The sequence below is a fragment of the Kogia breviceps genome, chromosome 2 (genome assembly GCF_026419965.1).
Source record: "Kogia breviceps isolate mKogBre1 chromosome 2, mKogBre1 haplotype 1, whole genome shotgun sequence".
Taxonomy (NCBI): domain Eukaryota; kingdom Metazoa; phylum Chordata; class Mammalia; order Artiodactyla; family Physeteridae; genus Kogia; species Kogia breviceps.
In genome coordinates, this window is record NC_081311.1 from 105,373,629 (window position 1) to 105,517,807 (window position 144,179).

A 144,179-nucleotide genomic window follows, 5' to 3' on the forward strand; every position below is an offset into this window, starting at 1 on the left:
AGTGATGTCATACGGTATGTCTTTGGCTTTCCGACTTAACTCATGTTCTGTGATTATCTCTAGGCTCATCTAGGGTGCCTCAAAGAGCAGTGTTTCCTTGTTTTCCATGGCTAATAGTCCACTGTGTACACGGACCAGCTCTTCTTATCCATTCATCTCTTGATGGACATTTTTGGTTGCTTCGGTGTCTTGGCTACTGTGAAAACTCGTGGAGTGCAGCTCTTGCAGCCTGTGTCTTCTCAGGTGAGAGGCTCAGCTGTGGGTGTTCTGGATGGAATGGTGGCTCAGTTTTTAATTGAAAACGCAGCTCCTTTCTGTTCTCATTATTGGCTGTTACAACTAGACATCTCCTCAGCAGCTAGAGGGAACAGAGTTCTCTAAAACCCCTTCAGCATTTATTGTTTGTAGTCTTTTGGCTGACGGTAGTTAACTTGGGTGAGTTGAAAGCTTTTTGTAGGTTAGAGGAGTCTGATAATTCCTGATGTTGAGCTTTTCTCCATTTTCCTTTTTTTGAGAAAGAGTGAGTAAAACTTACCTCTTCCTACTATCTCTTGGACACATTTGCCTGCTTTGACTGTTTTTGGCCACTGCCTGGCTCAGGACATTTTTTGGAGGGCAGGTGTCTTTTCGAGGCCTGAGTCCTTGTGAATGTTAAGTGACCCATAGCTATGCTTTGAAAGCCGCTCTTGCGGGAAACGGCCACAAGGCGGCAGCATTTCTCCATTTCCAACTATGGGTTTTCCTGCAACAGAGGCTTCCTGCAAATTGTGTTAGTAGGCTGCAAATTAGAGTGCAGTGTGCCAGGGCAAACCCCCAAGAGCTTATATCTCCTAACTTCTTGTGTGTTGTTTAAAATTTAATTGTTATCTATTATCCCAGCCAATTGGATAAAGAAATGTGGTGTGTGATCTAGGTGTACAGCATCTGGTTCATTATATGTATGTATCGATCTATTCATCTTTGGATCCTTTCCCGTGTAGGTTATTACAGAGTGTTGAGTCGACCTCTCTTGGTATTCCTTAGGTATTTTGTGATTATGTATTTCATATGTATCAGGACATGTCTGTAAACCCCCATATCCAAATTCATACATTCCTTACACCTTTCCACTTGGTTAAGCATAGTTGGTTTTCTGGATCGATGCACGGCCTTCTCATGGAAATGACTTCTTGGGTATCAATTTTTACGTAACAACTCTAAGTGATGTCATAGGATATTTATATTTCGGTTTCTTTCGTACTTCCTTTTGGGTGAGTATCTCTAGATCCTTCTACGGTGGTGCCAGCGGCACTGTTCCATGCTTTTCCGTGGCTCATATTCCATTGTGTACATGGGCCCCTTCTTCTTGGTGCATTGTTCTGTTGATGGACATTTGGGTTTCTTCCAAGTCTTGGCTATGGTACATGTTGCTGCAGTGCAGGATGGCCAGCCTGTGTCTTTTTGATTTTGGTCTACTCGGGAGATAGGCCCATCAGTGGGCCTACCCGATTACATGTTAGCTCAATTTTTACCTTTCAACGCACCTCCACTGTGTTCTCACTACTAGCTGTTACCAGGTTACGTCCCAGCGGCAGCTAGAGGGCACAGAGTTCTGTAAAACACCTTGAGCATTTATTCTTTGTAGACTCTGTGGCTGATGATCATTCTGACGACTGTGGGTGAACGTTTTTGTCGACTGGATTGGCATGGCTTTATTAATTCCTGATGTTGAGCATTTTTCCATGCCCTTTTATTTATCACAAGAGAAGGAAAGAAAGAGAAGACAAAAATGTGCGCCAAATATGCCTCTTGAAATTGTCGTTTTGAAATGTGCACGTCTTTTGAGTTTTTTTCCTCGATTTACGACCCAAGAATTGTTTTTGAGGGCAGGTGTCATTTATAGGCCTGCAATGATTTTGAATATCAAGCGACCATTAGCACTGGGTTTAAAGCTGCTGTTTTGAGAAACGGCCACAAGGCGGCAGCAGGTCTCCTTTACCAAACCTGGTTACTAGGGCAACAGAGCCTCCGTGGAAGTCCTATTCTAGGTTGTCAATTAGAATGGAATGTGCCAGGAAAAAGCCCCTTACGTTTGGGTCTCACTACTTCCTTGTTCGTTTTTTAAGTTAATGTTTATTTTTTCTCCCAGCAAGTTTGACAATGTTTGGCTTGTTGTAGGGGTGAAGGATGTGGCTCTTTTACACATAAACATGTATCTAGTCTTCTTTGGATCCTTTTCCCATGTAGCTTGTGACACAATGTTGAGTACTCTTCTCTTGGTATTCCGTAGGCCTTTGGTGATTATGTATTTCACCTGTGTTTGTATATCTCTCTTCAACCCAATTTCCTAATGTACACAATTCTCACACCTGCCCATGGGTGAACCATAAATCTGTTTATTGCATCTGTGATTGCCTTTCTCTGTGGAAATATCTTCAGTGATATCAATTTTTAGGGAACACCTATAAGTGATACCGTGGGATATGTATCTTTCGCATTGTGACTTACTGCAAGTTGCGTGATTAACTCTAGACTCACCTATGGTGCTGTTGGTGGCATTGTTTCCTTGTTTTCCTTGGCTACTATTCCATCTGTACAGGTCCCTGTTCTTCTTTGTCCACTCATCTGTTGATGGACTTTCTGGTTGCTTCCATGTCCTGGCTATTGTAATACTCCTGCAATGCAGATTTGCCTGCCTGCGTCTTTCCACTTTTGTCTTCTTAGCTTATAGGCCCAGGAGTGGGCCTGCTGGAGCATATCGTAACTCAGTGTTTACCTTGTAAAGGCACCTCAATTCTGTTCCCAATAGTGCCTCTTACCAGGTTAAGTCCTGTGGCGAGCATTGCCCTCTGAGGAAGGCGCCATTAAGACCCTCATAAGCCTCAGGGCCCGACTGTCCTCTCGTTGGTATGCATCCTGGACTTTATGGTATGACCATAGAAAAGGAGATGGTCTTTGGCCAAATCGCTCCAGGGACCTGCTCAGTTACTGGGAGTCCCTGGTTGTTCCCTACAGCTAGGAAAAGCAACCCTGGAGGGGAAATTGGTGCCTTGGAGGGAGAAGCCGAGAAGCCAACCAACCAGCTGATGCTGATAAGGTGTGACTAAACCGAGAAGCCAATCAACCAGCTGATGCCGATAAGGCGTGACTAAGCAAATTCCCTGCTTCAGGGGTATATATATGGCTATGCTTTGTTATTAAACTTGCCTTGCAACCATCAGTTGCTTGTGCCCTTCTGATCCCATACCTTGGTGCGTTCAGTTCCCTACCCCCTCTCGTCGGTTGTTGCTACACTTTGAGGACCTGCCGCGGCTGGCGGCAAAGTCCCACTTAACGTAGAGGGTATGCACTTCTGCACAACCCCTTCAGCATCAATTGTTGGTAGTTTTGTTGCTGAGGGTTCTTCTGACTGGTGGGAGCCGATACCTCTGTGGTTGGATTTGCATGCGTCTCATTAAGCCTTGAAATTGACCTTTCAGGGATGTCCTTTTTTTCTTCAAACTGTGTGTGTAGCTTACCTCATCACATTCTTTTCTTGAAGCATGTGCCACATTGTGAAATATTTTGGCCAGTACCTCCCTCAAGACATTTTAAGGGCAGGTTTCATGGACAGCCCTCCAGTACTTGTGCACCAGGTAACGGCCAGAGGGCTGCAGCATTTCTGCGTTTCCCACTCTGGTAACTAGTGAAACAGACCTTCCTGCCAGTGATGTTCCTCGGTTATCAATTACGGTGGAATGTGTCTGGAGAAATCCCCAGAAGCTGATGTCTCGTTATTTATATCTGTTTTTAAAATGGAATTTCTACTTTTCACTGGAGTACTATTCCATTGTGTACATGGACCACTTCTTCTTTCTGCATTCCTCTGTGGATGGACATTTTCATTGCTTCCAAGTGTTGGCTATGGTAAACATTGCTGGATTGCAGGATTGCCAGCCCGTGTCTTTTTGATTCTCATCCTCTCAGGTGATAGACCGAGCAGTGGGTATGCTTGATTGAACGGTCGCTCAATGTTTACCCTTTCCAGGCAACTCCACTGTGTTTTCCTTAGTGGCTCTTACCACGTCCCACTTAGAACCGAGGGTACGCATTTCTTCAGCACCCCTTCAGCATTTATTGTTTGCAGAAGTTTTGCTGATGGCCACTCTGAGTGGTGTGACCCGATAGGTTTTTGTAACGTGTATTTTCGTGTCTTTAATAATTCCTAAGGTTCAGCACTTTTCCACGCCTTTTTTTATTCTGTTAAACAAAAACAGAAAAAAACTGTGAGTACAATAAACCTCTTGAAATTGTCTTCTTGGAAGGTTGCCCTCTTTTGACTTTTTTGGTGGATTTTCGACCCCAGGATTTTTTTTTTTGGAGGGCAGGTGTCATTTACAAGCCTGCAATGTGTGTGAATATTGAGTGACCATTAGCACTGACTTTAAAGCTGCTGCTGTGGGAAACGGCCACAAGGCGTCAGCATTGCTACATTTCCACATCTGGTTACTAAGGCAGCAGAGCCCTTGTGGAAGTCCTGTTCCCAGGTTGTAGATTAGAATGGAATGTGCCAGCAAAAAACCCCAGAAGTTTATGTCACATTACTTCTTGTTCGCTCTTTTCATTCTTCTGATCGGGGTAATGATTAGAATATTGTTGCTCCTAGGTGTACACAATCGGGTTCGTTTGTACATTTTATATATATATATATATATATATATATATATATATGTATGTATAAAATATATATATATATATATTCTTGTACAGATCCTCTTCCCATGTAAATTATCGCAGTGTGTTCTGGTGACCTCCCTTGCTATATGGTCGGTCTGTTTGATATATGTATTTAATATGTATTTGTACACATATGGTGACACTAATCTTAATTTATCCATTCCCCCCACCTTTCATTTTACATAAGCTTAGTTTGTTTTCTAAGTCTGTGAGTGTCTTTCTTTGTGGAAATATGTTCATTTGTGTCAGCTCTTAGATAACGCCTATAAGTGATGTCATACGGTATGTCTTTGGCTTTCCGACTTAACTCATGTTCTGTGATTATCTCTAGGCTCATCTAGGGTGCCTCAAAGAGCAGTGTTTCCTTGTTTTCCATGGCTAATAGTCCACTGTGTACACGGACCAGCTCTTCTTATCCATTCATCTCTTGATGGACATTTTTGGTTGCTTCGGTGTCTTGGCTACTGTGAAAACTCGTGGAGTGCAGCTCTTGCAGCCTGTGTCTTCTCAGGTGAGAGGCTCAGCTGTGGGTGTTCTGGATGGAATGGTGGCTCAGTTTTTAATTGAAAACGCAGCTCCTTTCTGTTCTCATTATTGGCTGTTACAACTAGACATCTCCTCAGCAGCTAGAGGGAACAGAGTTCTCTAAAACCCCTTCAGCATTTATTGTTTGTAGTCTTTTGGCTGACGGTAGTTAACTTGGGTGAGTTGAAAGCTTTTTGTAGGTTAGAGGAGTCTGATAATTCCTGATGTTGAGCTTTTCTCCATTTTCCTTTTTTTGAGAAAGAGTGAGTAAAACTTACCTCTTCCTACTATCTCTTGGACACATTTGCCTGCTTTGACTTTTTTTGGCCACTGCCTGGCTCAGGACATTTTTTGGAGGGCAGGTGTCTTTTCGAGGCCTGAGTCCTTGTGAATGTTAAGTGACCCATAGCTATGCGTTGAAAGCCGCTCTTGCGGGAAACGGCCACAAGGCGGCAGCATTTCTCCATTTCCAACTATGGGTTTTCCTGCAACAGAGGCTTCCTGCAAATTGTGTTAGTAGGCTGCAAATTAGAGTGCAGTGTGCCAGGGCAAACCCCCAAGAGCTTATATCTCCTAACTTCTTGTGTGTTGTTTAAAATTTAATTGTTATCTATTATCACAGCCAATTGGATAAAGAAATGTGGTGTGTGATCTAGGTGTACAGCATCTGGTTCATTATATGTATGTATCGATCGATTCATCTTTGGATCCTTTCCCGTGTAGGTTATTACAGAGTGTTGAGTCGACCTCTCTTGGTATTCCTTAGGTATTTTGTGATTATGTATTTCATATGTATCAGGACATGTCTGTAAACCCCCATATCCAAATTCATACATTCCTTACACCTTTCCACTTGGTTAAGCATAGTTGGTTTTCTGGATCGATGCACGGCCTTCTCTTGGAAATGACTTCTTGGGTATCAATTTTTAAGTAACAACTCTAAGTGATGTCATAGGATATTTATATTTCGGTTTCTTTCGTACTTCCTTTTGGGTGAGTATCTCTAGATCCTTCTACGGTGGTGCCAGCGGCACTGTTCCATGCTTTTCCGTGGCTCATATTCCATTGTGTACATGGGCCCCTTCTTCTTGGTGCATTGCTCTGTTGATGGACATTTGGGTTTCTTCCAAGTCTTGGCTATGGTACATGTTGCTGCAGTGCAGGATGGCCAGCCTGTGTCTTTTTGATTTTGGTCTACTCGGGAGATAGGCCCATCAGTGGGCCTACCCGATTACATGTTAGCTCAATTTTTACCTTTCAACGCAACTCCACTGTGTTCTCACTACTAGCTGTTACCAGGTTACGTCCCAGCGGCAGCTAGAGGGCACAGAGTTCTCTAAAACACCTTGAGCATTTATTCTTTGTAGACTCTGTGGCTGATGATCATTCTGACGACTGTGGGTGAACGTTTTTGTCGACTGGATTGGCATGGCTTTATTAATTCCTGATGTTGAGCATTTTTCCATGCCCTTTTATTTATCACAAGAGAAGGAAAGAAAGAGAAGACAAAATGTGCGCCAAATATGCCTCTTGAAATTGTCGTTTTGAAATGTGCACGTCTTTTGAGTTTTTTTCCTCGATTTACGACCCAAGAATTGTTTTTGAGGGCAGGTGTCATTTATAGGCCTGCAATGATTTTGAATATCAAGCGACCATTAGCACTGGGTTTAAAGCTGCTGTTTTGAGAAACGGCCACAAGGCGGCAGCAGGTCTCCTTTACCAAACCTGGTTACTAGGGCAACAGAGCCTCCGTGGAAGTCCTATTCTAGGTTGTCAATTAGAATGGAATGTGCCAGGAAAAAGCCCCTTACGTTTGGGTCTCACTACTTCCTTGTTCGTTTTTTAAGTTAATGTTTATTTTTTCTCCCAGCAAGTTTGACTACAATGTTTGGCTTGTTGTAGGGGTGAAGGATGTGGCTCTTTTACACATAAACATGTATCTAGTCTTCTTTGGATCCTTTTCCCATGTAGCTTGTGACACAATGTTGAGTACTCTTCTCTTGGTATTCCGTAGGCCTTTGGTGATTATGTATTTCACCTGTGTTTGTATATCTCTCTTCAACCCAATTTCCTAATGTACACAATTCTCACACCTGCCCATGGGTGAACCATAAATCTGTTTATTGCATCTGTGATTGCCTTTCTCTGTGGAAATTTCAGTGATATCAATTTTTAGGGAACACCTATAAGTGATACCGTGGGATATGTATCTTTCGCATTGTGACTTACTGCAAGTTGCGTGATTAACTCTAGACTCACCTATGGTGCTGTTGGTGGCATTGTTTCCTTGTTTTCCTTGGCTACTATTCCATCTGTACAGGTCCCTGTTCTTCTTTGTCCACTCATCTGTTGATGGACTTTCTGGTTGCTTCCATGTCCTGGCTATTGTAATACTCCTGCAATGCAGATTTGCCTGCCTGCGTCTTTCCACTTCTGTCTTCTTAGCTTATAGGCCCAGGAGTGGGCCTGCTGGAGCATATCGTAACTCAGTGTTTACCTTGTAAAGGCACCTCCATTCTGTTCCCAATAGTGCGTCTTACCAGGTTAAGTCCTGTGGCGAGCATTGCCCTCTGAGGAAGGCGCCATTAAGACCCTCATAAGCCTCAGGGCCCGACTGTCCTCTCCTTGGTATGCATCCTGGACTTTATGGTATGACCATAGAAAAGGAGATGGTCTTTGGCCAAATCGCTCCAGGGACCTGCTCAGTTACTGGGAGTCCCTGGTTGTTCCCTACAGCTAGGAAAAGCAACCCTGGAGGGGAAATTTGTGCCTTGGAGGGAGAAGCCGAGAAGCCAACCAACCAGCTGATGCTGATAAGGTGTGACTAAGCCGAGAAGCCAATCAACCAGCTGATGCCGATAAGGCGTGACTAAGCAAATTCCCTGCTTCAGGGGTATATATATGGCTATGCTTTGTTATTAAACTTGCCTTGCAACCATCAGTTGCTTGTGCCCTTCTGATCCCATACCTTGGTGCGTTCAGTTCCCTACCCCCCCTCGTCGGTTGTTGCTACACTTTGAGGACCCGCCGCGGCTGGCGGCAAAGTCCCACTTAACGTAGAGGGTATGCACTTCTGCACAACCCCTTCAGCATTAATTGTTGGTAGTTTTGTTGCTGAGGGTTCTTCTGACTGGTGGGAGCCGATACCTCTGTGGTTGGATTTGCATGCGTCTCATAAAGCCTTGAAATTGACCTTTCAGGGATGTCCTTTTTGTCTTCAAACTGTGTGTGTAGCTTACCTCATCACATTCTTTTCTTGAAGCATGTGCCACATTGTGAAATATTTTGGCCAGTACCTCCCTCAAGACATTTTGAGGGCAGGTTTCATGGACAGCCCTCCAGTACTTGTGCACCAGGTAACGGCCAGAGGGCTGCAGCATTTCTGCGTTTCCCACTCTGGTAACTAGTGAAACAGACCTTCCTGCCAGTGATGTTCCTCGGTTATCAATTACGGTGGAATGTGTCTGGAGAAATCCCCAGAAGCTGATGTCTCGTTATTTATATCTGTTTTTAAAATGGAATTTCTACTTTTCACTGGAGTACTATTCCATTGTGTACATGGACCACTTCTTCTTTCTGCATTCGTCTGTGGATGGACATTTTCATTGCTTCCAAGTGTTGGCTATGGTAAACATTGCTGGATTGCAGGATTGCCATCCCGTGTCTTTTTGATTCTCATCCTCTCAGGTGATAGACCCAGCAGTGGGTATGCTTGATTGAACGGTCGCTCAATGTTTACCCTTTCCAGGCAACTCCACTGTGTTTTCCTTAGTGGCTCTTACCACGTCCCACTTAGAACCGAGGGTACGCATTTCTTCAGCACCCCTTCAGCATTTATTGTTTGCAGAAGTTTTGCTGATGGCCACTCTGAGTGGTGTGACCCGATAGGTTTTTGTAACGTGTATTTTCGTGTCTTTAATAATTCCTAAGGTTCAGCACTTTTCCACGCCTTTTTTTATTCTGTTAAACAAAAACAGAAAAAAACTGTGAGTACAATAAACCTCTTGAAATTGTCTTCTTGGAAGGTTGCCCTCTTTTGACTTTTTTGGTGGATTTTCGACCCCAGGATTTTTTTTTTTGGAGGGCAGGTGTCATTTACAAGCCTGCAATGTGTGTGAATATTGAGTGACCATTAGCACTGACTTTAAAGCTGCTGCTGTGGGAAACGGCCACAAGGCGTCAGCATTGCTACATTCCCACATCTGGTTACTAGGGCAGCAGAGCCCTTGTGGAAGTCCTGTTCCCAGGTTGTAGATTAGAATGGAATGTGCCAGCAAAAAACCCCAGAAGTTTATGTCACATTACTTCTTGTTCGCTCTTTTCATTCTTCTGATCGGGGTAATGATTAGAATATTGTTGCTCCTAGGTGTACACAATCGGGTTCGTTTGTACGTTTTATATATATATATATATATATATATATATATATATATGTATGTATAAAATATATATATATATATATTCTTGTACAGATCCTCTTCCCATGTAAATTATTGCAGTGTGTTCTGGTGACCTCCCTTGCTATATGGTCGGTCTGTTTGATATATGTATTTAATATGTATTTGTACACATATGGTGACACTAATCTTAATTTATCCATTCCCCCCACCTTTCATTTTACATAAGCTTAGTTTGTTTTCTAAGTCTGTGAGTGTCTTTCTTTGTGGAAATATGTTCATTTGTGTCAGCTCTTAGATAACGCCTATAAGTGATGTCATACGGTATGTCTTTGGCTTTCCGACTTAACTCATGTTCTGTGATTATCTCTAGGCTCATCTAGGGTGCCTCAAAGAGCAGTGTTTCCTTGTTTTCCATGGCTAATAGTCCACTGTGTACACGGACCAGCTCTTCTTATCCATTCATCTCTTGATGGACATTTTTGGTTGCTTCGGTGTCTTGGCTACTGTGAAAACTCGTGGAGTGCAGCTCTTGCAGCCTGTGTCTTCTCAGGTGAGAGGCTCAGCTGTGGGTGTTCTGGATGGAATGGTGGCTCAGTTTTTAATTGAAAACGCAGCTCCTTTCTGTTCTCATTATTGGCTGTTACAACTAGACATCTCCTCAGCAGCTAGAGGGAACAGAGTTCTCTAAAACCCCTTCAGCATTTATTGTTTGTAGTCTTTTGGCTGACGGTAGTTAACTTGGGTGAGTTGAAAGCTTTTTGTAGGTTAGAGGAGTCTGATAATTCCTGATGTTGAGCTTTTCTCCATTTTCCTTTTTTTGAGAAAGAGTGAGTAAAACTTACCTCTTCCTACTATCTCTTGGACACATTTGCCTGCTTTGACTTTTTTTGGCCACTGCCTGGCTCAGGACATTTTTTGGAGGGCAGGTGTCTTTTCGAGGCCTGAGTCCTTGTGAATGTTAAGTGACCCATAGCTATGCGTTGAAAGCCGCTCTTGCGGGAAACGGCCACAAGGCGGCAGCATTTCTCCATTTCCAACTATGGGTTTTCCTGCAACAGAGGCTTCCTGCAAATTGTGTTAGTAGGCTGCAAATTAGAGTGCAGTGTGCCAGGGCAAACCCCCAAGAGCTTATATCTCCTAACTTCTTGTGTGTTGTTTAAAATTTAATTGTTATCTATTATCACAGCCAATTGGATAAAGAAATGTGGTGTGTGATCTAGGTGTACAGCATCTGGTTCATTATATGTATGTATCGATCTCTTCATCTTTGGATCCTTTCCCGTGTAGGTTATTACAGAGTGTTGAGTCGACCTCTCTTGGTATTCCTTAGGTATTTTGTGATTATGTATTTCATATGTATCAGGACATGTCTGTAAACCCCCATATCCAAATTCATACATTCCTTACACCTTTCCACTTGGTTAAGCATAGTTGGTTTTCTGGATCGATGCACGGCCTTCTCTTGGAAATGACTTCTTGGGTATCAATTTTTAAGTAACAACTCTAAGTGATGTCATAGGATATTTATATTTCGGTTTCTTTCGTACTTCCTTTTGGGTGAGTATCTCTAGATCCTTCTACGGTGGTGCCAGCGGCACTGTTCCATGCTTTTCCGTGGCTCATATTCCATTGTGTACATGGGCCCCTTCTTCTTGGTGCATTGTTCTGTTGATGGACGTTTGGGTTTCTTCCAAGTCTTGGCTATGGTACATGTTGCTGCAGTGCAGGATGGCCAGCCTGTGTCTTTTTGATTTTGGTCTACTCGGGAGATAGGCCCATCAGTGGGCCTACCCGATTACATGTTAGCTCAATTTTTACCTTTCAACGCACCTCCACTGTGTTCTCACTACTAGCTGTTACCAGGTTACGTCCCAGCGGCAGCTAGAGGGCACAGAGTTCTGTAAAACACCTTGAGCATTTATTCTTTGTAGACTCTGTGGCTGATGATCATTCTGACGACTGTGGGTGAATGTTTTTGTCGACTGGATTGGCATGGCTTTATTAATTCCTGATGTTGAGCATTTTTCCGTGCCCTTTTATTTATCACAAGAGAAGGAAAGAAAGAGAAGACAAAAATGTGAGCCAAATATGCCTCTTGAAATTGTCGTTTTGAAATGTGCACGTCTTTTGAGTTTTTTTCCTCGATTTACGACCCAAGAATTGTTTTTGAGGGCAGGTGTCATTTATAGGCCTGCAATGATTTTGAATATCAAGCGACCATTAGCACTGGGTTTAAAGCTGCTGTTTTGAGAAACGGCCACAAGGCGGCAGCAGGTCTCCTTTACCAAACCTGGTTACTAGGGCAACAGAGCCTCCGTGGAAGTCCTATTCTAGGTTGTCAATTAGAATGGAATGTGCCAGGAAAAAGCCCCTTACGTTTGGGTCTCACTACTTACTTGTTCGTTTTTTAAGTTAATGTTTATTTTTTCTCCCAGCAAGTTTGACTACAATGTTTGGCTTGTTGTAGGGGTGAAGGATGTGGCTCTTTTACACATAAACATGTATCTAGTCTTCTTTGGATCGTTTTCCCATGTAGCTTGTGACACAATGTTGAGTACTCTTCTCTTGGTATTCCGTAGGCCTTTGGTGATTATGTATTTCACCTGTGTTTGTATATCTCTCTTCAACCCAATTTCCTAATGTACACAATTCTCACACCTGCCCATGGGTGAACCATAAATCTGTTTATTGCATCTGTGATTGCCTTTCTCTGTGGAAATATCTTCAGTGATATCAATTTTTAGGGAACACCTATAAGTGATACCGTGGGATATGTATCTTTCGCATTGTGACTTACTGCAAGTTGCGTGATTAACTCTAGACTCACCTATGGTGCTGTTGGTGGCATTGTTTCCTTGTTTTCCTTGGCTACTATTCCATCTGTACAGGTCCCTGTTCTTCTTTGTCCACTCATCTGTTGATGGACTTTCTGGTTGCTTCCATGTCCTGGCTATTGTAATACTCCTGCAATGCAGATTTGCCTGCCTGCGTCTTTCCACTTCTGTCTTCTTAGCTTATAGGCCCAGGAGTGGGCCTGCTGGAGCATATCGTAACTCAGTGTTTACCTTGTAAAGGCACCTCCATTCTGTTCCCAATAGTGCCTCTTACCAGGTTAAGTCCTGTGGCGAGCATTGCCCTCTGAGGAAGGCGCCATTAAGACCCTCATAAGCCTCAGGGCCCGACTGTCCTCTCCTTGGTATGCATCCTGGACTTTATGGTATGACCATAGAAAAGGAGATGGTCTTTGGCCAAATCGCTCCAGGGACCTGCTCAGTTACTGGGAGTCCCTGGTTGTTCCCTACAGCTAGGAAAAGCAACCCTGGAGGGGAAATTGGTGCCTTGGAGGGAGAAGCCGAGAAGCCAACCAACCAGCTGATGCTGATAAGGTGTGACTAAGCCGAGAAGCCAATCAACCAGCTGATGCCGATAAGGCGTGACTAAGCAAATTCCCTGCTTCAGGGGTATATATATGGCTATGCTTTGTTATTAAACTTGCCTTGCAACCATCAGTTGCTTGTGCCCTTCTGATCCCATACCTTGGTGCGTTCAGTTCCCTACCCCCTCTCGTCGGTTGTTGCTACACTTTGAGGTCCTGCCGCGGCTGGCGGCAAAGTCCCACTTAACGTAGAGGGTATGCACTTCTGCACAACCCCTTCAGCATTAATTGTTGGTAGTTTTGTTGCTGAGGGTTCTTCTGACTGGTGGGAGCCGATACCTCTGTGGTTGGATTTGCATGCGTCTCATAAAGCCTTGAAATTGACCTTTCAGGGATGTCCTTTTTTTCTTCAAACTGTGTGTGTAGCTTACCTCATCACATTCTTTTCTTGAAGCATGTGCCACATTGTGAAATATTTTGGCCAGTACCTCCCTCAAGACATTTTGAGGGCAGGTTTCATGGACAGCCCTCCAGTACTTGTGCACCAGGTAACGGCCAGAGGGCTGCAGCATTTCTGCGTTTCCCACTCTGGTAACTAGTGAAACAGACCTTCCTGCCAGTGATGTTCCTCGGTTATCAATTACGGTGGAATGTGTCTGGAGAAATCCCCAGAAGCTGATGTCTCGTTATTTATATCTGTTTTTAAAATGGAATTTCTACTTTTCACTGGAGTACTATTCCATTGTGTACATGGACCACTTCTTCTTTCTGCATTCGTCTGTGGATGGACATTTTCATTGCTTCCAAGTGTTGGCTATGGTAAACATTGCTGGATTGCAGGATTGCCAGCCCGTGTCTTTTTGATTCTCATCCTCTCAGGTGATAGACCCAGCAGTGGGTATGCTTGATTGAACGGTCGCTCAATGTTTACCCTTTCCAGGCAACTCCACTGTGTTTTCCTTAGTGGCTCTTACCACGTCCCACTTAGAACCGAGGGTACGCATTTCTTCAGCACCCCTTCAGCATTTATTGTTTGCAGAAGTTTTGCTGATGGCCACTCTGAGTGGTGTGACCCGATAGGTTTTTGTAACGTGTATTTTCGTGTCTTTAATAATTCCTAAGGTTCAGCACATTTCCACGCCTTTTTTTATTCTGTTAAACAAAAACAGAAAAAAACTGTGAGTACAATAAACCTCTTGAAATTGTCTTCTTGGAAGGTTGCCCTCTTTTGACTTTTTTGGTGGATTTTCGACCCCAGGATTTTTTTGTTTGGAGGGCAGGTGTCATTTACAAGCCTGCAATGTGTGTGAATATTGAGTGACCATTAGCACTGACTTTAAAGCTGCTGCTGTGGGAAACGGCCACAAGGCGTCAGCATTGCTACATTCCCACATCTGGTTACTAGGGCAGCAGAGCCCTTCTGGAAGTCCTGTTCCCAGGTTGTAGATTAGAATGGAATGTGCCAGCAAAAAACCCCAGAAGTTTATGTCACATTACTTCTTGTTCGCTCTTTTCATTCTTCTGATCGGGGTAATGATTAGAATATTGTTGCTCCTAGGTGTACACAATCGGGTTCGTTTGTACGTTTTATATATATATATATATATATATATATATATATATATATATATGTATGTATAAAATATATATATATATATATATATTCTTGTACAGATCCTCTTCCCATGTAAATTATTGCAGTGTGTTCTGGTGACCTCCCTTGCTATATGGTCGGTCTGTTTGATATATGTATTTAATATGTATTTGTACACATATGGTGACACTAATCTTAATTTATCCATTCCCCCCACCTTTCATTTTACATAAGCTTAGTTTGTTTTCTAAGTCTGTGAGTGTCTTTCTTTGTGGAAATATGTTCATTTGTGTCAGCTCTTAGATAACGCCTATAAGTGATGTCATACGGTATGTCTTTGGCTTTCCGACTTAACTCATGTTCTGTGATTATCTCTAGGCTCATCTAGGGTGCCTCAAAGAGCAGTGTTTCCTTGTTTTCCATGGCTAATAGTCCACTGTGTACACGGACCAGCTCTTCTTATCCATTCATCTCTTGATGGACATTTTTGGTTGCTTCGGTGTCTTGGCTACTGTGAAAACTCGTGGAGTGCAGCTCTTGCAGCCTGTGTCTTCTCAGGTGAGAGGCTCAGCTGTGGGTGTTCTGGATGGAATGGTGGCTCAGTTTTTAATTGAAAACGCAGCTCCTTTCTGTTCTCATTATTGGCTGTTACAACTAGACATCTCCTCAGCAGCTAGAGGGAACAGAGTTCTCTAAAACCCCTTCAGCATTTATTGTTTGTAGTCTTTTGGCTGACGGTAGTTAACTTGGGTGAGTTGAAAGCTTTTTGTAGGTTAGAGGAGTCTGATAATTCCTGATGTTGAGCTTTTCTCCATTTTCCTTTTTTTGAGAAAGAGTGAGTAAAACTTACCTCTTCCTACTATCTCTTGGACACATTTGCCTGCTTTGACTTTTTTTGGCCACTGCCTGGCTCAGGACATTTTTTGGAGGGCAGGTGTCTTTTCGAGGCCTGAGTCCTTGTGAATGTTAAGTGACCCATAGCTATGCGTTGAAAGCCGCTCTTGCGGGAAACGGCCACAAGGCGGCAGCATTTCTCCATTTCCAACTATGGGTTTTCCTGCAACAGAGGCTTCCTGCAAATTGTGTTAGTAGGCTGCAAATTAGAGTGCAGTGTGCCAGGGCAAACCCCCAAGAGCTTATATCTCCTAACTTCTTGTGTGTTGTTTAAAATTTAATTGTTATCTATTATCACAGCCAATTGGATAAAGAAATGTGGTGTGTGATCTAGGTGTACAGCATCTGGTTCATTATATGTATGTATCGATCTATTCATCTTTGGATCCTTTCCCGTGTAGGTTATTACAGAGTGTTGAGTCGACCTCTCTTGGTATTCCTTAGGTATTTTGTGATTATGTATTTCATATGTATCAGGACATGTCTGTAAACCCCCATATCCAAATTCATACATTCCTTACACCTTTCCACTTGGTTAAGCATAGTTGGTTTTCTGGATCGATGCACGGCCTTCTCTTGGAAATGACTTCTTGGGTATCAATTTTTAAGTAACAACTCTAAGTGATGTCATAGGATATTTATATTTCGGTTTCTTTCGTACTTCCTTTTGGGTGAGTATCTCTAGATCCTTCTACGGTGGTGCCAGCGGCACTGTTCCATGCTTTTCCGTGGCTCATATTCCATTGTGTACATGGGCCCCTTCTTCTTGGTGCATTGTTCTGTTGATGGACGTTTGGGTTTCTTCCAAGTCTTGGCTATGGTACATGTTGCTGCAGTGCAGGATGGCCAGCCTGTGTCTTTTTGATTTTGGTCTACTCGGGAGATAGGCCCATCAGTGGGCCTACCCGATTACATGTTAGCTCAATTTTTACCTTTCAACGCACCTCCACTGTGTTCTCACTACTAGCTGTTACCAGGTTACGTCCCAGCGGCAGCTAGAGGGCACAGAGTTCTCTAAAATACCTTGAGCATTTATTCTTTGTAGACTCTGTGGCTGATGATCATTCTGACGACTGTGGGTGAACGTTTTTGTCGACTGGATTGGCATGGCTTTATTAATTCCTGATGTTGAGCATTTTTCCATGCCCTTTTATTTATCTCAAGAGAAGGAAAGAAAGAGAAGACAAAAATGTGCGCCAAATATGCCTCTTGAAATTGTCGTTTTGAAATGTGCACGTCTTTTGAGTTTTTTTCCTCGATTTACGACCCAAGAATTGTTTTTGAGGGCAGGTGTCATTTATAGGCCTGCAATGATTTTGAATATCAAGCGACCATTTAGCACTGGGTTTAAAGCTGCTGTTTTGAGAAACGGCCACAATGCGGCAGCAGGTCTCCTTTACCAAACCTGGTTACTAGGGCAACAGAGCCTCCGTGGAAGTCCTATTCTAGGTTGTCAATTAGAATGGAATGTGCCAGGAAAAAGCCCCTTACGTTTGGGTCTCACTACTTCCTTGTTCGTTTTTTAAGTTAATGTTTATTTTTTCTCCCAGCAAGTTTGACTACAATGTTTGGCTTGTTGTAGGGGTGAAGGATGTGGCTCTTTTACACATAAACATGTATCTAGTCTTCTTTGGATCCTTTTCCCATGTAGCTTGTGACACAATGTTGAGTACTCTTCTCTTGGTATTCCGTAGGCCTTTGGTGATTATGTATTTCACCTGTGTTTGTATATCTCTCTTCAACCCAATTTCCTAATGTACACAATTCTCACACCTGCCCATGGGTGAACCATAAATCTGTTTATTGCATCTGTGATTGCCTTTCTCTGTGGAAATATCTTCAGTGATATCAATTTTTAGGGAACACCTATAAGTGATACCGTAGGATATGTATCTTTCGCATTGTGACTTACTGCAAGTTGCGTGATTAACTCTAGACTCACCTATGGTGCTGTTGGTGGCATTGTTTCCTTGTTTTCCTTGGCTACTATTCCATCTGTACAGGTCCCTGTTCTTCTTTGTCCACTCATCTGTTGATGGACTTTCTGGTTGCTTCCATGTCCTGGCTATTGTAATACTCCTGCAATGCAGATTTGCCTGCCTGCGTCTTTCCACTTCTGTTTTCTTAGCTTATAGGCCCAGGAGTGGGCCTGCTGGAGCATATCGTAACTCAGTGTTTACCTTGTAAAGGCACCTCCATTCTGTTCCCAATAGTGCGTCTTACCAGGTTAAGTCCTGTGGCGAGCACTGCCCTCTGAGGAAGGCGCCATTAAGACCCTCATAAGCCTCAGGGCCCGACTGTCCTCTCCTTGGTATGCATCCTGGACTTAATGGTATGACCATAGAAAAGGAGATGGTCTTTGGCCAAATCGCTCCAGGGACCTGCTCAGTTACTGGGAGTCCCTGGTTGTTCCCTACAGCTAGGAAAAGCAACCCTGGAGGGGAAATTGGTGCCTTGGAGGGAGAAGCCGAGAAGCCAACCAACCAGCTGATGCTGATAAGGTGTGACTAAGCCGAGAAGCCAATCAACCAGCTGATGCCGATAAGGCGTGACTAAGCAAATTCCCTGCTTCAGGGGTATATATATGGCTATGCTTTGTTATTAAACTTGCCTTGCAACCATCAGTTGCTTGTGCCCTTCTGATCCCATACCTTGGTGCGTTCAGTTCCCTACCCCCTCTCGTCGGTTGTTGCTACACTTTGAGGACCCGCCGCGGCTGGCGGCAAAGTCCCACTTAACGTAGAGGGTATGCACTTCTGCACAACCCCTTCAGCAGTAATTGTTGGTAGTTTTGTTGCTGAGGGTTCTTCTGACTGGTGGGAGCCGATACCTCTGTGGTTGGATTTGCATGCGTCTCATAAAGCCTTGAAATTGACCTTTCAGGGATGTCCTTTTTTTCTTCAAACTGTGTGTGTAGCTTACCTCATCACATTCTTTTCTTGAAGCATGTGCCACATTGTGAAATATTTTGGCCAGTACCTCCCTCAAGACATTTTGAGGGCAGGTTTCATGGACAGCCCTCCAGTACTTGTGCACCAGGTAACGGCCAGAGGGCTGCAGCATTTCTGCGTTTCCCACTCTGGTAACTAGTGAAACAGACCTTCCTGCCAGTGATGTTCCTCGGTTATCAATTACGGTGGAATGTGTCTGGAGAAATCCCCAGAAGCTGATGTCTCGTTATTTATATCTGTTTTTAAAATGGAATTTCTACTTTTCACTGGAGTACTATTCCATTGTGTACATGGACCACTTCTTCTTTCTGCATTCGTCTGTGGATGGACATTTTCATTGCTTCCAAGTGTTGGCTATGGTAAACATTGCTGGATTGCAGGATTGCCAGCCCGTGTCTTTTTGATTCTCATCCTCTCAGGTGATAGACCCAGCATTGGGTATGCTTGATTGAACGGTCGCTCAATGTTTACCCTTTCCAGGCAACTCCACTGTGTTTTCCTTAGTGGCTCTTACCACGTCCCACTTAGAACCGAGGGTACGCATTTCTTCAGCACCCCTTCAGCATTTATTGTTTGCAGAAGTTTTGCTGATGGCCACTCTGAGTGGTGTGACCCGATAGGTTTTTGTAACGTGTATTTTCGTGTCTTTAATAATTCCTAAGGTTCAGCACTTTTCCACGCCTTTTTTTATTCTGTTAAACAAAAACAGAAAAAAACTGTGAGTACAATAAACCTCTTGAAATTGTCTTCTTGGAAGGTTGCCCTCTTTTGACTTTTTTGGTCGATTTTCGACCCCAGGATTTTTTTTTTTGGAGGGCAGGTGTCATTTACAAGCCTGCAATGTGTGTGAATATTGAGTGACCATTAGCACTGACTTTAAAGCTGCTGCTGTGGGAAACGGCCACAAGGCGTCAGCATTGCTACATTCCCACATCTGGTTACTAGGGCAGCAGAGCCCTTCTGGAAGTCCTGTTCCCAGGTTGTAGATTAGAATGGAATGTGCCAGCAAAAAACCCCAGAAGTTTATGTCACATTACTTCTTGTTCGCTCTTTTCATTCTTCTGATCGGGGTAATGATTAGAATATTGTTGCTCCTAGGTGTACACAATCGGGTTCGTTTGTACGTTTTATATATATATATATATATATATATATATATATATATATATATATATATATATATATATATATATATATTCTTGTACAGATCCTCTTCCCATATAAATTATTGCAGTGTGTTCTGGTGACCTCCCTTGCTATATGGTCGGTCTGTTTGATATATGTATTTAATATGTATTTGTACACATATGGTGACACTAATCTTAATTTATCCATTCCCCCCACCTTTCATTTTACATAAGCTTAGTTTGTTTTCTAAGTCTGTGAGTGTCTTTCTTTGTGGAAATATGTTCATTTGTGTCAGCTCTTAGATAACGCCTATAAGTGATGTCATACGGTATGTCTTTGGCTTTCCGACTTAACTCATGTTCTGTGATTATCTCTAGGCTCATCTAGGGTGCCTCAAAGAGCAGTGTTTCCTTGTTTTCCATGGCTAATAGTCCACTGTGTACACGGACCAGCTCTTCTTATCCATTCATCTCTTGATGGACATTTTTGGTTGCTTCGGTGTCTTGGCTACTGTGAAAACTCGTGGAGTGCAGCTCTTGCAGCCTGTGTCTTCTCAGGTGAGAGGCTCAGCTGTGGGTGTTCTGGATGGAATGGTGGCTCAGTTTTTAATTGAAAACGCAGCTCCTTTCTGTTCTCATTATTGGCTGTTACAACTAGACATCTCCTCAGCAGCTAGAGGGAACAGAGTTCTCTAAAACCCCTTCAGCATTTATTGTTTGTAGTCTTTTGGCTGACGGTAGTTAACTTGGGTGAGTTGAAAGCTTTTTGTAGGTTAGAGGAGTCTGATAATTCCTGATGTTGAGCTTTTCTCCATTTTCCTTTTTTTGAGAAAGAGTGAGTAAAACTTACCTCTTCCTACTATCTCTTGGACACATTTGGCTGCTTTGACTTTTTTTGGCCACTGCCTGGCTCAGGACATTTTTTGGAGGGCAGGTGTCTTTTCGAGGCCTGAGTCCTTGTGAATGTTAAGTGACCCATAGCTATGCGTTGAAAGCCGCTCTTGCGGGAAACGGCCACAAGGCGGCAGCATTTCTCCATTTCCAACTATGGGTTTTCCTGCAACAGAGGCTTCCTGCAAATTGTGTTAGTAGGCTGCAAATTAGAGTGCAGTGTGCCAGGGCAAACCCCCAAGAGCTTATATCTCCTAACTTCTTGTGTGTTGTTTAAAATTTAATTGTTATCTATTATCACAGCCAATTGGATAAAGAAATGTGGTGTGTGATCTAGGTGTACAGCATCTGGTTCATTATATGTATGTATCGATCTCTTCATCTTTGGATCCTTTCCCGTGTAGGTTATTACAGAGTGTTGAGTCGACCTCTCTTGGTATTCCTTAGGTATTTTGTGATTATGTATTTCATATGTATCAGGACATGTCTGTAAACCCCCATATCCAAATTCATACATTCCTTACACCTTTCCACTTGGTTAAGCATAGTTGGTTTTCTGGATCGATGCACGGCCTTCTCTTGGAAATGACTTCTTGGGTATCAATTTTTAAGTAACAACTCTAAGTGATGTCATAGGATATTTATATTTCAGTTTCTTTCGTACTTCCTTTTGGGTGAGTATCTCTAGATCCTTCTACGGTGGTGCCAGCGGCACTGTTCCATGCTTTTCCGTGGCTCATATTCCATTGTGTACATGGGCCCCTTCTTCTTGGTGCATTGTTCTGTTGATGGACGTTTGGGTTTCTTCCAAGTCTTGGCTATGGTACATGTTGCTGCAGTGCAGGATGGCCAGCCTGTGTCTTTTTGATTTTGGTCTACTCGGGAGATAGGCCCATCAGTGGGCCTACCCGATTACATGTTAGCTCAATTTTTACCTTTCAACGCACCTCCACTGTGTTCTCACTACTAGCTGTTACCAGGTTACGTCCCAGCGGCAGCTAGAGGGCACAGAGTTCTCTAAAATACCTTGAGCATTTATTCTTTGTAGACTCTGTGGCTGATGATCATTCTGACGACTGTGGGTGAACGTTTTTGTCGACTGGATTGGCATGGCTTTATTAATTCCTGATGTTGAGCATTTTTCCATGCCCTTTTATTTATCTCAAGAGAAGGAAAGAAAGAGAAGACAAAAATGTGCGCCAAATATGCCTCTTGAAATTGTCGTTTTGAAATGTGCACGTCTTTTGAGTTTTTTTCCTCGATTTACGACCCAAGAATTGTTTTTGAGGGCAGGTGTCATTTATAGGCCTGCAATGATTTTGAATATCAAGCGACCATTAGCACTGGGTTTAAAGCTGCTGTTTTGAGAAACGGCCACAAGGCGGCAGCATGTCTCCTTTACCAAACCTGGTTACTAGGGCAACAGAGCCTCCGTGGAAGTCCTATTCTAGGTTGTCAATTAGAATGGAATGTGCCAGGAAAAAGCCCCTTACGTTTGGGTCTCACTACTTCCTTGTTCGTTTTTTAAGTTAATGTTTATTTTTTCTCCCAGCAAGTTTGACTACAATGTTTGGCTTGTTGTAGGGGTGAAGGATGTGGCTCTTTTACACATAAACATGTATCTAGTCTTCTTTGGATCCTTTTCCCATGTAGCTTGTGACACAATGTTGAGTACTCTTCTCTTGGTATTCCGTAGGCCTTTGGTGATTATGTATTTCACCTGTGTTTGTATATCTCTCTTCAACCCAATTTCCTAATGTACACAATTCTCACACCTGCCCATGGGTGAACCATAAATCTGTTTATTGCATCTGTGATTGCCTTTCTCTGTGGAAATATCTTCAGTGATATCAATTTTTAGGGAACACCTATAAGTGATACCGTAGGATATGTATCTTTCGCATTGTGACTTACTGCAAGTTGCGTGATTAACTCTAGACTCACCTATGGTGCTGTTGGTGGCATTGTTTCCTTGTTTTCCTTGGCTACTATTCCATCTGTACAGGTCCCTGTTCTTCTTTGTCCACTCATCTGTTGATGGACTTTCTGGTTGCTTCCATGTCCTGGCTATTGTAATACTCCTGCAATGCAGATTTGCCTGCCTGCGTCTTTCCACTTCTGTCTTCTTAGCTTATAGGCCCAGGAGTGGGCCTGCTGGAGCATATCGTAACTCAGTGTTTACCTTGTAAAGGCACCTCCATTCTGTTCCCAATAGTGCGTCTTACCAGGTTAAGTCCTGTGGCGAGCATTGCCCTCTGAGGTAGGCGCCATTAAGACCCTCATAAGCCTCAGGGCCCGACTGTCCTCTCCTTGGTATGCATCCTGGACTTTATGGTATGACCATAGAAAAGGAGATGGTCTTTGGCCAAATCGCTCCAGGGACCTGCTCAGTTACTGGGTGTCCCTGGTTGTTCCCTACAGCTAGGAAAAGCAACCCTGGAGGGGAAATTGGTGCCTTGGAGGGAGAAGCCGAGAAGCCAACCAACCAGCTGATGCTGATAAGGTGTGACTAAGCCGAGAAGCCAATCAACCAGCTGATGCCGATAAGGCGTGACTAAGCAAATTCCCTGCTTCAGGGGTATATATATGGCTATGCTTTGTTATTAAACTTGCCTTGCAACCATCAGTTGCTTGTGCCCTTCTGATCCCATACCTTGGTGCGTTCAGTTCCCTACCCCCTCTCGTCGGTTGTTGCTACACTTTGAGGACCTGCCGCGGCTGGCGGCAAAGTCCCACTTAACGTAGAGGGTATGCACTTCTGCACAACCCCTTCAGCATTAATTGTTGGTAGTTTTGTTGCTGAGGGTTCTTCTGACTGGTGGGAGCCGATACCTCTGTGGTTGGATTTGCATGCGTCTCATAAAGCCTTGAAATTGACCTTTCAGGGATGTCCTTTTTTTCTTCAAACTGTGTGTGTAGCTTACCTCATCACATTCTTTTCTTGAAGCATGTGCCACATTGTGAAATATTTTGGCCAGTACCTCCCTCAAGACATTTTAAGGGCAGGTTTCATGGACAGCCCTCCAGTACTTGTGCACCAGGTAACGGCCAGAGGGCTGCAGCATTTCTGCGTTTCCCACTCTGGTAACTAGTGAAACAGACCTTCCTGCCAGTGATGTTCCTCGGTTATCAATTACGGTGGAATGTGTCTGGAGAAATCCCCAGAAGCTGATGTCTCGTTATTTATATCTGTTTTTAAAATGGAATTTCTACTTTTCACTGGAGTACTATTCCATTGTGTACATGGACCACTTCTTCTTTCTGCATTCGTCTGTGGATGGACATTTTCATTGCTTCCAAGTGTTGGCTATGGTAAACATTGCTGGATTGCAGGATTGCCAGCCCGTGTCTTTTTGATTCTCATCCTCTCAGGTGATAGACCCAGCAGTGGGTATGCTTGATTGAACGGTCGCTCAATGTTTACCCTTTCCAGGCAACTCCACTGTGTTTTCCTTAGTGGCTCTTACCACGTCCCACTTAGAACCGAGGGTACGCATTTCTTCAGCACCCCTTCAGCATTTATTGTTTGCAGAAGTTTTGCTGATGGCCACTCTGAGTGGTGTGACCCGATAGGTTTTTGTAACGTGTATTTTCGTGTCTTTAATAATTCCTAAGGTTCAGCACTTTTCCACGCCTTTTTTTATTCTGTTAAACAAAAACAGAAAAAAACTGTGAGTACAATAAACCTCTTGAAATTGTCTTCTTGGAAGGTTGCCCTCTTTTGACTTTTTTGGTCGATTTTCGACGCCAGGATTTTTTTTTTTTGGAGGGCAGGTGTCATTTACAAGCCTGCAATGTGTGTGACTATTGAGTGACCATTAGCACTGACTTTAAAGCTGCTGCTGTGGGAAACGGCCACAAGGCGTCAGCATTGCTACATTCCCACATCTGGTTACTAGGGCAGCAGAGCCCTTCTGGAAGTCCTGTTCCCAGGTTGTAGATTAGAATGGAATGTGCCAGCAAAAAACCCCAGAAGTTTATGTCACATTACTTCTTGTTCGCTCTTTTCATTCTTCTGATCGGGGTAATGATTAGAATATTGTTGCTCCTAGGTGTACACAATCGGGTTCGTTTGTACGTTTTATATATATATATATGTATGTATAAAATATATATATATATATATATATATATTCTTGTACAGATCCTCTTCCCATGTAAATTATTGCAGTGTGTTCTGGTGACCTCCCTTGCTATATGGTCGGTCTGTTTGATATATGTATTTAATATGTATTTGTACACATATGGTGACACTAATCTTAATTTATCCATTCCCCCCACCTTTCATTTTACATAAGCTTAGTTTGTTTTCTAAGTCTGTGAGTGTCTTTCTTTGTGGAAATATGTTCATTTGTGTCAGCTCTTAGATAACGCCTATAAGTGATGTCATACGGTATGTCTTTGGCTTTCCGACTTAACTCATGTTCTGTGATTATCTCTAGGCTCATCTAGGGTGCCTCAAAGAGCAGTGTTTCCTTGTTTTCCATGGCTAATAGTCCACTGTGTACACGGACCAGCTCTTCTTATCCATTCATCTCTTGATGGACATTTTTGGTTGCTTCGGTGTCTTGGCTACTGTGAAAACTCGTGGAGTGCAGCTCTTGCAGCCTGTGTCTTCTCAGGTGAGAGGCTCAGCTGTGGGTGTTCTGGATGGAATGGTGGCTCAGTTTTTAATTGAAAACGCAGCTCCTTTCTGTTCTCATTATTGGCTGTTACAACTAGACATCTCCTCAGCAGCTAGAGGGAACAGAGTTCTCTAAAACCCCTTCAGCATTTATTGTTTGTAGTCTTTTGGCTGACGGTAGTTAACTTGGGTGAGTTGAAAGCTTTTTGTAGGTTAGAGGAGTCTGATAATTCCTGATGTTGAGCTTTTCTCCATTTTCCTTTTTTTGAGAAAGAGTGAGTAAAACTTACCTCTTCCTACTATCTCTTGGACACATTTGCCTGCTTTGACTTTTTTTGGCCACTGCCTGGCTCAGGACATTTTTTGGAGGGCAGGTGTCTTTTCGAGGCCTGAGTCCTTGTGAATGTTAAGTGACCCATAGCTATGCGTTGAAAGCCGCTCTTGCGGGAAACGGCCACAAGGCGGCAGCATTTCTCCATTTCCAACTATGGGTTTTCCTGCAACAGAGGCTTCCTGCAAATTGTGTTAGTAGGTTGCAAATTAGAGTGCAGTGTGCCAGGGCAAACCCCCAAGAGCTTATATCTCCTAACTTCTTGTGTGTTGTTTAAAATTTAATTGTTATCTATTATCACAGCCAATTGGATAAAGAAATGTGGTGTGTGATCTAGGTGTACAGCATCTGGTTCATTATATGTATGTATCGATCTCTTCATCTTTGGATCCTTTCCCGTGTAGGTTATTACAGAGTGTTGAGTCGACCTCTCTTGGTATTCCTTAGGTATTTTGTGATTATGTATTTCATATGTATCAGGACATGTCTGTAAACCCCCATATCCAAATTCATACATTCCTTACACCTTTCCACTTGGTTAAGCATAGTTGGTTTTCTGGATCGATGCACGGCCTTCTCTTGGAAATGACTTCTTGGGTATCAATTTTTAAGTAACAACTCTAAGTGATGTCATAGGATATTTATATTTCAGTTTCTTTCGTACTTCCTTTTGGGTGAATATCTCTAGATCCTTCTACGGTGGTGCCAGCGGCACTGTTCCATGCTTTTCCGTGGCTCATATTCCATTGTGTACATGGGCCCCTTCTTCTTGGTGCATTGTTCTGTTGATGGACGTTTGGGTTTCTTCCAAGTCTTGGCTATGGTACATGTTGCTGCAGTGCAGGATGGCCAGCCTGTGTCTTTTTGATTTTGGTCTACTCTGGAGATAGGCCCATCAGTGGGCCTACCCGATTACATGTTAGATCAATTTTTACCTTTCAACGCACCTCCACTGTGTTCTCACTACTAGCTGTTACCAGGTTACGTCCCAGCGGCAGCTAGAGGGCACAGAGTTCTCTAAAATACCTTGAGCATTTATTCTTTGTAGACTCTGTGGCTGATGATCATTCTGACGACTGTGGGTGAACGTTTTTGTCGACTGGATTGGCATGGCTTTATTAATTCCTGATGTTGAGCATTTTTCCATGCCCTTTTATTTATCTCAAGAGAAGGAAAGAAAGAGAAGACAAAAATGTGCGCCAAATATGCCTCTTGAAATTGTCGTTTTGAAATGTGCACGTCTTTTGAGTTTTTTTCCTCGATTTACGACCCAAGAATTGTTTTTGAGGGCAGGTGTCATTTATAGGCCTGCAATGATTTTGAATATCAAGCGACCATTAGCACTGGGTTTAAAGCTGCTGTTTTGAGAAACGGCCACAAGGCGGCAGCAGGTCTCCTTTACCAAACCTGGTTACTAGGGCAACAGAGCCTCCGTGGAAGTCCTATTCTAGGTTGTCAATTAGAATGGAATGTGCCAGGAAAAAGCCCCTTACGTTTGGGTCTCACTACTTCCTTGTTCGTTTTTTAAGTTAATGTTTATTTTTTCTCCCAGCAAGTTTGACTACAATGTTTGGCTTGTTGTAGGGGTGAAGGATGTGGCTCTTTTACACATAAACATGTATCTAGTCTTCTTTGGATCCTTTTCCCATGTAGCTTGTGACACAATGTTGAGTACTCTTCTCTTGGTATTCCGTAGGCCTTTGGTGATTATGTATTTCACCTGTGTTTGTATATCTCTCTTCAACCCAATTTCCTAATGTACACAATTCTCACACCTGCCCATGGGTGAACCATAAATCTGTTTATTGCATCTGTGATTGCCTTTCTCTGTGGAAATATCTTCAGTGATATCAATTTTTAGGGAACACCTATAAGTGATACCGTAGGATATGTATCTTTCGCATTGTGACTTACTGCAAGTTGCGTGATTAACTCTAGACTCACCTATGGTGCTGTTGGTGGCATTGTTTCCTTGTTTTCCTTGGCTACTATTCCATCTGTACAGGTCCCTGTTCTTCTTTGTCCACTCATCTGTTGATGGACTTTCTGGTTGCTTCCATGTCCTGGCTATTGTAATACTCCTGCAATGCAGATTTGCCTGCCTGCGTCTTTCCACTTCTGTCTTCTTAGCTTATAGGCCCAGGAGTGGGCCTGCTGGAGCATATCGTAACTCAGTGTTTACCTTGTAAAGGCACCTCCATTCTGTTCCCAATAGTGCCTCTTACCAGGTTAAGTCCTGTGGCGAGCATTGCCCTCTGAGGAAGGCGCCATTAAGACCCTCATAAGCCTCAGGGCCCGACTGTCCTCTCCTTGGTATGCATCCTGGACTTTATGGTATGACCATAGAAAAGGAGATGGTCTTTGGCCAAATCGCTCCAGGGACCTGCTCAGTTACTGGGAGTCCCTGGTTGTTCCCTACAGCTAGGAAAAGCAACCCTGGAGGGGAAATTGGTGCCTTGGAGGGAGAAGCCGAGAAGCCAACCAACCAGCTGATGCTGATAAGGTGTGACTAAGCCGAGAAGCCAATCAACCAGCTGATGCCGATAAGGCGTGACTAAGCAAATTCCCTGCTTCAGGGGTATATATATGGCTATGCTTTGTTATTAAACTTGCCTTGCAACCATCAGTTGCTTGTGCCCTTCTGATCCCATACCTTGGTGCGTTCAGTTCCCTACCCCCTCTCGTCGGTTGTTGCTACACTTTGAGGACCCGCCGCGGCTGGCGGCAAAGTCCCACTTAACGTAGAGGGTATGCACTTCTGCACAACCCCTTCAGCATTAATTGTTGGTAGTTTTGTTGCTGAGGGTTCTTCTGACTGGTGGGAGCCGATACCTCTGTGGTTGGATTTGCATGCGTCTCATAAAGCCTTGAAATTGACCTTTCAGGGATGTCCTTTTTTTCTTCAAACTGTGTGTGTAGCTTACCTCATCACATTCTTTTCTTGAAGCATGTGCCACATTGTGAAATATTTTGGCCAGTACCTCCCTCAAGACATTTTGAGGGCAGGTTTCATGGACAGCCCTCCAGTACTTGTGCACCAGGTAACGGCCAGAGGGCTGCAGCATTTCTGCGTTTCCCACTCTGGTAACTAGTGAAACAGACCTTCCTGCCAGTGATGTTCCTCGGTTATCAATTACGGTGGAATGTGTCTGGAGAAATCCCCAGAAGCTGATGTCTCGTTATTTATATCTGTTTTTAAAATGGAATTTCTACTTTTCACTGGAGTACTATTCCATTGTGTACATGGACCACTTCTTCTTTCTGCATTCGTCTGTGGATGGACATTTTCATTGCTTCCAAGTGTTGGCTATGGTAAACATTGCTGGATTGCAGGATTGCCAGCCCGTGTCTTTTTGATTCTCATCCTCTCAGGTGATAGACCCAGCATTGGGTATGCTTGATTGAACGGTCGCTCAATGTTTACCCTTTCCAGGCAACTCCACTGTGTTTTCCTTAGTGGCTCTTACCACGTCCCACTTAGAACCGAGGGTACGCATTTCTTCAGCACCCCTTCAGCATTTATTGTTTGCAGAAGTTTTGCTGATGGCCACTCTGAGTGGTGTGACCCGATAGGTTTTTGTAACGTGTATTTTCGTGTCTTTAATAATTCCTAAGGTTCAGCACTTTTCCACGCCTTTTTTTATTCTGTTAAACAAAAACAGAAAAAAACTGTGAGTACAATAAACCTCTTGAAATTGTCTTCTTGGAAGGTTGCCCTCTTTTGACTTTTTTGGTCGATTTTCGACCCCAGGATTTTTTTTTTTGGAGGGCAGGTGTCATTTACAAGCCTGCAATGTGTGTGAATATTGAGTGACCATTAGCACTGACTTTAAAGCTGCTGCTGTGGGAAACGGCCACAAGGCGTCAGCATTGCTACATTCCCACATCTGGTTACTAGGGCAGCAGAGCCCTTCTGGAAGTCCTGTTCCCAGGTTGTAGATTAGAATGGAATGTGCCAGCAAAAAACCCCAGAAGTTTATGTCACATTACTTCTTGTTCGCTCTTTTCATTCTTCTGATCGGGGTAATGATTAGAATATTGTTGCTCCTAGGTGTACACAATCGGGTTCGTTTGTACGTTTTATATATATATATATATATATATATATATATATATATATATATATATATTCTTGTACAGATCCTCTTCCCATATAAATTATTGCAGTGTGTTCTGGTGACCTCCCTTGCTATATGGTCGGTCTGTTTGATATATGTATTTAATATGTATTTGTACACATATGGTGACACTAATCTTAATTTATCCATTCCCCCCACCTTTCATTTTACATAAGCTTAGTTTGTTTTCTAAGTCTGTGAGTGTCTTTCTTTGTGGAAATATGTTCATTTGTGTCAGCTCTTAGATAACGCCTATAAGTGATGTCATACGGTATGTCTTTGGCTTTCCGACTTAACTCATGTTCTGTGATTATCTCTAGGCTCATCTAGGGTGCCTCAAAGAGCAGTGTTTCCTTGTTTTCCATGGCTAATAGTCCACTGTGTACACGGACCAGCTCTTCTTATCCATTCATCTCTTGATGGACATTTTTGGTTGCTTCGGTGTCTTGGCTACTGTGAAAACTCGTGGAGTGCAGCTCTTGCAGCCTGTGTCTTCTCAGGTGAGAGGCTCAGCTGTGGGTGTTCTGGATGGAATGGTGGCTCAGTTTTTAATTGAAAACGCAGCTCCTTTCTGTTCTCATTATTGGCTGTTACAACTAGACATCTCCTCAGCAGCTAGAGGGAACAGAGTTCTCTAAAACCCCTTCAGCATTTATTGTTTGTAGTCTTTTGGCTGACGGTAGTTAACTTGGGTGAGTTGAAAGCTTTTTGTAGGTTAGAGGAGTCTGATAATTCCTGATGTTGAGCTTTTCTCAATTTTCCTTTTTTTGAGAAAGAGTGAGTAAAACTTACCTCTTCCTACTATCTCTTGGACACATTTGGCTGCTTTGACTTTTTTTGGCCACTGCCTGTCTCAGGACATTTTTTGCAGGGCAGGTGTCTTTTCGAGGCCTGAGTCCTTGTGAATGTTAAGTGACCCATAGCTATGCGTTGAAAGCCGCTCTTGCGGGAAACGGCCACAAGGCGGCAGCATTTCTCCATTTCCAACTATGGGTTTTCCTGCAACAGAGGCTTCCTGCAAATTGTGTTAGTAGGCTGCAAATTAGAGTGCAGTGTGCCAGGGCAAACCCCCAAGAGCTTATATCTCCTAACTTCTTGTGTGTTGTTTAAAATTTAATTGTTATCTATTATCACAGCCAATTGGATAAAGAAATGTGGTGTGTGATCTAGGTGTACAGCATCTGGTTCATTATATGTATGTATCGATCTCTTCATCTTTGGATCCTTTCCCGTGTAGGTTATTACAGAGTGTTGAGTCGACCTCTCTTGGTATTCCTTAGGTATTTTGTGATTATGTATTTCATATGTATCAGGACATGTCTGTAAACCCCCATATCCAAATTCATACATTCCTTACACCTTTCCACTTGGTTAAGCATAGTTGGTTTTCTGGATCGATGCACGGCCTTCTCTTGGAAATGACTTCTTGGGTATCAATTTTTAAGTAACAACTCTAAGTGATGTCATAGGATATTTATATTTCAGTTTCTTTCGTACTTCCTTTTGGGTGAGTATCTCTAGATCCTTCTACGGTGGTGCCAGCGGCACTGTTCCATGCTTTTCCGTGGCTCATATTCCATTGTGTACATGGGCCCCTTCTTCTTGGTGCATTGTTCTGTTGATGGACGTTTGGGTTTCTTCCAAGTCTTGGCTATGGTACATGTTGCTGCAGTGCAGGATGGCCAGCCTGTGTCTTTTTGATTTTGGTCTACTCGGGAGATAGGCCCATCAGTGGGCCTACCCGATTACATGTTAGCTCAATTTTTACCTTTCAACGCACCTCCACTGTGTTCTCACTACTAGCTGTTACCAGGTTACGTCCCAGCGGCAGCTAGAGGGCACAGAGTTCTCTAAAACACCTTGAGCATTTATTCTTTGTAGACTCTGTGGCTGATGATCATTCTGACGACTGTGGGTGAACGTTTTTGTCGACTGGATTGGCATGGCTTTATTAATTCCTGATGTTGAGCATTTTTCCATGCCCTTTTATTTATCTCAAGAGAAGGAAAGAAAGAGAAGACAAAAATGTGCGCCAAATATGCCTCTTGAAATTGTCGTTTTGAAATGTGCACGTCTTTTGAGTTTTTTTCCTCGATTTACGACCCAAGAATTGTTTTTGAGGGCAGGTGTCATTTATAGGCCTGCAATGATTTTGAATATCAAGCGACCATTAGCACTGGGTTTAAAGCTGCTGTTTTGAGAAACGGCCACAAGGCGGCAGCATGTCTCCTTTACCAAACCTGGTTACTAGGGCAACAGAGCCTCCGTGGAAGTCCTATTCTAGGTTGTCAATTAGAATGGAATGTGCCAGGAAAAAGCCCCTTACGTTTGGGTCTCACTACTTCCTTGTTCGTTTTTTAAGTTAATGTTTATTTTTTCTCCCAGCAAGTTTGACTACAATGTTTGGCTTGTTGTAGGGGTGAAGGATGTGGCTCTTTTACACATAAACATGTATCTAGTCTTCTTTGGATCCTTTTCCCATGTAGCTTGTGACACAATGTTGAGTACTCTTCTCTTGGTATTCCGTAGGCCTTTGGTGATTATGTATTTCACCTGTGTTTGTATATCTCTCTTCAACCCAATTTCCTAATGTACACAATTCTCACACCTGCCCATGGGTGAACCATAAATCTGTTTATTGCATCTGTGATTGCCTTTCTCTGTGGAAATATCTTCAGTGATATCAATTTTTAGGGAACACCTATAAGTGATACCGTAGGATATGTATCTTTCGCATTGTGACTTACTGCAAGTTGCGTGATTAACTCTAGACTCACCTATGGTGCTGTTGGTGGCATTGTTTCCTTGTTTTCCTTGGCTACTATTCCATCTGTACAGGTCCCTGTTCTTCTTTGTCCACTCATCTGTTGATGGACTTTCTGGTTGCTTCCATGTCCTGGCTATTGTAATACTCCTGCAATGCAGATTTGCCTGCCTGCGTCTTTCCACTTCTGTCTTCTTAGCTTATAGGCCCAGGAGTGGGCCTGCTGGAGCATATCGTAACTCAGTGTTTACCTTGTAAAGGCACCTCCATTCTGTTCCCAATAGTGCGTCTTACCAGGTTAAGTCCTGTGGCGAGCATTGCCCTCTGAGGTAGGCGCCATTAAGACCCTCATAAGCCTCAGGGCCCGACTGTCCTCTCCTTGGTATGCATCCTGGACTTTATGGTATGACCATAGAAAAGGAGATGGTCTTTGGCCAAATCGCTCCAGGGACCTGCTCAGTTACTGGGAGTCCCTGGTTGTTCCCTACAGCTAGGAAAAGCAACCCTGGAGGGGAAATTGGTGCCTTGGAGGGAGAAGCCGAGAAGCCAACCAACCAGCTGATGCTGATAAGGTGTGACTAAGCCGAGAAGCCAATCAACCAGCTGATGCCGATAAGGCGTGACTAAGCAAATTCCCTGCTTCAGGGGTATATATATGGCTATGCTTTGTTATTAAACTTGCCTTGCAACCATCAGTTGCTTGTGCCCTTCTGATCCCATACCTTGGTGCGTTCAGTTCCCTACCCCCTCTCGTCGGTTGTTGCTACACTTTGAGGACCTGCCGCGGCTGGCGGCAAAGTCCCACTTAACGTAGAGGGTATGCACTTCTGCACAACCCCTTCAGCATTAATTGTTGGTAGTTTTGTTGCTGAGGGTTCTTCTGACTGGTGGGAGCCGATACCTCTGTGGTTGGATTTGCATGCGTCTCATAAAGCCTTGAAATTGACCTTTCAGGGATGTCCTTTTTTTCTTCAAACTGTGTGTGTAGCTTACCTCATCACATTCTTTTCTTGAAGCATGTGCCACATTGTGAAATATTTTGGCCAGTACCTCCCTCAAGACATTTTAAGGGCAGGTTTCATGGACAGCCCTCCAGTACTTGTGCACCAGGTAACGGCCAGAGGGCTGCAGCATTTCTGCGTTTCCCACTCTGGTAACTAGTGAAACAGACCTTCCTGCCAGTGATGTTCCTCGGTTATCAATTACGGTGGAATGTGTCTGGAGAAATCCCCAGAAGCTGATGTCTCGTTATTTATATCTGTTTTTAAAATGGAATTTCTACTTTTCACTGGAGTACTATTCCATTGTGTACATGGACCACTTCTTCTTTCTGCATTCGTCTGTGGATGGACATTTTCATTGCTTCCAAGTGTTGGCTATGGTAAACATTGCTGGATTGCAGGATTGCCAGCCCGTGTCTTTTTGATTCTCATCCTCTCAGGTGATAGACCCAGCAGTGGGTATGCTTGATTGAACGGTCGCTCAATGTTTACCCTTTCCAGGCAACTCCACTGTGTTTTCCTTAGTGGCTCTTACCACGTCCCACTTAGAACCGAGGGTACGCATTTCTTCAGCACCCCTTCAGCATTTATTGTTTGCAGAAGTTTTGCTGATGGCCACTCTGAGTGGTGTGACCCGATAGGTTTTTGTAACGTGTATTTTCGTGTCTTTAATAATTCCTAAGGTTCAGCACTTTTCCACGCCTTTTTTTATTCTGTTAAACAAAAACAGAAAAAAACTGTGAGTACAATAAACCTCTTGAAATTGTCTTCTTGGAAGGTTGCCCTCTTTTGACTTTTTTGGTCGATTTTCGACGCCAGGATTTTTTTTTTTTGGAGGGCAGGTGTCATTTACAAGCCTGCAATGTGTGTGACTATTGAGTGACCATTAGCACTGACTTTAAAGCTGCTGCTGTGGGAAACGGCCACAAGGCGTCAGCATTGCTACATTCCCACATCTGGTTACTAGGGCAGCAGAGCCCTTCTGGAAGTCCTGTTCCCAGGTTGTAGATTAGAATGGAATGTGCCAGCAAAAAACCCCAGAAGTTTATGTCACATTACTTCTTGTTCGCTCTTTTCATTCTTCTGATCGGGGTAATGATTAGAATATTGTTGCTCCTAGGTGTACACAATCGGGTTCGTTTGTACGTTTTATATATATATATATGTATGTATAAAATATATATATATATATATATATATATATTCTTGTACAGATCCTCTTCCCATGTAAATTATTGCAGTGTGTTCTGGTGACCTCCCTTGCTATATGGTCGGTCTGTTTGATATATGTATTTAATATGTATTTGTACACATATGGTGACACTAATCTTAATTTATCCATTCCCCCCACCTTTCATTTTACATAAGCTTAGTTTGTTTTCTAAGTCTGTGAGTGTCTTTCTTTGTGGAAATATGTTCATTTGTGTCAGCTCTTAGATAACGCCTATAAGTGATGTCATACGGTATGTCTTTGGCTTTCCGACTTAACTCATGTTCTGTGATTATCTCTAGGCTCATCTAGGGTGCCTCAAAGAGCAGTGTTTCCTTGTTTTCCATGGCTAATAGTCCACTGTGTACACGGACCAGCTCTTCTTATCCATTCATCTCTTGATGGACATTTTTGGTTGCTTCGGTGTCTTGGCTACTGTGAAAACTCGTGGAGTGCAGCTCTTGCAGCCTGTGTCTTCTCAGGTGAGAGGCTCAGCTGTGGGTGTTCTGGATGGAATGGTGGCTCAGTTTTTAATTGAAAACGCAGCTCCTTTCTGTTCTCATTATTGGCTGTTACAACTAGACATCTCCTCAGCAGCTAGAGGGAACAGAGTTCTCTAAAACCCCTTCAGCATTTATTGTTTGTAGTCTTTTGGCTGACGGTAGTTAACTTGGGTGAGTTGAAAGCTTTTTGTAGGTTAGAGGAGTCTGATAATTCCTGATGTTGAGCTTTTCTCCATTTTCCTTTTTTTGAGAAAGAGTGAGTAAAACTTACCTCTTCCTACTATCTCTTGGACACATTTGCCTGCTTTGACTTTTTTTGGCCACTGCCTGGCTCAGGACATTTTTTGGAGGGCAGGTGTCTTTTCGAGGCCTGAGTCCTTGTGAATGTTAAGTGACCCATAGCTATGCGTTGAAAGCCGCTCTTGCGGGAAACGGCCACAAGGCGGCAGCATTTCTCCATTTCCAACTATGGGTTTTCCTGCAACAGAGGCTTCCTGCAAATTGTGTTAGTAGGCTGCAAATTAGAGTGCAGTGTGCCAGGGCAAACCCCCAAGAGCTTATATCTCCTAACTTCTTGTGTGTTGTTTAAAATTTAATTGTTATCTATTATCACAGCCAATTGGATAAAGAAATGTGGTGTGTGATCTAGGTGTACAGCATCTGGTTCATTATATGTATGTATCGATCTATTCATCTTTGGATCCTTTCCCGTGTAGGTTATTACAGAGTGTTGAGTCGACCTCTCTTGGTATTCCTTAGGTATTTTGTGATTATGTATTTCATATGTATCAGGACATGTCTGTAAACCCCCATATCCAAATTCATACATTCCTTACACCTTTCCACTTGGTTAAGCATAGTTGGTTTTCTGGATCGATGCACGGCCTTCTCTTGGAAATGACTTCTTGGGTATCAATTTTTAAGTAACAACTCTAAGTGATGTCATAGGATATTTATATTTCAGTTTCTTTCGTACTTCCTTTTGGGTGAATATCTCTAGATCCTTCTACGGTGGTGCCAGCGGCACTGTTCCATGCTTTTCCGTGGCTCATATTCCATTGTGTACATGGGCCCCTTCTTCTTGGTGCATTGTTCTGTTGATGGACGTTTGGGTTTCTTCCAAGTCTTGGCTATGGTACATGTTGCTGCAGTGCAGGATGGCCAGCCTGTGTCTTTTTGATTTTGGTCTACTCGGGAGATAGGCCCATCAGTGGGCCTACCCGATTACATGTTAGATCAATTTTTACCTTTCAACGCACCTCCACTGTGTTCTCACTACTAGCTGTTACCAGGTTACGTCCCAGCGGCAGCTAGAGGGCACAGAGTTCTCTAAAATACATTGAGCATTTATTCTTTGTAGACTCTGTGGCTGATGATCATTCTGACGACTGTGGGTGAACGTTTTTGTCGACTGGATTGGCATGGCTTTATTAATTCCTGATGTTGAGCATTTTTCCATGCCCTTTTATTTATCTCAAGAGAAGGAAAGAAAGAGAAGACAAAAATGTGCGCCAAATATGCCTCTTGAAATTGTCGTTTTGAAATGTGCACGTCTTTTGAGTTTTTTTCCTCGATTTACGACCCAAGAATTGTTTTTGAGGGCAGGTGTCATTTATAGGCCTGCAATGATTTTGAATATCAAGCGACCATTAGCACTGGGTTTAAAGCTGCTGTTTTGAGAAACGGCCACAAGGCGGCAGCAGGTCTCCTTTACCAAACCTGGTTACTAGGGCAACAGAGCCTCCGTGGAAGTCCTATTCTAGGTTGTCAATTAGAATGGAATGTGCCAGGAAAAAGCCCCTTACGTTTGGGTCTCACTACTTCCTTGTTCGTTTTTTAAGTTAATGTTTATTTTTTCTCCCAGCAAGTTTGACTACAATGTTTGGCTTGTTGTAGGGGTGAAGGATGTGGCTCTTTTACACATAAACATGTATCTAGTCTTCTTTGGATCCTTTTCCCATGTAGCTTGTGACACAATGTTGAGTACTCTTCTCTTGGTATTCCGTAGGCCTTTGGTGATTATGTATTTCACCTGTGTTTGTATATCTCTCTTCAACCCAATTTCCTAATGTACACAATTCTCACACCTGCCCATGGGTGAACCATAAATCTGTTTATTGCATCTGTGATTGCCTTTCTCTGTGGAAATATCTTCAGTGATATCAATTTTTAGGGAACACCTATAAGTGATACCGTAGGATATGTATCTTTCGCATTGTGACTTACTGCAAGTTGCGTGATTAACTCTAGACTCACCTATGGTGCTGTTGGTGGCATTGTTTCCTTGTTTTCCTTGGCTACTATTCCATCTGTACAGGTCCCTGTTCTTCTTTGTCCACTCATCTGTTGATGGACTTTCTGGTTGCTTCCATGTCCTGGCTATTGTAATACTCCTGCAATGCAGATTTGCCTGCCTGCGTCTTTCCACTTCTGTCTTCTTAGCTTATAGGCCCAGGAGTGGGCCTGCTGGAGCATATCGTAACTCAGTGTTTACCTTGTAAAGGCACCTCCATTCTGTTCCCAATAGTGCCTCTTACCAGGTTAAGTCCTGTGGCGAGCATTGCCCTCTGAGGAAGGCGCCATTAAGACCCTCATAAGCCTCAGGGCCCGACTGTCCTCTCCTTGGTATGCATCCTGGACTTTATGGTATGACCATAGAAAAGGAGATGGTCTTTGGCCAAATCGCTCCAGGGACCTGCTCAGTTACTGGGAGTCCCTGGTTGTTCCCTACAGCTAGGAAAAGCAACCCTGGAGGGGAAATTGGTGCCTTGGAGGGAGAAGCCGAGAAGCCAACCAACCAGCTGATGCTGATAAGGTGTGACTAAGCCGAGAAGCCAATCAACCAGCTGATGCCGATAAGGCGTGACTAAGCAAATTCCCTGCTTCAGGGGTATATATATGGCTATGCTTTGTTATTAAACTTGCCTTGCAACCATCAGTTGCTTGTGCCCTTCTGATCCCATACCTTGGTGCGTTCAGTTCCCTACCCCCTCTCGTCGGTTGTTGCTACACTTTGAGGACCCGCCGCGGCTGGCGGCAAAGTCCCACTTAACGTAGAGGGTATGCACTTCTGCACAACCCCTTCAGCATTAATTGTTGGTAGTTTTGTTGCTGAGGGTTCTTCTGACTGGTGGGAGCCGATACCTCTGTGGTTGGATTTGCATGCGTCTCATAAAGCCTTGAAATTGACCTTTCAGGGATGTCCTTTTTTTCTTCAAACTGTGTGTGTAGCTTACCTCATCACATTCTTTTCTTGAAGCATGTGCCACATTGTGAAATATTTTGGCCAGTACCTCCCTCAAGACATTTTAAGGGCAGGTTTCATGAACAGCCCTCCAGTACTTGTGCACCAGGTAACGGCCAGAGGGCTGCAGCATTTCTGCGTTTCCCACTCTGGTAACTAGTGAAACAGACCTTCCTGCCAGTGATGTTCCTCGGTTATCAATTACGGTGGAATGTGTCTGGAGAAATCCCCAGAAGCTGATGTCTCGTTATTTATATCTGTTTTTAAAATGGAATTTCTACTTTTCACTGGAGTACTATTCCATTGTGTACATGGACCACTTCTTCTTTCTGCATTCGTCTGTGGATGGACATTTTCATTGCTTCCAAGTGTTGGCTATGGTAAACATTGCTGGATTGCAGGATTGCCAGCCCGTGTCTTTTTGATTCTCATCCTCTCAGGTGATAGACCCAGCAGTGGGTATGCTTGATTGAACGGTCGCTCAATGTTTACCCTTTCCAGGCAACTCCACTGTGTTTTCCTTAGTGGCTCTTACCACGTCCCACTTAGAACAGAGGGTACGAATTTCTTCAGCACCCCTTCAGCATTTATTGTTTGCAGAAGTTTTGCTGATGGCCACTCTGAGTGGTGTGACCCGATAGGTTTTTGTAACGTGTATTTTCGTGTCTTTAATAATTCCTAAGGTTCAGCACTTTTCCACGCCTTTTTTTATTCTGTTAAACAAAAACAGAAAATAACTGTGAGTACAATAAACCTCTTGAAATTGTCTTCTTGGAAGGTTGCCCTCTTTTGACTTTTTTGGTCGATTTTCGACGCCAGGATTTTTTTTTTTTGGAGGGCAGGTGTCATTTACAAGCCTGCAATGTGTGTGACTATTGAGTGACCATTAGCACTGACTTTAAAGCTGCTGCTGTGGGAAACGGCCACAAGGCGTCAGCATTGCTACATTCCCACATCTGGTTACTAGGGCAGCAGAGCCCTTCTGGAAGTCCTGTTCCCAGGTTGTAGATTAGAATGGAATGTGCCAGCAAAAAACCCCAGAAGTTTATGTCACATTACTTCTTGTTCGCTCTTTTCATTCTTCTGATCGGGGTAATGATTAGAATATTGTTGCTCCTAGGTGTACACAATCGGGTTCGTTTGTACGTTTTATATATATATATATGTATGTATAAAATATATATATATATATATATATATATATATATATATATATATTCTTGTACAGATCCTCTTCCCATGTAAATTATTGCAGTGTGTTCTGGTGACCTCCCTTGCTATATGGTCGGTCTGTTTGATATATGTATTTAATATGTATTTGTACACATATGGTGACACTAATCTTAATTTATCCATTCCCCCCACCTTTCATTTTACATAAGCTTAGTTTGTTTTCTAAGTCTGTGAGTGTCTTTCTTTGTGGAAATATGTTCATTTGTGTCAGCTCTTAGATAACGCCTATAAGTGATGTCATACGGTATGTCTTTGGCTTTCCGACTTAACTCATGTTCTGTGATTATCTCTAGGCTCATCTAGGGTGCCTCAAAGAGCAGTGTTTCCTTGTTTTCCATGGCTAATAGTCCACTGTGTACACGGACCAGCTCTTCTTATCCATTCATCTCTTGATGGACATTTTTGGTTGCTTCGGTGTCTTGGCTACTGTGAAAACTCGTGGAGTGCAGCTCTTGCAGCCTGTGTCTTCTCAGGTGAGAGGCTCAGCTGTGGGTGTTCTGGATGGAATGGTGGCTCAGTTTTTAATTGAAAACGCAGCTCCTTTCTGTTCTCATTATTGGCTGTTACAACTAGACATCTCCTCAGCAGCTAGAGGGAACAGAGTTCTCTAAAACCCCTTCAGCATTTATTGTTTGTAGTCTTTTGGCTGACGGTAGTTAACTTGGGTGAGTTGAAAGCTTTTTGTAGGTTAGAGGAGTCTGATAATTCCTGATGTTGAGCTTTTCTCCATTTTCCTTTTTTTGAGAAAGAGTGAGTAAAACTTACCTCTTCCTACTATCTCTTGGACACATTTGGCTGCTTTGACTTTTTTTGGCCACTGCCTGGCTCAGGACATTTTTTGGAGGGCAGGTGTCTTTTCGAGGCCTGAGTCCTTGTGAATGTTAAGTGACCCATAGCTATGCGTTGAAAGCCGCTCTTGCGGGAAACGGCCACAAGGCGGCAGCATTTCTCCATTTCCAACTATGGGTTTTCCTGCAACAGAGGCTTCCTGCAAATTGTGTTAGTAGGCTGCAAATTAGAGTGCAGTGTGCCAGGGCAAACCCCCAAGAGCTTATATCTCCTAACTTCTTGTGTGTTGTTTAAAATTTAATTGTTATCTATTATCACAGCCAATTGGATAAAGAAATGTGGTGTGTGATCTAGGTGTACAGCATCTGGTTCATTATATGTATGTATCGATCGATTCATCTTTGGATCCTTTCCCGTGTAGGTTATTACAGAGTGTTGAGTCGACCTCTCTTGGTATTCCTTAGGTATTTTGTGATTATGTATTTCATATGTATCAGGACATGTCTGTAAACCCCCATATCCAAATTCATACATTCCTTACACCTTTCCACTTGGTTAAGCATAGTTGGTTTTCTGGATCGATGCACGGCCTTCTCTTGGAAATGACTTCTTGGGTATCAATTTTTAAGTAACAACTCTAAGTGATGTCATAGGATATTTATATTTCGGTTTCTTTCGTACTTCCTTTTGGGTGAGTATCTCTAGATCCTTCTACGGTGGTGCCAGCGGCACTGTTCCATGCTTTTCCGTGGCTCATATTCCATTGTGTACATGGGCCCCTTCTTCTTGGTGCATTGTTCTGTTGATGGACGTTTGGGTTTCTTCCAAGTCTTGGCTATGGTACATGTTGCTGCAGTGCAGGATGGCCAGCCTGTGTCTTTTTGATGTTGGTCTACTCGGGAGATAGGCCCATCAGTGGGCCTACCCGATTACATGTTAGCTCAATTTTTACCTTTCAACGCACCTCCACTGTGTTCTCACTACTAGCTGTTACCAGGTTACGTCCCAGTGGCAGCTAGAGGGCACAGAGTTCTCTAAAATACCTTGAGCATTTATTCTTTGTAGACTCTGTGGCTGATGATCATTCTGACGACTGTGGGTGAACGTTTTTGTCGACTGGATTGGCATGGCTTTATTAATTCCTGATGTTGAGCATTTTTCCATGCCCTTTTATTTATCACAAGAGAAGGAAAGAAAGAGAAGACAAAAATGTGCGCCAAATATGCCTCTTGAAATTGTCGTTTTGAAATGTGCACGTCTTTTGAGTTTTTTTCCTCGATTTACGACCCAAGAATTGTTTTTGAGGGCAGGTGTCATTTATAGGCCTGCAATGATTTTGAATATCAAGCGACCATTAGCACTGGGTTTAAAGCTGCTGTTTTGAGAAACGGCCACAAGGCGGCAGCAGGTCTCCTTTACCAAACCTGGTTACTAGGGCAACAGAGCCTCCGTGGAAGTCCTATTCTAGGTTGTCAATTAGAATGGAATGTGCCAGGAAAAAGCCCCTTACGTTTGGGTCTCACTACTTCCTTGTTCGTTTTTTAAGTTAATGTTTATTTTTTCTCCCAGCAAGTTTGACTACAATGTTTGGCTTGTTGTAGGGGTGAAGGATGTGGCTCTTTTACACATAAACATGTATCTAGTCTTCTTTGGATCCTTTTCCCATGTAGCTTGTGACACAATGTTGAGTACTCTTCTCTTGGTATTCCGTAGGCCTTTGGTGATTATGTATTTCACCTGTGTTTGTATATCTCTCTTCAACCCAATTTCCTAATGTACACAATTCTCACACCTGCCCATGGGTGAACCATAAATCTGTTTATTGCATCTGTGATTGCCTTTCTCTGTGGAAATATCTTCAGTGATATCAATTTTTAGGGAACACCTATAAGTGATACCGTGGGATATGTATCTTTCGCATTGTGACTTACTGCAAGTTGCGTGATTAACTCTAGACTCACCTATGGTGCTGTTGGTGGCATTGTTTCCTTGTTTTCCTTGGCTACTATTCCATCTGTACAGGTCCCTGTTCTTCTTTGTCCACTCATCTGTTGATGGACTTTCTGGTTGCTTCCATGTCCTGGCTATTGTAATACTCCTGCAATGCAGATTTGCCTGCCTGCGTCTTTCCACTTCTGTCTTCTTAGCTTATAGGCCCAGGAGTGGGCCTGCTGGAGCATATCGTAACTCAGTGTTTACCTTGTAAAGGCACCTCCATTCTGTTCCCAATAGTGCCTCTTACCAGGTTAAGTCCTGTGGCGAGCATTGCCCTCTGAGGAAGGCGCCATTAAGACCCTCATAAGCCTCAGGGCCCGACTGTCCTCTCCTTGGTATGCATCCTGGACTTTAAGGTATGACCATAGAAAAGGAGATGGTCTTTGGCCAAATCGCTCCAGGGACCTGCTCAGTTACTGGGAGTCCCTGGTTGTTCCCTACAGCTAGGAAAAGCAACCCTGGAGGGGAAATTGGTGCCTTGGAGGGAGAAGCCGAGAAGCCAACCAACCAGCTGATGCTGATAAGGTGTGACTAAGCCGAGAAGCCAATCAACCAGCTGATGCCGATAAGGTGTGACTAAGCAAATTCCCTGCTTCAGGGGTATATATATGGCTATGCTTTGTTATTAAACTTGCCTTGCAACCATCAGTTGCTTGTGCCCTTCTGATCCCATACCTTGGTGCGTTCAGTTCCCTACCCCCTCTCGTCGGTTGTTGCTACACTTTGAGGACCTGCCGCGGCTGGCGGCAAAGTCCCACTTAACGTAGAGGGTATGCACTTCTGCACAACCCCTTCAGCATTAATTGTTGGTAGTTTTGTTGCTGAGGGTTCTTCTGACTGGTGGGAGCCGATACCTCTGTGTTTGGATTTGCATGCGTCTCATAAAGCCTTGAAATTGACCTTTCAGGGATGTCCTTTTTTTCTTCAAACTGTGTGTGTAGCTTACCTCATCACATTCTTTTCTTGAAGCATGTGCCACATTGTGAAATATTTTGGCCAGTACCTCCCTCAAGACATTTTGAGGGCAGGTTTCATGGACAGCCCTCCAGTACTTGTGCACCAGGTAACGGCCAGAGGGCTGCAGCATTTCTGCGTTTCCCACTCTGGTAACTAGTGAAACAGACCTTCCTGCCAGTGATGTTCCTCGGTTATCAATTACGGTGGAATGTGTCTGGAGAAATCCCCAGAAGCTGATGTCTCGTTATTTATATCTGTTTTTAAAATGGAATTTCTACTTTTCACTGGAGTACTATTCCATTGTGTACATGGACCACTTCTTCTTTCTGCATTCGTCTGTGGATGGACATTTTCATTGCTTCCAAGTGTTGGCTATGGTAAACATTGCTGGATTGCAGGATTGCCAGCCCGTGTCTTTTTGATTCTCATCCTCTCAGGTGATAGACCCAGCAGTGGGTATGCTTGATTGAACGGTCGCTCAATGTTTACCCTTTCCAGGCAACTCCACTGTGTTTTCCTTAGTGGCTCTTACCACGTCCCACTTAGAACCGAGGGTACGCATTTCTTCAGCACCCCTTCAGCATTTATTGTTTGCAGAAGTTTTGCTGATGGCCACTCTGAGTGGTGTGACCCGATAGGTTTTTGTAACGTGTATTTTCGTGTCTTTAATAATTCCTAAGGTTCAGCACTTTTCCACGCCTTTTTTTATTCTGTTAAACAAAAACAGAAAAAAACTGTGAGTACAATAAACCTCTTGAAATTGTCTTCTTGGAAGGTTGCCCTCTTTTGACTTTTTTGGTCGATTTTCGACCGCAGGATTTTTTTTTTTTGGAGGGCAGGTGTCATTTACAAGCCTGCAATGTGTGTGAATATTGAGTGACCATTAGCACTGACTTTAAAGCTGCTGCTGTGGGAAACGGCCACAAGGCGTCAGCATTGCTACATTCCCACATCTGGTTACTAGGGCAGCAGAGCCCTTGTGGAAGTCCTGTTCCCAGGTTGTAGATTAGAATGGAATGTGCCAGCAAAAAACCCCAGAAGTTTATGTCACATTACTTCTTGTTCGCTCTTTTCATTCTTCTGATCGGGGTAATGATTAGAATATTGTTGCTCCTAGGTGTACACAATCGGGTTCGTTTGTACATTTTATATATATATATATATATATATATATACATATATATATATATGTATGTATAAAATATATATATATATATATATATAATCTTGTACAGATCCTCTTCCCATGTAAATTATTGCAGTGTGTTCTGGTGACCTCCCTTGCTATATGGTCGGTCTGTTTGATATATGTATTTAATATGTATTTGTACACATATGGTGACACTAATCTTAATTTATCCATTCCCCCCACCTTTCATTTTACATAAGCTTAGTTTGTTTTCTAAGTCTGTGAGTGTCTTTCTTTGTGGAAATATGTTCATTTGTGTCAGCTCTTAGATAACGCCTATAAGTGATGTCATACGGTATGTCTTTGGCTTTCCGACTTAACTCATGTTCTGTGATTATCTCTAGGCTCATCTAGGGTGCCTCAAAGAGCAGTGTTTCCTTGTTTTCCATGGCTAATAGTCCACTGTGTACACGGACCAGCTCTTCTTATCCATTCATCTCTTGATGGACATTTTTGGTTGCTTCGGTGTCTTGGCTACTGTGAAAACTCGTGGAGTGCAGCTCTTGCAGCCTGTGTCTTCTCAGGTGAGAGGCTCAGCTGTGGGTGTTCTGGATGGAATGGTGGCTCAGTTTTTAATTGAAAACGCAGCTCCTTTCTGTTCTCATTATTGGCTGTTACAACTAGACATCTCCTCAGCAGCTAGAGGGAACAGAGTTCTCTAAAACCCCTTCAGCATTTATTGTTTGTAGTCTTTTGGCTGACGGTAGTTAACTTGGGTGAGTTGAAAGCTTTTTGTAGGTTAGAGGAGTCTGATAATTCCTGATGTTGAGCTTTTCTCCATTTTCCTTTTTTTGAGAAAGAGTGAGTAAAACTTACCTCTTCCTACTATCTCTTGGACACATTTGGCTGCTTTGACTTTTTTTGGCCACTGCCTGGCTCAGGACATTTTTTGGAGGGCAGGTGTCTTTTCGAGGCCTGAGTCCTTGTGAATGTTAAGTGACCCATAGCTATGCGTTGAAAGCCGCTCTTGCGGGAAACGGCCACAAGGCGGCAGCATTTCTCCATTTCCAACTATGGGTTTTCCTGCAACAGAGGCTTCCTGCAAATTGTGTTAGTAGGCTGCAAATTAGAGTGCAGTGTGCCAGGGCAAACCCCCAAGAGCTTATATCTCCTAACTTCTTGTGTGTTGTTTAAAATTTAATTGTTATCTATTATCACAGCCAATTGGATAAAGAAATGTGGTGTGTGATCTAGGTGTACAGCATCTGGTTCATTATATGTATGTATCGATCGATTCATCTTTGGATCCTTTCCCGTGTAGGTTATTACAGAGTGTTGAGTCGACCTCTCTTGGTATTCCTTAGGTATTTTGTGATTATGTATTTCATATGTATCAGGACATGTCTGTAAACCCCCATATCCAAATTCATACATTCCTTACACCTTTCCACTTGGTTAAGCATAGTTGGTTTTCTGGATCGATGCACGGCCTTCTCTTGGAAATGACTTCTTGGGTATCAATTTTTAAGTAACAACTCTAAGTGATGTCATAGGATATTTATATTTCGGTTTCTTTCGTACTTCCTTTTGGGTGAGTATCTCTAGATCCTTCTACGGTGGTGCCAGCGGCACTGTTCCATGCTTTTCCGTGGCTCATATTCCATTGTGTACATGGGCCCCTTCTTCTTGGTGCATTGTTCTGTTGATGGACGTTTGGGTTTCTTCCAAGTCTTGGCTATGGTACATGTTGCTGCAGTGCAGGATGGCCAGCCTGTGTCTTTTTGATGTTGGTCTACTCGGGAGATAGGCCCATCAGTGGGCCTACCCGATTACATGTTAGCTCAATTTTTACCTTTCAACGCACCTCCACTGTGTTCTCACTACTAGCTGTTACCAGGTTACGTCCCAGTGGCAGCTAGAGGGCACAGAGTTCTCTAAAATACCTTGAGCATTTATTCTTTGTAGACTCTGTGGCTGATGATCATTCTGACGACTGTGGGTGAACGTTTTTGTCGACTGGATTGGCATGGCTTTATTAATTCCTGATGTTGAGCATTTTTCCATGCCCTTTTATTTATCACAAGAGAAGGAAAGAAAGAGAAGACAAAAATGTGCGCCAAATATGCCTCTTGAAATTGTCGTTTTGAAATGTGCACGTCTTTTGAGTTTTTTTCCTCGATTTACGACCCAAGAATTGTTTTTGAGGGCAGGTGTCATTTATAGGCCTGCAATGATTTTGAATATCAAGCGACCATTAGCACTGGGTTTAAAGCTGCTGTTTTGAGAAACGGCCACAAGGCGGCAGCAGGTCTCCTTTACCAAACCTGGTTACTAGGGCAACAGAGCCTCCGTGGAAGTCCTATTCTAGGTTGTCAATTAGAATGGAATGTGCCAGGAAAAAGCCCCTTACGTTTGGGTCTCACTACTTCCTTGTTCGTTTTTTAAGTTAATGTTTATTTTTTCTCCCAGCAAGTTTGACTACAATGTTTGGCTTGTTGTAGGGGTGAAGGATGTGGCTCTTTTACACATAAACATGTATCTAGTCTTCTTTGGATCCTTTTCCCATGTAGCTTGTGACACAATGTTGAGTACTCTTCTCTTGGTATTCCGTAGGCCTTTGGTGATTATGTATTTCACCTGTGTTTGTATATCTCTCTTCAACCCAATTTCCTAATGTACACAATTCTCACACCTGCCCATGGGTGAACCATAAATCTGTTTATTGCATCTGTGATTGCCTTTCTCTGTGGAAATATCTTCAGTGATATCAATTTTTAGGGAACACCTATAAGTGATACCGTGGGATATGTATCTTTCGCATTGTGACTTACTGCAAGTTGCGTGATTAACTCTAGACTCACCTATGGTGCTGTTGGTGGCATTGTTTCCTTGTTTTCCTTGGCTACTATTCCATCTGTACAGGTCCCTGTTCTTCTTTGTCCACTCATCTGTTGATGGACTTTCTGGTTGCTTCCATGTCCTGGCTATTGTAATACTCCTGCAATGCAGATTTGCCTGCCTGCGTCTTTCCACTTCTGTCTTCTTAGCTTATAGGCCCAGGAGTGGGCCTGCTGGAGCATATCGTAACTCAGTGTTTACCTTGTAAAGGCACCTCCATTCTGTTCCCAATAGTGCCTCTTACCAGGTTAAGTCCTGTGGCGAGCATTGCCCTCTGAGGAAGGCGCCATTAAGACCCTCATAAGCCTCAGGGCCCGACTGTCCTCTCCTTGGTATGCATCCTGGACTTTAAGGTATGACCATAGAAAAGGAGATGGTCTTTGGCCAAATCGCTCCAGGGACCTGCTCAGTTACTGGGAGTCCCTGGTTGTTCCCTACAGCTAGGAAAAGCAACCCTGGAGGGGAAATTGGTGCCTTGGAGGGAGAAGCCGAGAAGCCAACCAACCAGCTGATGCTGATAAGGTGTGACTAAGCCGAGAAGCCAATCAACCAGCTGATGCCGATAAGGTGTGACTAAGCAAATTCCCTGCTTCAGGGGTATATATATGGCTATGCTTTGTTATTAAACTTGCCTTGCAACCATCAGTTGCTTGTGCCCTTCTGATCCCATACCTTGGTGCGTTCAGTTCCCTACCCCCTCTCGTCGGTTGTTGCTACACTTTGAGGACCTGCCGCGGCTGGCGGCAAAGTCCCACTTAACGTAGAGGGTATGCACTTCTGCACAACCCCTTCAGCATTAATTGTTGGTAGTTTTGTTGCTGAGGGTTCTTCTGACTGGTGGGAGCCGATACCTCTGTGTTTGGATTTGCATGCGTCTCATAAAGCCTTGAAATTGACCTTTCAGGGATGTCCTTTTTTTCTTCAAACTGTGTGTGTAGCTTACCTCATCACATTCTTTTCTTGAAGCATGTGCCACATTGTGAAATATTTTGGCCAGTACCTCCCTCAAGACATTTTGAGGGCAGGTTTCATGGACAGCCCTCCAGTACTTGTGCACCAGGTAACGGCCAGAGGGCTGCAGCATTTCTGCGTTTCCCACTCTGGTAACTAGTGAAACAGACCTTCCTGCCAGTGATGTTCCTCGGTTATCAATTACGGTGGAATGTGTCTGGAGAAATCCCCAGAAGCTGATGTCTCGTTATTTATATCTGTTTTTAAAATGGAATTTCTACTTTTCACTGGAGTACTATTCCATTGTGTACATGGACCACTTCTTCTTTCTGCATTCGTCTGTGGATGGACATTTTCATTGCTTCCAAGTGTTGGCTATGGTAAACATTGCTGGATTGCAGGATTGCCAGCCCGTGTCTTTTTGATTCTCATCCTCTCAGGTGATAGACCCAGCAGTGGGTATGCTTGATTGAACGGTCGCTCAATGTTTACCCTTTCCAGGCAACTCCACTGTGTTTTCCTTAGTGGCTCTTACCACGTCCCACTTAGAACCGAGGGTACGCATTTCTTCAGCACCCCTTCAGCATTTATTGTTTGCAGAAGTTTTGCTGATGGCCACTCTGAGTGGTGTGACCCGATAGGTTTTTGTAACGTGTATTTTCGTGTCTTTAATAATTCCTAAGGTTCAGCACTTTTCCACGCCTTTTTTTATTCTGTTAAACAAAAACAGAAAAAAACTGTGAGTACAATAAACCTCTTGAAATTGTCTTCTTGGAAGGTTGCCCTCTTTTGACTTTTTTGGTCGATTTTCGACCGCAGGATTTTTTTTTTTTGGAGGGCAGGTGTCATTTACAAGCCTGCAATGTGTGTGAATATTGAGTGACCATTAGCACTGACTTTAAAGCTGCTGCTGTGGGAAACGGCCACAAGGCGTCAGCATTGCTACATTCCCACATCTGGTTACTAGGGCAGCAGAGCCCTTGTGGAAGTCCTGTTCCCAGGTTGTAGATTAGAATGGAATGTGCCAGCAAAAAACCCCAGAAGTTTATGTCACATTACTTCTTGTTCGCTCTTTTCATTCTTCTGATCGGGGTAATGATTAGAATATTGTTGCTCCTAGGTGTACACAATCGGGTTCGTTTGTACATTTTATATATATATATATATATATATATACATATATATATATATGTATGTATAAAATATATATATATATATATATAATCTTGTACAGATCCTCTTCCCATGTAAATTATTGCAGTGTGTTCTGGTGACCTCCCTTGCTATATGGTCGGTCTGTTTGATATATGTATTTAATATGTATTTGTACACATATGGTGACACTAATCTTAATTTATCCATTCCCCCCACCTTTCATTTTACATAAGCTTAGTTTGTTTTCTAAGTCTGTGAGTGTCTTTCTTTGTGGAAATATGTTCATTTGTGTCAGCTCTTAGATAACGCCTATAAGTGATGTCATACGGTATGTCTTTGGCTTTCCGACTTAACTCATGTTCTGTGATTATCTCTAGGCTCATCTAGGGTGCCTCAAAGAGCAGTGTTTCCTTGTTTTCCATGGCTAATAGTCCACTGTGTACACGGACCAGCTCTTCTTATCCATTCATCTCTTGATGGACATTTTTGGTTGCTTCGGTGTCTTGGCTACTGTGAAAACTCGTGGAGTGCAGCTCTTGCAGCCTGTGTCTTCTCAGGTGAGAGGCTCAGCTGTGGGTGTTCTGGATGGAATGGTGGCTCAGTTTTTAATTGAAAACGCAGCTCCTTTCTGTTCTCATTATTGGCTGTTACAACTAGACATCTCCTCAGCAGCTAGAGGGAACAGAGTTCTCTAAAACCCCTTCAGCATTTATTGTTTGTAGTCTTTTGGCTGACGGTAGTTAACTTGGGTGAGTTGAAAGCTTTTTGTAGGTTAGAGGAGTCTGATAATTCCTGATGTTGAGCTTTTCTCCATTTTCCTTTTTTTGAGAAAGAGTGAGTAAAACTTACCTCTTCCTACTATCTCTTGGACACATTTGGCTGCTTTGACTTTTTTTGGCCACTGCCTGGCTCAGGACATTTTTTGGAGGGCAGGTGTCTTTTCGAGGCCTGAGTCCTTGTGAATGTTAAGTGACCCATAGCTATGCGTTGAAAGCCGCTCTTGCGGGAAACGGCCACAAGGCGGCAGCATTTCTCCATTTCCAACTATGGGTTTTCCTGCAACAGAGGCTTCCTGGAAATTGTGTTAGTAGGCTGCAAATTAGAGTGCAGTGTGCCAGGGCAAACCCCCAAGAGCTTATATCTCCTAACTTCTTGTGTGTTGTTTAAAATTTAATTGTTATCTATTATCACAGCCAATTGGATAAAGAAATGTGGTGTGTGATCTAGGTGTACAGCATCTGGTTCATTATATGTATGTATCGATCTATTCATCTTTGGATCCTTTCCCGTGTAGGTTATTACAGAGTGTTGAGTCGACCTCTCTTGGTATTCCTTAGGTATTTTGTGATTATGTATTTCATATGTATCAGGACATGTCTGTAAACCCCCATATCCAAATTCATACATTCCTTACACCTTTCCACTTGGTTAAGCATAGTTGGTTTTCTGGATCGATGCACGGCCTTCTCTTGGAAATGACTTCTTGGGTATCAATTTTTAAGTAACAACTCTAAGTGATGTCATAGGATATTTATATTTCGGTTTCTTTCGTACTTCCTTTTGGGTGAGTATCTCTAGATCCTTCTACGGTGGTGCCAGCGGCACTGTTCCATGCTTTTCCGTGGCTCATATTCCATTGTGTACATGGGCCCCTTCTTCTTGGTGCATTGTTCTGTTGATGGACGTTTGGGTTTCTTCCAAGTCTTGGCTATGGTACATGTTGCTGCAGTGCAGGATGGCCAGCCTGTGTCTTTTTGATTTTGGTCTACTCGGGAGATAGGCCCATCAGTGGGCCTACCCGATTACATGTTAGCTCAATTTTTACCTTTCAACGCACCTCCACTGTGTTCTCACTACTAGTTGTTACCAGGTTACGTCCCAGCGGCAGCTAGAGGGCACAGAGTTCTCTAAAATACCTTGAGCATTTATTCTTTGTAGACTCTGTGGCTGATGATCATTCTGACGACTGTGGGTGAACGTTTTTGTCGACTGGATTGGCATGGCTTTATTAATTCCTGATGTTGAGCATTTTTCCATGCCCTTTTATTTATCACAAGAGAAGGAAAGAAAGAGAAGACAAAAATGTGCGCCAAATATGCCTCTTGAAATTGTCGTTTTGAAATGTGCACGTCTTTTGAGTTTTTTTCCTCGATTTACGACCCAAGAATTGTTTTTGAGGGCAGGTGTCATTTATAGGCCTGCAATGATTTTGAATATCAAGCGACCATTAGCACTGGGTTTAAAGCTGCTGTTTTGAGAAACGGCCACAAGGCGGCAGCAGGTCTCCTTTACCAAACCTGGTTACTAGGGCAACAGAGCCTCCGTGGAAGTCCTATTCTAGGTTGTCAATTAGAATGGAATGTGCCAGGAAAAAGCCCCTTACGTTTGGGTCTCACTACTTCCTTGTTCGTTTTTTAAGTTAATGTTTATTTTTTCTCCCAGCAAGTTTGACTACAATGTTTGGCTTGTTGTAGGGGTGAAGGATGTGGCTCTTTTACACATAAACATGTATCTAGTCTTCTTTGGATCCTTTTCCCATGTAGCTTGTGACACAATGTTGAGTACTCTTCTCTTGGTATTCCGTAGGCCTTTGGTGATTATGTATTTCACCTGTGTTTGTATATCTCTCTTCAACCCAATTTCCTAATGTACACAATTCTCACACCTGCCCATGGGTGAACCATAAATCTGTTTATTGCATCTGTGATTGCCTTTCTCTGTGGAAATATCTTCAGTGATATCAATTTTTAGGGAACACCTATAAGTGATACCGTAGGATATGTATCTTTCGCATTGTGACTTACTGCAAGTTGCGTGATTAACTCTAGACTTACCTATGGTGCTGTTGGTGGCATTGTTTCCTTGTTTTCCTTGGCTACTATTCCATCTGTACACGTCCCTGTTCTTCTTTGTCCACTCATCTGTTGATGGACTTTCTGGTTGCTTCCATGTCCTGGCTATTGTAATACTCCTGCAATGCAGATTTGCCTGCCTGCGTCTTTCCACTTCTGTCTTCTTAGCTTTTAGGCCCAGGAGTGGGCCTGCTGGAGCATATCGTAACTCAGTGTTTACCTTGTAAAGGCACCTCCATTCTGTTCCCAATAGTGCCTCTTACCAGGTTAAGTCCTGTGGCGAGCATTGCCCTCTGAGGAAGGCGCCATTAAGACCCTCATAAGCCTCAGGGCCCGACTGTCCTCTCCTTGGTATGCATCCTGGACTTTATGGTATGACCATAGAAAAGGAGATGGTCTTTGGCCAAATCGCTCCAGGGACCTGCTCAGTTACTGGGAGTCCCTGGTTGTTCCCTACAGCTAGGAAAAGCAACCCTGGAGGGGAAATTGGTGCCTTGGAGGGAGAAGCCGAGAAGCCAACCAACCAGCTGATGCTGATAAGGTGTGACTAAGCCGAGAAGCCAATCAACCAGCTGATGCCAATAAGGCGTGACTAAGCAAATTCCCTGCTTCAGGGGTATATATATGGCTATGCTTTGTTATTAAACTTGCCTTGCAACCATCAGTTGCTTGTGCCCTTCTGATCCCATACCTTGGTGCGTTCAGTTCCCTACCCCCTCTCGTCGGTTGTTGCTACACTTTGAGGACCTGCCGCGGCTGGCGGCAAAGTCCCACTTAACGTAGAGGGTATGCACTTCTGCACAACCCCTTCAGCATTAATTGTTGGTAGTTTTGTTGCTGAGGGTTCTTCTGACTGGTGGGAGCCGATACCTCTGTGGTTGGATTTGCATGCGTCTCATAAAGCCTTGAAATTGACCTTTCAGGGATGTCCTTTTTTTCTTCAAACTGTGTGTGTAGCTTACCTCATCACATTCTTTTCTTGAAGCATGTGCCACATTGTGAAATATTTTGGCCAGTACCTCCCTCAAGACATTTTGAGGGCAGGTTTCATGGACAGCCCTCCAGTACTTGTGCACCAGGTAACGGCCAGAGGGCTGCAGCATTTCTGCGTTTCCCACTCTGGTAACTAGTGAAACAGACCTTCCTGCCAGTGATGTTCCTCGGTTATCAATTACGGTGGAATGTGTCTGGAGAAATCCCCAGAAGCTGATGTCTCGTTATTTATATCTGTTTTTAAAATGGAATTTCTACTTTTCACTGGAGTACTATTCCATTGTGTACATGGACCACTTCTTCTTTCTGCATTCGTCTGTGGATGGACATTTTCATTGCTTCCAAGTGTTGGCTATGGTAAACATTGCTGGATTGCAGGATTGCCAGCCCGTGTCTTTTTGATTCTCATCCTCTCAGGTGATAGACCCAGCAGTGGGTATGCTTGATTGAACGGTCGCTCAATGTTTACCCTTTCCAGGCAACTCCACTGTGTTTTCCTTAGTGGCTCTTACCACGTCCCACTTAGAACCGAGGGTACGCATTTCTTCAGCACCCCTTCAGCATTTATTGTTTGCAGAAGTTTTGCTGATGGCCACTCTGAGTGGTGTGACCCGATAGGTTTTTGTAACGTGTATTTTCGTGTCTTTAATAATTCCTAAGGTTCAGCACTTTTCCACGCCTTTTTTTATTCTGTTAAACAAAAACAGAAAAAAACTGTGAGTACAATAAACCTCTTGAAATTGTCTTCTTGGAAGGTTGCCCTCTTTTGACTTTTTTGGTCGATTTTCGACCCCAGGATTTTTTTTTTTTGGAGGGCAGGTGTCATTTACAAGCCTGCAATGTGTGTGACTATTGAGTGACCATTAGCACTGACTTTAAAGCTGCTGCTGTGGGAAACGGCCACAAGGCGTCAGCATTGCTACATTCCCACATCTGGTTACTAGGGCAGCAGAGCCCTTCTGGAAGTCCTGTTCCCAGGTTGTAGATTAGAATGGAATGTGCCAGCAAAAAACCCCAGAAGTTTATGTCACATTACTTCTTGTTCGCTCTTTTCATTCTTCTGATCGGGGTAATGATTAGAATATTGTTGCTCCTAGGTGTACACAATCGGGTTCGTTTGTACATTTTATATATATATATATATATATATATATATATATATACATATATATATATATGTATGTATAAAATATATATATATATATATTCTTGTACAGATCCTCTTCCCATGTAAATTATTGCAGTGTGTTCTGGTGACCTCCCTTGCTATATGGTCGGTCTGTTTGATATATGTATTTAATATGTATTTGTACACATATGGTGACACTAATCTTAATTTATCCATTCCCCCCACCTTTCATTTTACATAAGCTTAGTTTGTTTTCTAAGTCTGTGAGTGTCTTTCTTTGTGGAAATATGTTCATTTGTGTCAGCTCTTAGATAACGCCTATAAGTGATGTCATACGGTATGTCTTTGGCTTTCCGACTTAACTCATGTTCTGTGATTATCTCTAGGCTCATCTAGGGTGCCTCAAAGAGCAGTGTTTCCTTGTTTTCCATGGCTAATAGTCCACTGTGTACACGGACCAGCTCTTCTTATCCATTCATCTCTTGATGGACATTTTTGGTTGCTTCGGTGTCTTGGCTACTGTGAAAACTCGTGGAGTGCAGCTCTTGCAGCCTGTGTCTTCTCAGGTGAGAGGCTCAGCTGTGGGTGTTCTGGATGGAATGGTGGCTCAGTTTTTAATTGAAAACGCAGCTCCTTTCTGTTCTCATTATTGGCTGTTACAACTAGACATCTCCTCAGCAGCTAGAGGGAACAGAGTTCTCTAAAACCCCTTCAGCATTTATTGTTTGTAGTCTTTTGGCTGACGGTAGTTAACTTGGGTGAGTTGAAAGCTTTTTGTAGGTTAGAGGAGTCTGATAATTCCTGATGTTGAGCTTTTCTCCATTTTCCTTTTTTTGAGAAAGAGTGAGTAAAACTTACCTCTTCCTACTATCTCTTGGACACATTTGGCTGCTTTGACTTTTTTTGGCCACTGCCTGGCTCAGGACATTTTTTGGAGGGCAGGTGTCTTTTCGAGGCCTGAGTCCTTGTGAATGTTAAGTGACCCATAGCTATGCGTTGAAAGCCGCTCTTGCGGGAAACGGCCACAAGGCGGCAGCATTTCTCCATTTCCAACTATGGGTTTTCCTGCAACAGAGGCTTCCTGCAAATTGTGTTAGTAGGCTGCAAATTAGAGTGCAGTGTGCCAGGGCAAACCCCCAAGAGCTTATATCTCCTAACTTCTTGTGTGTTGTTTAAAATTTAATTGTTATCTATTATCACAGCCAATTGGATAAAGAAATGTGGTGTGTGATCTAGGTGTACAGCATCTGGTTCATTATATGTATGTATCGATCTATTCATCTTTGGATCCTTTCCCGTGTAGGTTATTACAGAGTGTTGAGTCGACCTCTCTTGGTATTCCTTAGGTATTTTGTGATTATGTATTTCATATGTATCAGGACATGTCTGTAAACCCCCATATCCAAATTCATACATTCCTTACACCTTTCCACTTGGTTAAGCATAGTTGGTTTTCTGGATCGATGCACGGCCTTCACTTGGAAATGACTTCTTGGGTATCAATTTTTAAGTAACAACTCTAAGTGATGTCATAGGATATTTATATTTCGGTTTCTTTCGTACTTCCTTTTGGGTGAGTATCTCTAGATCCTTCTACGGTGGTGCCAGCGGCACTGTTCCATGCTTTTCCGTGGCTCATATTCCATTGTGTACATGGGCCCCTTCTTCTTGGTGCATTGTTCTGTTGATGGACATTTGGGTTTCTTCCAAGTCTTGGCTATGGTACATGTTGCTGCAGTGCAGGATGGCCAGCCTGTGTCTTTTTGATGTTGGTCTACTCGGGAGATAGGCCCATCAGTGGGCCTACCCGATTACATATTAGCTCAATTTTTACCTTTCAACGCACCTCCACTGTGTTCTCACTACTAGCTGTTACCACGTTACGTCCCAGTGGCAGCTAGAGGGCACAGAGTTCTCTAAAATACCTTGAGCATTTATTCTTTGTAGACTCTGTGGCTGATGATCATTCTGACGACTGTGGGTGAACGTTTTTGTCGACTGGATTGGCATGGCTTTATTAATTCCTGATGTTGAGCATTTTTCCATGCCCTTTTATTTATTACAAGAGAAGGAAAGAAAGAGAAGACAAAAATGTGCGCCAAATATGCCTCTTGAAATTGTCGTTTTGAAATGTGCACGTCTTTTGAGTTTTTTTCCTCGATTTGCGACCCAAGAATTGTTTTTGAGGGCAGGTGTCATTTATAGGCCTGCAATGATTTTGAATATCAAGCGACCATTAGCACTGGGTTTAAAGCTGCTGTTTTGAGAAACGGCCACAAGGCGGCAGCAGGTCTCCTTTACCAAACCTGGTTACTAGGGCAACAGAGCCTCCGTGGAAGTCCTATTCTAGGTTGTCAATTAGAATGGAATGTGCCAGGAAAAAGCCCCTTACGTTTGGGTCTCACTACTTCCTTGTTCGTTTTTTAAGTTAATGTTTATTTTTTCTCCCAGCAAGTTTGACTACAATGTTTGGCTTGTTGTAGGGGTGAAGGATGTGGCTCTTTTACACATAAACATGTATCTAGTCTTCTTTGGATCCTTTTCCCATGTAGCTTGTGACACAATGTTGAGTACTCTTCTCTTGGTATTCTGTAGGCCTTTGGTGATTATGTATTTCACCTGTGTTTGTATATCTCTCTTCAACCCAATTTCCTAATGTACACAATTCTCACACCTGCCCATGGGTGAACCATAAATCTGTTTATTGCATCTGTGATTGCCTTTCTCTGTGGAAATATCTTCAGTGATATCAATTTTTAGGGAACACCTATAAGTGATACCGTAGGATATGTATCTTTCGCATTGTGACTTACTGCAAGTTGCGTGATTAACTCTAGACTCACCTATGGTGCTGTTGGTGGCATTGTTTCCTTGTTTTCCTTGGCTACTATTCCATCTGTACAGGTCCGTGTTCTTCTTTTTTTTTTTTTTTTTTTTTTTTTTTTTTTTTTTTTTTTTTTTTTTTTTTTGCGTTATGCGGGCCTCTCACTGTTGTGGCCTCTCCCATTGCGGAGCACAGGCTCCGGACGCGCAGGCCTAGCGGCCATGGCTCACGGGCTTAGTTGCTCCGCGGCATGTGGGATCTTCCCGGACCAGGGCACGAACCCGTGTCTCCTGCATCGGCAGGCGGATTCTCAACCACTGCGCCACCAGGGAAGCCCCCCTGTTCTTCTTTGTCCACTCATCTGTTGATGGACTTTCTGGTTGCTTCCATGTCCTGGCTATTGTAATACTCCTGCAATGCAGATTTGCCTGCCTGCGTCTTTCCACTTCTGTCTTCTTAGCTTATAGGCCCAGGAGTGGGCCTGCTGGAGCATATCGTAACTCAGTGTTTACCTTGTAAAGGCACCTCCATTCTGTTCCCAATAGTGCCTCTTACCAGGTTAAGTCCTGTGGCGAGCATTGCCCTCTGAGGAAGGCGCCATTAAGACCCTCATAAGCCTCAGGGCCCGACTGTCCTCTCCTTGGTATGCATCCTGGACTTTATGGTATGACCATAGAAAAGGAGATGGTCTTTGGCCAAATCGCTCCAGGGACCTGCTCAGTTACTGGGAGTCCCTGGTTGTTCCCTACAGCTAGGAAAAGCAACCCTGGAGGGGAAATTGGTGCCTTGGAGGGAGAAGCCGAGAAGCCAACCAACCAGCTGATGCTGATAAGGTGTGACTAAGCCGAGAAGCCAATCAACCAGCTGATGCCGATAAGGCGTGACTAAGCAAATTCCCTGCTTCAGGGGTATATATATGGCTATGCTTTGTTATTAAACTTGCCTTGCAACCATCAGTTGCTTGTGCCCTTCTGATCCCATACCTTGGTGCGTTCAGTTCCCTACCCCCTCTCGTCGGTTGTTGCTACACTTTGAGGACCCGCCGCGGCTGGCGGCAAAGTCCCACTTAACGTAGAGGGTATGCACTTCTGCACAACCCCTTCAGCATTAATTGTTGGTAGTTTTGTTGCTGAGGGTTCTTCTGACTGGTGGGAGCCGATACCTCTGTGGTTGGATTTGCATGCGTCTCATAAAGCCTTGAAATTGACCTTTCAGGGATGTCCTTTTTTTCTTCAAACTGTGTGTGTAGCTTACCTCATCACATTCTTTTCTTGAAGCATGTGCCACATTGTGAAATATTTTGGCCAGTACCTCCCTCAAGACATTTTGAGGGCAGGTTTCATGGACAGCCCTCCAGTTCTTGTGCACCAGGTAACGGCCAGAGGGCTGCAGCATTTCTGCGTTTCCCACTCTGGTAACTAGTGAAACAGACCTTCCTGCCAGTGATGTTCCTCGGTTATCAATTACGGTGGAATGTGTCTGGAGAAATCCCCAGAAGCTGATGTCTCGTTATTTATATCTGTTTTTAAAATGGAATTTCTACTTTTCACTGGAGTACTATTCCATTGTGTACATGGACCACTTCTTCTTTCTGCATTCGTCCGTGGATGGACATTTTCATTGCTTCCAAGTGTTGGCTATGGTAAACATTGCTGGATTGCAGGATTGCCAGCCCGTGTCTTTTTGATTCTCATCCTCTCAGGTGATAGACCCAGCAGTGGGTATGCTTGATTGAACGGTCGCTCAATGTTTACCCTTTCCAGGCAACTCCACTGTGTTTTCCTTAGTGGCTCTTACCACGTCCCACTTAGAACCGAGGGTACGCATTTCTTCAGCACCCCTTCAGCATTTATTGTTTGCAGAAGTTTTGCTGATGGCCACTCTGAGTGGTGTGACCCGATAGGTTTTTGTAACGTGTATTTTCGTGTCTTTAATAATTCCTAAGGTTCAGCACTTTTCCACGCCTTTTTTTATTCTGTTAAACAAAAACAGAAAAAAACTGTGAGTACAATAAACCTCTTGAAATTGTCTTCTTGGAAGGTTGCCCTCTTTTGACTTTTTTGGTCGATTTTCGACCCCAGGATTTTTTTTTTTGGAGGGCAGGTGTCATTTACAAGCCTGCAATGTGTGTGAATATTGAGTGACCATTAGCACTGACTTTAAAGCTGCTGCTGTGGGAAACGGCCACAAGGCGTCAGCATTGCTACATTCCCACATCTGGTTACTAGGGCAGCAGAGCCCTTGTGGAAGTCCTGTTCCCAGGTTGTAGAATAGAATGGAATGTGCCAGCAAAAAACCCCAGAAGTTTATGTCACATTACTTCTTGTTCGCTCTTTTCATTCTTCTGATCGGGGTAATGATTAGAATATTGTTGCTCCTAGGTGTACACAATCGGGTTCGTTTGTACGTTTTATATATATATATATATATATATATATATATATATATATATGTATGTATAAAATATATATATATATATATATATATATTCTTGTACAGATCCTCTTCCCATGTAAATTATTGCAGTGTGTTCTGGTGACCTCCCTTGCTATATGGTCGGTCTGTTTGATATATGTATTTAATATGTATTTGTACACATATGGTGACACTAATCTTAATTTATCCATTTCCCCCCACCTTTCATTTTACATAAGCTTAGTTTGTTTTCTAAGTCTGTGAGTGTCTTTCTTTGTGGAAATATGTTCATTTGTGTCAGCTCTTAGATAACGCCTATAAGTGATGTCATACGGTATGTCTTTGGCTTTCCGACTTAACTCATGTTCTGTGATTATCTCTAGGCTCATCTAGGGTGCCTCAAAGAGCAGTGTTTCCTTGTTTTCCATGGCTAATAGTCCACTGTGTACACGGACCAGCTCTTCTTATCCATTCATCTCTTGATGGACATTTTTGGTTGCTTCGGTGTCTTGGCTACTGTGAAAACTCGTGGAGTGCAGCTCTTGCAGCCTGTGTCTTCTCAGGTGAGAGGCTCAGCTGTGGGTGTTCTGGATGGAATGGTGGCTCAGTTTTTAATTGAAAACGCAGCTCCTTTCTGTTCTCATTATTGGCTGTTACAACTAGACATCTCCTCAGCAGCTAGAGGGAACAGAGTTCTCTAAAACCCCTTCAGCATTTATTGTTTGTAGTCTTTTGGCTGACGGTAGTTAACTTGGGTGAGTTGAAAGCTTTTTGTAGGTTAGAGGAGTCTGATAATTCCTGATGTTGAGCTTTTCTCCATTTTCCTTTTTTTGAGAAAGAGTGAGTAAAACTTACCTCTTCCTACTATCTCTTGGACACATTTGCCTGCTTTGACTTTTTTTGGCCACTGCCTGGCTCAGGACATTTTTTGGAGGGCAGGTGTCTTTTCGAGGCCTGAGTCCTTGTGAATGTTAAGTGACCCATAGCTATGCGTTGAAAGCCGCTCTTGCGGGAAACGGCCACAAGGCGGCAGCATTTCTCCATTTCCAACTATGGGTTTTCCTGCAACAGAGGCTTCCTGCAAATTGTGTTAGTAGGCTGCAAATTAGAGTGCAGTGTGCCAGGGCAAACCCCCAAGAGCTTATATCTCCTAACTTCTTGTGTGTTGTTTAAAATTTAATTGTTATCTATTATCACAGCCAATTGGATAAAGAAATGTGGTGTGTGATCTAGGTGTACAGCATCTGGTTCATTATATGTATGTATCGATCTATTCATCTTTGGATCCTTTCCCGTGTAGGTTATTACAGAGTGTTGAGTCGACCTCTCTTGGTATTCCTTAGGTATTTTGTGATTATGTATTTCATATGTATCAGGACATGTCTGTAGCCCCCATATCCAAATTCATACATTCCTTACACATTTCCACTTGGTTAAGCATAGTTGGTTTTCTGGATCGATGCACAGCCTTCTCTTGGAAATGACTTCTTGGGTATCAATTTTTAAGTAACAACTCTAAGTGATGTCATAGGATATTTATATTTCGGTTTCTTTCGTACTTCCTTTTGGGTGAGTATCTCTAGATCCTTCTACGGTGGTGCCAGCGGCACTGTTCCATGCTTTTCCGTGGCTCATATTCCATTGTGTACATGGGCCCCTTCTTCTTGGTGCATTGTTCTGTTGATGGACGTTTGGGTTTCTTCCAAGTCTTGGCTATGGTACATGTTGCTGCAGTGCAGGATGGCCAGCCTGTGTCTTTTTGATTTTGGTCTACTCGGGAGATAGGCCCATCAGTGGGCCTACCCGATTACATGTTAGCTCAATTTTTACCTTTCAACGCACCTCCACTGTGTTCTCACTACTAGCTGTTACCAGGTTACGTCCCAGCGGCAGCTAGAGGGCACAGAGTTCTCTAAAATACCTTGAGCATTTATTCTTTGTAGACTCTGTGGCTGATGATCATTCTGACGACTGTGGGTGAACGTTTTTGTCCACTGGATTGGCATGGCTTTATTAATTCCTGATGTTGAGCATTTTTCTGTGCCCTTTTATTTATCACAAGAGAAGGAAAGAAAGAGAAGACAAAAATGTGCGCCAAATATGCCTCTTGAAATTGTCGTTTTGAAATGTGCACGTCTTTTGAGTTTTTTTCCTCGATTTACGACCCAAGAATTGTTTTTGAGGGCAGGTGTCATTTATAGGCCTGCAATGATTTTGAATATCAAGCGACCATTAGCACTGGGTTTAAAGCTGCTGTTTTGAGAAACGGCCACAAGGCGGCAGCAGGTCTCCTTTACCAAACCTGGTTACTAGGGCAACAGAGCCTCCGTGGAAGTCCTATTCTAGGTTGTCAATTAGAATGGAATGTGCCAGGGAAAAGCCCCTTACGTTTGGGTCTCACTACTTCCTTGTTCGTTTTTTAAGTTAATGTTTATTTTTTCTCCCAGCAAGTTTGACTACAATGTTTGGCTTGTTGTAGGGGTGAAGGATGTGGCTCTTTTACACATAAACATGTATCTAGTCTTCTTTGGATCCTTTTCCCATGTAGCTTGTGACACAATGTTGAGTACTCTTCTCTTGGTATTCCGTAGGCCTTTGGTGATTATGTATTTCACCTGTGTTTGTATATCTCTCTTCAACCCAATTTCCTAATGTACACAATTCTCACACCTGCCCATGGGTGAACCATAAATCTGTTTATTGCATCTGTGATTGCCTTTCTCTGTGGAAATATCTTCAGTGATATCAATTCTTAGGGAACACCTATAAGTGATACCGTGGGATATGTATCTTTCGCATTGTGACTTACTGCAAGTTGCGTGATTAACTCTAGACTCACCTATGGTGCTGTTGGTGGCATTGTTTCCTTGTTTTCCTTGGCTACTATTCCATCTGTACAGGTCCCTGTTCTTCTTTGTCCACTCATCTGTTGATGGACTTTCTGGTTGCTTCCATGTCCTGGCTATTGTAATACTCCTGCAATGCAGATTTGCCTGCCTGCGTCTTTCCACTTCTGTCTTCTTAGCTTATAGGCCCAGGAGTGGGCCTGCTGGAGCATATCGTAACTCAGTGTTTACCTTGTAAAGGCACCTCCATTCTGTTCCCAATAGTGCCTCTTACCAGGTTAAGTCCTGTGGCGAGCATTGCCCTCTGAGGAAGGCGCCATTAAGACCCTCATAAGCCTCAGGGCCCGACTGTCCTCTCCTTGGTATGCATCCTGGACTTTATGGTATGACCATAGAAAAGGAGATGGTCTTTGGACAAATCGCTCCAGGGACCTGCTCAGTTACTGAGAGTCCCTGGTTGTTCCCTACAGCTAGGAAAAGCAACCCTGGAGGGGAAATTGGTGCCTTGGAGGGAGAAGCCGAGAAGCCAACCAACCAGCTGATGCTGATAAGGTGTGACTAAGCCGAGAAGCCAATCAACCAGCTGATGCCAATAAGGCGTGACTAAGCAAATTCCCTGCTTCAGGGGTATATATATGGCTATGCTTTGTTATTAAACTTGCCTTGCAACCATCAGTTGCTTGTGCCCTTCTGATCCCATACCTTGGTGCGTTCAGTTCACTACCCCCTCTCGTCGGTTGTTGCTACACTTTGAGGACCCGCCGCGGCTGGCGGCAAAGTCCCACTTAACGTAGAGGGTATGCACTTCTGCACAACCCCTTCAGCATTAATTGTTGGTAGTTTTGTTGCTGAGGGTTCTTCTGACTGGTGGGAGCCGATACCTCTGTGGTTGGATTTGCATGCGTCTCATAAAGCCTTGAAATTGACCTTTCAGGGATGTCCTTTTTTTCTTCAAACTGTGTGTGTAGCTTACCTCATCACATTCTTTTCTTGAAGCATGTGCCACATTGTGAAATATTTTGGCCAGTACCTCCCTCAAGACATTTTGAGGGCAGGTTTCATGGACAGCCCTCCAGTACTTGTGCACCAGGTAACGGCCAGAGGGCTGCAGCATTTCTGCGTTTCCCACTCTGGTAACTAGTGAAACAGACCTTCCTGCCAGTGATGTTCCTCGGTTATCAATTACGGTGGAATGTGTCTGGAGAAATCCCCAGAAGCTGATGTCTCGTTATTTATATCTGTTTTTAAAATGGAATTTCTACTTTTCACTGGAGTACTATTCCATTGTGTACATGGACCACTTCTTCTTTCTGCATTCGTCTGTGGATGGACATTTTCATTGCTTCCAAGTGTTGGCTATGGTAAACATTGCTGGATTGCAGGATTGCCAGCCCGTGTCTTTTTGATTCTCATCCTCTCAGGTGATAGACCCAGCAGTGGGTATGCTTGATTGAACGGTCGCTCAATGTTTACCCTTTCCAGGCAACTCCACTGTGTTTTCCTTAGTGGCTCTTACCACGTCCCACTTAGAACCGAGGGTACGCATTTCTTCAGCACCCCTTCAGCATTTATTGTTTGCAGAAGTTTTGCTGATGGCCACTCTGAGTGGTGTGACCCGATAGGTTTTTGTAACGTGTATTTTCGTGTCTTTAATAATTCCTAAGGTTCAGCACTTTTCCACGCCTTTTTTTATTCTGTTAAACAAAAACAGAAAAAAACTGTGAGTACAATAAACCTCTTGAAATTGTCTTCTTGGAAGGTTGCCCTCTTTTGACTTTTTTGGTCGATTTTCGACCCCAGGATTTTTTTTTTTTGGAGGGCAGGTGTCATTTACAAGCCTGCAATGTGTGTGAATATTGAGTGACCATTAGCACTGACTTTAAAGCTGCTGCTGTGGGAAACGGCCACAAGGCGTCAGCATTGCTACATTCCCACATCTGGTTACTAGGGCAGCAGAGCCCTTCTGGAAGTCCTGTTCCCAGGTTGTAGATTAGAATGGAATGTGCCAGCAAAAAACCCCAGAAGTTTATGTCACATTACTTCTTGTTCGCTCTTTTCATTCTTCTGATCGGGGTAATGATTAGAATATTGTTGCTCCTAGGTGTACACAATCGGGTTCGTTTGTACGTTTTATATATATATATATATATATATATATATATATATATATATATATATATATATATATGTATGTATAAAATATATATATATATATATATATATTCTTGTACAGATCCTCTTCCCATGTAAATTATTGCAGTGTGTTCTGGTGACCTCCCTTGCTATATGGTCGGTCTGTTTGATATATGTATTTAATATGTATTTGTACACATATGGTGACACTAATCTTAATTTATCCATTCCCCCCACCTTTCATTTTACATAAGCTTAGTTTGTTTTCTAAGTCTGTGAGTGTCTTTCTTTGTGGAAATATGTTCATTTGTGTCAGCTCTTAGATAACGCCTATAAGTGATGTCATACGGTATGTCTTTGGCTTTCCGACTTAACTCATGTTCTGTGATTATCTCTAGGCTCATCTAGGGTGCCTCAAAGAGCAGTGTTTCCTTGTTTTCCATGGCTAATAGTCCACTGTGTACACGGACCAGCTCTTCTTATCCATTCATCTCTTGATGGACATTTTTGGTTGCTTCGGTGTCTTGGCTACTGTGAAAACTCGTGGAGTGCAGCTCTTGCAGCCTGTGTCTTCTCAGGTGAGAGGCTCAGCTGTGGGTGTTCTGGATGGAATGGTGGCTCAGTTTTTAATTGAAAACGCAGCTCCTTTCTGTTCTCATTATTGGCTGTTACAACTAGACATCTCCTCAGCAGCTAGAGGGAACAGAGTTCTCTAAAACCCCTTCAGCATTTATTGTTTGTAGTCTTTTGGCTGACGGTAGTTAACTTGGGTGAGTTGAAAGCTTTTTGTAGGTTAGAGGAGTCTGATAATTCCTGATGTTGAGCTTTTCTCCATTTTCCTTTTTTTGAGAAAGAGTGAGTAAAACTTACCTCTTCCTACTATCTCTTGGACACATTTGGCTGCTTTGACTTTTTTTGGCCACTGCCTGGCTCAGGACATTTTTTGGAGGGCAGGTGTCTTTTCGAGGCCTGAGTCCTTGTGAATGTTAAGTGACCCATAGCTATGCGTTGAAAGCCGCTCTTGCGGGAAACGGCCACAAGGCGGCAGCATTTCTCCATTTCCAACTATGGGTTTTCCTGCAACAGAGGCTTCCTGGAAATTGTGTTAGTAGGCTGCAAATTAGAGTGCAGTGTGCCAGGGCAAACCCCCAAGAGCTTATATCTCCTAACTTCTTGTGTGTTGTTTAAAATTTAATTGTTATCTATTATCACAGCCAATTGGATAAAGAAATGTGGTGTGTGATCTAGGTGTACAGCATCTGGTTCATTATATGTATGTATCGATCTATTCATCTTTGGATCCTTTCCCGTGTAGGTTATTACAGAGTGTTGAGTCGACCTCTCTTGGTATTCCTTAGGTATTTTGTGATTATGTATTTCATATGTATCAGGACATGTCTGTAAACCCCCATATCCAAATTCATACATTCCTTACACCTTTCCACTTGGTTAAGCATAGTTGGTTTTCTGGATCGATGCACGGCCTTCTCTTGGAAATGACTTCTTGGGTATCAATTTTTAAGTAACAACTCTAAGTGATGTCATAGGATATTTATATTTCGGTTTCTTTCGTACTTCCTTTTGGGTGAGTATCTCTAGATCCTTCTACGGTGGTGCCAGCGGCACTGTTCCATGCTTTTCCGTGGCTCATATTCCATTGTGTACATGGGCCCCTTCTTCTTGGTGCATTGTTCTGTTGATGGACGTTTGGGTTTCTTCCAAGTCTTGGCTATGGTACATGTTGCTGCAGTGCAGGATGGCCAGCCTGTGTCTTTTTGATTTTGGTCTACTCGGGAGATAGGCCCATCAGTGGGCCTACCCGATTACATGTTAGCTCAATTTTTACCTTTCAACGCACCTCCACTGTGTTCTCACTACTAGCTGTTACCAGGTTACGTCCCAGCGGCAGCTAGAGGGCACAGAGTTCTCTAAAACACCTTGAGCATTTATTCTTTGTAGACTCTGTGGCTGATGATCATTCTGACGACTGTGGGTGAACGTTTTTGTCGACTGGATTGGCATGGCTTTATTAATTCCTGATGTTGAGCATTTTTCCGTGCCCTTTTATTTATCACAAGAGAAGGAAAGAAAGAGAAGACAAAAATGTGCGCCAAATATGCCTCTTGAAATTGTCGTTTTGAAATGTGCACGTCTTTTGAGTTTTTTTCCTCAATTTACGACCCAAGAATTGTTTTTGAGGGCAGGTGTCATTTATAGGCCTGCAATGATTTTGAATATCAAGCGACCATTAGCACTGGGTTTAAAGCTGCTGTTTTGAGAAACGGCCACAAGGCGGCAGCAGGTCTCCTTTACCAAACCTGGTTACTAGGGCAACAGAGCCTCCGTGGAAGTCGTATTCTAGGTTGTCAATTAGAATGGAATGTGCCAGGAAAAAGCCCCTTACGTTTGGGTCTCACTACTTCCTTGTTCGTTTTTTAAGTTAATGTTTATTTTTTCTCCCAGCAAGTTTGACTACAATGTTTGGCTTGTTGTAGGGGTGAAGGATGTGGCTCTTTTACACATAAACATGTATCTAGTCTTCTTTGGATCCTTTTCCCATGTAGCTTGTGACACAATGTTGAGTACTCTTCTCTTGGTATTCCGTAGGCCTTTGGTGATTATGTATTTCACCTGTGTTTGTATATCTCTCTTCAACCCAATTTCCTAATGTACACAATTCTCACACCTGCCCATGGGTGAACCATAAATCTGTTTATTGCATCTGTGATTGCCTTTCTCTGTGGAAATATCTTCAGTGATATCAATTTTTAGGGAACACCTATAAGTGATACCGTGGGATATGTATCTTTCGCATTGTGACTTACTGCAAGTTGCGTGATTAACTCTAGACTCACCTATGGTGCTGTTGGTGGCATTGTTTCCTTGTTTTCCTTGGCTACTATTCCATCTGTACAGGTCCCTGTTCTTCTTTGTCCACTCATCTGTTGATGGACTTTCTGGTTGCTTCCATGTCCTGGCTATTGTAATACTCCTGCAATGCAGATTTGCCTGCCTGCGTCTTTCCACTTCTGTCTTCTTAGCTTATAGACCCAGGAGTGGGCCTGCTGGAGCATATCGTAACTCAGTGTTTACCTTGTAAAGGCACCTCCATTCTGTTCCCAATAGTGCCTCTTACCAGGTTAAGTCCTGTGGCGAGCATTGCCCTCTGAGGAAGGCGCCATTAAGACCCTCATAAGCCTCAGGGCCCGACTGTCCTCTCCTTGGTATGCATCCTGGACTTTATGGTATGACCATAGAAAAGGAGATGGTCTTTGGCCAAATCGCTCCAGGGACCTGCTCAGTTACTGGGAGTCCCTGGTTGTTCCCTACAGCTAGGAAAAGCAACCCTGGAGGGGAAATTGGTGCCTTGGAGGGAGAAGCCGAGAAGCCAACCAACCAGCTGATGCTGATAAGGTGTGACTAAGCCGAGAAGCCAATCAACCAGCTGATGCCGATAAGGCGTGACTAAGCAAATTCCCTGCTTCAGGGGTATATATATGGCTATGCTTTGTTATTAAACTTGCCTTGCAACCATCAGTTGCTTGTGCCCTTCTGATCCCATACCTTGGTGCGTTCAGTTCCCTACCCCCTCTCGTCGGTTGTTGCTACACTTTGAGGACCCGCCGCGGCTGGCGGCAAAGTCCCACTTAACGTAGAGGGTATGCACTTCTGCACAACCCCTTCAGCATTAATTGTTGGTAGTTTTGTTGCTGAGGGTTCTTCTGACTGGTGGGAGCCGATACCTCTGTGGTTGGATTTGCATGCGTCTCATAAAGCCTTGAAATTGACCTTTCAGGGATGTCCTTTTTTTCTTCAAACTGTGTGTGTAGCTTACCTCATCACATTCTTTTCTTGAAGCATGTGCCACATTGTGAAATATTTTGGCCAGTACCTCCCTCAAGACATTTTGAGGGCAGGTTTCATGGACAGCCCTCCAGTACTTGTGCACCAGGTAACGGCCAGAGGGCTGCAGCATTTCTGCGTTTCCCACTCTGGTAACTAGTGAAACAGACCTTCCTGCCAGTGATGTTCCTCGGTTATCAATTACGGTGGAATGTGTCTGGAGAAATCCCCAGAAGCTGATGTCTCGTTATTTATATCTGTTTTTAAAATGGAATTTCTACTTTTCACTGGAGTACTATTCCATTGTGTACATGGACCACTTCTTCTTTCTGCATTCGTCCGTGGATGGACATTTTCATTGCTTCCAAGTGTTGGCTATGGTAAACATTGCTGGATTGCAGGATTGCCAGCCCGTGTCTTTTTGATTCTCATCCTCTCAGGTGATAGACCCAGCAGTGGGTATGCTTGATTGAACGGTCGCTCAATGTTTACCCTTTCCAGGCAACTCCACTGTGTTTTCCTTAGTGGCTCTTACCACGTCCCACTTAGAACCGAGGGTACGCATTTCTTCAGCACCCCTTCAGCATTTATTGTTTGCAGAAGTTTTGCTGATGGCCACTCTGAGTGGTGTGACCCGATAGGTTTTTGTAACGTGTATTTTCGTGTCTTTAATAATTCCTAAGGTTCAGCACTTTTCCACGCCTTTTTTTATTCTGTTAAACAAAAACAGAAAATAACTGTGAGTACAATAAACCTCTTGAAATTGTCTTCTTGGAAGGTTGCCCTCTTTTGACTTTTTTGGTCGATTTTCGACCCCAGGATTTTTTTTTTTGGAGGGCAGGTGTCATTTACAAGCCTGCAATGTGTGTGAATATTGAGTGACCATTAGCACTGACTTTAAAGCTGCTGCTGTGGGAAACGGCCACAAGGCGTCAGCATTGCTACATTCCCACATCTGGTTACTAGGGCAGCAGAGCCCTTGTGGAAGTCCTGTTCCCAGGTTGTAGATTAGAATGGAATGTGCCAGCAAAAAACCCCAGAAGTTTATGTCACATTACTTCTTGTTCGCTCTTTTCATTCTTCTGATCGGGGTAATGATTAGAATATTGTTGCTCCTAGGTGTACACAATCGGGTTCGTTTGTACGTTTTATATATATATATATATATATATATATATATATATATATATATATATATATATATATGTATGTATAAAATATATATATATATATGTATGTATAAAATATATATATATATATATATATATATTCTTGTACAGATCCTCTTCCCATGTAAATTATCGCAGTGTGTTCTGGTGACCTCCCTTGGTATATGGTCGGTCTGTTTGATATATGTATTTAATATGTATTTGTACACATATGGTGACACTAATCTTAATTTATCCATTCCCCCCACCTTTCATTTTACATAAGCTTAGTTTGTTTTCTAAGTCTGTGAGTGTCTTTCTTTGTGGAAATATGTTCATTTGTGTCAGCTCTTAGATAACGCCTATAAGTGATGTCATACGGTATGTCTTTGGCTTTCCGACTTAACTCATGTTCTGTGATTATCTCTAGGCTCATCTAGGGTGCCTCAAAGAGCAGTGTTTCCTTGTTTTCCATGGCTAATAGTCCACTGTGTACACGGACCAGCTCTTCTTATCCATTCATCTCTTGATGGACATTTTTGGTTGCTTCGGTGTCTTGGCTACTGTGAAAACTCGTGGAGTGCAGCTCTTGCAGCCTGTGTCTTCTCAGGTGAGAGGCTCAGCTGTGGGTGTTCTGGATGGAATGGTGGCTCAGTTTTTAATTGAAAACGCAGCTCCTTTCTGTTCTCATTATTGGCTGTTACAACTAGACATCTCCTCAGCAGCTAGAGGGAACAGAGTTCTCTAAAACCCCTTCAGCATTTATTGTTTGTAGTCTTTTGGCTGACGGTAGTTAACTTGGGTGAGTTGAAAGCTTTTTGTAGGTTAGAGGAGTCTGATAATTCCTGATGTTGAGCTTTTCTCCATTTTCCTTTTTTTGAGAAAGAGTGAGTAAAACTTACCTCTTCCTACTATGTCTTGGACACATTTGCCTGCTTTGACTTTTTTTGGCCACTGCCTGGCTCAGGACATTTTTTGGAGGGCAGGTGTCTTTTCGAGGCCTGAGTCCTTGTGAATGTTAAGTGACCCATAGCTGTGCGTTGAAAGCCGCTCTTGCGGGAAACGGCCGCAAGGCGGCAGCATTTCTCCATTTCCAACTATGGGTTTTCCTGCAACAGAGGCTTCCTGGAAATTGTGTTAGTAGGCTGCAAATTAGAGTGCAGTGTGCCAGGGCAAACCCCCAAGAGCTTATATCTCCTAACTTCTTGTGTGTTGTTTAAAATTTAATTGTTATCTATTATCACAGCCAATTGGATAAAGAAATGTGGTGTGTGATCTAGGTGTACAGCATCTGGTTCATTATATGTATGTATCGATCGATTCATCTTTGGATCCTTTCCCGTGTAGGTTATTACAGAGTGTTGAGTCGACCTCTCTTGGTATTCCTTAGGTATTTTGTGATTATGTATTTCATATGTATCAGGACATGTCTGTAAACCCCCATATCCAAATTCATACATTCCTTACACCTTTCCACTTGGTTAAGCATAGTTGGTTTTCTGGATCGATGCACGGCCTTCACTTGGAAATGACTTCTTGGGTATCAATTTTTAAGTAACAACTCTAAGTGATGTCATAGGATATTTATATTTCGGTTTCTTTCGTACTTCCTTTTGGGTGAGTATCTCTAGATCCTTCTACGGTGGTGCCAGCGGCACTGTTCCATGCTTTTCCGTGGCTCATATTCCATTGTGTACATGGGCCCCTTCTTCTTGGTGCATTGTTCTGTTGATGGACGTTTGGGTTTCTTCCAAGTCTTGGCTATGGTACATCTTGCTGCAGTGCAGGATGGCCAGCCTGTGTCTTTTTGATTTTGGTCTACTCGGGAGATAGGCCCATCAGTGGGCCTACCCGATTACATGTTAGCTCAATTTTTACCTTTCAACGCACCTCCACTGTGTTCTCACTACTAGCTGTTACCAGGTTACGTCCCAGCGGCAGCTAGAGGGCACAGAGTTCTCTAAAATACCTTGAGCATTTATTCTTTGTAGACTCTGTGGCTGATGATCATTCTGACGACTGTGGGTGAACGTTTTTGTCGACTGGATTGGCATGGCTTTATTAATTCCTGATGTTGAGCATTTTTCCATGCCCTTTTATTTATCACAAGAGAAGGAAAGAAAGAGAAGACAAAAATGTGCGCCAAATATGCCTCTTGAAATTGTCGTTTTGAAATGTGCACGTCTTTTGAGTTTTTTTCCTCGATTTACGACCCAAGAATTGTTTTTGAGGGCAGGTGTCATTTATAGGCCTGCAATGATTTTGAATATCAAGCGACCATTAGCACTGGGTTTAAAGCTGCTGTTTTGAGAAACGGCCACAAGGCGGCAGCAGGTCTCCTTTACCAAACCTGGTTACTAGGGCAACAGAGCCTCCGTGGAAGTCCTATTCTAGGTTGTCAATTAGAATGGAATGTGCCAGGAAAAAGCCCCTTACGTTTGGGTCTCACTACTTCCTTGTTCGTTTTTTAAGTTAATGTTTATTTTTTCTCCCAGCAAGTTTGACTACAATGTTTGGCTTGTTGTAGGGGTGAAGGATGTGGCTCTTTTACACATAAACATGTATCTAGTCTTCTTTGGATCCTTTTCCCATGTAGCTTGTGACACAATGTTGAGTACTCTTCTCTTGGTATTCCGTAGGCCTTTGGTGATTATGTATTTCACCTGTGTTTGTATATCTCTCTTCAACCCAATTTCCTAATGTACACAATTCTCACACCTGCCCATGGGTGAACCATAAATCTGTTTATTGCATCTGTGATTGCCTTTCTCTGTGGAAATATCTTCAGTGATATCAATTTTTAGGGAACACCTATAAGTGATACCGTGGGATATGTATCTTTCGCATTGTGACTTACTGCAAGTTGCGTGATTAACTCTAGACTCACCTATGGTGCTGTTGGTGGCATTGTTTCCTTGTTTTCCTTGGCTACTATTCCATCTGTACAGGTCCCTGTTCTTCTTTGTCCACTCATCTGTTGATGGACTTTCTGGTTGCTTCCATGTCCTGGCTATTGTAATACTCCTGCAATGCAGATTTGCCTGCCTGCGTCTTTCCACTTCTGTCTTCTTAGCTTATAGGCCCAGGAGTGGGCCTGCTGGAGCATATCGTACCTCGGTGTTTACCTTGTAAAGGCACCTCCATTCTGTTCCCATTAGTGCCTCTTACCAGGTTAAGTCCTGTGGCGAGCATTGCCCTCTGAGGAAGGCGCCATTAAGACCCTCATAAGCCTCAGGGCCCGACTGTCCTCTCCTTGGTATGCATCCTGGACTTTATGGTATGACCATAGAAAAGGAGATGGTCTTTGGCCAAATCGCTCCAGGGACCTGCTCAGTTACTGGGAGTCCCTGGTTGTTCCCTACAGCTAGGAAAAGCAACCCTGGAGGGGAAATTGGTGCCTTGGAGGGAGAAGCCGAGAAGCCAACCAACCAGCTGATGCTGATAAGGTGTGACTAGGCCGAGAAGCCAATCAACCAGCTGATGCCGATAAGGCGTGACTAAGCAAATTCCCTGCTTCAGGGGTATATATATGGCTATGCTTTGTTATTAAACTTGCCTTGCAACCATCAGTTGCTTGTGCCCTTCTGATCCCATACCTTGGTGCGTTCAGTTCCCTACCCCCTCTCGTCGGTTGTTGCTACACTTTGAGGACCCGCCGCGGCTGGCGGCAAAGTCCCACTTAACGTAGAGGGTATGCACTTCTGCACAACCCCTTCAGCATTAATTGTTGGTAGTTTTGTTGCTGAGGGTTCTTCTGACTGGTGGGAGCCGATACCTCTGTGTTTGGATTTGCATGCGTCTCATAAAGCCTTGAAATTGACCTTTCAGGGATGTCCTTTTTTTCTTCAAACTGTGTGTGTAGCTTACCTCATCACATTCTTTTCTTGAAGCATGTGCCACATTGTGAAATATTTTGGCCAGTACCTCCCTCAAGACATTTTGAGGGCAGGTTTCATGGACAGCCCTCCAGTACTTGTGCACCAGGTAACGGCCAGAGGGCTGCAGCATTTCTGCGTTTCCCACTCTGGTAACTAGTGAAACAGACCTTCCTGCCAGTGATGTTCCTCGGTTATCAATTACGGTGGAATGTGTCTGGAGAAATCCCCAGAAGCTGATGTCTCGTTATTTATATCTGTTTTTAAAATGGAATTTCTACTTTTCACTGGAGTACTATTCCATTGTGTACATGGACCACTTCTTCTTTCTGCATTCGTCTGTGGATGGACATTTTCATTGCTTCCAAGTGTTGGCTATGGTAAACATTGCTGGATTGCAGGATTGCCAGCCCGTGTCTTTTTGATTCTCATCCTCTCAGGTGATAGACCCAGCAGTGGGTATGCTTGATTGAACGGTCGCTCAATGTTTACCCTTTCCAGGCAACTCCACTGTGTTTTCCTTAGTGGCTCTTACCACGTCCCACTTAGAACCGAGGGTACGCATTTCTTCAGCACCCCTTCAGCATTTATTGTTTGCAGAAGTTTTGCTGATGGCCACTCTGAGTGGTGTGACCCGATAGGTTTTTGTAACGTGTATTTTCGTGTCTTTAATAATTCCTAAGGTTCAGCACTTTTCCACGCCTTTTTTTATTCTGTTAAACAAAAACAGAAAAAAACTGTGAGTACAATAAACCTCTTGAAATTGTCTTCTTGGAAGGTTGCCCTCTTTTGACTTTTTTGGTGGATTTTCGACCCCAGGATTTTTTTTTTTTGGAGGGCAGGTGTCATTTACAAGCCTGCAATGTGTGTGAATATTGAGTGACCATTAGCACTGACTTTAAAGCTGCTGCTGTGGGAAACGGCCACAAGGCGTCAGCATTGCTACATTCCCACATCTGGTTACTAGGGCAGCAGAGCCCTTGTGGAAGTCCTGTTCCCAGGTTGTAGATTAGAATGGAATGTGCCAGCAAAAAACCCCAGAAGTTTATGTCACATTACTTCTTGTTCGCTCTTTTCATTCTTCTGATCGGGGTAATGATTAGAATATTGTTGCTCCTAGGTGTACACAATCGGGTTCGTTTGTACGTTTTATATATATATATATATATATATATATATATATATATATATATATATGTATAAAATATATATATATATATGTATGTATAAAATATATATATATATATATATATATATTCTTGTACAGATCCTCTTCCCATGTAAATTATCGCAGTGTGTTCTGGTGACCTCCCTTGGTATATGGTCGGTCTGTTTGATATATGTATTTAATATGTATTTGTACACATATGGTGACACTAATCTTAATTTATCCATTCCCCCCACCTTTCATTTTACATAAGCTTAGTTTGTTTTCTAAGTCTGTGAGTGTCTTTCTTTGTGGAAATATGTTCATTTGTGTCAGCTCTTAGATAACGCCTATAAGTGATGTCATACGGTATGTCTTTGGCTTTCCGACTTAACTCATGTTCTGTGATTATCTCTAGGCTCATCTAGGGTGCCTCAAAGAGCAGTGTTTCCTTGTTTTCCATGGCTAATAGTCCACTGTGTACACGGACCAGCTCTTCTTATCCATTCATCTCTTGATGGACATTTTTGGTTGCTTCGGTGTCTTGGCTACTGTGAAAACTCGTGGAGTGCAGCTCTTGCAGCCTGTGTCTTCTCAGGTGAGAGGCTCAGCTGTGGGTGTTCTGGATGGAATGGTGGCTCAGTTTTTAATTGAAAACGCAGCTCCTTTCTGTTCTCATTATTGGCTGTTACAACTAGACATCTCCTCAGCAGCTAGAGGGAACAGAGTTCTCTAAAACCCCTTCAGCATTTATTGTTTGTAGTCTTTTGGCTGACGGTAGTTAACTTGGGTGAGTTGAAAGCTTTTTGTAGGTTAGAGGAGTCTGATAATTCCTGATGTTGAGCTTTTCTCCATTTTCCTTTTTTTGAGAAAGAGTGAGTAAAACTTACCTCTTCCTACTATCTCTTGGATACATTTGGCTGCTTTGACTTTTTTTGGCCACTGCCTGGCTCAGGACATTTTTTGGAGGGCAGGTGTCTTTTCGAGGCCTGAGTCCTTGTGAATGTTAAGTGACCCATAGCTATGCGTTGAAAGCCGCTCTTGCGGGAAACGGCCGCAAGGCGGCAGCATTTCTCCATTTCCAACTATGGGTTTTCCTGCAACAGAGGCTTCCTGCAAATTGTGTTAGTAGGCTGCAAATTAGAGTGCAGTGTGCCAGGGCAAACCCCCAAGAGCTTATATCTCCTAACTTCTTGTGTGTTGTTTAAAATTTAATTGTTATCTATTATCACAGCCAATTGGATAAAGAAATGTGGTGTGTGATCTAGGTGTACAGCATCTGGTTCATTATATGTATGTATCGATCTATTCATCTTTGGATCCTTTCCCGTGTAGGTTATTACAGAGTTTTGAGTCGACCTCTCTTGGTATTCCTTAGGTATTTTGTGATTATGTATTTCATATGTATCAGGACATGTCTGTAAACCCCCATATCCAAATTCATACATTCCTTACACCTTTCCACTTGGTTAAGCATAGTTGGTTTTCTGGATCGATGCACGGCCTTCTCTTGGAAATGACTTCTTGGGTATCAATTTTTAAGTAACAACTCTAAGTGATGTCATAGGATATTTATATTTCGGTTTCTTTCGTACTTCCTTTTGGGTGAGTATCTCTAGATCCTTCTACGGTGGTGCCAGCGGCACTGTTCCATGCTTTTCCGTGGCTCATATTCCATTGTGTACATGGGCCCCTTCTTCTTGGTGCATTGTTCTGTTGATGGACGTTTGGGTTTCTTCCAAGTCTTGGCTATGGTACATGTTGCTGCAGTGCAGGATGGCCAGCCTGTGTCTTTTTGATTTTGGTCTACTCGGGAGATAGGCCCATCAGTGGGCCTACCCGATTACATGTTAGCTCAATTTTTACCTTTCAACGCACCTCCACTGTGTTCTCACTACTAGCTGTTACCAGGTTACGTCCCAGCGGCAGCTAGAGGGCACAGAGTTCTCTAAAATACCTTGAGCATTTATTCTTTGTAGACTCTGTGGCTGATGATCATTCTGACGACTGTGGGTGAACGTTTTTGTCGACTGGATTGGCATGGCTTTATTAATTCCTGATGTTGAGCATTTTTCCATGCCCTTTTATTTATCACAAGAGAAGGAAAGAAAGAGAAGACAAAAATGTGCGCCAAATATGCCTCTTGAAATTGTCGTTTTGAAATGTGCACGTCTTTTGAGTTTTTTTCCTCGATTTACGACCCAAGAATTGTTTTTGAGGGCAGGTGTCATTTATAGGCCTGCAATGATTTTGAATATCAAGCGACCATTAGCACTGGGTTTAAAGCTGCTGTTTTGAGAAACGGCCACAAGGCGGCAGCAGGTCTCCTTTACCAAACCTTGTTACTAGGGCAACAGAGCCTCTGTGGAAGTCATATTCTAGGTTGTCAATTAGAATGGAATGTGCCAGGGAAAAGCCCCTTACGTTTGGGTCTCACTACTTCCTTGTTCGTTTTTTAAGTTAATGTTTATTTTTTCTCCCAGCAAGTTTGACTACAATGTTTGGCTTGTTGTAGGGGTGAAGGATGTGGCTCTTTTACACATAAACATGTATCTAGTCTTCTTTGGATCCTTTTCCCATGTAGCTTGTGACACAATGTTGAGTACTCTTCTCTTGGTATTCCGTAGGCCTTTGGTGATTATGTATTTCACCTGTGTTTGTATATCTCTCTTCAACCCAATTTCCTAATGTACACAATTCTCACACCTGCCCATGGGTGAACCATAAATCTGTTTATTGCATCTGTGATTGCCTTTCTCTGTGGAAATATCTTCAGTGATATCAATTTTTAGGGAACACCTATAAGTGATACCGTAGGATATGTATCTTTCGCATTGTGACTTACTGCAAGTTGCGTGATTAACTCTAGACTCACCTATGGTGCTGTTGGTGGCATTGTTTCCTTGTTTTCCTTGGCTACTATTCCATCTGTACAGGTCCCTGTTCTTCTTTGTCCACTCATCTGTTGATGGACTTTCTGGTTGCTTCCATGTCCTGGCTATTGTAATACTCCTGCAATGCAGATTTGCCTGCCTGCATCTTTCCACTTCTGTCTTCTTAGCTTATAGGCCCAGGAGTGGGCCTGCTGGATCATATCGTAACTCAGTGTTTCCCTTGTAAAGGCACCTCCATTCTGTTCCCATTAGTGCGTCTTACCAGGTTAAGTCCTGTGGCGAGCACTGCCCTCTGAGGAAGGCGCCATTAAGACCCTCATAAGCCTCAGGGCCCGACTGTCCTCTCCTTGGTATGCATCCTGGACTTTATGGTATGACCATAGAAAAGGAGATGGTCTTTGGCCAAATCGCTCCAGGGACCTGCTCAGTTACTGGGAGTCCCTGGTTGTTCCCTACAGCTAGGAAAAGCAACCCTGGAGGGGAAATTGGTGCCTTGGAGGGAGAAGCCGAGAAGCCAACCAACCAGCTGATGCTGATAAGGTGTGACTAAGCCGAGAAGCCAATCAACCAGCTGATGCCGATAAGGCGTGACTAAGCAAATTCCCTGCTTCAGGGGTATATATATGGCTATGCTTTGTTATTAAACTTGCCTTGCAACCATCAGTTGCTTGTGCCCTTCTGATCCCATACCTTGGTGCGTTCAGTTCCCTACCCCCTCTCGTCGGTTGTTGCTACACTTTGAGGACCTGCCGCGGCTGGCGGCAAAGTCCCACTTAACGTAGAGGGTATGCACTTCTGCACAACCCCTTCAGCATTAATTGTTGGTAGTTTTGTTGCTGAGGGTTCTTCTGACTGGTGGGAGCCGATACCTCTGTGTTTGGATTTGCATGCGTCTCATAAAGCCTTGAAATTGACCTTTCAGGGATGTCCTTTTTTTCTTCAAACTGTGTGTGTAGCTTACCTCATCACATTCTTTTCTTGAAGCATGTGCCACATTGTGAAATATTTTGGCCAGTACCTCCCTCAAGACATTTTGAGGGCAGGTTTCATGGACAGCCCTCCAGTACTTGTGCACCAGGTAACGGCCAGAGGGCTGCAGCATTTCTGCGTTTCCCACTCTGGTAACTAGTGAAACAGACCTTCCTGCCAGTGATGTTCCTCGGTTATCAATTACGGTGGAATGTGTCTGGAGAAATCCCCAGAAGCTGATGTCTCGTTATTTATATCTGTTTTTAAAATGGAATTTCTACTTTTCACTGGAGTACTATTCCATTGTGTACATGGACCACTTCTTCTTTCTGCATTCGTCTGTGGATGGACATTTTCATTGCTTCCAAGTGTTGGCTATGGTAAACATTGCTGGATTGCAGGATTGCCAGCCCGTGTCTTTTTGATTCTCATCCTCTCAGGTGATAGACCCAGCAGTGGGTATGCTTGATTGAACGGTCGCTCAATGTTTACCCTTTCCAGGCAACTCCACTGTGTTTTCCTTAGTGGCTCTTACCACGTCCCACTTAGAACCGAGGGTACGCATTTCTTCAGCACCCCTTCAGCATTTATTGTTTGCAGAAGTTTTGCTGATGGCCACTCTGAGTGGTGTGACCCGATAGGTTTTTGTAACGTGTATTTTCGTGTCTTTAATAATTCCTAAGGTTCAGCACTTTTCCACGCCTTTTTTTATTCTGTTAAACAAAAACAGAAAAAAACTGTGAGTACAATAAACCTCTTGAAATTGTCTTCTTGGAAGGTTGCCCTCTTTTGACTTTTTTGGTCGATTTTCGACCCCAGGATTTTTTTTTTTGGAGGGCAGGTGTCATTTACAAGCCTGCAATGTGTGTGAATATTGAGTGACCATTAGCACTGACTTTAAAGCTGCTGCTGTGGGAAACGGCCACAAGGCGTCAGCATTGCTACATTCCCACATCTGGTTACTAGGGCAGCAGAGCCCTTGTGGAAGTCCTGTTCCCAGGTTGTAGATTAGAATGGAATGTGCCAGCAAAAAACCCCAGAAGTTTATGTCACATTACTTCTTGTTCGCTCTTTTCATTCTTCTGATCGGGGTAATGATTAGAATATTGTTGCTCCTAGGTGTACACAATCGGGTTCGTTTGTACGTTTTATATATATATATATATATATATATATATATATATGTATAAAATATATATATATATGTATGTATAAAATATATATATATATATATATATATATTCTTGTACAGATCCTCTTCCCATGTAAATTATCGCAGTGTGTTCTGGTGACCTCCCTTGGTATATGGTCGGTCTGTTTGATATATGTATTTAATATGTATTTGTACACATATGGTGACACTAATCTTAATTTATCCATTCCCCCCACCTTTCATTTTACATAAGCTTAGTTTGTTTTCTAAGTCTGTGAGTGTCTTTCTTTGTGGAAATATGTTCATTTGTGTCAGCTCTTAGATAACGCCTATAAGTGATGTCATACGGTATGTCTTTGGCTTTCCGACTTAACTCATGTTCTGTGATTATCTCTAGGCTCATCTAGGGTGCCTCAAAGAGCAGTGTTTCCTTGTTTTCCATGGCTAATAGTCCACTGTGTACACGGACCAGCTCTTCTTATCCATTCATCTCTTGATGGACATTTTTGGTTGCTTCGGTGTCTTGGCTACTGTGAAAACTCGTGGAGTGCAGCTCTTGCAGCCTGTGTCTTCTCAGGTGAGAGGCTCAGCTGTGGGTGTTCTGGATGGAATGGTGGCTCAGTTTTTAATTGAAAACGCAGCTCCTTTCTGTTCTCATTATTGGCTGTTACAACTAGACATCTCCTCAGCAGCTAGAGGGAACAGAGTTCTCTAAAACCCCTTCAGCATTTATTGTTTGTAGTCTTTTGGCTGACGGTAGTTAACTTGGGTGAGTTGAAAGCTTTTTGTAGGTTAGAGGAGTCTGATAATTCCTGATGTTGAGCTTTTCTCCATTTTCCTTTTTTTGAGAAAGAGTGAGTAAAACTTACCTCTTCCTACTATCTCTTGGACACATTTGGCTGCTTTGACTTTTTTTGGCCACTGCCTGGCTCAGGACATTTTTTGGAGGGCAGGTGTCTTTTCGAGGCCTGAGTCCTTGTGAATGTTAAGTGACCCATAGCTATGCGTTGAAAGCCGCTCTTGCGGGAAACGGCCACAAGGCGGCAGCATTTCTCCATTTCCAACTATGGGTTTTCCTGCAACAGAGGCTTCCTGGAAATTGTGTTAGTAGGCTGCAAATTAGAGTGCAGTGTGCCAGGGCAAACCCCCAAGAGCTTATATCTCCTAACTTCTTGTGTGTTGTTTAAAATTTAATTGTTATCTATTATCACAGCCAATTGGATAAAGAAATGTGGTGTGTGATCTAGGTGTACAGCATCTGGTTCATTATATGTATGTATCGATCTATTCATCTTTGGATCCTTTCCCGTGTAGGTTATTACAGAGTGTTGAGTCGACCTCTCTTGGTATTCCTTAGGTATTTTGTGATTATGTATTTCATATGTATCAGGACATGTCTGTAAACCCCCATATCCAAATTCATACATTCCTTACACCTTTCCACTTGGTTAAGCATAGTTGGTTTTCTGGATCGATGCACGGCCTTCTCTTGGAAATGACTTCTTGGGTATCAATTTTTAAGTAACAACTCTAAGTAATGTCATAGGATATTTATATTTCGGTTTCTTTCGTACTTCCTTTTGGGTGAGTATCTCTAGATCCTTCTACGGTGGTGCCAGCGGCACTGTTCCATGCTTTTCCGTGGCTCATATTCCATTGTGTACATGGGCCCCTTCTTCTTGGTGCATTGTTCTGTTGATGGACGTTTGGGTTTCTTCCAAGTCTTGGCTATGGTACATGTTGCTGCAGTGCAGGATGGCCAGCCTGTGTCTTTTTGATTTTGGTCTACTCGGGAGATAGGCCCATCAGTGGGCCTACCCGATTACATGTTAGCTCAATTTTTACCTTTCAACGCACCTCCACTGTGTTCTCACTACTAGCTGTTACCAGGTTACGTCCCATCGGCAGCTAGAGGGCACAGAGTTCTCTAAAATACCTTGAGCATTTATTCTTTGTAGACTCTGTGGCTGATGATCATTCTGACGACTGTGGGTGAACGTTTTTGTCGACTGGATTGGCATGGCTTTATTAATTCCTGATGTTGAGCATTTTTCCGTGCCCTTTTATTTATCACAAGAGAAGGAAAGAAAGAGAAGACAAAAATGTGCGCCAAATATGCCTCTTGAAATTGTCGTTTTGAAATGTGCACGTCTTTTGAGTTTTTTTCCTCGATTTACGACCCAAGAATTGTTTTTGAGGGCAGGTGTCATTTATAGGCCTGCAATGATTTTGAATATCAAGCGACCATTAGCACTGGGTTTAAAGCTGCTGTTTTGAGAAACGGCCACAAGGCGGCAGCAGGTCTCCTTTACCAAACCTGGTTACTAGGGCAACAGAGCCTCCGTGGAAGTCGTATTCTAGGTTGTCAATTAGAATGGAATGTGCCAGGAAAAAGCCCCTTACGTTTGGGTCTCACTACTTCCTTGTTCGTTTTTTAAGTTAATGTTTATTTTTTCTCCCAGCAAGTTTGACTACAATGTTTGGCTTGTTGTAGGGGTGAAGGATGTGGCTCTTTTACACATAAACATGTATCTAGTCTTCTTTGGATCCTTTTCCCATGTAGCTTGTGACACAATGTTGAGTACTCTTCTCTTGGTATTCCGTAGGCCTTTGGTGATTATGTATTTCACCTGTGTTTGTATATCTCTCTTCAACCCAATTTCCTAATGTACACAATTCTCACACCTGCCCATGGGTGAACCATAAATCTGTTTATTGCATCTGTGATTGCCTTTCTCTGTGGAAATATCTTCAGTGATATCAATTTTTAGGGAACACCTATAAGTGATACCGTGGGATATGTATCTTTCGCATTGTGACTTACTGCAAGTTGCGTGATTAACTCTAGACTCACCTATGGTGCTGTTGGTGGCATTGTTTCCTTGTTTTCCTTGGCTACTATTCCATCTGTACAGGTCCCTGTTCTTCTTTGTCCACTCATCTGTTGATGGACTTTCTGGTTGCTTCCATGTCCTGGCTATTGTAATACTCCTGCAATGCAGATTTGCCTGCCTGCGTCTTTCCACTTCTGTCTTCTTAGCTTATAGGCCCAGGAGTGGGCCTGCTGGATCATATCGTAACTCGGTGTTTACCTTGTAAAGGCCCCTCCATTCTGTTCCCATTAGTGCCTCTTACCAGGTTAAGTCCTGTGGCGAGCATTGCCCTCTGAGGAAGGCGCCATTAAGACCCTCATAAGCCTCAGGGCCCGACTGTCCTCTCCTTGGTATGCATCCTGGACTTTATGGTATGACCATAGAAAAGGAGATGGTCTTTGGCCAAATCGCTCCAGGGACCTGCTCAGTTACTGGGAGTCCCTGGTTGTTCCCTACAGCTAGGAAAAGCAACCCTGGAGGGGAAATTTGGTGCCTTGGAGGGAGAAGCCGAGAAGCCAACCAACCAGCTGATGCTGATAAGGTGTGACTAAGCCGAGAAGCCAATCAACCAGCTGATGCCGATAAGGCGTGACTAAGCAAATTCCCTGCTTCAGGGGTATATATATGGCTATGCTTTGTTATTAAACTTGCCTTGCAACCATCAGTTGCTTGTGCCCTTCTGATCCCATACCTTGGTGCGTTCAGTTCCCTACCCCCTCTCGTCGGTTGTTGCTACACTTTGAGGACCCGCCGCGGCTGGCGGCAAAGTCCCACTTAACGTAGAGGGTATGCACTTCTGCACAACCCCTTCAGCAGTAATTGTTGGTAGTTTTGTTGCTGAGGGTTCTTCTGACTGGTGGGAGCCGATACCTCTGTGGTTGGATTTGCATGCGTCTCATAAAGCCTTGAAATTGACCTTTCAGGGATGTCCTTTTTTTCTTCAAACTGTGTGTGTAGCTTACCTCATCACATTCTTTTCTTGAAGCATGTGCCACATTGTGAAATATTTTGGCCAGTACCTCCCTCAAGACATTTTGAGGGCAGGTTTCATGGACAGCCCTCCAGTACTTGTGCACCAGGTAACGGCCAGAGGGCTGCAGCATTTCTGCGTTTCCCACTCTGGTAACTAGTGAAACAGACCTTCCTGCCAGTGATGTTCCTCGGTTATCAATTACGGTGGAATGTGTCTGGAGAAATCCCCAGAAGCTGATGTCTCGTTATTTATATCTGTTTTTAAAATGGAATTTCTACTTTTCACTGGAGTACTATTCCATTGTGTACATGGACCACTTCTTCTTTCTGCATTCGTCTGTGGATGGACATTTTCATTGCTTCCAAGTGTTGGCTATGGTAAACATTGCTGGATTGCAGGATTGCCAGCCCGTGTCTTTTTGATTCTCATCCTCTCAGGTGATAGACCCAGCAGTGGGTATGCTTGATTGAACGGTCGCTCAATGTTTACCCTTTCCAGGCAACTCCACTGTGTTTTCCTTAGTGGCTCTTACCACGTCCCACTTAGAACCGAGGGTACGCATTTCTTCAGCACCCCTTCAGCATTTATTGTTTGCAGAAGTTTTGCTGATGGCCACTCTGAGTGGTGTGACCCGATAGGTTTTTGTAACGTGTATTTTCGTGTCTTTAATAATTCCTAAGGTTCAGCACTTTTCCACGCCTTTTTTTATTCTGTTAAACAAAAACAGAAAAAAACTGTGAGTACAATAAACCTCTTGAAATTGTCTTCTTGGAAGGTTGCCCTCTTTTGACTTTTTTGGTCGATTTTCGACCCCAGGATTTTTTTTTTTTGGAGGGCAGGTGTCATTTACAAGCCTGCAATGTGTGTGAATATTGAGTGACCATTAGCACTGACTTTAAAGCTGCTGCTGTGGGAAACGGCCACAAGGCGTCAGCATTGCTACATTCCCACATCTGGTTACTAGGGCAGCAGAGCCCTTCTGGAAGTCCTGTTCCCAGGTTGTAGATTAGAATGGAATGTGCCAGCAAAAAACCCCAGAAGTTTATGTCACATTACTTCTTGTTCGCTCTTTTCATTCTTCTGATCGGGGTAATGATTAGAATATTGTTGCTCCTAGGTGTACACAATCGGGTTCGTTTGTACGTTTTATATATATATATATATATATATATATATATATATATATATATATATATATATATATGTATGTATAAAATATATATATATATATATATATATTCTTGTACAGATCCTCTTCCCATGTAAATTATTGCAGTGTGTTCTGGTGACCTCCCTTGCTATATGGTCGGTCTGTTTGATATATGTATTTAATATGTATTTGTACACATATGGTGACACTAATCTTAATTTATCCATTCCCCCCACCTTTCATTTTACATAAGCTTAGTTTGTTTTCTAAGTCTGTGAGTGTCTTTCTTTGTGGAAATATGTTCATTTGTGTCAGCTCTTAGATAACGCCTATAAGTGATGTCATACGGTATGTCTTTGGCTTTCCGACTTAACTCATGTTCTGTGATTATCTCTAGGCTCATCTAGGGTGCCTCAAAGAGCAGTGTTTCCTTGTTTTCCATGGCTAATAGTCCACTGTGTACACGGACCAGCTCTTCTTATCCATTCATCTCTTGATGGACATTTTTGGTTGCTTCGGTGTCTTGGCTACTGTGAAAACTCGTGGAGTGCAGCTCTTGCAGCCTGTGTCTTCTCAGGTGAGAGGCTCAGCTGTGGGTGTTCTGGATGGAATGGTGGCTCAGTTTTTAATTGAAAACGCAGCTCCTTTCTGTTCTCATTATTGGCTGTTACAACTAGACATCTCCTCAGCAGCTAGAGGGAACAGAGTTCTCTAAAACCCCTTCAGCATTTATTGTTTGTAGTCTTTTGGCTGACGGTAGTTAACTTGGGTGAGTTGAAAGCTTTTTGTAGGTTAGAGGAGTCTGATAATTCCTGATGTTGAGCTTTTCTCCATTTTCCTTTTTTTGAGAAAGAGTGAGTAAAACTTACCTCTTCCTACTATCTCTTGGACACATTTGGCTGCTTTGACTTTTTTTGGCCACTGCCTGGCTCAGGACATTTTTTGGAGGGCAGGTGTCTTTTCGAGGCCTGAGTCCTTGTGAATGTTAAGTGACCCATAGCTATGCGTTGAAAGCCGCTCTTGCGGGAAACGGCCACAAGGCGGCAGCATTTCTCCATTTCCAACTATGGGTTTTCCTGCAACAGAGGCTTCCTGGAAATTGTGTTAGTAGGCTGCAAATTAGAGTGCAGTGTGCCAGGGCAAACCCCCAAGAGCTTATATCTCCTAACTTCTTGTGTGTTGTTTAAAATTTAATTGTTATCTATTATCACAGCCAATTGGATAAAGAAATGTGGTGTGTGATCTAGGTGTACAGCATCTGGTTCATTATATGTATGTATCGATCTATTCATCTTTGGATCCTTTCCCGTGTAGGTTATTACAGAGTGTTGAGTCGACCTCTCTTGGTATTCCTTAGGTATTTTGTGATTATGTATTTCATATGTATCAGGACATGTCTGTAAACCCCCATATCCAAATTCATACATTCCTTACACCTTTCCACTTGGTTAAGCATAGTTGGTTTTCTGGATCGATGCACGGCCTTCTCATGGAAATGACTTCTTGGGTATCAATTTTTACGTAACAACTCTAAGTGATGTCATAGGATATTTATATTTCGGTTTCTTTCGTACTTCCTTTTGGGTGAGTATCTCTAGATCCTTCTACGGTGGTGCCAGCGGCACTGTTCCATGCTTTTCCGTGGCTCATATTCCATTGTGTACATGGGCCCCTTCTTCTTGGTGCATTGTTCTGTTGATGGACGTTTGGGTTTCTTCCAAGTCTTGGCTATGGTACATGTTGCTGCAGTGCAGGATGGCCAGCCTGTGTCTTTTTGATGTTGGTCGACTCGGGAGATAGGCCCATCAGTGGGCCTACCCGATTACATGTTAGCTCAATTTTTACCTTTCAACGCACCTCCACTGTGTTCTCACTACTAGCTGTTACCAGGTTACGTCCCAGCGGCAGCTAGAGGGCACAGAGTTCTCTAAAACACCTTGAGCATTTATTCTTTGTAGACTCTGTGGCTGATGATCATTCTGACGACTGTGGGTGAACGTTTTTGTCGACTGGATTGGCATGGCTTTATTAATTCCTGATGTTGAGCATTTTTCCATGCCCTTTTATTTATCACAAGAGAAGGAAAGAAAGAGAAGACAAAAATGTGCGCCAAATATGCCTCTTGAAATTGTCGTTTTGAAATGTGCACGTCTTTTGAGTTTTTTTCCTCGATTTACGACCCAAGAATTGTTTTTGAGGGCAGGTGTCATTTATAGGCCTGCAATGATTTTGAATATCAAGCGACCATTAGCACTGGGTTTAAAGCTGCTGTTTTGAGAAACGGCCACAAGGCGGCAGCAGGTCTCCTTTACCAAACCTGGTTACTAGGGCAACAGAGCCTCCGTGGAAGTCGTATTCTAGGTTGTCAATTAGAATGGAATGTGCCAGGAAAAAGCCCCTTACGTTTGGGTCTCACTACTTCCTTGTTCGTTTTTTAAGTTAATGTTTATTTTTTCTCCCAGCAAGTTTGACTACAATGTTTGGCTTGTTGTAGGGGTGAAGGATGTGGCTCTTTTACACATAAACATGTATCTAGTCTTCTTTGGATCCTTTTCCCATGTAGCTTGTGACACAATGTTGAGTACTCTTCTCTTGGTATTCCGTAGGCCTTTGGTGATTATGTATTTCACCTGTGTTTGTATATCTCTCTTCAACCCAATTTCCTAATGTACACAATTCTCACACCTGCCCATGGGTGAACCATAAATCTGTTTATTGCATCTGTGATTGCCTTTCTCTGTGGAAATATCTTCAGTGATATCAATTTTTAGGGAACACCTATAAGTGATACCGTGGGATATGTATCTTTCGCATTGTGACTTACTGCAAGTTGCGTGATTAACTCTAGACTCACCTATGGTGCTGTTGGTGGCATTGTTTCCTTGTTTTCCTTGGCTACTATTCCATCTGTACAGGTCCCTGTTCTTCTTTGTCCACTCATCTGTTGATGGACTTTCTGGTTGCTTCCATGTCCTGGCTATTGTAATACTCCTGCAATGCAGATTTGCCTGCCTGCGTCTTTCCACTTCTGTCTTCTTAGCTTATAGGCCCAGGAGTGGGCCTGCTGGATCATATCGTAACTCGGTGTTTACCTTGTAAAGGCCCCTCCATTCTGTTCCCATTAGTGCCTCTTACCAGGTTAAGTCCTGTGGCGAGCATTGCCCTCTGAGGAAGGCGCCATTAAGACCCTCATAAGCCTCAGGGCCCGACTGTCCTCTCCTTGGTATGCATCCTGGACTTTATGGTATGACCATAGAAAAGGAGATGGTCTTTGGCCAAATCGCTCCAGGGACCTGCTCAGTTACTGGGAGTCCCTGGTTGTTCCCTACAGCTAGGAAAAGCAACCCTGGAGGGGAAATTTGGTGCCTTGGAGGGAGAAGCCGAGAAGCCAACCAACCAGCTGATGCTGATAAGGTGTGACTAAGCCGAGAAGCCAATCAACCAGCTGATGCCGATAAGGCGTGACTAAGCAAATTCCCTGCTTCAGGGGTATATATATGGCTATGCTTTGTTATTAAACTTGCCTTGCAACCATCAGTTGCTTGTGCCCTTCTGATCCCATACCTTGGTGCGTTCAGTTCCCTACCCCCTCTCGTCGGTTGTTGCTACACTTTGAGGACCCGCCGCGGCTGGCGGCAAAGTCCCACTTAACGTAGAGGGTATGCACTTCTGCACAACCCCTTCAGCAGTAATTGTTGGTAGTTTTGTTGCTGAGGGTTCTTCTGACTGGTGGGAGCCGATACCTCTGTGGTTGGATTTGCATGCGTCTCATAAAGCCTTGAAATTGACCTTTCAGGGATGTCCTTTTTTTCTTCAAACTGTGTGTGTAGCTTACCTCATCACATTCTTTTCTTGAAGCATGTGCCACATTGTGAAATATTTTGGCCAGTACCTCCCTCAAGACATTTTGAGGGCAGGTTTCATGGACAGCCCTCCAGTACTTGTGCACCAGGTAACGGCCAGAGGGCTGCAGCATTTCTGCGTTTCCCACTCTGGTAACTAGTGAAACAGACCTTCCTGCCAGTGATGTTCCTCGGTTATCAATTACGGTGGAATGTGTCTGGAGAAATCCCCAGAAGCTGATGTCTCGTTATTTATATCTGTTTTTAAAATGGAATTTCTACTTTTCACTGGAGTACTATTCCATTGTGTACATGGACCACTTCTTCTTTCTGCATTCGTCTGTGGATGGACATTTTCATTGCTTCCAAGTGTTGGCTATGGTAAACATTGCTGGATTGCAGGATTGCCAGCCCGTGTCTTTTTGATTCTCATCCTCTCAGGTGATAGACCCAGCAGTGGGTATGCTTGATTGAACGGTCGCTCAATGTTTACCCTTTCCAGGCAACTCCACTGTGTTTTCCTTAGTGGCTCTTACCACGTCCCACTTAGAACCGAGGGTACGCATTTCTTCAGCACCCCTTCAGCATTTATTGTTTGCAGAAGTTTTGCTGATGGCCACTCTGAGTGGTGTGACCCGATAGGTTTTTGTAACGTGTATTTTCGTGTCTTTAATAATTCCTAAGGTTCAGCACTTTTCCACGCCTTTTTTTATTCTGTTAAACAAAAACAGAAAAAAACTGTGAGTACAATAAACCTCTTGAAATTGTCTTCTTGGAAGGTTGCCCTCTTTTGACTTTTTTGGTCGATTTTCGACCCCAGGATTTTTTTTTTTTGGAGGGCAGGTGTCATTTACAAGCCTGCAATGTGTGTGAATATTGAGTGACCATTAGCACTGACTTTAAAGCTGCTGCTGTGGGAAACGGCCACAAGGCGTCAGCATTGCTACATTCCCACATCTGGTTACTAGGGCAGCAGAGCCCTTCTGGAAGTCCTGTTCCCAGGTTGTAGATTAGAATGGAATGTGCCAGCAAAAAACCCCAGAAGTTTATGTCACATTACTTCTTGTTCGCTCTTTTCATTCTTCTGATCGGGGTAATGATTAGAATATTGTTGCTCCTAGGTGTACACAATCGGGTTCGTTTGTACGTTTTATATATATATATATATATATATATATATATATATATATATGTATGTATAAAATATATATATATATATATATATATTCTTGTACAGATCCTCTTCCCATGTAAATTATTGCAGTGTGTTCTGGTGACCTCCCTTGCTATATGGTCGGTCTGTTTGATATATGTATTTAATATGTATTTGTACACATATGGTGACACTAATCTTAATTTATCCATTCCCCCCACCTTTCATTTTACATAAGCTTAGTTTGTTTTCTAAGTCTGTGAGTGTCTTTCTTTGTGGAAATATGTTCATTTGTGTCAGCTCTTAGATAACGCCTATAAGTGATGTCATACGGTATGTCTTTGGCTTTCCGACTTAACTCATGTTCTGTGATTATCTCTAGGCTCATCTAGGGTGCCTCAAAGAGCCGTGTTTCCTTGTTTTCCATGGCTAATAGTCCACTGTGTACACGGACCAGCTCTTCTTATCCATTCATCTCTTGATGGACATTTTTGGTTGCTTCGGTGTCTTGGCTACTGTGAAAACTCGTGGAGTGCAGCTCTTGCAGCCTGTGTCTTCTCAGGTGAGAGGCTCAGCTGTGGGTGTTCTGGATGGAATGGTGGCTCAGTTTTTAATTGAAAACGCAGCTCCTTTCTGTTCTCATTATTGGCTGTTACAACTAGACATCTCCTCAGCAGCTAGAGGGAACAGAGTTCTCTAAAACCCCTTCAGCATTTATTGTTTGTAGTCTTTTGGCTGACGGTAGTTAACTTGGATGAGTTGAAAGCTTTTTGTAGGTTAGAGGAGTCTGATAATTCCTGATGTTGAGCTTTTCTCCATTTTCCTTTTTTTGAGAAAGAGTGAGTAAAACTTACCTCTTCCTACTATCTCTTGGACACATTTGCCTGCTTTGACTTTTTTTGGCCACTGCCTGGCTCAGGACATTTTTTGGAGGGCAGGTGTCTTTTCGAGGCCTGAGTCCTTGTGAATGTTAAGTGACCCATAGCTATGCGTTGAAAGCCGCTCTTGCGGGAAACGGCCACAAGGCGGCAGCATTTCTCCATTTCCAACTATGGGTTTTCCTGCAACAGAGGCTTCCTGGAAATTGTGTTAGTAGGCTGCAAATTAGAGTGCAGTGTGCCAGGGCAAACCCCCAAGAGCTTATATCTCCTAACTTCTTGTGTGTTGTTTAAAATTTAATTGTTATCTATTATCACAGCCAATTGGATAAAGAAATGTGGTGTGTGATCTAGGTGTACAGCATCTGGTTCATTATATGTATGTATCGATCTATTCATCTTTGGATCCTTTCCCGTGTAGGTTATTACAGAGTGTTGAGTCGACCTCTCTTGGTATTCCTTAGGTATTTTGTGATTATGTATTTCATATGTATCAGGACATGTCTGTAAACCCCCATATCCAAATTCATACATTCCTTACACCTTTCCACTTGGTTAAGCATAGTTGGTTTTCTGGATCGATGCACGGCCTTCTCTTGGAAATGACTTCTTGGGTATCAATTTTTAAGTAACAACTCTAAGTGATGTCATAGGATATTTATATTTCGGTTTCTTTCGTACTTCCTTTTGGGTGAGTATCTCTAGATCCTTCTACGGTGGTGCCAGCGGCACTGTTCCATGCTTTTCCGTGGCTCATATTCCATTGTGTACATGGGCCCCTTCTTCTTGGTGCATTGTTCTGTTGATGGACGTTTGGGTTTCTTCCAAGTCTTGGCTATGGTACATGTTGCTGCAGTGCAGGATGGCCAGCCTGTGTCTTTTTGATGTTGGTCTACTCGGGAGATAGGCCCATCAGTGGGCCTACCCGATTACATGTTAGCTCAATTTTTACCTTTCAACGCACCTCCACTGTGTTCTCACTACTAGCTGTTACCAGGTTACGTCCCAGCGGCAGCTAGAGGGCACAGAGTTCTCTAAAATACCTTGAGCATTTATTCTTTGTAGACTCTGTGGCTGATGATCATTCTGACGACTGTGGGTGAACGTTTTTGTCGACTGGATTGGCATGGCTTTATTAATTCCTGATGTTGAGCATTTTTCCATGCCCTTTTATTTATCACAAGAGAAGGAAAGAAAGAGAAGACAAAAATGTGCGCCAAATATGCCTCTTGAAATTGTCGTTTTGAAATGTGCACGTCTTTTGAGTTTTTTTCCTCGATTTACGACCCAAGAATTGTTTTTGAGGGCAGGTGTCATTTATAGGCCTGCAATGATTTTGAATATCAAGCGACCATTAGCACTGGGTTTAAAGCTGCTGTTTTGAGAAACGGCCACAAGGCGGCAGCAGGTCTCCTTTACCAAACCTGGTTACTAGGGCAACAGAGCCTCCCTGGAAGTCGTATTCTAGGTTGTCAATTAGAATGGAATGTGCCAGGAAAAAGCCCCTTACGTTTGGGTCTCACTACTTCCTTGTTCGTTTTTTAAGTTAATGTTTATTTTTTCTCCCAGCAAGTTTGACTACAATGTTTGGCTTGTTGTAGGGGTGAAGGATGTGGCTCTTTTACACATAAACATGTATCTAGTCTTCTTTGGATCCTTTTCCCATGTAGCTTGTGACACAATGTTGAGTACTCTTCTCTTGGTATTCCGTAGGCCTTTGGTGATTATGTATTTCACCTGTGTTTGTATATCTCTCTTCAACCCAATTTCCTAATGTACACAATTCTCACACCTGCCCATGGGTGAACCATAAATCTGTTTATTGCATCTGTGATTGCCTTTCTCTGTGGAAATATCTTCAGTGATATCAATTTTTAGGGAACACCTATAAGTGATACCGTGGGATATGTATCTTTCGCATTGTGACTTACTGCAAGTTGCGTGATTAACTCTAGACTCACCTATGGTGCTGTTGGTGGCATTGTTTCCTTGTTTTCCTTGGCTACTATTCCATCTGTACAGGTCCCTGTTCTTCTTTGTCCACTCATCTGTTGATGGACTTTCTGGTTGCTTCCATGTCCTGGCTATTGTAATACTCCTGCAATGCAGATTTGCCTGCCTGCGTCTTTCCACTTCTGTCTTCTTAGCTTATAGGCCCAGGAGTGGCCCTGCTGGATCATATCGTAACTCGGTGTTTACCTTGTAAAGGCCCCTCCATTCTGTTCCCATTAGTGCCTCTTACCAGGTTAAGTCCTGTGGCGAGCATTGCCCTCTGAGGAAGGCGCCATTAAGACCCTCATAAGCCTCAGGGCCCGACTGTCCTCTCCTTGGTATGCATCCTGGACTTTATGGTATGACCATAGAAAAGGAGATGGTCTTTGGCCAAATCGCTCCAGGGACCTGCTCAGTTACTGGGAGTCCCTGGTTGTTCCCTACAGCTAGGAAAAGCAACCCTGGAGGGGAAATTTGGTGCCTTGGAGGGAGAAGCCGAGAAGCCAACCAACCAGCTGATGCTGATAAGGTGTGACTAAGCCGAGAAGCCAATCAACCAGCTGATGCCGATAAGGCGTGACTAAGCAAATTCCCTGCTTCAGGGGTATATATATGGCTATGCTTTGTTATTAAACTTGCCTTGCAACCATCAGTTGCTTGTGCCCTTCTGATCCCATACCTTGGTGCGTTCAGTTCCCTACCCCCTCTCGTCGGTTGTTGCTACACTTTGAGGACCCGCCGCGGCTGGCGGCAAAGTCCCACTTAACGTAGAGGGTATGCACTTCTGCACAACCCCTTCAGCATTAATTGTTGGTAGTTTTGTTGCTGAGGGTTCTTCTGACTGGTGGGAGCCGATACCTCTGTGGTTGGATTTGCATGCGTCTCATAAAGCCTTGAAATTGACCTTTCAGGGATGTCCTTTTTTTCTTCAAACTGTGTGTGTAGCTTACCTCATCACATTCTTTTCTTGAAGCATGTGCCACATTGTGAAATATTTTGGCCAGTACCTCCCTCAAGACATTTTGAGGGCAGGTTTCATGGACAGCCCTCCAGTACTTGTGCACCAGGTAACGGCCAGAGGGCTGCAGCATTTCTGCGTTTCCCACTCTGGTAACTAGTGAAACAGACCTTCCTGCCAGTGATGTTCCTCGGTTATCAATTACGGTGGAATGTGTCTGGAGAAATCCCCAGAAGCTGATGTCTCGTTATTTATATCTGTTTTTAAAATGGAATTTCTACTTTTCACTGGAGTCCTATTCCATTGTGTACAGGGACCACTTCTTCTTTCTGCATTCGTCTGTGGATGGACATTTTCATTGCTTCCAAGTGTTGGCTATGGTAAACATTGCTGGATTGCAGGATTGCCAGCCCGTGTCTTTTTGATTCTCATCCTCTCAGGTGATAGACCCAGCAGTGGGTATGCTTGATTGAACGGTCGCTCAATGTTTACCCTTTCCAGGCAACTCCACTGTGTTTTCCTTAGGGGCTCTTACCACGTCCCACTTAGAACCGAGGGTACGCATTTCTTCAGCACCCCTTCAGCATTTATTGTTTGCAGAAGTTTTGCTGATGGCCACTCTGAGTGGTGTGACCCGATAGGTTTTTGTAACGTGTATTTTCGTGTCTTTAATAATTCCTAAGGTTCAGCACTTTTCCACGCCTTTTTTTATTCTGTTAAACAAAAACAGAAAAAAACTGTGAGTACAATAAACCTCTTGAAATTGTCTTCTTGGAAGGTTGCCCTCTTTTGACTTTTTTGGTCGATTTTCGACCCCAGGATTTTTTTTTTTTGGAGGGCAGGTGTCATTTACAAGCCTGCAATGTGTATGACTATTGAGTGACCATTAGCACTGACTTTAAAGCTGCTGCTGTGGGAAACGGCCACAAGGCGTCAGCATTGCTACATTCCCACATCTGGTTACTAGGGCAGCAGAGCCCTTGTGGAAGTCCTGTTCCCAGGTTGTAGATTAGAATGGAATGTGCCAGCAAAAAACCCCAGAAGTTTATGTCACATTACTTCTTGTTCGCTGTTTTCATTCTTCTGATCGGGGTAATGATTAGAATATTGTTGCTCCTAGGTGTACACAATCGGGTTCGTTTGTACGTTATATATATATATATATATATATATATATATATGTATAAAATATATATATATATATATATATATTCTTGTACAGATCCTCTTCCCATGTAAATTATTGCAGTGTGTTCTGGTGACCTCCCTTGCTATATGGTCGGTCTGTTTGATATATTATTTAATATGTATTTGTACACATATGGTGACACTAATCTTAATTTATCCATTCCCCCCACCTTTCATTTTACATAAGCTTAGTTTGTTTTCTAAGTCTGTGAGTGTCTTTCTTTGTGGAAATATGTTCATTTGTGTCAGCTCTTAGATAACGCCTATAAGTGATGTCATACGGTATGTCTTTGGCTTTCCGACTTAACTCATGTTCTGTGATTATCTCTAGGCTCATCTAGGGTGCCTCAAAGAGCCGTGTTTCCTTGTTTTCCATGGCTAATAGTCCACTGTGTACACGGACCAGCTCTTCTTATCCATTCATCTCTTGATGGACATTTTTGGTTGCTTCGGTGTCTTGGCTACTGTGAAAACTCGTGGAGTGCAGCTCTTGCAGCCTGTGTCTTCTCAGGTGAGAGGCTCAGCTGTGGGTGTTCTGGATGGAATGGTGGCTCAGTTTTTAATTGAAAACGCAGCTCCTTTCTGTTCTCATTATTGGCTGTTACAACTAGACATCTCCTCAGCAGCTAGAGGGAACAGAGTTCTCTAAAACCCCTTCAGCATTTATTGTTTGTAGTCTTTTGGCTGACGGTAGTTAACTTGGGTGAGTTGAAAGCTTTTTGTAGGTTAGAGGAGTCTGATAATTCCTGATGTTGAGCTTTTCTCCATTTTCCTTTTTTTGAGAAAGAGTGAGTAAAACTTACCTCTTCCTACTATCTCTTGGACACATTTGGCTGCTTTGACTTTTTTTGGCCACTGCCTGGCTCAGGACATTTTTTGGAGGGCAGGTGTCTTTTCGAGGCCTGAGTCCTTGTGAATGTTAAGTGACCCAGAGCTATGCGTTGAAAGCCGCTCTTGCGGGAAACGGCCACAAGGCGGCAGCATTTCTCCATTTCCAACTATGGGTTTTCCTGCAACAGAGGCTTCCTGCAAATTGTGTTAGTAGGCTGCAAATTAGAGTGCAGTGTGCCAGGGCAAACCCCCAAGAGCTTATATCTCCTAACTTCTTGTGTGTTGTTTAAAATTTAATTGTTATCTATTATCACAGCCAATTGGATAAAGAAATGTGGTGTGTGATCTAGGTGTACAGCATCTGGTTCATTATATGTATGTATCGATCGATTCATCTTTGGATCCTTTCCCGTGTAGGTTATTACAGAGTGTTGAGTCGACCTCTCTTGGTATTCCTTAGGTATTTTGTGATTATGTATTTCATATGTATCAGGACATGTCTGTAAACCCCCATATCCAAATTCATACATTCCTTACACCTTTCCACTTGGTTAAGCATAGTTGGTTTTCTGGATCGATGCACGGCCTTCTCATGGAAATGACTTCTTGGGTATCAATTTTTACGTAACAACTCTAAGTGATGTCATAGGATATTTATATTTCGGTTTCTTTCGTACTTCCTTTTGGGTGAGTATCTCTAGATCCTTCTACGGTGGTGCCAGCGGCACTGTTCCATGCTTTTCCGTGGCTCATATTCCATTGTGTACATGGGCCCCTTCTTCTTGGTGCATTGTTCTGTTGATGGACGTTTGGGTTTCTTCCAAGTCTTGGCTATGGTACATGTTGCTGCAGTGCAGGATGGCCAGCCTGTGTCTTTTTGATGTTGGTCGACTCGGGAGATAGGCCCATCAGTGGGCCTACCCGATTACATGTTAGCTCAATTTTTACCTTTCAACGCACCTCCACTGTGTTCTCACTACTAGCTGTTACCAGGTTACGTCCCAGCGGCAGCTAGAGGGCACAGAGTTCTCTAAAACACCTTGAGCATTTATTCTTTGTAGACTCTGTGGCTGATGATCATTCTGACGACTGTGGGTGAACGTTTTTGTCGACTGGATTGGCATGGCTTTATTAATTCCTGATTTTGAGCATTTTTCCATGCCCTTTTATTTATCACAAGAGAAGGAAAGAAAGAGAAGACAAAAATGTGTGCCAAATATGCCTCTTGAAATTGTCGTTTTGAAATGTGCACGTCTTTTGAGTTTTTTTCCTCGATTTACGACCCAAGAATTGTTTTTGAGGGCAGGTGTCATTTACAGGCCTGCAATGATTTTGAATATCAAGCGACCATTAGCACTGGGTTTAAAGCTGCTGTTTTGAGAAACGGCCACAAGGCGGCAGCAGGTCTCCTTTACCAAACCTGGTTACTAGGGCAACAGAGCCTCCGTGGAAGTCGTATTCTAGGTTGTCAATTAGAATGGAATGTGCCAGGAAAAAGCCCCTTCGTTTGGGTCTCACTACTTACTTGTTCGTTTTTTAAGTTAATGTTTATTTTTTCTCCCAGCAAGTTTGACTACAATGTTTGGCTTGTTGTAGGGGTGAAGGATGTGGCTCTTTTACACATAAACATGTATCTAGTCTTCTTTGGATCCTTTTCCCATGTAGCTTGTGACACAATGTTGAGTACTCTTCTCTTGGTATTCTGTAGGCCTTTGGTGATTATGTATTTCACCTGTGTTTGTATATCTCTCTTCAACCCAATTTCCTAATGTACACAATTCTCACACCTGCCCATGGGTGAACCATAAATCTGTTTATTGCATCTGTGATTGCCTTTCTCTGTGGAAATATCTTCAGTGATATCAATTTTTAGGGAACACCTATAAGTGATACCGTAGGATATGTATCTTTCGCATTGTGACTTACTGCAAGTTGCGTGATTAACTCTAGACTCACCTATGGTGCTGTTGGTGGCATTGTTTCCTTGTTTTCCTTGGCTACTATTCCATCTGTACAGGTCCCTGTTCTTCTTTGTCCACTCATCTGTTGATGGACTTTCTGGTTGCTTCCATGTCCTGGCTATTGTAATACTCCTGCAATGCAGATTTGCCTCCCTGCGTCTTTCCACTTCTGTCTTCTTAGCTTATAGGCCCAGGAGTGGGCCTGCTGGATCATATCGTAACTCGGTGTTTACCTTGTAAAGGCCCCTCCATTCTGTTCCCATTAGTGCCTCTTACCAGGTTAAGTCCTGTGGCGAGCATTGCCCTCTGAGGAAGGCGCCATTAAGACCCTCATAAGCCTCAGGGCCCGACTGTCCTCTCCTTGGTATGCATCCTGGACTTTATGGTATGACCATAGAAAAGGAGATGGTCTTTGGCCAAATCGCTCCAGGGACCTGCTCAGTTACTGGGAGTCCCTGGTTGTTCCCTACAGCTAGGAAAAGCAACCCTGGAGGGGAAATTTGGTGCCTTGGAGGGAGAAGCCGAGAAGCCAACCAACCAGCTGATGCTGATAAGGTGTGACTAAGCCGAGAAGCCAATCAACCAGCTGATGCCGATAAGGCGTGACTAAGCAAATTCCCTGCTTCAGGGGTATATATATGGCTATGCTTTGTTATTAAACTTGCCTTGCAACCATCAGTTGCTTGTGCCCTTCTGATCCCATACCTTGGTGCGTTCAGTTCCCTACCCCCTCTCGTCGGTTGTTGCTACACTTTGAGGACCCGCCGCGGCTGGCGGCAAAGTCCCACTTAACGTAGAGGGTATGCACTTCTGCACAACCCCTTCAGCATTAATTGTTGGTAGTTTTGTTGCTGAGGGTTCTTCTGACTGGTGGGAGCCGATACCTCTGTGGTTGGATTTGCATGCGTCTCATAAAGCCTTGAAATTGACCTTTCAGGGATGTCCTTTTTTTCTTCAAACTGTGTGTGTAGCTTACCTCATCACATTCTTTTCTTGAAGCATGTGCCACATTGTGAAATATTTTGGCCAGTACCTCCCTCAAGACATTTTGAGGGCAGGTTTCATGGACAGCCCTCCAGTACTTGTGCACCAGGTAACGGCCAGAGGGCTGCAGCATTTCTGCGTTTCCCACTCTGGTAACTAGTGAAACAGACCTTCCTGCCAGTGATGTTCCTCGGTTATCAATTACGGTGGAATGTGTCTGGAGAAATCCCCAGAAGCTGATGTCTCGTTATTTATATCTGTTTTTAAAATGGAATTTCTACTTTTCACTGGAGTACTATTCCATTGTGTACATGGACCACTTCTTCTTTCTGCATTCGTCTGTGGATGGACATTTTCATTGCTTCCAAGTGTTGGCTATGGTAAACATTGCTGGATTGCAGGATTGCCAGCCCGTGTCTTTTTGATTCTCATCCTCTCAGGTGATAGACCCAGCAGTGGGTATGCTTGATTGAACGGTCGCTCAATGTTTACCCTTTCCAGGCAACTCCACTGTGTTTTCCTTAGTGGCTCTTACCACGTCCCACTTAGAACCGAGGGTACGCATTTCTTCAGCACCCCTTCAGCATTTATTGTTTGCAGAAGTTTTGCTGATGGCCACTCTGAGTGGTGTGACCCGATAGGTTTTTGTAACGTGTATTTTCGTGTCTTTAATAATTCCTAAGGTCCAGCACTTTTCCACGCCTTTTTTTATTCTCTTAAACAAAAACAGAAAAAAACTGTGAGTACAATAAACCTCTTGAAATTGTCTTCTTGGAAGGTTGCCCTCTTTTGACTTTTTTGGTCGATTTTCGACCCCAGGATTTTTTTTTTTGGAGGGCAGGTGTCATTTACAAGCCTGCAATGTGTGTGACTATTGAGTGACCATTAGCACTGACTTTAAAGCTGCTGCTGTGGGAAACGGCCACAAGGCGTCAGCATTGCTACATTCCCACATCTGGTTACTAGGGCAGCAGAGCCCTTCTGGAAGTCCTGTTCCCAGGTTGTAGATTAGAATGGAATGTGCCAGCAAAAAACCCCAGAAGTTTATGTCACATTACTTCTTGTTCGCTCTTTTCATTCTTCTGATCGGGGTAATGATTAGAATATTGTTGCTCCTAGGTGTACACAATCGGGTTCGTTTGTACGTTTTATATATATATATATATATATATATATATATATATATATATATATATATATATGTATTTATAAAATATATATATATATATATATATATTCTTGTACAGATCCTCTTCCCATGTAAATTATTGCAGTGTGTTCTGGTGACCTCCCTTGCTATATGGTCGGTCTGTTTGATATATGTATTTAATATGTATTTGTACACATATGGTGACACTAATCTTAATTTATCCATTCCCCCCACCTTTCATTTTACATAAGCTTAGTTTGTTTTCTAAGTCTGTGAGTGTCTTTCTTTGTGGAAATATGTTCATTTGTGTCAGCTCTTAGATAACGCCTATAAGTGATGTCATACGGTATGTCTTTGGCTTTCCGACTTAACTCATGTTCTGTGATTATCTCTAGGCTCATCTAGGGTGCCTCAAAGAGCAGTGTTTCCTTGTTTTCCATGGCTAATAGTCCACTGTGTACACGGACCAGCTCTTCTTATCCATTCATCTCTTGATGGACATTTTTGGTTGCTTCGGTGTCTTGGCTACTGTGAAAACTCGTGGAGTGCAGCTCTTGCAGCCTGTGTCTTCTCAGGTGAGAGGCTCAGCTGTGGGTGTTCTGGATGGAATGGTGGCTCAGTTTTTAATTGAAAACGCAGCTCCTTTCTGTTCTCATTATTGGCTGTTACAACTAGACATCTCCTCAGCAGCTAGAGGGAACAGAGTTCTCTAAAACCCCTTCAGCATTTATTGTTTGTAGTCTTTTGGCTGACGGTAGTTAACTTGGGTGAGTTGAAAGCTTTTTGTAGGTTAGAGGAGTCTGATAATTCCTGATGTTGAGCTTTTCTCCATTTTCCTTTTTTTGAGAAAGAGTGAGTAAAACTTACCTCTTCCTACTATCTCTTGGACACATTTGGCTGCTTTGACTTTTTTTGGCCACTGCCTGGCTCAGGACATTTTTTGGAGGGCAGGTGTCTTTTCGAGGCCTGAGTCCTTGTGAATGTTAAGTGACCCATAGCTATGCGTTGAAAGCCGCTCTTGCGGGAAACGGCCACAAGGCGGCAGCATTTCTCCATTTCCAACTATGGGTTTTCCTGCAACAGAGGCTTCCTGCAAATTGTGTTAGTAGGCTGCAAATTAGAGTGCAGTGTGCCAGGGCAAACCCCCAAGAGCTTATATCTCCTAACTTCTTGTGTGTTGTTTAAAATTTAATTGTTATCTATTATCCCAGCCAATTGGATAAAGAAATGTGGTGTGTGATCTAGGTGTACAGCATCTGGTTCATTATATGTATGTATCGATCGATTCATCTTTGGATCCTTTCCCGTGTAGGTTATTACAGAGTGTTGAGTCGACCTCTCTTGGTATTCCTTAGGTATTTTGTGATTATGTATTTCATATGTATCAGGACATGTCTGTAAACCCCCATATCCAAATTCATACATTCCTTACACCTTTCCACTTGGTTAAGCATAGTTGGTTTTCTGGATCGATGCACGGCCTTCTCTTGGAAATGACTTCTTGGGTATCAATTTTTAAGTAACAACTCTAAGTGATGTCATAGGATATTTATATTTCGGTTTCTTTCGTACTTCCTTTTGGGTGAGTATCTCTAGATCCTTCTATGGTGGTGCCAGCGGCACTGTTCCATGCTTTTCCGTGGCTCATATTCCATTGTGTACATGGGCCCCTTCTTCTTGGTGCATTGTTCTGTTGATGGACGTTTGGGTTTCTTCCAAGTCTTGGCTATGGTACATGTTGCTGCAGTGCAGGATGGCCAGCCTGTGTCTTTTTGATTTTGGTCTACTCGGGAGATAGGCCCATCAGTGGGCCTACCCGATTACATGTTAGCTCAATTTTTACCTTTCAACGCACCTCCACTGTGTTCTCACTACTAGCTGTTACCAGGTTACGTCCCAGCGGCAGCTAGAGGGCACAGAGTTCTCTAAAACACCTTGAGCATTTATTCTTTGTAGACTCTGTGGCTGATGATCATTCTGACGACTGTGGGTGAACGTTTTTGTCGACTGGATTGGCATGGCTTTATTAATTCCTGATGTTGAGCATTTTTCCATGCCCTTTTATTTATCACAGGAGAAGGAAAGAAAGAGAAGACAAAATGTGCGCCAAATATGTCTCTTGAAATTGTCGTTTTGAAATGTGCACGTCTTTTGAGTTTTTTTCCTCGATTTACGACCCAAGAATTGTTTTTGAGGGCAGGTGTCATTTATAGGCCTGCAATGATTTTGAATATCAAGAGACCATTAACACTGGGTTTAAAGCTGCTGTTTTGAGAAACGGCCACAAGGCGGCAGCAGGTCTCCTTTACCAAACCTGGTTACTAGGGCAACAGAGCCTCCCTGGAAGTCCTATTCTAGGTTGTCAATTAGAATGGAATGTGCCAGGAAAAAGCCCCTTACGTTTGGGTCTCACTACTTCCTTGTTCGTTTTTTAAGTTAATGTTTATTTTTTCTCCCAGCAAGTTTGACTACAATGTTTGGCTTGTTGTAGGGGTGAAGGATGTGGCTCTTTTACACATAAACATGTATCTAGTCTTCTTTGGATCCTTTTCCCATGTAGCTTGTGACACAATGTTGAGTACTCTTCTCTTGGTATTCCGTAGGCCTTTGGTGATTATGTATTTCACCTGTGTTTGTATATCTCTCTTCAACCCAATTTCCTAATGTACACAATTCTCACACCTGCCCATGGGTGAACCATAAATCTGTTTATTGCATCTGTGATTGCCTTTCTCTGTGGAAATATCTTCAGTGATATCAATTTTTAGGGAACACCTATAAGTGATACCGTAGGATATGTATCTTTCGCATTGTGACTTACTGCAAGTTGCGTGATTAACTCTAGACTCACCTATGGTGCTGTTGGTGGCATTGTTTCCTTGTTTTCCTTGGCTACTATTCCATCTGTACAGGTCCCTGTTCTTCTTTGTCCACTCATCTGTTGATGGACTTTCTGGTTGCTTCCATGTCCTGGCTATTGTAATACTCCTGCAATGCAGATTTGCCTCCCTGCGTCTTTCCACTTCTGTCTTCTTAGCTTATAGGCCCAGGAGTGGGCCTGCTGGATCATATCGTAACTCGGTGTTTACCTTGTAAAGGCCCCTCCATTCTGTTCCCATTAGTGCCTCTTACCAGGTTAAGTCCTGTGGCGAGCATTGCCCTCTGAGGAAGGCGCCATTAAGACCCTCATAAGCCTCAGGGCCCGACTGTCCTCTCCTTGGTATGCATCCTGGACTTTATGGTATGACCATAGAAAAGGAGATGGTCTTTGGCCAAATCGCTCCAGGGACCTGCTCAGTTACTGGGAGTCCCTGGTTGTTCCCTACAGCTAGGAAAAGCAACCCTGGAGGGGAAATTTGGTGCCTTGGAGGGAGAAGCCGAGAAGCCAACCAGCCAGCTGATGCTGATAAGGTGTGACTAAGCCGAGAAGCCAATCAACCAGCTGATGCCGATAAGGCGTGACTAAGCAAATTCCCTGCTTCAGGGGTATATATATGGCTATGCTTTGTTATTAAACTTGCCTTGCAACCATCAGTTGCTTGTGCCCTTCTGATCCCATACCTTGGTGCGTTCAGTTCCCTACCCCCTCTCGTCGGTTGTTGCTACACTTTGAGGACCCGCCGCGGCTGGCGGCAAAGTCCCACTTAACGTAGAGGGTATGCACTTCTGCACAACCCCTTCAGCATTAATTGTTGGTAGTTTTGTTGCTGAGGGTTCTTCTGACTGGTGGGAGCCGATACCTCTGTGGTTGGATTTGCATGCGTCTCATAAAGCCTTGAAATTGACCTTTCAGGGATGTCCTTTTTTTCTTCAAACTGTGTTTGTAGCTTACCTCATCACATTCTTTTCTTGAAGCATGTGCCACATTGTGAAATATTTTGGCCAGTACCTCCCTCAAGACATTTTGAGGGCAGGTTTCATGGACAGCCCTCCAGTACTTGTGCACCAGGTAACGGCCAGAGGGCTGCAGCATTTCTGCGTTTCCCACTCTGGTAACTAGTGAAACAGACCTTCCTGCCAGTGATGTTCCTCGGTTATCAATTACGGTGGAATGTGTCTGGAGAAATCCCCAGAAGCTGATGTCTCGTTATTTATATCTGTTTTTAAAATGGAATTTCTACTTTTCACTGGAGTCCTATTCCATTGTGTACATGGACCACTTCTTCTTTCTGCATTCGTCTGTGGATGGACATTTTCATTGCTTCCAAGTGTTGGCTATGGTAAACATTGCTGGATTGCAGGATTGCCAGCCCGTGTCTTTTTGATTCTCATCCTCTCAGGTGATAGACCCAGCAGTGGGTATGCTTGATTGAACGGTCGCTCAATGTTTACCCTTTCCAGGCAACTCCACTGTGTTTTCCTTAGTGGCTCTTACCACGTCCCACTTAGAACCGAGGGTACGCATTTCTTCAGCACCCCTTCAGCATTTATTGTTTGCAGAAGTTTTGCTGATGGCCACTCTGAGTGCTGTGACACGATAGGTTTTTGTAACGTGTATTTTCGTGTCTTTAATAATTCCTAAGGTCCAGCACTTTTCCACGCCTTTTTTTATTCTCTTAAACAAAAACAGAAAAAAACTGTGAGTACAATAAACCTCTTGAAATTGTCTTCTTGGAAGGTTGCCCTCTTTTGACTTTTTTGGTCGATTTTCGACCCCAGGATTTTTTTTTTTGGAGGGCAGGTGTCATTTACAAGCCTGCAATGTGTGTGACTATTGAGTGACCATTAGCACTGACTTTAAAGATGCTGCTGTGGGAAACGGCCACAAGGCGTCAGCATTGCTACATTCCCACATCTGGTTACTAGGGCAGCAGAGCCCTTGTGGAAGTCCTGTTCCCAGGTTGTAGATTAGAATGGAATGTGCCAGCAAAAAACCCCAGAAGTTTATGTCACATTACTTCTTGTTCGCTCTTTTCATTCTTCTGATCGGGGTAATGATTAGAATATTGTTGCTCCTAGGTGTACACAATCGGGTTCGTTTGTACGTTATATATATATATATATATATATATATATATATATATATATATATATATATATGTATAAAATATATATATATATATATATATATTCTTGTACAGATCCTCTTCCCATGTAAATTATTGCAGTGTGTTCTGGTGACCTCCCTTGCTATATGGTCGGTCTGTTTGATATATGTATTTAATATGTATTTGTACACATATGGTGACACTAATCTTAATTTATCCATTCCCCCCACCTTTCATTTTACATAAGCTTAGTTTGTTTTCTAAGTCTGTGAGTGTCTTTCTTTGTGGAAATATGTTCATTTGTGTCAGCTCTTAGATAACGCCTATAAGTGATGTCATACGGTATGTCTTTGGCTTTCCGACTTAACTCATGTTCTGTGATTATCTCTAGGCTCATCTAGGGTGCCTCAAAGAGCAGTGTTTCCTTGTTTTCCATGGCTAATAGTCCACTGTGTACACGGACCAGCTCTTCTTATCCATTCATCTCTTGATGGACATTTTTGGTTGCTTCGGTGTCTTGGCTACTGTGAAAACTCGTGGAGTGCAGCTCTTGCAGCCTGTGTCTTCTCAGGTGAGAGGCTCAGCTGTGGGTGTTCTGGATGGAATGGTGGCTCAGTTTTTAATTGAAAACGCAGCTCCTTTCTGTTCTCATTATTGGCTGTTACAACTAGACATCTCCTCAGCAGCTAGAGGGAACAGAGTTCTCTAAAACCCCTTCAGCATTTATTGTTTGTAGTCTTTTGGCTGACGGTAGTTAACTTGGATGAGTTGAAAGCTTTTTGTAGGTTAGAGGAGTCTGATAATTCCTGATGTTGAGCTTTTCTCCATTTTCCTTTTTTTGAGAAAGAGTGAGTAAAACTTACCTCTTCCTACTATCTCTTGGACACATTTGGCTGCTTTGACTTTTTTTGGCCACTGCCTGGCTCAGGACATTTTTTGGAGGGCAGGTGTCTTTTTGAGGCCTGAGTCCTTGTGAATGTTAAGTGACCCATAGCTATGCGTTGAAAGCCGCTCTTGCGGGAAACGGCCACAAGGCGGCAGCATTTCTCCATTTCCAACTATGGGTTTTCCTGCAACAGAGGCTTCCTGCAAATTGTGTTAGTAGGCTGCAAATTAGAGTGCAGTGTGCCAGGGCAAACCCCCAAGAGCTTATATCTCCTAACTTCTTGTGTGTTGTTTAAAATTTAATTGTTATCTATTATCACAGCCAATTGGATAAAGAAATGTGGTGTGTGATCTAGGTGTACAGCATCTGGTTCATTATATGTATGTATCGATCGATTCATCTTTGGATCCTTTCCCGTGTAGGTTATTACAGAGTGTTGAGTCGACCTCTCTTGGTATTCCTTAGGTATTTTGTGATTATGTATTTCATATGTATCAGGACATGTCTGTAAACCCCCATATCCAAATTCATACATTCCTTACACCTTTCCACTTGGTTAAGCATAGTTGGTTTTCTGGATCGATGCACGGCCTTCTCATGGAAATGACTTCTTGGGTATCAATTTTTACGTAACAACTCTAAGTGATGTCATAGGATATTTATATTTCGGTTTCTTTCGTACTTCCTTTTGGGTGAGTATCTCTAGATCCTTCTACGGTGGTGCCAGCGGCACTGTTCCATGCTTTTCCGTGGCTCATATTCCATTGTGTACATGGGCCCCTTCTTCTTGGTGCATTGTTCTGTTGATGGACGTTTGGGTTTCTTCCAAGTCTTGGCTATGGTACATGTTGCTGCAGTGCAGGATGGCCAGCCTGTGTCTTTTTGATGTTGGTCGACTCGGGAGATAGGCCCATCAGTGGGCCTACCCGATTACATGTTAGCTCAATTTTTACCTTTCAACGCACCTCCACTGTGTTCTCACTACTAGCTGTTACCAGGTTACGTCCCAGCGGCAGCTAGAGGGCACAGAGTTCTCTAAAACACCTTGAGCATTTATTCTTTGTAGACTCTGTGGCTGATGATCATTCTGACGACTGTGGGTGAACGTTTTTGTGGACTGGATTGGCATGGCTTTATTAATTCCTGATTTTGAGCATTTTTCCATGCCCTTTTATTTATCACAAGAGAAGGAAAGAAAGAGAAGACAAAAATGTGCGCCAAATATGCCTCTTGAAATTGTCGTTTTGAAATGTGCACGTCTTTTGAGTTTTTTTCCTCGATTTACGACCCAAGAATTGTTTTTGAGGGCAGGTGTCATTTATAGGCCTGCAATGATTTTGAATATCAAGCGACCATTAGCACTGGGTTTAAAGCTGCTGTTTTGAGAAACGGCCACAAGGCGGCAGCAGGTCTCCTTTACCAAACCTGGTTACTAGGGCAACAGAGCCTCCGTGGAAGTCGTATTCTAGGTTGTCAATTAGAATGGAATGTGCCAGGAAAAAGCCCCTTCGTTTGGGTCTCACTACTTACTTGTTCGTTTTTTAAGTTAATGTTTATTTTTTCTCCCAGCAAGTTTGACTACAATGTTTGGCTTGTTGTAGGGGTGAAGGATGTGGCTCTTTTACACATAAACATGTATCTAGTCTTCTTTGGATCCTTTTCCCATGTAGCTTGTGACACAATGTTGAGTACTCTTCTCTTGGTATTCCGTAGGCCTTTGGTGATTATGTATTTCACCTGTGTTTGTATATCTCTCTTCAACCCAATTTCCTAATGTACACAATTCTCACACCTGCCCATGGGTGAACCATAAATCTGTTTATTGCATCTGTGATTGCCTTTCTCTGTGGAAATATCTTCAGTGATATCAATTTTTAGGGAACACCTATAAGTGATACCGTAGGATATGTATCTTTCGCATTGTGACTTACTGCAAGTTGCGTGATTAACTCTAGACTCACCTATGGTGCTGTTGGTGGCATTGTTTCCTTGTTTTCCTTGGCTACTATTCCATCTGTACAGGTCCCTGTTCTTCTTTGTCCACTCATCTGTTGATGGACTTTCTGGTTGCTTCCATGTCCTGGCTATTGTAATACTCCTGCAATGCAGATTTGCCTGCCTGCGTCTTTCCACTTCTGTCTTCTTAGCTTATAGGCCCAGGAGTGGGCCTGCTGGATCATATCGTAACTCGGTGTTTACCTTGTAAAGGCCCCTCCATTCTGTTCCCATTAGTGCCTCTTACCAGGTTAAGTCCTGTGGCGAGCATTGCCCTCTGAGGAAGGCGCCATTAAGACCCTCATAAGCCTCAGGGCCCGACTGTCCTCTCCTTGGTATGCATCCTGGACTTTATGGTATGACCATAGAAAAGGAGATGGTCTTTGGACAAATCGCTCCAGGGACCTGCTCAGTTACTGGGAGTCCCTGGTTGTTCCCTACAGCTAGGAAAAGCAACCCTGGAGGGGAAATTTGGTGCCTTGGAGGGAGAAGCCGAGAAGCCAACCAACCAGCTGATGCTGATAAGGTGTGACTAAGCCGAGAAGCCAATCAACCAGCTGATGCCGATAAGGCGTGACTAAGCAAATTCCCTGCTTCAGGGGTATATATATGGCTATGCTTTGTTATTAAACTTGCCTTGCAACCATCAGTTGCTTGTGCCCTTCTGATCCCATACCTTGGTGCGTTCAGTTCCCTACCCCCTCTCGTCGGTTGTTGCTACACTTTGAGGACCCGCCGCGGCTGGCGGCAAAGTCCCACTTAACGTAGAGGGTATGCACTTCTGCACAACCCCTTCAGCATTAATTGTTGGTAGTTTTGTTGCTGAGGGTTCTTCTGACTGGTGGGAGCCGATACCTCTGTGGTTGGATTTGCATGCGTCTCATAAAGCCTTGAAATTGACCTTTCAGGGATGTCCTTTTTTTCTTCAAACTGTGTTTGTAGCTTACCTCATCACATTCTTTTCTTGAAGCATGTGCCACATTGTGAAATATTTTGGCCAGTACCTCCCTCAAGACATTTTGAGGGCAGGTTTCATGGACAGCCCTCCAGTACTTGTGCACCAGGTAACGGCCAGAGGGCTGCAGCATTTCTGCGTTTCCCACTATGGTAACTAGTGAAACAGACCTTCCTGCCAGTGATGTTCCTCGGTTATCAATTACGGTGGAATGTGTCTGGAGAAATCCCCAGAAGCTGATGTCTCGTTATTTATATCTGTTTTTAAAATGGAATTTCTACTTTTCACTGGAGTACTATTCCATTGTGTACATGGACCACTTCTTCTTTCTGCATTCGTCTGTGGATGGACATTTTCATTGCTTCCAAGTGTTGGCTATGGTAAACATTGCTGGATTGCAGGATTGCCAGCCCGTGTCTTTTTGATTCTCATCCTCTCAGGTGATAGACCCAGCAGTGGGTATGCTTGATTGAACGGTCGCTCAATGTTTACCCTTTCCAGGCAACTCCACTGTGTTTTCCTTAGTGGCTCTTACCACGTCCCACTTAGAACCGAGGGTACGCATTTCTTCAGCACCCCTTCAGCATTTATTGTTTGCAGAAGTTTTGCTGATGGCCACTCTGAGTGCTGTGACCCGATAGGTTTTTGTAACGTGTATTTTCGTGTCTTTAATAATTCCTAAGGTTCAGCACTTTTCCACGCCTTTTTTTATTCTGTTAAACAAAAACAGAAAAAAACTGTGAGTACAATAAACCTCTTGAAATTGTCTTCTTGGAAGGTTGCCCTCTTTTGACTTTTTTGGTCGATTTTCGACCCCAGGATTTTTTTTTTTGGAGGGCAGGTGTCATTTACAAGCCTGCAATGTGTGTGAATATTGAGTGACCATTAGCACTGACTTTAAAGCTGCTGCTGTGGGAAACGGCCACAAGGCGTCAGCATTGCTACATTCCCACATCTGGTTACTAGGGCAGCAGAGCCCTTCTGGAAGTCCTGTTCCCAGGTTGTAGATTAGAATGGAATGTGCCAGCAAAAAACCCCAGAAGTTTATGTCACATTACTTCTTGTTCGCTCTTTTCATTCTTCTGATCGGGGTAATGATTAGAATATTGTTGCTCCTAGGTGTACACAATCGGGTTCGTTTGTACGTTTTATATATATATATATATATATATATATATATATATATATATATATATATATATATGTATTTATAAAATATATATATATATATATATATATTCTTGTACAGATCCTCTTCCCATGTAAATTATTGCAGTGTGTTCTGGTGACCTCCCTTGCTATATGGTCGGTCTGTTTGATATATGTATTTAATATGTATTTGTACACATATGGTGACACTAATCTTAATTTATCCATTCCCCCCACCTTTCATTTTACATAAGCTTAGTTTGTTTTCTAAGTCTGTGAGTGTCTTTCTTTGTGGAAATATGTTCATTTGTGTCAGCTCTTAGATAACGCCTATAAGTGATGTCATACGGTATGTCTTTGGCTTTCCGACTTAACTCATGTTCTGTGATTATCTCTAGGCTCATCTAGGGTGCCTCAAAGAGCAGTGTTTCCTTGTTTTCCATGGCTAATAGTCCACTGTGTACACGGACCAGCTCTTCTTATCCATTCATCTCTTGATGGACATTTTTGGTTGCTTCGGTGTCTTGGCTACTGTGAAAACTCGTGGAGTGCAGCTCTTGCAGCCTGTGTCTTCTCAGGTGAGAGGCTCAGCTGTGGGTGTTCTGGATGGAATGGTGGCTCAGTTTTTAATTGAAAACGCAGCTCCTTTCTGTTCTCATTATTGGCTGTTACAACTAGACATCTCCTCAGCAGCTAGAGGGAACAGAGTTCTCTAAAACCCCTTCAGCATTTATTGTTTGTAGTCTTTTGGCTGACGGTAGTTAACTTGGGTGAGTTGAAAGCTTTTTGTAGGTTAGAGGAGTCTGATAATTCCTGATGTTGAGCTTTTCTCCATTTTCCTTTTTTTGAGAAAGAGTGAGTAAAACTTACCTCTTCCTACTATCTCTTGGACACATTTGGCTGCTTTGACTTTTTTTGGCCACTGCCTGGCTCAGGACATTTTTTGGAGGGCAGGTGTCTTTTCGAGGCCTGAGTCCTTGTGAATGTTAAGTGACCCATAGCTATGCGTTGAAAGCCGCTCTTGCGGGAAACGGCCACAAGGCGGCAGCATTTCTCCATTTCCAACTATGGGTTTTCCTGCAACAGAGGCTTCCTGCAAATTGTGTTAGTAGGCTGCAAATTAGAGTGCAGTGTGCCAGGGCAAACCCCCAAGAGCTTATATCTCCTAACTTCTTGTGTGTTGTTTAAAATTTAATTGTTATCTATTATCCCAGCCAATTGGATAAAGAAATGTGGTGTGTGATCTAGGTGTACAGCATCTGGTTCATTATATGTATGTATCGATCGATTCATCTTTGGATCCTTTCCCGTGTAGGTTATTACAGAGTGTTGAGTCGACCTCTCTTGGTATTCCTTAGGTATTTTGTGATTATGTATTTCATATGTATCAGGACATGTCTGTAAACCCCCATATCCAAATTCATACATTCCTTACACCTTTCCACTTGGTTAAGCATAGTTGGTTTTCTGGATCGATGCACGGCCTTCTCTTGGAAATGACTTCTTGGGTATCAATTTTTACGTAACAACTCTAAGTGATGTCATAGGATATTTATATTTCGGTTTCTTTCGTACTTCCTTTTGGGTGAGTATCTCTAGATCCTTCTATGGTGGTGCCAGCGGCACTGTTCCATGCTTTTCCGTGGCTCATATTCCATTGTGTACATGGGCCCCTTCTTCTTGGTGCATTGTTCTGTTGATGGACGTTTGGGTTTCTTCCAAGTCTTGGCTATGGTACATGTTGCTGCAGTGCAGGATGGCCAGCCTGTGTCTTTTTGATTTTGGTCTACTCGGGAGATAGGCCCATCAGTGGGCCTACCCGATTACATGTTAGCTCAATTTTTACCTTTCAACGCACCTCCACTGTGTTCTCACTACTAGCTGTTACCAGGTTACGTCCCAGCGGCAGCTAGAGGGCACAGAGTTCTCTAAAACACCTTGAGCATTTATTCTTTGTAGACTCTGTGGCTGATGATCATTCTGACGACTGTGGGTGAACGTTTTTGTCGACTGGATTGGCATGGCTTTATTAATTCCTGATGTTGAGCATTTTTCCATGCCCTTTTATTTATCACAGGAGAAGGAAAGAAAGAGAAGACAAAATGTGCGCCAAATATGTCTCTTGAAATTGTCGTTTTGAAATGTGCACGTCTTTTGAGTTTTTTTCCTCGATTTACGACCCAAGAATTGTTTTTGAGGGCAGGTGTCATTTATAGGCCTGCAATGATTTTGAATATCAAGAGACCATTAACACTGGGTTTAAAGCTGCTGTTTTGAGAAACGGCCACAAGGCGGCAGCAGGTCTCCTTTACCAAACCTGGTTACTAGGGCAACAGAGCCTCCCTGGAAGTCCTATTCTAGGTTGTCAATTAGAATGGAATGTGCCAGGAAAAAGCCCCTTACGTTTGGGTCTCACTACTTCCTTGTTCGTTTTTTAAGTTAATGTTTATTTTTTCTCCCAGCAAGTTTGACTACAATGTTTGGCTTGTTGTAGGGGTGAAGGATGTGGCTCTTTTACACATAAACATGTATCTAGTCTTCTTTGGATCCTTTTCCCATGTAGCTTGTGACACAATGTTGAGTACTCTTCTCTTGGTATTCCGTAGGCCTTTGGTGATTATGTATTTCACCTGTGTTTGTATATCTCTCTTCAACCCAATTTCCTAATGTACACAATTCTCACACCTGCCCATGGGTGAACCATAAATCTGTTTATTGCATCTGTGATTGCCTTTCTCTGTGGAAATATCTTCAGTGATATCAATTTTTAGGGAACACCTATAAGTGATACCGTAGGATATGTATCTTTCGCATTGTGACTTACTGCAAGTTGCGTGATTAACTCTAGACTCACCTATGGTGCTGTTGGTGGCATTGTTTCCTTGTTTTCCTTGGCTACTATTCCATCTGTACAGGTCCCTGTTCTTCTTTGTCCACTCATCTGTTGATGGACTTTCTGGTTGCTTCCATGTCCTGGCTATTGTAATACTCCTGCAATGCAGATTTGCCTGCCTGCGTCTTTCCACTTCTGTCTTCTTAGCTTATAGGCCCAGGAGTGGGCCTGCTGGATCATATCATAACTCGGTGTTTACCTTGTAAAGGCCCCTCCATTCTGTTCCCATTAGTGCCTCTTACCAGGTTAAGTCCTGTGGCGAGCATTGCCCTCTGAGGAAGGCGCCATTAAGACCCTCATAAGCCTCAGGGCCCGACTGTCCTCTCCTTGGTATGCATCCTGGACTTTATGGTATGACCATAGAAAAGGAGATGGTCTTTGGCCAAATCGCTCCAGGGACCTGCTCAGTTACTGGGAGTCCCTGGTTGTTCCCTACAGCTAGGAAAAGCAACCCTGGAGGGGAAATTGGTGCCTTGGAGGGAGAAGCCGAGAAGCCAACCAACCAGCTGATGCTGATAAGGTGTGACTAAGCCGAGAAGCCAATCAACCAGCTGATGCCGATAAGGCGTGACTAAGCAAATTCCCTGCTTCAGGGGTATATATATGGCTATGCTTTGTTATTAAACTTGCCTTGCAACCATCAGTTGCTTGTGCCCTTCTGATCCCATACCTTGGTGCGTTCAGTTCCCTACCCCCTCTCGTCGGTTGTTGCTACACTTTGAGGACCCGCCGCGGCTGGCGGCAAAGTCCCACTTAACGTAGAGGGTATGCACTTCTGCACAACCCCTTCAGCATTAATTGTTGGTAGTTTTGTTGCTGAGGGTTCTTCTGACTGGTGGGAGCCGATACCTCTGTGGTTGGATTTGCATGCGTCTCATAAAGCCTTGAAATTGACCTTTCAGGGATGTCCTTTTTTTCTTCAAACTGTGTGTGTAGCTTACCTCATCACATTCTTTTCTTGAAGCATGTGCCACATTGTGAAATATTTTGGCCAGTACCTCCCTCAAGACATTTTGAGGGCAGGTTTCATGGACAGCCCTCCAGTACTTGTGCACCAGGTAACGGCCAGAGGGCTGCAGCATTTCTGCGTTTCCCACTCTGGTAACTAGTGAAACAGACCTTCCTGCCAGTGATGTTCCTCGGTTATCAATTACGGTGGAATGTGTCTGGAGAAATCCCCAGAAGCTGATGTCTCGTTATTTATATCTGTTTTTAAAATGGAATTTCTACTTTTCACTGGAGTACTATTCCATTGTGTACATGGACCACTTCTTCTTTCTGCATTCGTCTGTGGATGGACATTTTCATTGCTTCCAAGTGTTGGCTATGGTAAACATTGCTGGATTGCAGGATTGCCAGCCCGTGTCTTTTTGATTCTCATCCTCTCAGGTGATAGACCCAGCAGTGGGTATGCTTGATTGAACGGTCGCTCAATGTTTACCCTTTCCAGGCAACTCCACTGTGTTTTCCTTAGTGGCTCTTACCACGTCCCACTTAGAACCGAGGGTACGCATTTCTTCAGCACCCCTTCAGCATTTATTGTTTGCAGAAGTTTTGCTGATGGCCACTCTGAGTGCTGTGACCCGATAGGTTTTTGTAACGTGTATTTTCGTGTCTTTAATAATTCCTAAGGTTCAGCACTTTTCCACGCCTTTTTTTATTCTGTTAAACAAAAACAGAAAAAAACTGTGAGTACAATAAACCTCTTGAAATTGTCTTCTTGGAAGGTTGCCCTCTTTTGACTTTTTTGGTCGATTTTCGACCCCAGGATTTTTTTTTTTGGAGGGCAGGTGTCATTTACAAGCCTGCAATGTGTGTGAATATTGAGTGACCATTAGCACTGACTTTAAAGCTGCTGCTGTGGGAAACGGCCACAAGGCGTCAGCATTGCTACATTCCCACATCTGGTTACTAGGGCAGCAGAGCCCTTCTGGAAGTCCTGTTCCCAGGTTGTAGATTAGAATGGAATGTGCCAGCAAAAAACCCCAGAAGTTTATGTCACATTACTTCTTGTTCGCTCTTTTCATTCTTCTGATCGGGGTAATGATTAGAATATTGTTGCTCCTAGGTGTACACAATCGGGTTCGTTTGTACGTTATATATATATATATATATATATATATATATATATATATATATATATGTATTTATAAAATATATATATATATATATATATATTCTTGTACAGATCCTCTTCCCATGTAAATTATTGCAGTGTGTTCTGGTGACCTCCCTTGCTATATGGTCGGTCTGTTTGATATATGTATTTAATATGTATTTGTACACATATGGTGACACTAATCTTAATTTATCCATTCCCCCCACCTTTCATTTTACATAAGCTTAGTTTGTTTTCTAAGTCTGTGAGTGTCTTTCTTTGTGGAAATATGTTCATTTGTGTCAGCTCTTAGATAACGCCTATAAGTGATGTCATACGGTATGTCTTTGGCTTTCCGACTTAACTCATGTTCTGTGATTATCTCTAGGCTCATCTAGGGTGCCTCAAAGAGCAGTGTTTCCTTGTTTTCCATGGCTAATAGTCCACTGTGTACACGGACCAGCTCTTCTTATCCATTCATCTCTTGATGGACATTTTTGGTTGCTTCGGTGTCTTGGCTACTGTGAAAACTCGTGGAGTGCAGCTCTTGCAGCCTGTGTCTTCTCAGGTGAGAGGCTCAGCTGTGGGTGTTCTGGATGGAATGGTGGCTCAGTTTTTAATTGAAAACGCAGCTCCTTTCTGTTCTCATTATTGGCTGTTACAACTAGACATCTCCTCAGCAGCTAGAGGGAACAGAGTTCTCTAAAACCCCTTCAGCATTTATTGTTTGTAGTCTTTTGGCTGACGGTAGTTAACTTGGGTGAGTTGAAAGCTTTTTGTAGGTTAGAGGAGTCTGATAATTCCTGATGTTGAGCTTTTCTCCATTTTCCTTTTTTTGAGAAAGAGTGAGTAAAACTTACCTCTTCCTACTATCTCTTGGACACATTTGGCTGCTTTGACTTTTTTTGGCCACTGCCTGGCTCAGGACATTTTTTGGAGGGCAGGTGTCTTTTCGAGGCCTGAGTCCTTGTGAATGTTAAGTGACCCATAGCTATGCGTTGAAAGCCGCTCTTGCGGGAAACGGCCACAAGGCGGCAGCATTTCTCCATTTCCAACTATGGGTTTTCCTGCAACAGAGGCTTAATGCAAATTGTGTTAGTAGGCTGCAAATTAGAGTGCAGTGTGCCAGGGCAAACCCCCAAGAGCTTATATCTCCTAACTTCTTGTGTGTTGTTTAAAATTTAATTGTTATCTATTATCCCAGCCAATTGGATAAAGAAATGTGGTGTGTGATCTAGGTGTACAGCATCTGGTTCATTATATGTATGTATCGATCTATTCATCTTTGGATCCTTTCCCGTGTAGGTTATTACAGAGTGTTGAGTCGACCTCTCTTGGTATTCCTTAGGTATTTTGTGATTATGTATTTCATATGTATCAGGACATGTCTGTAAACCCCCATATCCAAATTCATACATTCCTTACACCTTTCCACTTGGTTAAGCATAGTTGGTTTTCTGGATCGATGCACGGCCTTCTCTTGGAAATGACTTCTTGGGTATCAATTTTTAAGTAACAACTCTAAGTGATGTCATAGGATATTTATATTTCGGTTTCTTTCGTACTTCCTTTTGGGTGAGTATCTCTAGATCCTTCTATGGTGGTGCCAGCGGCACTGTTCCATGCTTTTCCGTGGCTCATATTCCATTGTGTACATGGGCCCCTTCTTCTTGGTGCATTGTTCTGTTGATGGACGTTTGGGTTTCTTCCAAGTCTTGGCTATGGTACATGTTGCTGCAGTGCAGGATGGCCAGCCTGTGTCTTTTTGATGTTGGTCTACTCGGGAGATAGGCCCATCAGTGGGCCTACCCGATTACATGTTAGCTCAATTTTTACCTTTCAACGCACCTCCACTGTGTTCTCACTACTAGCTGTTACCAGGTTACGTCCCAGCGGCAGCTAGAGGGCACAGAGTTCTCTAAAACACCTTGAGCATTTATTCTTTGTAGACTCTGTGGCTGATGATCATTCTGACGACTGTGGGTGAACGTTTTTGTCGACTGGATTGGCATGGCTTTATTAATTCCTGATGTTGAGCATTTTTCCATGCCCTTTTATTTATCACAGGAGAAGGAAAGAAAGAGAAGACAAAATGTGCGCCAAATATGTCTCTTGAAATTGTCGTTTTGAAATGTGCACGTCTTTTGAGTTTTTTTCCTCGATTTACGACCCAAGAATTGTTTTTGAGGGCAGGTGTCATTTATAGGCCTGCAATGATTTTGAATATCAAGAGACCATTAACACTGGGTTTAAAGCTGCTGTTTTGAGAAACGGCCACAAGGCGGCAGCAGGTCTCCTTTACCAAACCTGGTTACTAGGGCAACAGAGCCTCCCTGGAAGTCCTATTCTAGGTTGTCAATTAGAATGGAATGTGCCAGGAAAAAGCCCCTTCGTTTGGGTCTCACTACTTACTTGTTCGTTTTTTAAGTTAATGTTTATTTTTTCTCCCAGCAAGTTTGACTACAATGTTTGGCTTGTTGTAGGGGTGAAGGATGTGGCTCTTTTACACATAAACATGTATCTAGTCTTCTTTGGATCCTTTTCCCATGTAGCTTGTGACACAATGTTGAGTACTCTTCTCTTGGTATTCCGTAGGCCTTTGGTGATTATGTATTTCACCTGTGTTTGTATATCTCTCTTCAACCCAATTTCCTAATGTACACAATTCTCACACCTGCCCATGGGTGAACCATAAATCTGTTTATTGCATCTGTGATTGCCTTTCTCTGTGGAAATATCTTCAGTGATATCAATTTTTAGGGAACACCTATAAGTGATACCGTAGGATATGTATCTTTCGCATTGTGACTTACTGCAAGTTGCGTGATTAACTCTAGACTCACCTATGGTGCTGTTGGTGGCATTGTTTCCTTGTTTTCCTTGGCTACTATTCCATCTGTACAGGTCCCTGTTCTTCTTTGTCCACTCATCTGTTGATGGACTTTCTGGTTGCTTCCATGTCCTGGCTATTGTAATACTCCTGCAATGCAGATTTGCCTGCCTGCGTCTTTCCACTTCTGTCTTCTTAGCTTATAGGCCCAGGAGTGGGCCTGCTGGATCATATCATAACTCGGTGTTTACCTTGTAAAGGCCCCTCCATTCTGTTCCCATTAGTGCCTCTTACCAGGTTAAGTCCTGTGGCGAGCATTGCCCTCTGAGGAAGGCGCCATTAAGACCCTCATAAGCCTCAGGGCCCGACTGTCCTCTCCTTGGTATGCATCCTGGACTTTATGGTATGACCATAGAAAAGGAGATGGTCTTTGGCCAAATCGCTCCAGGGACCTGCTCAGTTACTGGGAGTCCCTGGTTGTTCCCTACAGCTAGGAAAAGCAACCCTGGAGGGGAAATTTGGTGCCTTGGAGGGAGAAGCCGAGAAGCCAACCAACCAGCTGATGCTGATAAGGTGTGACTAAGCCGAGAAGCCAATCAACCAGCTGATGCCGATAAGGCGTGACTAAGCAAATTCCCTGCTTCAGGGGTATATATATGGCTATGCTTTGTTATTAAACTTGCCTTGCAACCATCAGTTGCTTGTGCCCTTCTGATCCCATACCTTGGTGCGTTCAGTTCCCTACCCCCTCTCGTCGGTTGTTGCTACACTTTGAGGACCCGCCGCGGCTGGCGGCAAAGTCCCACTTAACGTAGAGGGTATGCACTTCTGCACAACCCCTTCAGCATTAATTGTTGGTAGTTTTGTTGCTGAGGGTTCTTCTGACTGGTGGGAGCCGATACCTCTGTGGTTGGATTTGCATGCGTCTCATAAAGCCTTGAAATTGACCTTTCAGGGATGTCCTTTTTTTCTTCAAACTGTGTGTGTAGCTTACCTCATCACATTCTTTTCTTGAAGCATGTGCCACATTGTGAAATATTTTGGCCAGTACCTCCCTCAAGACATTTTGAGGGCAGGTTTCATGGACAGCCCTCCAGTACTTGTGCACCAGGTAACGGCCAGAGGGCTGCAGCATTTCTGCGTTTCCCACTCTGGTAACTAGTGAAACAGACCTTCCTGCCAGTGATGTTCCTCGGTTATCAATTACGGTGGAATGTGTCTGGAGAAATCCCCAGAAGCTGATGTCTCGTTATTTATATCTGTTTTTAAAATGGAATTTCTACTTTTCACTGGAGTACTATTCCATTGTGTACATGGACCACTTCTTCTTTCTGCATTCGTCTGTGGATGGACATTTTCATTGCTTCCAAGTGTTGGCTATGGTAAACATTGCTGGATTGCAGGATTGCCAGCCCGTGTCTTTTTGATTCTCATCCTCTCAGGTGATAGACCCAGCAGTGGGTATGCTTGATTGAACGGTCGCTCAATGTTTACCCTTTCCAGGCAACTCCACTGTGTTTTCCTTAGTGGCTCTTACCACGTCCCACTTAGAACCGAGGGTACGCATTTCTTCAGCACCCCTTCAGCATTTATTGTTTGCAGAAGTTTTGCTGATGGCCACTCTGAGTGCTGTGACCCGATAGGTTTTTGTAACGTGTATTTTCGTGTCTTTAATAATTCCTAAGGTTCAGCACTTTTCCACGCCTTTTTTTATTCTGTTAAACAAAAACAGAAAAAAACTGTGAGTACAATAAACCTCTTGAAATTGTCTTCTTGGAAGGTTGCCCTCTTTTGACTTTTTTGGTCGATTTTCGACCCCAGGATTTTTTTTTTTTGGAGGGCAGGTGTCATTTACAAGCCTGCAATGTGTGTGAATATTGAGTGACCATTAGCACTGACTTTAAAGCTGCTGCTGTGGGAAACGGCCACAAGGCGTCAGCATTGCTACATTCCCACATCTGGTTACTAGGGCAGCAGAGCCCTTCTGGAAGTCCTGTTCCCAGGTTGTAGATTAGAATGGAATGTGCCAGCAAAAAACCCCAGAAGTTTATGTCACATTACTTCTTGTTCGCTCTTTTCATTCTTCTGATCGGGGTAATGATTAGAATATTGTTGCTCCTAGGTGTACACAATCGGGTTCGTTTGTACGTTTTATATATATATATATATATATATATATATATATATATATGTATAAAATATATATATATATATATATATATATATATATATATTCTTGTACAGATCCTCTTCCCATGTAAATTATTGCAGTGTGTTCTGGTGACCTCCCTTGCTATATGGTCGGTCTGTTTGATATATGTATTTAATATGTATTTGTACACATATGGTGACACTAATCTTAATTTATCCATTCCCCCCACCTTTCATTTTACATAAGCTTAGTTTGTTTTCTAAGTCTGTGAGTGTCTTTCTTTGTGGAAATATGTTCATTTGTGTCAGCTCTTAGATAACGCCTATAAGTGATGTCATACGGTATGTCTTTGGCTTTCCGACTTAACTCATGTTCTGTGATTATCTCTAGGCTCATCTAGGGTGCCTCAAAGAGCAGTGTTTCCTTGTTTTCCATGGCTAATAGTCCACTGTGTACACGGACCAGCTCTTCTTATCCATTCATCTCTTGATGGACATTTTTGGTTGCTTCGGTGTCTTGGCTACTGTGAAAACTCGTGGAGTGCAGCTCTTGCAGCCTGTGTCTTCTCAGGTGAGAGGCTCAGCTGTGGGTGTTCTGGATGGAATGGTGGCTCAGTTTTTAATTGAAAACGCAGCTCCTTTCTGTTCTCATTATTGGCTGTTACAACTAGACATCTCCTCAGCAGCTAGAGGGAACAGAGTTCTCTAAAACCCCTTCAGCATTTATTGTTTGTAGTCTTTTGGCTGACGGTAGTTAACTTGGATGAGTTGAAAGCTTTTTGTAGGTTAGAGGAGTCTGATAATTCCTGATGTTGAGCTTTTCTCCATTTTCCTTTTTTTGAGAAAGAGTGAGTAAAACTTACCTCTTCCTACTATCTCTTGGACACATTTGGCTGCTTTGACTTTTTTTGGCCACTGCCTGGCTCAGGACATTTTTTGGAGGGCAGGTGTCTTTTTGAGGCCTGAGTCCTTGTGAATGTTAAGTGACCCATAGCTATGCGTTGAAAGCCGCTCTTGCGGGAAACGGCCACAAGGCGGCAGCATTTCTCCATTTCCAACTATGGGTTTTCCTGCAACAGAGGCTTCCTGCAAATTGTGTTAGTAGGCTGCAAATTAGAGTGCAGTGTGCCAGGGCAAACCCCCAAGAGCTTATATCTCCTAACTTCTTGTGTGTTGTTTAAAATTTAATTGTTATCTATTATCACAGCCAATTGGATAAAGAAATGCGGTGTGTGATCTAGGTGTACAGCATCTGGTTCATTATATGTATGTATCGATCTATTCATCTTTGGATCCTTTCCCGTGTAGGTTATTACAGAGTGTTGAGTCGACCTCTCTTGGTATTCCTTAGGTATTTTATGATTATGTATTTCATATGTATCAGGACATGTCTGTAAACCCCCATATCCAAATTCATACATTCCTTACACCTTTCCACTTGGTTAAGCATAGTTGGTTTTCTGGATCGATGCACGGCCTTCTCTTGGAAATGACTTCTTGGGTATCAATTTTTAAGTAACAACTCTAAGTGATGTCATAGGATATTTATATTTCGGTTTCTTTCGTACTTCCTTTTGGGTGAGTATCTCTAGATCCTTCTACGGTGGTGCCAGCGGCACTGTTCCATGCTTTTCCGTGGCTCATATTCCATTGTGTACATGGGCCCCTTCTTCTTGGTGCATTGTTCTGTTGATGGACGTTTGGGTTTCTTCCAAGTCTTGGCTATGGTACATGTTGCTGCAGTGCAGGATGGCCAGCCTGTGTCTTTTTGATTTTAGTCTACTCGGGAGATAGGCCCATCAGTGGGCCTACCCGATTACATGTTAGCTCAATTTTTACCTTTCAACGCACCTCCACTGTGTTCTCACTACTAGCTGTTACCAGGTTACGTCCCAGCGGCAGCTAGAGGGCACAGAGTTCTCTAAAACACCTTGAGCATTTATTCTTTGTAGACTCTGTGGCTGATGATCATTCTGACGACTGTGGGTGAACGTTTTTGTCGACTGGATTGGCATGGCTTTATTAATTCCTGATGTTGAGCATTTTTCCATGCCCTTTTATTTATCACAAGAGAAGGAAAGAAAGAGAAGACAAAAATGTGCGCCAAATATGCCTCTTGAAATTGTCGTTTTGAAATGTGCACGTCTTTTGAGTTTTTTTCCTCGATTTACGACCCAAGAATTGTTTTTGAGGGCAGGTGTCATTTACAGGCCTGCAATGATTTTGAATATCAAGCGACCATTAGCACTGGGTTTAAAGCTGCTGTTTTGAGAAACGGCCACAAGGCGGCAGCAGGTCTCCTTTACCAAACCTGGTTACTAGGGCAACAGAGCCTCCGTGGAAGTCGTATTCTAGGTTGTCAATTAGAATGGAATGTGCCAGGAAAAAGCCCCTTACGTTTGGGTCTCACTACTTCCTTGTTCGTTTTTTAAGTTAATGTTTATTTTTTCTCCCAGCAAGTTTGACTACAATGTTTGGCTTGTTGTAGGGGTGAAGGATGTGGCTCTTTTACACATAAACATGTATCTAGTCTTCTTTGGATCCTTTTCCCATGTAGCTTGTGACACAATGTTGAGTACTCTTCTCTTGGTATTCCGTAGGCCTTTGGTGATTATGTATTTCACCTGTGTTTGTATATCTCTCTTCAACCCAATTTCCTAATGTACACAATTCTCACACCTGCCCATGGGTGAACCATAAATCTGTTTATTGCATCTGTGATTGCCTTTCTCTGTGGAAATGTCTTCAGTGATATCAATTTTTAGGAAACACCTATAAGTGATACCGTAGGATATGTATCTTTCGCATTGTGACTTACTGCAAGTTGCGTGATTAACTCTAGACTCACCTATGGTGCTGTTGGTGGCATTGTTTCCTTGTTTTCCTTGGCTACTATTCCATCTGTACAGGTCCCTGTTCTTCTTTGTCCACTCATCTGTTGATGGACTTTCTGGTTGCTTCCATGTCCTGGCTATTGTAATACTCCTGCAATGCAGATTTGCCTGCCTGCGTCTTTCCACTTCTGTCTTCTTAGCTTATAGGCCCAGGAGTGGGCCTGCTGGATCATATCGTAACTCGGTGTTTACCTTGTAAAGGCACCTCCATTCTGTTCCCATTAGTGCCTCTTACCAGGTTAAGTCCTGTGGCGAGCATTGCCCTCTGAGGAAGGCGCCATTAAGACCCTCATAAGCCTCAGGGCCCGACTGTCCTCTCCTTGGTATGCATCCTGGACTTTATGGTATGACCATAGAAAAGGAGATGGTCTTTGGCCAAATCGCTCCAGGGACCTGCTCAGTTACTGGGAGTCCCTGGTTGTTCCCTACAGCTAGGAAAAACAACCCTGGAGGGGAAATTTGGTGCCTTGGAGGGAGAAGCCGAGAAGCCAACCAACCAGCTGATGCTGATAAGGTGTGACTAAGCCGAGAAGCCAATCAACCAGCTGATGCCGATAAGGCGTGACTAAGCAAATTCCCTGCTTCAGGGGTATATATATGGCTATGCTTTGTTATTAAACTTGCCTTGCAACCATCAGTTGCTTGTGCCCTTCTGATCCCATACCTTGGTGCGTTCAGTTCCCTACCCCCTCTCGTCGGTTGTTGCTACACTTTGAGGACCCGCCGCGGCTGGCGGCAAAGTCCCACTTAACGTAGAGGGTATGCACTTCTGCACAACCCCTTCAGCAGTAATTGTTGGTAGTTTTGTTGCTGAGGGTTCTTCTGACTGGTGGGAGCCGATACCTCTGTGGTTGGATTTGCATGCGTCTCATAAAGCCTTGAAATTGACCTTTCAGGGATGTCCTTTTTTTCTTCAAACTGTGTGTGTAGCTTACCTCATCACATTCTTTTCTTGAAGCATGTGCCACATTGTGAAATATTTTGGCCAGTACCTCCCTCAAGACATTTTGAGGGAAGGTTTCATGGACAGCCCTCCAGTACTTGTGCACCAGGTAACGGCCAGAGGGCTGCAGCATTTCTGCGTTTCCCACTCTGGTAACTAGTGAAACAGACCTTCCTGCCAGTGATGTTCCTCGGTTATCAATTACGGTGGAATGTGTCTGGAGAAATCCCCAGAAGCTGATGTCTCATTATTTATATCTGTTTTTAAAATGGAATTTCTACTTTTCACTGGAGTACTATTCCATTGTGTACATGGACCACTTCTTCTTTCTGCATTCGTCTGTGGATGGACATTTTCATTGCTTCCAAGTGTTGGCTATGGTAAACATTGCTGGATTGCAGGATTGCCAGCCCGTGTCTTTTTGATTCTCATCCTCTCAGGTGATAGACCCAGCAGTGGGTATGCTTGATTGAACGGTCGCTCAATGTTTACCCTTTCCAGGCAACTCCACTGTGTTTTCCTTAGTGGCTCTTACCACGTCCCACTTAGAACCGAGGGTACGCATTTCTTCAGCACCCCTTCAGCATTTATTGTTTGCAGAAGTTTTGCTGATGGCCACTCTGAGTGCTGTGACCCGATAGGTTTTTGTAACGTGTATTTTCGTGTCTTTAATAATTCCTAAGGTTCAGCACTTTTCCACGCCTTTTTTTATTCTGTTAAACAAAAACAGAAAAAAACTGTGAGTACAATAAACCTCTTGAAATTGTCTTCTTGGAAGGTTGCCCTCTTTTGACTTTTTTGGTCGATTTTCGACCCCAGGATTTTTTTTTTTGGAGGGCAGGTGTCATTTACAAGCCTGCAATGTGTGTGAATATTGAGTGACCATTAGCACTGACTTTAAAGCTGCTGCTGTGGGAAACGGCCACAAGGCGTCAGCATTGCTACATTCCCACATCTGGTTACTAGGGCAGCAGAGCCCTTCTGGAAGTCCTGTTCCCAGGTTGTAGATTAGAATGGAATGTGCCAGCAAAAAACCCCAGAAGTTTATGTCACATTACTTCTTGTTCGCTCTTTTCATTCTTCTGATCGGGGTAATGATTAGAATATTGTTGCTCCTAGGTGTACACAATCGGGTTCGTTTGTACGTTTTATATATATATATATATATATATATATATATATATATATATATATATATATATATATATATATATATATATGTATGTATAAAATATATATATATATATATATATTCTTGTACAGATCCTCTTCCCATGTAAATTATTGCAGTGTGTTCTGGTGACCTCCCTTGCTATATGGTCGGTCTGTTTGATATATGTATTTAATATGTATTTGTACACATATGGTGACACTAATCTTAATTTATCCATTCCCCCCACCTTTCATTTTACATAAGCTTAGTTTGTTTTCTAAGTCTGTGAGTGTCTTTCTTTGTGGAAATATGTTCATTTGTGTCAGCTCTTAGATAACGCCTATAAGTGATGTCATACGGTATGTCTTTGGCTTTCCGACTTAACTCATGTTCTGTGATTATCTCTAGGCTCATCTAGGGTGCCTCAAAGAGCAGTGTTTCCTTGTTTTCCATGGCTAATAGTCCACTGTGTACACGGACCAGCTCTTCTTATCCATTCATCTCTTGATGGACATTTTTGGTTGCTTCGGTGTCTTGGCTACTGTGAAAACTCGTGGAGTGCAGCTCTTGCAGCCTGTGTCTTCTCAGGTGAGAGGCTCAGCTGTGGGTGTTCTGGATGGAATGGTGGCTCAGTTTTTAATTGAAAACGCAGCTCCTTTCTGTTCTCATTATTGGCTGTTACAACTAGACATCTCCTCAGCAGCTAGAGGGAACAGAGTTCTCTAAAACCCCTTCAGCATTTATTGTTTGTAGTCTTTTGGCTGACGGTAGTTAACTTGGGTGAGTTGAAAGCTTTTTGTAGGTTAGAGGAGTCTGATAATTCCTGATGTTGAGCTTTTCTCCATTTTCCTTTTTTTGAGAAAGAGTGAGTAAAACTTACCTCTTCCTACTATCTCTTGGACACATTTGGCTGCTTTGACTTTTTTTGGCCACTGCCTGGCTCAGGACATTTTTTGGAGGGCAGGTGTCTTTTCGAGGCCTGAGTCCTTGTGAATGTTAAGTGACCCATAGCTATGCGTTGAAAGCCGCTCTTGCGGGAAACGGCCACAAGGCGGCAGCATTTCTCCATTTCCAACTATGGGTTTTCCTGCAACAGAGGCTTCCTGCAAATTGTGTTAGTAGGCTGCAAATTAGAGTGCAGTGTGCCAGGGCAAACCCCCAAGAGCTTATATCTCCTAACTTCTTGTGTGTTGTTTAAAATTTAATTGTTATCTATTATCCCAGCCAATTGGATAAAGAAATGTGGTGTGTGATCTAGGTGTACAGCATCTGGTTCATTATATGTATGTATCGATAGATTCATCTTTGGATCCTTTCCCGTGTAGGTTATTACAGAGTGTTGAGTCGACCTCTCTTGGTATTCCTTAGGTATTTTGTGATTATGTATTTCATATGTATCAGGACATGTCTGTAAACCCCCATATCCAAATTCATACATTCCTTACACCTTTCCACTTGGTTAAGCATAGTTGGTTTTCTGGATCGATGCACGGCCTTCTCTTGGAAATGACTTCTTGGGTATCAATTTTTAAGTAACAACTCTAAGTGATGTCATAGGATATTTATATTTCGGTTTCTTTCGTACTTCCTTTTGGGTGAGTATCTCTAGATCCTTCTATGGTGGTGCCAGCGGCACTGTTCCATGCTTTTCCGTGGCTCATATTCCATTGTGTACATGGGCCCCTTCTTCTTGGTGCATTGTTCTGTTGATGGACGTTTGGGTTTCTTCCAAGTCTTGGCTATGGTACATGTTGCTGCAGTGCAGGATGGCCAGCCTGTGTCTTTTTGATTTTGGTCTACTCGGGAGATAGGCCCATCAGTGGGCCTACCCGATTACATGTTAGCTCAATTTTTACCTTTCAACGCACCTCCACTGTGTTCTCACTACTAGCTGTTACCAGGTTACGTCCCAGCGGCAGCTAGAGGGCACAGAGTTCTCTAAAACACCTTGAGCATTTATTCTTTGTAGACTCTGTGGCTGATGATCATTCTGACGACTGTGGGTGAACGTTTTTGTCGACTGGATTGGCATGGCTTTATTAATTCCTGATGTTGAGCATTTTTCCACGCCCTTTTATTTATCACAGGAGAAGGAAAGAAAGAGAAGACAAAATGTGCGCCAAATATGTCTCTTGAAATTGTCGTTTTGAAATGTGCACGTCTTTTGAGTTTTTTTCCTCGATTTACGACCCAAGAATTGTTTTTGAGGGCAGGTATCATTTATAGGCCTGCAATGATTTTGAATATCAAGAGACCATTAACACTGGGTTTAAAGCTGCTGTTTTGAGAAACGGCCACAAGGCGGCAGCAGGTCTCCTTTACCAAACCTGGTTACTAGGGCAACAGAGCCTCCGTGGAAGTCCTATTCTAGGTTGTCAATTAGAATGGAATGTGCCAGGAAAAAGCCCCTTACGTTTGGGTCTCACTACTTCCTTGTTCGTTTTTTAAGTTAATGTTTATTTTTTCTCCCAGCAAGTTTGACTACAATGTTTGGCTTGTTGTAGGGGTGAAGGATGTGGCTCTTTTACACATAAACATGTATCTAGTCTTCTTTGGGTCCTTTTCCCATGTAGCTTGTGACACAATGTTGAGTACTCTTCTCTTGGTATTCCGTAGGCCTTTGGTGATTATGTATTTCACCTGTGTTTGTATATCTCTCTTCAACCCAATTTCCTAACGTACACAATTCTCACACCTGCCCATGGGTGAACCATAAATCTGTTTATTGCATCTGTGATTGCCTTTCTCTGTGGAAATATCTTCAGTGATATCAATTTTTAGGGAACACCTATAAATGATACCGTGGGATATGTATCTTTCGCATTGTGACTTACTGCAAGTTGCGTGATTAACTCTAGACTCACCTATGGTGCTGTTGGTGGCATTGTTTCCTTGTTTTCCTTGGCTACTATTCCATCTGTACAGGTCCCTGTTCTTCTTTGTCCACTCATCTGTTGATGGACTTTCTGGTTGCTTCCATGTCCTGGCTATTGTAATACTCCTGCAATGCAGATTTGCCTGCCTGCGTCTTTCCACTTCTGTCTTCTTAGCTTATAGGCCCAGGAGTGGGCCTGCTGGAGCATATCGTAACTCGGTGTTTACCTTGTAAAGGCACCTCCATTCTGTTCCCATTAGTGCCTCTTACCAGGTTAAGTCCTGTGGCGAGCATTGCCCTCTGAGGAAGGCGCCATTAAGACCCTCATAAGCCTCAGGGCCCGACTGTCCTCTCCTTGGTATGCATCCTGGACTTTATGGTATGACCATAGAAAAGGAGATGGTCTTTGGCCAAATCGCTCCAGGGACCTGCTCAGTTACTGGGAGTCCCTGGTTGTTCCCTACAGCTAGGAAAAGCAACCCTGGAGGGGAAATTTGGTGCCTTGGAGGGAGAAGCCGAGAAGCCAACCAACCAGCTGATGCTGATAAGGTGTGACTAAGCCGAGAAGCCAATCAACCAGCTGATGCCGATAAGGCGTGACTAAGCAAATTCCCTGCTTCAGGGGTATATATATGGCTATGCTTTGTTATTAAACTTGCCTTGCAACCATCAGTTGCTTGTGCCCTTCTGATCCCATACCTTGGTGCGTTCAGTTCCCTACCCCCTCTCGTCGGTTGTTGCTACACTTTGAGGACCCGCCGCGGCTGGCGGCAAAGTCCCACTTAACGTAGAGGGTATGCACTTCTGCACAACCCCTTCAGCAGTAATTGTTGGTAGTTTTGTTGCTGAGGGTTCTTCTGACTGGTGGGAGCCGATACCTCTGTGGTTGGATTTGCATGCGTCTCATAAAGCCTTGAAATTGACCTTTCAGGGATGTCCTTTTTTTCTTCAAACTGTGTGTGTAGCTTACCTCATCACATTCTTTTCTTGAAGCATGTGCTACATTGTGAAATATTTTGGCCAGTACCTCCCTCAAGACATTTTAAGGGCAGGTTTCATGGACAGCCCTCCAGTACTTGTGCACCAGGTAACGGCCAGAGGGCTGCAGCATTTCTGCGTTTCCCACTCTGGTAACTAGTGAAACAGACCTTCCTGCCAGTGATGTTCCTCGGTTATCAATTACGGTGGAATGTGTCTGGAGAAATCCCCAGAAGCTGATGTCTCGTTATTTATATCTGTTTTTAAAATGGAATTTCTACTTTTCACTGGAGTACTATTCCATTGTGTACATGGACCACTTCTTCTTTCTGCATTCGTCTGTGGATGGACATTTTCATTGCTTCCAAGTGTTGGCTATGGTAAACATTGCTGGATTGCAGGATTGCCAGCCCGTGTCTTTTTGATTCTCATCCTCTCAGGTGATAGACCCAGCAGTGGGTATGCTTGATTGAACGGTCGCTCAATGTTTACCCTTTCCAGGCAACTCCACTGTGTTTTCCTTAGTGGCTCTTACCACGTCCCACTTAGAACCGAGGGTACGCATTTCTTCAGCACCCCTTCAGCATTTATTGTTTGCAGAAGTTTTGCTGATGGCCACTCTGAGTGGTGTGACCCGATAGGTTTTTGTAACGTGTATTTTCGTGTCTTTAATAATTCCTAAGGTTCAGCACTTTTCCACGCCTTTTTTTATTCTGTTAAACAAAAACAGAAAAAAACTGTGAGTACAATAAACCTCTTGAAATTGTCTTCTTGGAAGGTTGCCCTCTTTTGACTTTTTTGGTCGATTTTCGACCCCAGGATTTTTTTTTTTGGAGGGCAGGTGTCATTTACAAGCCTGCAATGTGTGTGAATATTGAGTGACCATTAGCACTGACTTTAAAGCTGCTGCTGTGGGAAACGGCCACAAGGCGTCAGCATTGCTACATTCCCACATCTGGTTACTAGGGCAGCAGAGCCCTTCTGGAAGTCCTGTTCCCAGGTTGTAGATTAGAATGGAATGTGCCAGCAAAAAACCCCAGAAGTTTATGTCACATTACTTCTTGTTCGCTCTTTTCATTCTTCTGATCGGGGTAATGATTAGAATATTGTTGCTCCTAGGTGTACACAATCGGGTTCGTTTGTACGTTTTATATATATATATATATATATATATATATATATATATGTATGTATAAAATATATATATATATATATATATATATTCTTGTACACATCCTCTTCCCATGTAAATTATTGCAGTGTGTTCTGGTGACCTCCCTTGCTATATGGTCGGTCTGTTTGATATATGTATTTAATATGTATTTGTACACATATGGTGACACTAATCTTAATTTATCCATTCCCCCCACCTTTCATTTTACATAAGCTTAGTTTGTTTTCTAAGTCTGTGAGTGTCTTTCTTTGTGGAAATATGTTCATTTGTGTCAGCTCTTAGATAACGCCTATAAGTGATGTCATACGGTATGTCTTTGGCTTTCCGACTTAACTCATGTTCTGTGATTATCTCTAGGCTCATCTAGGGTGCCTCAAAGAGCAGTGTTTCCTTGTTTTCCATGGCTAATAGTCCACTGTGTACACGGACCAGCTCTTCTTATCCATTCATCTGTTGATGGACATTTTTGGTTGCTTCGGTGTCTTGGCTACTGTGAAAACTCGTGGAGTGCAGCTCTTGCAGCCTGTGTCTTCTCAGGTGAGAGGCTCAGCTGTGGGTGTTCTGGATGGAATGGTGGCTCAGTTTTTAATTGAAAACGCAGCTCCTTTCTGTTCTCATTATTGGCTGTTACAACTAGACATCTCCTCAGCAGCTAGAGGGAACAGAGTTCTCTAAAACCCCTTCGGCATTTATTGTTTGTAGTCTTTTGGCTGACGGTAGTTAACTTGGGTGAGTTGAAAGCTTTTTGTAGGTTAGAGGAGTCTGATAATTCCTGATGTTGAGCTTTTCTCCATTTTCCTTTTTTTGAGAAAGAGTGAGTAAAACTTACCTCTTCCTACTATCTCTTGGACACATTTGGCTGCTTTGACTTTTTTTGGCCACTGCCTGGCTCAGGACATTTTTTGGAGGGCAGGTGTCTTTTCGAGGCCTGAGTCCTTGTGAATGTTAAGTGACCCATAGCTATGCGTTGAAAGCCGCTCTTGCGGGAAACGGCCACAAGGCGGCAGCATTTCTCCATTTCCAACTATGGGTTTTCCTGCAACAGAGGCTTCCTGCAAATTGTGTTAGTAGGCTGCAAATTAGAGTGCAGTGTGCCAGGGCAAACCCCCAAGAGCTTATATCTCCTAACTTCTTGTGTGTTTAAAAGTTAATTGTTATCTATTATCACAGCCAATTGGATAAAGAAATGTGGTGTGTGATCTAGGTGTACAGCATCTGGTTCATTATATGTATGTATCGATCTATTCATCTTTGGATCCTTTCCCGTGTAGGTTATTACAGAGTGTTGAGTCGACCTCTCTTGGTATTCCTTAGGTATTTTGTGATTATGTATTTCATATGTATCAGGACATGTCTGTAAACCCCCATATCCAAATTCATACATTCCTTACACCTTTCCACTTGGTTAAGCATAGTTGGTTTTCTGGATCGATGCACGGCCTTCTCTTGGAAATGACTTCTTGGGTATCAATTTTTAAGTAACAACTCTAAGTGATGTCATAGGATATTTATATTTCGGTTTCTTTCGTACTTCCTTTTGGGTGAGTATCTCTAGATCCTTCTACGGTGGTGCCAGCGGCACTGTTCCATGCTTTTCCGTGGCTCATATTCCATTGTGTACATGGGCCCCTTCTTCTTGGTGCATTGTTCTGTTGATGGACATTTGGGTTTCTTCCAAGTCTTGGCTATGGTACATGTTGCTGCAGTGCAGGATGGCCAGCCTGTGTCTTTTTGATGTTGGTCTACTCGGGAGATAGGCCCATCAGTGGGCCTACCCGATTACATGTTAGCTCAATTTTTACCTTTCAACGCACCTCCACTGTGTTCTCACTACTAGCTGTTACCAGGTTACGTCCCAGCGGCAGCTAGAGGGCACAGAGTTCTCTAAAACACCTTGAGCATTTATTCTTTGTAGACTCTGTGGCTGATGATCATTCTGACGACTGTGGGTGAACGTTTTTGTCGACTGGATTGGCATGGCTTTATTAATTCCTGATGTTGAGCATTTTTCCATGCCCTTTTATTTATCACAAGAGAAGGAAAGAAAGAGAAGACAAAATGTGCGCCAAATATGCCTCTTGAAATTGTCGTTTTGAAATGTGCACGTCTTTTGACTTTTTTTTCCTCGATTTACGACCCAAGAATTGTTTTTGAGGGCAGGTGTCATTTATAGGCCTGCAATGATTTTGAATATCAAGCGACCATTAGCACTGGGTTTAAAGCTGCTGTTTTGAGAAACGGCCACAAGGCGGCAGCAGGTCTCCTTTACCAAACCTGGTTACTAGGGCAACAGAGCCTCCGTGGAAGTCCTATTCTAGGTTGTCAATTAGAATGGAATGTGCCAGGAAAAAGCCCCTTACGTTTGGGTCTCACTACTTCCTTGTTCGTTTTTTAAGTTAATGTTTATTTTTTCTCCCAGCAAGTTTGACTACAATGTTTGGCTTGTTGTAGGGGTGAAGGATGTGGCTCTTTTACACATAAACATGCATCTAGTCTTCTTTGGATCCTTTTCCCATGTAGCTTGTGACACAATGTTGAGTACTCTTCTCTTGGTATTCCGTAGGCCTTTGGTGATTATGTATTTCACCTGTGTTTGTATATCTCTCTTCAACCCAATTTCCTAATGTACACAATTCTCACACCTGCCCATGGGTGAACCATAAATCTGTTTATTGCATCTGTGATTGCCTTTCTCTGTGGAAATGTCTTCAGTGATATCAATTTTTAGGGAACACCTATAAGTGATACCGTAGGATATGTATCTTTCGCATTGTGACTTACTGCAAGTTGCGTGATTAACTCTAGACTCACCTATGGTGCTGTTGGTGGCATTGTTTCCTTGTTTTCCTTGGCTACTATTCCATCTGTACAGGTCCCTGTTCTTCTTTGTCCACTCATCTGTTGATGGACTTTCTGGTTGCTTCCATGTCCTGGCTATTGTAATACTCCTGCAATGCAGATTTGCCTGCCTGCGTCTTTCCACTTCTGTCTTCTTAGCTTATAGGCCCAGGAGTGGGCCTGCTGGAGCATATCGTAACTCGGTGTTTACCTTGTAAAGGCACCTCCATTCTGTTCCCATTAGTGCCTCTTACCAGGTTAAGTCCTGTGGCGAGCATTGCCCTCTGAGGAAGGCGCCATTAAGACCCTCATAAGCCTCAGGGCCCGACTGTCCTCTCCTTGGTATGCATCCTGGACTTTATGGTATGACCATAGAAAAGGAGATGGTCTTTGGCCAAATCGCTCCAGGGACCTGCTCAGTTACTGGGAGTCCCTGGTTGTTCCCTACAGCTAGGAAAAGCAACCCTGGAGGGGAAATTTGGTGCCTTGGAGGGAGAAGCCGAGAAGCCAACCAACCAGCTGATGCTGATAAGGTGTGACTAAGCCGAGAAGCCAATCAACCAGCTGATGCCGATAAGGCGTGACTAAGCAAATTCCCTGCTTCAGGGGTATATATATGGCTATGCTTTGTTATTAAACTTGCCTTGCAACCATCAGTTGCTTGTGCCCTTCTGATCCCATACCTTGGTGCGTTCAGTTCCCTACCCCCTCTCGTCGGTTGTTGCTACACTTTGAGGACCCGCCGCGGCTGGCGGCAAAGTCCCACTTAACGTAGAGGGTATGCACTTCTGCACAACCCCTTCAGCAGTAATTGTTGGTAGTTTTGTTGCTGAGGGTTCTTCTGACTGGTGGGAGCCGATACCTCTGTGGTTGGATTTGCATGCGTCTCATAAAGCCTTGAAATTGACCTTTCAGGGATGTCCTTTTTTTCTTCAAACTGTGTGTGTAGCTTACCTCATCACATTCTTTTCTTGAAGCATGTGCTACATTGTGAAATATTTTGGCCAGTACCTCCCTCAAGACATTTTAAGGGCAGGTTTCATGGACAGCCCTCCAGTACTTGTGCACCAGGTAACGGCCAGAGGGCTGCAGCATTTCTGCGTTTCCCACTCTGGTAACTAGTGAAACAGACCTTCCTGCCAGTGATGTTCCTCGGTTATCAATTACGGTGGAATGTGTCTGGAGAAATCCCCAGAAGCTGATGTCTCGTTATTTATATCTGTTTTTAAAATGGAATTTCTACTTTTCACTGGAGTACTATTCCATTGTGTACATGGACCACTTCTTCTTTCTGCATTCGTCTGTGGATGGACATTTTCATTGCTTCCAAGTGTTGGCTATGGTAAACATTGCTGGATTGCAGGATTGCCAGCCCGTGTCTTTTTGATTCTCATCCTCTCAGGTGATAGACCCAGCAGTGGGTATGCTTGATTGAACGGTCGCTCAATGTTTACCCTTTCCAGGCAACTCCACTGTGTTTTCCTTAGTGGCTCTTACCACGTCCCACTTAGAACCGAGGGTACGCATTTCTTCAGCACCCCTTCAGCATTTATTGTTTGCAGAAGTTTTGCTGATGGCCACTCTGAGTGGTGTGACCCGATAGGTTTTTGTAACGTGTATTTTCGTGTCTTTAATAATTCCTAAGGTTCAGCACTTTTCCACGCCTTTTTTTATTCTGTTAAACAAAAACAGAAAAAAACTGTGAGTACAATAAACCTCTTGAAATTGTCTTCTTGGAAGGTTGCCCTCTTTTGACTTTTTTGGTCGATTTTCGACCCCAGGATTTTTTTTTTTGGAGGGCAGGTGTCATTTACAAGCCTGCAATGTGTGTGAATATTGAGTGACCATTAGCACTGACTTTAAAGCTGCTGCTGTGGGAAACGGCCACAAGGCGTCAGCATTGCTACATTCCCACATCTGGTTACTAGGGCAGCAGAGCCCTTCTGGAAGTCCTGTTCCCAGGTTGTAGATTAGAATGGAATGTGCCAGCAAAAAACCCCAGAAGCTTATGTCACATTAGTTCTTGTTCTCTCTTTTGATTCTTCTGATCGGGGTAATGATTAGAATATTGTTGCTCCTAGGTGTACACAATCTGGTTCGTTTGTACGTTTTGTATATATATGAATATATATACATGTATAAAAATATATATATATATATATATATATATATATATTCTTGTACAGATCCTCTTCCCATGTAAATTATTGCAGAGTGTTCTGGTGACCTCCCTTGCTATATGGTCGGTCTGTTTGATATATGTATTTAATATGTATTTGTACACATATGGTGACACTAATCTTAATTTATCCATTCCCCCCACCTTTCATTTTACATAAGCTTAGTTTGTTTTCTAAGTCTGTGAGTGTCTTTCTTTGTGGAAATATGTTCATTTGTGTCAGCTCTTAGATAACGCCTATAAGTCATGTCATACGGTATGTCTTTGGCTTTCCGACTTAACTCATGTTCTGTGATTATCTCTAGGCTCATCTAGGGTGCCTCAAAGAGCAGTGTTTCCTTGTTTTCCATGGCTAATAGTCCACCGTGTACACGGACTAGCTCTTCTTATCCATTCATCTCTTGATGGACATTTTTGGTTGCTTCGGTGTCTTGGCTACTGTGAAAACTCGTGGAGTGCAGCTCTTGCAGCCTGTGTCTTCTCAGGTGAGAGGCTCAGCTGTGGGTGTTCTGGATGGAATGGTGGCTCAGTTTTTAATTGAAAACGCAGCTCCTTTCTGTTCTCATTATTGGCTGTTACAACTAGACATCTCCTCAGCAGCTAGAGGGAACAGAGTTCTCTAAAACCCCTTCGGCATTTATTGTTTGTAGTCTTTTGGCTGACGGTAGTTAACTTGGGTGAGTTGAAAGCTTTTTGTAGGTTAGAGGAGTCTGATAATTCCTGATGTTGAGCTTTTCTCCATTTTCCTTTTTTTGAGAAAGAGTGAGTAAAACTTACCTCTTCCTACTATCTCTTGGACACATTTGGCTGCTTTGACTTTTTTTGGCCACTGCCTGGCTCAGGACATTTTTTGGAGGGCAGGTGTCTTTTCGAGGCCTGAGTCCTTGTGAATGTTAAGTGACCCCGAGCTATGCGTTGAAAGCCGCTCTTGCGGGAAACGGCCACAAGGCGGCAGCATTTCTCCATTTCCAACTATGGGTTTTCCTGCAACAGAGGCTTCCTGCAAATTGTGTTAGTAGGCTGCAAATTAGAGTGCAGTGTGCCAGGGCAAACCCCCAAGAGCTTATATCTCCTAACTTCTTGTGTGTTGTTTAAAATTTAATTGTTATCTATTATCACAGCCAATTGGATAAAGAAATGTGGTGTGTGATCTAGGTGTACAGCATCTGGTTCATTATATGTATGTATCGATCTATTCATCTTTGGATCCTTTCCCGTGTAGGTTATTACAGAGTGTTGAGTCGACCTCTCTTGGTATTCCTTAGGTATTTTGTGATTATGTATTTCATATGTATCAGGACATGTCTGTAAACCCCCATATCCAAATTCATACATTCCTTACACCTTTCCACTTGGTTAAGCATAGTTGGTTTTCTGGATCGATGCACGGCCTTCTCTTGGAAATGACTTCTTGGGTATCAATTTTTAAGTAACAACTCTAAGTGATGTCATAGGATATTTATATTTCGGTTTCTTTCGTACTTCCTTTTGGGTGAGTATCTCTAGATCCTTCTACGGTGGTGCCAGCGGCACTGTTCCATGCTTTTCCGTGGCTCATATTCCATTGTGTACATGGGCCCCTTCTTCTTGGTGCATTGTTCTGTTGATGGACATTTGGGTTTCTTCCAAGTCTTGGCTATGGTACATGTTGCTGCAGTGCAGGATGGCCAGCCTGTGTCTTTTTGATGTTGGTCTACTCGGGAGATAGGCCCATCAGTGGGCCTACCCGATTACATGTTAGCTCAATTTTTACCTTTCAACGCACCTCCACTGTGTTCTCACTACTAGCTGTTACCAGGTTACGTCCCAGCGGCAGCTAGAGGGCACAGAGTTCTCTAAAACACCTTGAGCATTTATTCTTTGTAGACTCTGTGGCTGATGATCATTCTGACGACTGTGGGTGAACGTTTTTGTCGACTGGATTGGCATGGCTTTATTAATTCCTGATGTTGAGCATTTTTCCATGCCCTTTTATTTATCACAAGAGAAGGAAAGAAAGAGAAGACAAAATGTGCGCCAAATATGCCTCTTGAAATTGTCGTTTTGAAATGTGCACGTCTTTTGACTTTTTTTTCCTCGATTTACGACCCAAGAATTGTTTTTGAGGGCAGGTGTCATTTATAGGCCTGCAATGATTTTGAATATCAAGCGACCATTAGCACTGGGTTTAAAGCTGCTGTTTTGAGAAACGGCCACAAGGCGGCAGCAGGTCTCCTTTACCAAACCTGGTTACTAGGGCAACAGAGCCTCCGTGGAAGTCCTATTCTAGGTTGTCAATTAGAATGGAATGTGCCAGGAAAAAGCCCCTTACGTTTGGGTCTCACTACTTCCTTGTTCGTTTTTTAAGTTAATGTTTATTTTTTCTCCCAGCAAGTTTGACTACAATGTTTGGCTTGTTGTAGGGGTGAAGGATGTGGCTCTTTTACACATAAACATGCATCTAGTCTTCTTTGGATCCTTTTCCCATGTAGCTTGTGACACAATGTTGAGTACTCTTCTCTTGGTATTCCGTAGGCCTTTGGTGATTATGTATTTCACCTGTGTTTGTATATCTCTCTTCAACCCAATTTCCTAATGTACACAATTCTCACACCTGCCCATGGGTGAACCATAAATCTGTTTATTGCATCTGTGATTGCCTTTCTCTGTGGAAATGTCTTCAGTGATATCAATTTTTAGGGAACACCTATAAGTGATACCGTAGGATATGTATCTTTCGCATTGTGACTTACTGCAAGTTGCGTGATTAACTCTAGACTCACCTATGGTGCTGTTGGTGGCATTGTTTCCTTGTTTTCCTTGGCTACTATTCCATCTGTACAGGTCCCTGTTCTTCTTTGTCCACTCATCTGTTGATGGACTTTCTGGTTGCTTCCATGTCCTGGCTATTGTAATACTCCTGCAATGCAGATTTGCCTGCCTGCGTCTTTCCACTTCTGTCTTCTTAGCTTATAGGCCCAGGAGTGGGCCTGCTGGATCATATCGTAACTCAGTGTTTCCCTTGTAAAGGCACCTCCATTCTGTTCCCATTAGTGCCTCTTACCAGGTTAAGTCCTGTGGCGAGCATTGCCCTCTGAGGAAGGCGCCATTAAGACCCTCATAAGCCTCAGGGCCCGACTGTCCTCTCCTTGGTATGCATCCTGGACTTTATGGTATGACCATAGAAAAGGAGATGGTCTTTGGCCAAATCGCTCCAGGGACCTGCTCAGTTACTGGGAGTCCCTGGTTGTTCCCTACAGCTAGGAAAAGCAACCCTGGAGGGGAAATTGGTGCCTTGGAGGGAGAAGCCGAGAAGCCAACCAACCAGCTGATGCTGATAAGGTGTGACTAAGCCGAGAAGCCAATCAACCAGCTGATGCCGATAAGGCGTGACTAAGCAAATTCCCTGCTTCAGGGGTATATATATGGCTATGCTTTGTTATTAAACTTGCCTTGCAACCATCAGTTGCTTGTGCCCTTCTGATCCCATACCTTGGTGCGTTCAGTTCCCTACCCCCTCTCGTCGGTTGTTGCTACACTTTGAGGACCCGCCGCGGCTGGCGGCAAAGTCCCACTTAACGTAGAGGGTATGCACTTCTGCACAACCCCTTCAGCAGTAATTGTTGGTAGTTTTGTTGCTGAGGGTTCTTCTGACTGGTGGGAGCCGATACCTCTGTGGTTGGATTTGCATGCGTCTCATAAAGCCTTGAAATTGACCTTTCAGGGATGTCCTTTTTTCCTTCAAACTGTGTGTGTAGCTTACCTCATCACATTCTTTTCTTGAAGCATGTGCCACATTGTGAAATATTTTGGCCAGTACCTCCCTCAAGACATTTTGAGGGCAGGTTTCATGGACAGCCCTCCAGTACTTGTGCACCAGGTAACGGCCAGAGGGCTGCAGCATTTCTGCGTTTCCCACTCTGGTAACTAGTGAAACAGACTTTCCTGCCAGTGATGTTCCTCGGTTATCAATTACGGTGGAATGTGTCTGGAGAAATCCCCAGAAGCTGATGTCTCTTTTTTATATCTGTTTTTAAAATGGAATTTCTACTTTTCACTGGAGTACTATTCCATTGTGTACATGGACCACTTCTTCTTTCTGCATTCGTCTGTGGATGGACATTTTCATTGCTTCCAAGTGTTGGCTATGGTAAACATTGCTGGATTGCAGGATTGCCAGCCCGTGTCTTTTTGATTCTCATCCTCTCAGGTGATAGACCCAGCAGTGGGTATGCTTGATTGAACGGTCGCTCAATGTTCACCCTTTCCAGGCAACTCCACTGTGTTTTCCTTAGTGGCTCTTACCACGTCCCACTTAGAACCGAGGGTACGCATTTCTTCAGCACCCCTTCAGCATTTATTGTTTGCAGAAGTTTTGCTGATGGCCACTCTGAGTGGTGTGACCTGATAGGTTTTTGTAACGTGTATTTTCGTGTCTTTAATAATTCCTAAGGTTCAGCACTTTTCCACGCCTTTTTTTATTCTGTTAAACAAAAACAGAAAAAAACTGTGAGTACAATAAACCTCTTGAAATTTTCTTCTTGGAAGGTTGCCCTCTTTTGACTTTTTTGGTCGATTTTCGACCCCAGGATTTTTTTTTTGGAGGGCAGGTGTCATTTACAAGCCTGCAATGTGTGTGAATATTGAGTGACCATTAGCACTGACTTTAAAGCTGCTGCTGTGGGAAACGGCCACAAGGCGTCAGCATTGCTACATTCCCACATCTGGTTACTAGGGCAGCAGAGCCCTTCTGGAAGTCCTGTTCCCAGGTTGTAGATTAGAATGGAATGTGCCAGCAAAAAACCCCAGAAGCTTATGTCACATTAGTTCTTGTTCTCTCTTTTGATTCTTCTGATCGGGGTAATGATTAGAATATTGTTGCTCCTAGGTGTACACAATCTGGTTCGTTTGTACGTTTTGTATATATATGAATATATATACATGTATAAAAAAATATATATATATATATATTCTTGTACAGATCCTCTTCCCATGTAAATTATTGCAGAGTGTTCTGGTGACCTCCCTTGCTATATGGTCGGTCTGTTTGATATATGTATTTAATATGTATTTGTACACATATGGTGACACTAATCTTAATTTATCCATTCCTCCCACCTTTCATTTTACATAAGCTTAGTTTGTTTTCTAAGTCTGTGAGTGTCTTTCTTTGTGGAAATATGTTCATTTGTGTCAGCTCTTAGATAACGCCTATAAGTGATGTCATACGGTATGTCTTTGGCTTTCCGACTTAACTCATGTTCTGTGATTATCTCTAGGCTCATCTAGGGTGCCTCAAAGAGCAGTGTTTCCTTGTTTTCCATGGCTAATAGTCCACTGTGTACACGGACCAGCTCTTCTTATCCATTCATCTGTTGATGGACATTTTTGGTTGCTTCGGTGTCTTGGCTACTGTGAAAACTCGTGGAGTGCAGCTCTTGCAGCCTGTGTCTTCTCAGGTGAGAGGCTCAGCTGTGGGTGTTCTGGATGGAATGGTGGCTCAGTTTTTAATTGAAAACGCAGCTCCTTTCTGTTCTCATTATTGGCTGTTACAACTAGACATCTCCTCAGCAGCTAGAGGGAACAGAGTTCTCTAAAACCCCTTCAGCATTTATTGTTTGTAGTCTTTTGGCTGACGGTAGTTAACTTGGGTGAGTTGAAAGCTTTTTGTAGGTTAGAGGAGTCTGATAATTCCTGATGTTGAGCTTTTCTCCATTTTCCTTTTTTTGAGAAAGAGTGAGTAAAACTTACCTCTTCCTACTATCTCTTGGACACATTTGGCTGCTTTGACTTTTTTTGGCCACTGCCTGGCTCAGGACATTTTTTGGAGGGCAGGTGTCTTTTCGAGGCCTGAGTCCTTGTGAATGTTAAGTGACCCATAGCTATGCGTTGAAAGCCGCTCTTGCGGGAAACGGCCACAAGGCGGCAGCATTTCTCCATTTCCAACTATGGGTTTTCCTGCAACAGAGGCTTCCTGCAAATTGTGTTAGTAGGCTGCAAATTAGAGTGCAGTGTGCCAGGGCAAACCCCCAAGAGCTTATATCTCCTAACTTCTTGTGTGTTGTTTAAAATTTAATTGTTATCTATTATCACAGCCAATTGGATAAAGAAATGTGGTGTGTGATCTAGGTGTACAGCATCTGGTTCATTATATGTATGTATCGATCTATTCATCTTTGGATCCTTTCCCGTGTAGGTTATTACAGAGTGTTGAGTCGACCTCTCTTGGTATTCCTTAGGTATTTTGTGATTATGTATTTCATATGTATCAGGACATGTCTGTAAACCCCCATATCCAAATTCATACATTCCTTACACCTTTCCACTTGGTTAAGCATAGTTGGTTTTCTGGATCGATGCACGGCCTTCTCATGGAAATGACTTCTTGGGTATCAATTTTTACGTAACAACTCTAAGTGATGTCATAGGATATTTATATTTCGGTTTCTTTCGTACTTCCTTTTGGGTGAGTATCTCTAGATCCTTCTACGGTGGTGCCAGCGGCACTGTTCCATGCTTTTCCGTGGCTCATATATCATTGTGTACATGGGCCCCTTCTTCTTGGTGCATTGTTCTGTTGATGGACGTTTGGGTTTCTTCCAAGTCTTGGCTATGGTACATGTTGCTGCAGTGCAGGATGGCCAGCCTGTGTCTTTTTGATGTTGGTCTACTCGGGAGATAGGCCCATCAGTGGGCCTACCCGATTACATGTTAGCTCAATTTTTACCTTTCAACGCACCTCCACTGTGTTCTCACTACTAGCTGTTACCAGGTTACGTCCCAGCGGCAGCTAGAGGGCACAGAGTTCTCTAAAACACCTTGAGCATTTATTCTTTGTAGACTCTGTGGCTGATGATCATTCTGACGACTGTGGGTGAACGTTTTTGTCGACTGGATTGGCATGGCTTTATTAATTCCTGATGTTGAGCATTTTTCCATGCCCTTTTATTTATCACAAGAGAAGGAAAGAAAGAGAAGACAAAAATGTGCGCCAAATATGCCTCTTGAAATTGTCGTTTTGAAATGTGCACGTCTTTTGAGTTTTTTTCCTCGATTTACGACCCAAGAATTGTTTTTGAGGGCAGGTGTCATTTATAGGCCTGCAATGATTTTGAATATCAAGCGACCATTAGCACTGGGTTTAAAGCTGCTGTTTTGAGAAACGGCCACAAGGCGGCAGCAGGTCTCCTTTACCAAACCTGCTTACTAGGGCAACAGAGCCTCCGTGGAAGTCCTATTCTAGGTTGTCAGTTAGAATGGAATGTGCCAGGAAAAAGCCCCTTACGTTTGGGTCTCACTACTTACTTGTTCGTTTTTTAAGTTAATGTTTATTTTTTCTCCCAGCAAGTTTGACTACAATGTTTGGCTTGTTGTAGGGGTGAAGGATGTGGCTCTTTTACACATAAACATGTATCTAGTCTTCTTTGGATCCTTTTCCCATGTAGCTTGTGACACAATGTTGAGTACTCTTCTCTTGGTATTCCGTAGGCCTTTGGTGATTATGTATTTCACCTGTGTTTGTATATCTCTCTTCAACCCAATTTCCTAATGTACACAATTCTCACACCTGCCCATGGGTGAACCATAAATCTGTTTATTGCATCTGTGATTGCCTTTCTCTGTGGAAATATCTTCAGTGATATCAATTTTTAGGGAACACCTATAAGTGATACCGTGGGATATGTATCTTTCGCATTGTGACTTACTGCAAGTTACGTGATTAACTCTAGACTCACCTATGGTGCTGTTGGTGGCATTGTTTCCTTGTTTTCCTTGGCTACTATTCCATCTGTACAGGTCCCTGTTCTTCTTTGTCCACTCATCTGTTGATGGACTTTCTGGTTGCTTCCATGTCCTGGCTATTGTAATACTCCTGCAATGCAGATTTGCCTGCCTGCGTCTTTCCACTTCTGTCTTCTTAGCTTATAGGCCCAGGAGTGGGCCTGCTGGAGCATATCGTAACTCAGTGTTTACCTTGTAAAGGCACCTCCATTCTGTTCCCAATAGTGCCTCTTACCAGGTTAAGTCCTGTGGCGAGCATTGCCCTCTGAGGAAGGCGCCATTAAGACCCTCATAAGCCTCAGGGCCCGACTGTCCTCTCCTTGGTATGCATCCTGGACTTTATGGTATGACCATAGAAAAGGAGATGGTCTTTGGCCAAATCGCTCCAGGGACCTGCTCAGTTACTGGGAGTCCCTGGTTGTTCCCTACAGCTAGGAAAAGCAACCCTGGAGGGGAAATTGGTGCCTTGGAGGGAGAAGCCGAGAAGCCAACCAACCAGCTGATGCTGATAAGGTGTGACTAAGCCGAGAAGCCAATCAACCAGCTGATGCCGATAAGGCGTGACTAAGCAAATTCCCTGCTTCAGGGGTATATATATGGCTATGCTTTGTTATTAAACTTGCCTTGCAACCATCAGTTGCTTGTGCCCTTCTGATCCCATACCTTGGTGCGTTCAGTTCCCTACCCCCTCTCGTCGGTTGTTGCTACACTTTGAGGACCCGCCGCGGCTGGCGGCAAAGTCCCACTTAACGTAGAGGGTATGCACTTCTGCACAACCCCTTCAGCAGTAATTGTTGGTAGTTTTGTTGCTGAGGGTTCTTCTGACTGGTGGGAGCCGATACCTCTGTGGTTGGATTTGCATGCGTCTCATAAAGCCTTGAAATTGACCTTTCAGGGATGTCCTTTTTTCCTTCAAACTGTGTGTGTAGCTTACCTCATCACATTCTTTTCTTGAAGCATGTGCCACATTGTGAAATATTTTGGCCAGTACCTCCCTCAAGACATTTTGAGGGCAGGTTTCATGGACAGCCCTCCAGTACTTGTGCACCAGGTAACGGCCAGAGGGCTGCAGCATTTCTGCGTTTCCCACTCTGGTAACTAGTGAAACAGACTTTCCTGCCAGTGATGTTCCTCGGTTATCAATTACGGTGGAATGTGTCTGGAGAAATCCCCAGAAGCTGATGTCTCTTTTTTATATCTGTTTTTAAAATGGAATTTCTACTTTTCACTGGAGTACTATTCCATTGTGTACATGGACCACTTCTTCTTTCTGCATTCGTCTGTGGATGGACATTTTCATTGCTTCCAAGTGTTGGCTATGGTAAACATTGCTGGATTGCAGGATTGCCAGCCCGTGTCTTTTTGATTCTCATCCTCTCAGGTGATAGACCCAGCAGTGGGTATGCTTGATTGAACGGTCGCTCAATGTTCACCCTTTCCAGGCAACTCCACTGTGTTTTCCTTAGTGGCTCTTACCACGTCCCACTTAGAACCGAGGGTACGCATTTCTTCAGCACCCCTTCAGCATTTATTGTTTGCAGAAGTTTTGCTGATGGCCACTCTGAGTGGTGTGACCTGATAGGTTTTTGTAACGTGTATTTTCGTGTCTTTAATAATTCCTAAGGTTCAGCACTTTTCCACGCCTTTTTTTATTCTGTTAAACAAAAACAGAAAAAAACTGTGAGTACAATAAACCTCTTGAAATTTTCTTCTTGGAAGGTTGCCCTCTTTTGACTTTTTTGGTCGATTTTCGACCCCAGGATTTTTTTTTTGGAGGGCAGGTGTCATTTACAAGCCTGCAATGTGTGTGAATATTGAGTGACCATTAGCACTGACTTTAAAGCTGCTGCTGTGGGAAACGGCCACAAGGCGTCAGCATTGCTACATTCCCACATCTGGTTACTAGGGCAGCAGAGCCCTTCTGGAAGTC